The sequence below is a fragment of the Ammodytes marinus genome (genome assembly GCF_949987685.1).
Source record: "Ammodytes marinus genome assembly, chromosome: 3".
Classification (NCBI taxonomy): domain Eukaryota; kingdom Metazoa; phylum Chordata; class Actinopteri; order Uranoscopiformes; family Ammodytidae; genus Ammodytes; species Ammodytes marinus.
This window is the reverse complement of record NC_137232.1, coordinates 24,048,351-24,192,529: the sequence shown is the minus strand read 5'-3', so window position 1 is coordinate 24,192,529 and position 144,179 is coordinate 24,048,351. Positions and strand designations below refer to the sequence as shown.

Sequence of the window (144,179 nt, the reverse complement as noted above, 5' to 3'; positions counted from 1 at the left end):
CGAAGCTGACCATTCTTCAATAAGGACAATTGGACACTGAGGAACAATCTGAATCGGTTATGGTAATATCCTACATAACCATTCCCCCAGTGACTGTGATATGAAGGACACTTTGCGTCAGAATGCCACAAAAGGACTTGTTGACCATCAAGACGACCTAGGTTCCTGTTCCCTGGCTTCTGCAAAAAACTGTCCTCTCTGAAACTGTACATAGACTGTTGCACCAGTACACACACTTGCATTTTCACAACTGTGATGTTGATGTACTTGATATTATTCTGCTTGACTGAAATATATTTACTCATATGCTTTGCCCTTTTGCTTTGAAGTGTTGCAAAAAGTTGCATTAAATATTATAAAAAGGGTGGAATGTTAACAGAATTTAGTTTGCTTTATGATTGTATAATATTTTAATGCACAATACATGCTTTCTGGCTGTTGAACTTTGTCCCACTAACCAAAGTGTTTTGCTTCAAGTTGTTGTTAGCCTTGAAAAAGAAACTGCCTAATAAGATTTTGGCCCATACAGAGGTATGACGCATTCATGTGCACAGTAGTTTCACTCCCCATATTCTGTTATCAGACATTGTATGAAGGATAACACCAGCTGAGATGAATTTCTGGGAATACCTGCCTAATTAAAAACATTTCTGCTTTCGCCAGCAAAATAAGGGCTGGACACACCAAACTTAGTGTGTGTTTGCGCACACACCACCTTCTCTTGCATATAATCCCATGTACACTGTTCATTCGATGTATTCAACCATGTATCAAGCCAGGTACATTGTTGTTTGACCCTTGTATGCTGTTTGCAAGTAAATTCACCTGCTTCCAAGAAGGCCTGACTCAGTTTCAATTATTCAAACACTTGGGTAGTTTGATGAAATAATTCTAGTAACATTAACTTCTGCGTAAAATTCCTGATTTGCAGATATTGGAATAAATTAGTCTTTTCTATACACATTTTTTTTGTCAATTGAGAAAAACCACCAGATCATTAATAAATAAATCACCGATGCATTTTAAGCCTTTTTTATGCCAGATCTTGAATGCACCATCCACAGTCGAGGGAGTAAACAAATGATTAGCTGCAATTGGACTGAAAAGTGAAAAATTCTGCATTCCAAAATTCTTCCTAAATTGGGTCCAAATTCGAAGGGAGTGCTTAATCACGGGACTACATTTGGGAATCGCCGAAGAGAGTGGAAGTGCGGCGCTTAAGAGGGCAGATAGAGACAATGGGCTAATAGCGCTGGACTCCATTGTTACCCAGACTGGGGCTGAGTCGTCAAGGTGAAAATGCACCCAATACATTAAAGAACGGATATTAGCCGCCCAGTAATAGTATTGGAAATTAGGGAGGGCCATTCCACCTGTTTGTTTGGGTCTTTGAAGAAAAGCTTTCCGTAACCGAGGGTGTTTACCATTCCAAATATAATTTATCATTAACGAGTCAAGGGCCTGAAAAAAGGATTTGGGGAGAAAGATGGGGAGACATTGGAATAGATATAGGAACTTTGGGAGTAATGTCATTTTAATTGAATTTATTCTACCTATGAGAGAGAAAGCCAAAGGAGACCACTTCGATAATATTTGCTTCGCCTGATCCAATAATTTGAGGAAGTTAGATTTAAATAGGTTTTTAAAATTTCTGGTAAAACATACCCCAAGGTAACTCAGATGGTCTGTCACCACTTTGAGTGGGAGAGCTGTATAATCAAGTTTAAGAGCTTCTTTATTAATCGGAAAGAGTTCGCTCTTACTCAGGTTAAGTTTATAGCCAGAAAACTGACTAAAGACCTCCAACACAGGAAGTGCCTCTGGTAAAGAGGTGGCTGGCTTGGCGACAAACAAAAGTAAGTCATCGGCGTATAATGATACCTTATGTTCAATTCCTCCTCTCCATATCCCCTGAATCTGTTTGTTACCACGAATGGCAATAACAAGTGGTTCGATTGCAATAGCAAAAAGGAGCGGGCTCAAAGGACAACCCTGCCGGGTCCCACGGTGCAGATCAAAACTATTTGATCTGCACCGTGGGACCCGGCATACAGCATATGACTTAACTGGTTTGCACATCTCAGGTCTGAGCTAGGGGACCTAATCAGTAAAATCAGCTGGTAGTAGTGTTTGGCTGGAATCAAAATGTGCACCCTTTCTGCTCCTGATAGCATCCGGTTTGGATCAGCACCACTGTGCTAATCCACCGCTGCTGGTTTTCCAGCTATGCATTCCAGGTATGCACCAGTCCTTGATTTGATGACTAGAAATGATAAATAGCAGGGTCCTGATAACCATACCTGAGAATTATTGGGCTTGATTACTTCATTAATTCCCTGACAACCTGAGAATAGTCATTCTTGCTTTTTTATCCAACACAGAATAAGATTAAAGGATCACAGTTTTCTCCTGGGTGTCTGTTACCATGACAATTATGGACCGAATCCATTAAAGGATTGCACTGCTCTTGCGGCCACTAAACCTTCGCAACTGGGAGAAAAATATAGTGTTCAATTCACGCAAATTGCACTCAAACTTGACAGCCAAGCAGCGCTAATTGCCACAGGCAGTTACAGACGCAATTTTGTGTCTCCAACTTGTCGCAAACAGTCGCAGCCCAGTGAGATAGGGGCTTAAGGCGCTAACGCTCTGTTCTGCTGCCGCTGCATGATGATAATGGACTGTATACTGGCTTTTAATCCATCCTTATGGCAGCACAGACACCGCATGGATAACTTCGGGTGTCACCCCTATGCATCATCTCTCAGAAAAGGTAAAACAAACATTAAACATCAATCTGCATATGGACGAGCCTGCGCCGTTCAACAGCTGATCCATAGACTGTTTGTTTACTCTGACAGCTGCTGTCCGTCCGCGGCATAAACCCGCCTACCAAGTAACGGTGCTGTAGACAGCATGGACATATAAAGAAAGGTAGACAGTAGTAACGCAAACCAATGTGATGATTGCACATATGCTATGCCAGCATCCATTTTTGTTTAATCAGAACACAACTGTCAAATCAATCAGATTATTGTGATTAATTGTAGGGCAGGTCTCTTAACTTTTAAAGGTAGCCTATCAGAGGAGCACACTGGTAGATGACAAGTTATCTGTGATGGCCACAGCCGGATAATTAAATAATTTTAGAGCTAAAATAATGTTATTCAAGAAATTAACTAACTTAATGTACAAAAATACTGTACAGTACAATGCTTGTCTAATGTTGCCAGAGTGGTTATGCCAGATGAACAGGAAAAACAAACTGTTAAATGCAATATGACATTGTCATATTAGCTATCTGATTTAGGTTCATTTTGGGTAATTTTACCCATCATGGCAACAATTGCCCCCCCTGAGATTATTGTCAGGAGCCGCCACTGGAAGTGAATAGGGTGCTACAAAGGCGCAGATTAAGGGGGCTATTTCACTGCAAATCATAGAGGTATTAGGGCGCGCAATCAATTTATTTTGTGTGGATCTGTCTCTAATGGCGCTTTTCCACCGCACATGTAGCTCGACTCGACTCAACTCGACTCGACTCAACTTGGTTTGGTAGCAGCACGGGTCATTTTCCACCGCAAATAGTACCTCCTGAACGTGGGCGGGGTTGTCGTAAGGGGCTGAAAGCCTACTCCGGAGCAAAGCAGAAATTACGAGCAGTTGTTGCACTATTAACTGAACCAACCGCCAAAAACACGGATGAAAAATGTTTAAGAAATACCCCCCTTGTATCTGTTTGCTAAAAGAAGTAGAAGAATATTGTGACGGGCCATTAAAAGGGATGGTTGTTGTCCCGATGTGTGACTCTGCCAAACAGTCAGCTGTAGGGATGCGTCACGATCCCTATGCACGTAAACACGGGCATGATAAAATTGACTGTTTAGTGCTTGTTTCAGGATACGTGTTTTCAAATGCAAGCCGTGTCTCAGCCTGAATATTTTATTGAGGTAATCAGTTCAGTCCGAGGCTTGTAATGTAATCGCTCGCTATCATGTCTGTCCCAGCTGGCTACTATTAGCCTAGCTGCTAGCTGCATGCCCTACATGTCTCCTCTCGTATGTTAAAAGTAACTTCCCCAACAACCAACACTGGGTGAGCTTAGCGAATATATGGAAAAAAATTCGGATCTGTGATGCAAATCAAATGAAAGAGAGCCAGAGTAGGCTGCACGCGGCGTAAATACTCAAAAGTCCCGGAGAGTTGGGGAGAATAAACAACAGAATGAAGCCGGTAGTCTCTGGCCAATCAGAAGTGTCGGCAGACGGCCGGCCACTGATTGGCCAGACAATAGTCTCTGGCCAATCAGTGGCCGGCCGTCTGCCGACGTCACCTTTTAGCATCGGCTCAGCTCGCTTGGAACCTAGAGCGAGGCGATACCAAAAAAGCAGCCGCTACCAGGTACCATGAAAATGCGGTGGAAACGCCAAAAATGTGAGTTGAGTCGAGTCGAGTCGAGTCGATACCATGCGGTGGAAAAGCGCCATTTGTGAGTAAGTTTATATTTAAAAAATCTCCTCATCTATTCCTGTCGGCTGACTGAATATTCTTCATGAGTCATCTTGCACTGGGGGTGGACACAATATAACATCTTATAATAAACACTTACTAATATGTGATTGTTCATTTTGTGGGCAACACCACCAAATCTATGTTTTTATAAAAGCTGCAGATTTGATACTAACAACAGGAGTATTAACATACATTGGAGTGGGTTTGGTTGTCAGGCTTTTAACAACATGACATTGCCAACATCCCATCTACATAATTTATTCTCTCTACTTCTAAAGATTCAAGCATTCGGTATATTCTCCTCTTTTCCCGGTGAAAGAAGAAGCAAGTGTTCTGTTGCTACATTTGAACTCTAAAATCAAGCTCTTCTTGTGGCTACTGTGAGGTGGAGAAAAATATTTCACTGCACATCAAACTCAGGCATATCCCACAGTCATGTCAGAGCAGACACAACTTTTCGAAATCACAAAACCTGCAAAGTTATAATGAAAGGCTACAAACAGGCTATTTCTATTAAGTACAACACTTCACCATGTAAGATACTGTCTTCTCTAAGGTAGGGGAGAACGGGGTAAGTAGGCACACTTTTTACTCCAGTGAGAATTGCTCATCACCTAAACATCTTTCAATAATCATTCCTACATTAAATTGAAGCTTAAGGTGTTGGCTTGAAATGTGTACCCCTCACTTTTTCTATCTTATTGTAATAAAGAAGAAATTAATCATCAAAGACACCCTTACACATTGTGACAACCAACCCCATCAAGGGGTCGGTTGTCAAACACTATGGGGTTGTTTGTCACAATGTTATCTTAATGGGAATAATATTAAAAAGAAGGCAAGAAAGTAAAACAAAATTTGAAAGTTTAATTGCATTGTCAAGTTGACAAATATGCCTACATAACTTAATGTAGCCTTGGCAGCTGGTCTAGTTTGGGATGCACTGGGTTTGTTTTGATTTTGTTGCCCTTTTTTCTTTTGCATGCTAGCTGCCTTTTCCTGCTCTATTCTTTCCTTCTCTGGGTGTCAGTGAGGATACAGCTTGACAATTTATTTCGTTATTGGGTTCCTTTTCTGGCTGCAGCCTTTGGATAACATGTGACAACCAACCCCCCAAAAAATGTGACGACCAACCCCAACTTGAATTTCTTGCTAGCATCAAGGCCAACAACCATCTGAAAACTAATTAACTTGCTAACCACAATCTAAACTATAGTTTACCCTTCACACTTTGTATGGGTAACAAGTGTTTTGTTATAAACCCATTGTGTAAAAGCCTAGAAGAAAAATACTGAGGAGCTAAATATTTTCAATTTGACATGAAAAACACAAACAGTCGTCTCTCCTCAAATTCAGCAGTCTAACTCCAAGGAAGACTATGTAGGTGACCTCTGATCCCAATTCTGGATATTTACATACCAAAATTTCACAGACAGCGCCTTCTGGTTCTGAGATATAACGATTGTGACAACCTACCCGTGTGACAAATTACCCCGTTCTCCCCTACTGCTCTTCGATATTAAGTATTTGAAACAGTTAAAAATGTCTCCACATTGACAAACTACAACAGTAATAACATACTTACATAACTATTCAAAAGTAATCCAAAAATATACACTAGTGTATTACCCTACTCACAGGGTCCAATGTTCAGCGTTAACTTATTGCTATTTATGGGCTACTTTGAATACTTTAAAGGTATTTTGCTAATAATGCTTATGTTGTTATAGTAAGCATCTGAATTCTTCTTTTCACCGGTGATAAAACAATAATAACATTTCTTGTGTTGCAACACTTACTGCACATTTGGCACAATTTTGACCATTATTTTGTTTAAGTTGTTTAGATAAATAATAATACATTCTGGACACTTAATCTGGCTATTTCAAAAGGGGCATTATAAGAGAACATGACTTGTGTACATCGCATTGCTAAATATTACCATCAAAATCACATTGTTATTGTTAAAATCAAAATAATACCATGGAAAAAGAATCAGTGCTTAAGAAGTGTAATGAAGATTAATTCAATATGACAACAGTAAATCTTATAATCCTACTTTCTGTGTAACTAATATGGAAGATTGGCTGGGCTTCAAATTATTCTGGTCATCCAAACTATTGAAATTGTCTGGGGACACTGGGAAACTGTGGGACCGGTATCTATTTATTAGAGTACTTGTATGTCTGTTTGACTACTGTATGTATCCCGCTTGACAACTTAAATGTTCAATTTTTCACTTTATGGGGCATTTAATAGAATACAGTGGTATTATCACAGTGGGTATTTCAAAGCATTCAGTCAGTGCCACCAGATAATTTTAACAGCAGGGACTCCTGGTCCTTCTATAACAGACTAGTGCCTCATTAGAAACACTGGCTGTACTGTAGCAGAAGACATTATAGACTGGATTAGTAATGGGATGTCTCATGCTGATCAAATTCATGCTGTTGGAAAGGCGGTTGGTTTCTCTTCCTATCACATCCAATTATGTTGGGGGAGCACGCCAGTAAATACTGGTGAAAACCAAATGATTGATGAACTGAAAGATCTATGACGTGTTGTTTTCAGAAATCTGTAGTTAGCATAGAGATCAATATCAGCATGGGTGTTTTAACTTTTATAATTTAAATTATATATGCATGGTGTAAAATAAAGTGAACTGAAGCATGGCAGTATAACCATCAAAGATAAATGTTACACATATATTTTCTTATTTAGAATTGATTTTCCTCTAATTTATGGTTTTATACATTTCAAAATGCGCTGTGTCTCTTGACATCAAACGGCAAAACCCACCGTGTCAGAGTTCAGACAAGCCAATTACCATCCAACTTGGATATGCTCGCACGCAGTCGGGCTCTGAAGCCATATCCACCCAGTCATGTTTAAATGTGTGGAAAACCTGTTTTTCTTCACTGATCAGATATAGAAATATGTTTTTTGAGGGGTTGTGTCAGAATAATATCATTGATACTATCATCTGTCTTCTCTGTAAATATCTTCATTTCAAACACCACACATCGGGCGTGAGCTGACCAAAACAACAATACTTGTACTTGTTCATTTCTTTTCCTTTTTTGTATTCGTTTAAAAAATTATCTCAAAACAGAGGCTAGCAAGTCACAAACCGCTGAAAGCTAATGAGGGGAATGGAGGAAATGAAAAAATGCCCGGCTGGTGCTTCAATTTGATTGGGACCGGAATAGACAGTTAGGTCGCTGTTGAGATATTTCATCATCTTCACTAATAAGTTGGATTTCATTCCCCCTCAATCTCCAACCAAAAAAACCACATAGCTGTTATTAATGAGCATCATTGTTGAGAACACTGTATTTGTGGCTGCGCTGCGAACACGCTGCCAAACACGGACTATGCGGCTGCAGGCCAGTTGGGGCGCGTAAACTCACCTCTTTCTCTCCGCAGATATTGCTGATGATGGAGTTGGAGGCCGGACTGGCGGAGGGGCCGAGGACTGCCACCACCCCTTTAGACATGATCTGGCACACTGCGGGATAACAGAGATATGGGTGGGGGGAAAAGAAGGGACAGAGATAGCGAGAGAGAGATAGTAAGTATACAGGAAAGTATAGTGTAGGCTTTCTTGAATAATCTGAGTCAAGGCATTTAAAAAAAGTCCCTCTTCAGCCAGATGTTAATGGATGCACATGCTGACTATCTCAACTGATAGCGGCCTGAGCCAGCACTTCCACTGTCTCAGGGGAACGCGAGACCTACATGTGTTGGAGAAACACGCGTGCAAGGCCAAACGCATTTGTCCGTGTTTAATATGCGCAACGTGACACACATACAGAAAAATCCCAGAGACCTCTGATGATGAGAGCTTAATAGCTTGGGGGAGAAACTGATATTCATATAACTGACTTTCCCAAATGGGGACAGAGAGATATAAAAATGGGAAGTGACACAGACAGATAAACAGAGTGACAGCGGAAGGCTGAGAGACAGAAATAGTGCCAGGCAGAGATATCTGGAGGCTTGAAACATAAAATCTGGTATTTGAAAATGTGCACATAAATACTGTAACATCCCCAAAAGTGAAACACAGACACACGCAGACAGACACACACACACACACACACACACACACACACACACACACACACACACCCCATTTGGTTTTCTACATTTACAAGGACTGATTGAAAGACTTTACCTTTGGTAACAAATCTTTGGATGGAAACATTTTAGTAAATGCACATTTGTACTCCACTCTGATGTACACAGGCCATATGCTTTAATCTCCCGTACTGGAAAACAAAATGCTATTTTTCTTCTGAGTTCATAATCCCTGGCTTCTAATTAAACCTCTACAGTTAATGATGTGAGGCAGACACGATGTACAAACACATTGTACTTTTCACGTGTGTGCATAAAGTAGGTACGTGTGACGTGATAATTTGGTGTTGGTTAATGGGGCAAATTCAGAGCATTAATCGGCAACGTGTTTGAAAAAGGCAAACAGGGACCGTTTCAAGGCCTTTGCTGTGAATCCAGAGGCAGTGAATCGAATGATTAATAAGTAATCCCTTAGTCACCCCATGGGCCTGTAAGACAGGAACACACTAACACCTCACACATACACACACACACTTGCACCTGTCTGCATTGCTTCACCAAATTGTTAAGTTGAACGATTTGACTGCCCACGATCATGCTCCTGGACCCCTGACAATGTTGTTTTTTTGCTCTCTGCATAGCCATTGGTGTGTGTGTGTGTGTGTGTGTGTGTTAGAGCCTGGATATACGAGCATGAAAAGCCTGTGTCAAAACTCTGCCTTCCTCTATCGCAGTTTGTCCCTTGACGCCAGTGCCGAGGTGTCCATTAGTGCTGCCAATTGTCAGGACAGTACAGCGGCTCTCACTGTGGTCGCTTAACATTGATTTTCACTGATCAATACCAGCTATTGGAACCTTGGAATGATTAGAGGGCTGTAAAGAGTTCGGCTTAGGCATTGCTTTGACAAGAGGAAGGGCAAATTGACAAGACAGGAAAAAAATAAAAATAGAATGTTTAATTAGAGTAGAACCAACCACACCAAATTACAGCCATAAAACATGCTCGCATACGCACACACAAAATTCTCTCCCATTGTGCTTGCAGGTTGAACATTATAGCTTTCACTTCCTTTCAGACATTATGGATTTAATGTTCTTCCTTCCTTCCTTTTTTTATTTTTTATTTTTTAGAACGTTTTTCACTAAGCATTCATGATCTTATTCTCAACATATGACTGTGAAAAAAACTGCTGCTTGTGAATTGGAGTCACATGATGTTTCCTGCCTTAAGAGCAGAAACTAGTCCAATGCGGCATCCATTAAGGGGCAGTATATTACACAGGCAGGAGACGCGGGTGCTTGAAAGGCGCGGGTGGGACTTCTGTGGGCAGGTAGTGCTCCCTCTGTGATATTTCCATCTAAACTGCGGCCACTGATCCGTCCCTAATCCAATTCCTGCCTCTAATTACACACACATACCTACACACACACTGTCACACACAAAACATCTGAACAGTTTACACATGATGCAGCATGCACACACACCAATGCCTGTTACCATAAACACACACACACACACACACACACACACACACACACACACACACACACACACACACGAAGAACCGTATTATGGAAGCATTTGTAGTGAACCAGGAAGAGAATGTAATATGGTTTCTCGTTGTTGTGGTAAGAAAAGCGGTGTTTCTGTGGATCAAGCGACACCACTGAAGCTCTTGGAAAATGGGAATGTGTCGTATTGAAAATCAATCCCCACACTTCTTGTCACAGCTCTTTTTATCGGTTTGTTTTCTGCAAACACACACTATGCTGTATTGATTTGGGATATATTTATCAGAGAAAAATTATCCAATAAACACTGAGGTGTATGGCATATGACGTTCTAGGTACCTGTGAAGCCAGGCAATGATATAATAAATAACAAAGAGGTACTCAAGAATGCGTCAATGGAGCCCCCCTCATTGATGCATTTGACACATCTGTATGACAAATTACTGAAAATCTAATGATGGCATTTAAAAAAAAAGATCCATACACCTCTCTGCTGAAGGTCGGACATAGATCAAGCCATGTTTTTCATTACAGTGACTTTTCCTTTATACAAAACATTTTTTTCCCCTCCGCCCAGCCCCAGAAAGGTAAAGTTTGCCAATATACAAAAAAACAGCCAACAGCATAAACAAACCATTTCACACTACTGCAGCTATCAACATATGACAGCTCATTTTGCTTTCCTGTATCCCACCACTCGGTCATCCATTTTCAATAATTTGGATGCTTCCGTTTGACAAAATATTGTTGAACCCGACGGACCTATCTATTCATACAGTGTGAGGGAACATTTCGAGAGGCAGAGTTAAGAGCCGATAGTTTTGCCAGAATTGAAATGACAGGTTTACCGATTTTCAAAACAAGAGATTCCTTTTTGCTGGTGCAATTGTTGACTTGGACCTGGCAGTGCCTCACATTTATTTTATTTATTTATTCACTTTCTCTGTGTTTATTTCTGCGTACCAACCAACAGCCTGGTACCCGTGTGAACAAACACACATCAAAAAATAGTTTTTGTCGCCAATTAATTAATTGGTATTTCTTCCCTGTGTTACTTACTTGTTTCCCCCATCTCATATTCACTGTCTCTGAGCAGTTCAAAGATGTCAACCTCCAGCTTGCCAGTGGTCGAGCGGTTGCTGCTCCTGTTGATGCTGTCTTTGGCCAGCGTGATGGCCAAACGCTCTCCTCTGCTGCACTCCATAGGGTCGTCAAGGATGGCAGCTGGGAACAAGGGAAGTGAAAACCGGTTGTGAGAAATAAAAAACACACACAATTAACTACACTGATAAATGCGTTATTATTTCCATATAAATAACAACCAGAAAGGTCCATGTGGCCAATTATCATCAGTCCTAAAACCTGTAAAGACAAGTCATGTTTGTAAAACTTTTCTTATCTTTAAGATCTACAATAAAAGTTAAATTTACAGAAAGCTGCTCCCAAGGATTTATTCACACCAACATTTGACATTTTGTGCACACTGTTCTTCATTAATCTAGAGTACTTCAAATGGCACAACATTGTTTTTAATGAATCCATATCCTTAACTTCAGGAGCAGCTTTTAGTGGGTGGAATCTACCGGTACTTTTGTTCTCAAAAGCTGAGTGCAATTCAATGTAAACATCTGATTTATGATGAAAGCTTGAAAGCTTAAACTTTTTAAGATCCTGCACCTGTTCTACAATATTTACAAGAACACTGCAAAAAATACATTTTCTAACACACTGTTTACTGCAGTGAATGCATTTGAAACCTCTGTAAGTGGTTTAGCTTTTATGGATTTATGGCTGAAGCTTTTCAGAGATTCTACACTGTGTAATTATCCTTGAATATTAAATCAGTCTGCCACAGGAGAATATAAGAATGATGAGACAACATGTTATTCAGAAATTATATACATGATTTTTGTATGCAAAATGTATTTGTTACAATGTAGGATAATGAAGTAATGTATGGACACAATTTAGGTAGTACATGTCATAATTTTTTATGCAGGAAAAAATAATGTAATTCCACCACAATAAGACTGAAGAGAGAGAGGTTATTAAAAAGGAATTTAATCATGCTATACTACATGGTATATTGGTATGCATTCTATGAAGATACTGTGGCAATAAAAAAAATACATTGGGACAATTGCCAAGTGGTTACCGTGAATGTCATATAATTACCAAATCCATCTATCAATTGGAGGTGAAAATGCCCCCCAAAATATCTTTAAACAAATATGCTTTATTGACGATTGCTGCATTTGTTTTCTATTTGGAAGAATGTATTCAGTGACATTTTAACTGCAGAGCTGTCAAGTACTACTTATGGGCAATTAAGCAGGCACGGTATCTGTTCACTGTGTTCTCAAACAGGAAAGAAATAGAATAGGAAAAATGGTTTATGTATGTAATGAATAGATGGATCTTAGCAGTCTAGTTATGAATTCAACAACTGTATGCTGCATCAATAGCCATATTGGCCACACTAAGTCAGTATTGAAAATCATTGAAGAGCTGAGTTACCAGCCGGCTGCATGAATAACCAACATTTAAACAAACTTTAACACACTTCGATATGTCAGGCAGAACGGAAAACACAATAAAATGAGCAGCAGATGTCTGAGAGCAGGCTTTCTAATTAATTAGTTCAACAGTTCAGTACGTGTCCGTGCAAGAGGTCTTTAACAGTAGCAACACACTGTTGTCCTTTTTAGCCGCTCCAAGCACCGGTACTGTAACAGCATGTTTTGATATGTACCAAAGTACGGCTGACTTGAAAAGGTTTTCGCTGTTACAGAACCACAAGTCAACTTCACACTCTGCACTGCACTCCATTGGGGCCTCAGCAGCACACACGGCAAGTTTGAAATAAATGAGATGAACGGTTGGCGAGAAACAGACACATAGAGTCGAGTTCCTTTGTAGATAGATATTGTGTTACTGGCTAAGTGCAATGGTTCTTCATTTAGATAAATTCGAAAGCAGAGGCAGGAGATAAAAGTAACCTTCCCTGAAATGGTTAAGCCTTACTCAGCTTAAGGTAAATGTACAGTAGAATATCCACACTGCAGTTTTAATGTTGGAACGTCAAACCTAATCATCAGAATCAGACTTGCAGAGCTGAGTACAGGACTGGAAGTTTGTTTGAAGATAACTTTTCCTGTGCTGATCACACAGTTGAACAACAAATAGCTTGTAAAAACAAGTCACATCCACTCATCTGATATCATCACAGGACAAAGTCTCTTCCCGGGTTCTTTTCATCTCAGTCTGACTGAAAGGGTGTGGGCAAAGCACGTCATTTTATGCACTAAGCGGATGCCTATCTCCTGCAGCGGACAAGAGCTTCATAGGCCCACTGGTTTTATTTGGGTGTAAAATCACAGGCACACATTCAATTAAAATATTATGGTTCGGGGGACATGGATTATATATCTCTGCACTAAGCAATGGACTTAAGTGTTCGTTGATGTGTGGAACAAAGAATGTGCTTTGGTCAGAGTGTATTTTGAGGACAGACATGTATGTTTCAAGGTAGGCATTCTGTCATTTTTAGATGATAGAAGATGGTTCTTTACATTTTTGGGAAAGAATGGATGTCTCAGTTATCCTATCTGATCCAAACTTACACCATAAATGGCATCAGCATTTAATACCATTTACCATGGCTTCCATAGAGTTTTCAAATCTCTCAAATATAAAACCCAGCTTCATACATATTCATCATTCGGATTTCTGGACTTTTCTCTTCCAATCCTCAGAAGAACCCTGAAATGGAGATTAACATCCACACAGCAGCAAATTCAAAATAATATCTTGTCCAGATTATGGCTGAAATGATCACACTATTGGCATGTCTTCCATCCAAACATAGCAGCAGCACGCCCTTGGACTTCAAAGCTGCTATAATCAATATAGATAGATTGATAATCAAACCAACGACAACATGTATTGTATTTGACTGTACAAAGGCTCGCTCACAATGATAACCCCCAAATCATCAGCCAACGCTGCAGTTCCCCAGGCTATATGAAGTGCTTGAGTGCCTCACAGCTAATTGTATTGGGTTTTATTGCTCTTTTGGTTTACTCTCACCTCCCTTATGGGATTTATTTTATTATTAGTTTTTTTTATAGATGCAGCAGGCATCTGTTTTCACCACTATACACAACCTCTTCAATAACAAAGCGGTATCTTGAGTTGGTGGAAAACACACCAGAGCTATAGGATTGAATATTGAACTTAAATGTGTGAGGTGGGCAGGCAAAACAACTCCAGATAAATGCTAATGTCACTGTGTATCTCTTGGATGTTTAGGTCAGCTACAATTTGCCCTAATTGGACCAGAAAAATCGGTCAGTGCCGTTAAGAGAAAACAAACAAGTTCAACTTTGAGGCTTTCCTGTTTTTGTATACTGTACCTTCTTTGCCTATTTCTTTCTTAAAATGTTCCTTCCGTCAATCATTATGTTTTGTCTATTAATCTATTTATGTCGTCTTTTATCCATTTCAGGCAATTTTCCTTGCCAAGAAAATACTTGTGTATTGTCATCTACTTTTCCAAGGCTGAAACAGGAAAAGCAAATATCAATCATATACATTTTAGAATCCTTGTAATGCTTTAATACAGACTGCACATCTACACACACACACACACACACACACACACACACACACACACACACACACACACACACACACACACACACACACACACACACACACAGGTGTTATGCCTACTGAATGGAACTTATAATTCTGATTGATTCTGAGATGTGTTGGTCTCACAGGAGTTGACATTTGGGAATGGTCAACACATGACAACTTGCAAATAAACAAGGCTGTTTTCACTCAGGGAAAACATGAACTGGCCCTTGATCCATGGAAACCAATCAATGAGTAGCCCTGAGGTACACTGAGGCGTTGCCCACTGTAAACTGTGGAAAAGAGACTCAGTTGACAGTAGGTATGAAATAAAAATTCCTCTGAGACAAAGGTGCATAGCACATGAACATAATCTTATGGGTTCAATTTACAACCTTTTTAAGAAACAAAAGAAACACAATTATGCGCCTTTTCCTGCAGATGTTGATACAAACTCACACTGTAAACACACTGAAAACAAGGTATCTATCAGTCAGAGTCCTGACTACCCAGCCATAACAACAAAGTACTGACAACAAAGCAACAACAACAAAACAGCATTCTTCTATCCTTTCTTCTGTGAATTTCGTCTGAGGGGACAGACCACAGGAGAATGGTAGGTTTGTGAAGTGTGCATTTTGAGAAACATAACTGAAGAATTGCCACCAAATCAAAGTCAGAATCAAGGCATTAGAAGCTCACCTTGTCTTTGGCGCTGCCCTTTGATAATTAAAAGGGCCTTGTTTTAGTACAAAAAAGGAACATCCAAACACAGGCTTGCATTTGCCTGTAGCGAGGAGCAATGGTGTTGGTGATATAAGCATATAGGAGCTTAAAGTGTCTCTGTAAAGTGGCAGTCAAGAGTCAAATACTCATTATCCTATTGAAGGATCTGCTGGCTTTTACTATTACCTCAATGGCTGGATCTTCCTTCCTATCAGACCCAGGGCTTAATGCAGATCAAATGAAACTATAGCTCTTCACCAACTGTACTAGGTAATTAATGATAATATGCTTTCCAACGAATGGGCGATTTTGGCCTTTGATCATATCAATGCTGTAAAAAATGATAAGGACACTGTAAAAAGATTTGACATTCACTTGGGAAAAAAATGATATACAGTATATCCCAAAAATTACAATTTGCTGGGCTACCCCTGGACAAATACTTAATGTGCGTGCTTACAGTAGCTACTATTACCTTTAGTGACTGCTTAAGCTAGAATTGATTGAGGGTGAGGAATGAACACACTAATGCACAGCATTCCACTTTTCTTACAAAGAATTGTGATGAAATTATTTTGACATGAAGTATTACTTAATTGCACAGCATGACAAGGAACTGTGGGAGTTACACTTCTGCTAATGTACAGCCAAATTCAGACACCAAACATTGTGTAGACCCTTTTCTATTTAGACTTGTTTCAGGCTCCATCTGGTCTCCACTTTTACATGCCTGTTTCTGAGCATATGTTTAATTAAGACATCTTGTTGCTCAGAAAGTGCTCTCAAATGCCATGCCAACAAAAGTGTAATGGAGCATATTGCCTTTGTTTTTTGTATAAAAAAAAGTAAAAAAAAAGTAAAAAGTAGTTAGGCTATTCAATTTTGTAATCAAATGGAAAACCTGAATGTTCAAACCAAGCAACTTTTTCTTCAAATGAAATCAAATACCTTATGCTCGAGTGACTATGAAGCCCCCTTAAGCTTGTCAAACGTGTTTAAGGTCTCTTGGGGCGAGTCTCAGATCCTGTTAGTAGCTATCTACTCTGTTTACCATGCCTCAAAAATAAATCCACCTTGTGTGATGTAAAAATATGCATGAATGAAAAGTAGCACGGGAGTTGGAGATTACACAGTACAATACTTATTTAATTTTGAATGACGTAATGTGGTGCTTTTTTTGTCTGGAATCTGAACGGAATGCATGGAACACTGGGCAAGGGGTGGAAAAATTCATTTGAATTTTTTCTTTCTTTCTTTTTTTTGCGCAGGCTGCATATCATATTTGGATTATTCATTGCAAATGCTTCTCTCCCCACATTCTGGCACCGACTTATCCTATAGGAACTTCATTCGAGGTCTGCTTATTTTGTTGGAGCTGGCTTATTAGTCCACCCTACTGCATTCAGGTCGGATCAGATATGTTCGATTTTCTGTGGCTAATATACCACATTTGCAGGCAAGTATAGCGCTGTCCTTTCTCCGAATCTCATTTGGATGGGTGTTTACACTTTGCCCTTGTCACAGACACCAACGGGACATTTGTAACAAAAGGGTCAACTTCACTCTGATCTTTGTGGGTTGAAACGGCAACACAACTACTAAAAGTCACAGAATTTGAAATCTACACCTTCAATCCAGACATAAACAGCTTCTCCCTTTCATTTCAAAAACATCATAAGAGGGTTCATTTGTATTGCCATTTTCCTTTTTCTTATTCATGACAGTTGTAAATGGAAGAACCCAACCAATTTGGTACTTCCAACATTCTGTAAACAGCATCTCCATTTATTTGACGGTTGCTTTGACTTAAAGCAGCTCCGAGTAACATTTAAATAACAGCCTCATGTTTCCTCTCATAATCACAAATTACCTTTAACAGCAAACGAGACCATCAGTGCAAAGAAAGACGTTTTTATATAGTTTTTATTACTGCTTTTGGTCTGGTCGCACACCCAGTCCGATTTTCGGTTCGCTCGTTCAGGCGATTTGAGAAGCCTATCCCTCCAGGTGAGGGAAGGGGAGCGGGAGCCTTGTTTGAGACAGTTATTTGTCGTCATAATGACTGATAACGGGGCTGAACCATCAGCTAAAAGGGAGAGTGATAGGCGGGCGGGAGGGAACGCATATACACAATTTCACGAGAGCGAATTAGACTGCAGTGTTTACTCCTAAATGAATGAGCGGTAGCCTACTAAAACAAAGTTTACTTTGCCTCACCAGCATCATCAGATGACCATTATTCATCTGAAATAGTCATTATTTACAACAACATAACACATTACCTCATCGTGATCCATACTAACTGCCGTCTCTCGTTCATTCGCTTTGTGTGAGGACACAGACTCTTTCAGCTCCATGAGAGGTGACACTGCATCAACTCATTGCAATCAGGTGTGTGTAGCACTGACTGGCATTAGTTGATGCTGTGTCACTAACCACTCTCACAGAGCCGAAAAGAGTCCGGTGCCCTCACACTTTCAACACACGGACATGCACTATATTGCTTCCTGATCATTTGAATCTCGCACGCCCGGCACGCGCTAGGAAACAGCTTCACGACAGCTGGCGTCGTAAAAATACTACCGCTTTTGTCCAAAGGGGCCGCCAACGTGCCATGTTATTCGTAATGGCTTTAAATTAGCGGAGAGCGAAGACAGCTAACACAACCTTTTCAGTGTTGGATATGCCCTGTTTATTTTGTTAGAGTGTGAAGGTGTTTGCATGTAACTAAACATCCATGCATGTCAGCAGAAGGAAATGCTGTGCCCCATGCTTCTCTGATAGCTGTTTTATTCAGTTGGAGCAGCTTGACTGCAAACTATAATACAGCAAATCTGCCGGCTTGTCTGACAGCATGCCAAATGGAAATGCTAGTTTCCACACTTTAATCAATCTCATCCACAAGCCCTGTGGTGTGCGCTACTGAAGGAGGCGGAGGTGCTATCTTACATAATTAGAAAACTTCGCTCACGGAAGACCTGTCAACAAGAAACTGATTTCCTAGTGTCACATAATCTAACTCACACACACCCATCATAATGTACTGAGAGTGGACTGATATGTTAAGTCTCATTCATTTAAAGCTGAATGCTTAAGATGACTCCACGGGCCTGTAAAACTTCTGACAGTAATTTCAGTTGATTCATCTTCAGTCTGCAGTTTACACATTCACTTTTGTCACTGGTGGTGAATGGAGAAATGGTTTGAACCATAAACCTAGATATCAATGGGACAAAGTCAATAATTATGATAATTGCTGTATAAATCACCAGTTTTAAAGGGGAAGCCTTTAATGGAGCCCCCTCTGGACCTGTAAATGTAAGAGCCATCCTCAGAGATGCACATGAGGGAGTGCAGCCTTTGTCTTAAATTGCCACTAACAAAGGACCTGTCAGGACTGATGACAAAGAGTGAACGGCAACAGAGAGATGAAGAGATAATTGTTACAAAGCCGTAATTCTACAGTTCTTGTTGATGGTTTCTGGCGGCATTTCTCTGCAGACCACCCCTTGGCTGATATTGACTGAGATAGGAGGGACAGCAGAGAATTAAGCTTCAGATGTTGCTCTCATGGTAGCCAGGCCGAGTAATTATCACATACTCCCACCAAGACACCGACATGAGCCACATGCTAATGATGGCTATTAAAACATCCCATTAAACGCATTTTTAAATACACCAATGACCCAATGTCACCTTATGAAATGGATCAATGTGGCTGTTAAACAAATTACATTGTGAAACAAATCATAGCGTCGACAGGACCTGAACTGCTTACTGTATTTACAATTTATTCTAAAGCAAGGTTATATTAGTGAAAATGAAAGAGGGAGTAAAAGAGAAAGCACATCCCGTACTAGTCTATGTTCCAGAACAGAGGTTGAGGATGATGATACAGGGGGATGACAGCTATATCTAGTAATCGGTTATATCTGCAATATGCAAGTGTTACCGTATCATGTATTCTCTTGTCTGCACTTTTACATGTCATCTTGCACGTGTTTACACGTTGTGTGTTTGTATGTCAAGTGCATCTAGTATGCACTTATGATCTGAGTTATGAATGCAGGCTCATTTCACTCAGGGGAACAGTGAGCAGAGGGTCTTATGCAGCATATCTGTGAGGCAGGACTCTTGGGAAGGTGGGTGCATGTATGTTAAGTTTTTTAGTGTTTGTGTGTGATTTGTGTCTTGGGAATAATTGTTTGTATAACGCCACTTTTTAATTTCTATTCCACTTCAGCTCATTACCTGGCACCACTGCAGAGCCACGTAGCATTCAAACGACCGCTTGTCTAGTGCAAATACACAACTAGCTGATGCAGTCCCTCAGAGGATTTAGGAGCCGCAGAATCAGCTGAGATTAATGCACATAAACACTCAGCTGTGACTTTTAAACAGCCTCTCTTACTGACACAATATATACAACCCAAAATCCAATTAAACCCGAGATCAACCAACAGCTGCAAAGGCACAAGGAAGCGGGGAAGAGCGGTGATACTTCACAAGCACACATAACAAGCAAGATGCCACGTGTATCAGCCCTGAGCTTGTGTACTAACAGGTGACAGAAGAACGTCAGAATATTTTGCAAACACTGCCTTTGGCACAAATACATAGGGGCGCTCTGGTGGCGTGGATAGAGCCAGTAGCGACCTTACCTATGTTTCACCTGTTTCAATTGAAACGGGCCCGCCTGCCGTGGGGCCCCCGACGAGGGGGGCCCCCCCAATAATTTTTTATACAAATAATGCTTGTGCATGCTACCAGGCCTAGGGGCCCAAGGACTCAGGGGGCCCCTAAGCCAGAGATATTGATGGTAACTGTACACATGTTGCATTGTCAAAGAGCTCACTCATGTTAATAACAGGGTCCAAAAAGGAATAGCCTAAATATAAGGAAAGAAATCATCATGGGCCCCTCAACCACCCTTTATCTGTTGAAATAGGTCCCTCCATCATATAACATGGTTCTGCAGACCAATCTACTGTACTGTTTTTGCAGTTGAAGAGTGCTGCCTGCTTAATAATTTAAAAAAAAAATAATGTTCCTTCTGCAGCTCAAGATTTGATTTAGCCTCTAAATTTTCTTCTCAACATGCCCCCGGACCCACCAACAAGGACCATCGTCCCTCCAACAGTATCCCAAAATCCTGCGGGAAACACTGATTCCTTACTATGTTTTTGAACATTAATTGTATGTGTGTGGAAAAGTCAGTGTACCTGACTGGATAGGGAGTGGGGGGCCCTTTAGGAGTCTGGGCCCAAGGGCCCATTATCTCATAATCAGTCTATGAACCAACTGGATTCCACAATCTTTTTTATTTTCGCGGGGAGCATTATTTATTAAAAAAAAAGAAAAAAAAGTGGGGGGCCCCACACTAGGTCTTGAAACAGGCCCCCAGATAGTTAAGGCCGTCTCTGGATAGAGCGCTTACCATATTGGCTCCAGCCTTCGTTGCAGTGGTTCCGGGTTCAAATCTAACCCGTTGACCTTTACTGCATTTCATCCCCCATCTCTCCCCATTTCAACTGTGTTCTATCAAATAAAGCTTGGAAATGCCAAAAAATACTATTTAAACAGTGCTGCAAATGTTGACATGCAGTGCTAAAGATCCAATGGATGCAAACCAAAACATTTCCTGACAGCTATTCTTACCATTAGCACCTATATGTGAGTGTTGCCAGTGGCTGCACAATGACATCAGATAAATTGAAAGCACAGACGTTGTTTACATAGATTTTCCACCTAAAGGACCCTGCCAATGTCAGTGTAATTACATAACATCCACAAAGCATGAAATGGAATCAGTGGAGAACCTGTCACAGGGGCACTCAGATTGATGAAAGCGGGCGAGGCAAGCCAGGGTTAGGGGAGTGGTGGATGCCAAACAAGAAAAATGATGGTGGATAACCACAGGAACTAGCGGTGTGTGTGGCTGACTTTGTATTAACATGTCGGGCCATAGGTTCATCCTCCTGTGTGTATATGATGTATTTCTCATTTTTTATTTGGTGTTCTGACAGACTGTTGCTGCTATTTGTTCAATTCCCCTCCCACTGGGTTGGAATAGTCTGAAAGCAATTCATCAGTGCAAAGTAGCCCGCCCACTTGTAGTTCTCTTGAATCAGCTGAGCCAACAATCCAAATCCTGATGTCTTCATACCGACTAATGGCCATACATTGTCAGTAGCTGTTGGCAAACATTTCAACTTTAAAAAGAATAGGTTATTTCTGACAGCGTGGCGGTGTAACAGAATGAGCAATGGTTGTCATGGGAAGACAGCAGGGAAAATGATTCATTGTTCATTGCGCCCAGGCTACACTAGCGTGGGCTTGTCTCCAGCAGCACATGGCACACTGGGTAACTATTTCTCGCACGAGAACCTAAAGTCCATTACGTGGAGCATTATTTGCCTCAGCCATACTGTTGGCATTTTCATTTTGGAGTGTTTTTAAGCTTGACAGAGCACAGGGAAATGTGTACCTTTTGTACATCCTTTTGTGTCGATTGAAAACAAAGACCAGTGAGCACAAATTGCATTCAAACTTTGTTTAATAGGACTGACTTAGACTTTCTGCAGGCCTCACACAGCACTTAACATGTTGACAGAACGCCACAGGACAGTGCACTTTATGCTAGAGGTTTACCGGGCATTCAGACTGAAAAAAGGACTTTGTTAAAAATACCGTATGCAAGGGGCTGAGTTCATGGTGGAGGTTGGTGATGTAAGTGCCAGTAAGATGATGCAAAACAAGGTTGGTTTGAGTAATAAGTCCATGAGGTGGATTTTTTAGAATATGCCAAACAATGCAGTTACCACTACAACTAATAATAATAATAATAATAATAATACAAATATAAACAATGGAAAGTTATCACAGAGGCAATTTTTTTAATTTTCTGTTGCAACAATTGCGAGGTAAATAAAAGTGGTATACCATTACAGTTGCAAAGAAATTCAAGGAATGTGCATTTCCAGATGCCATATCATTGTGATGCCAAAAGAAGTCAGGCTTTCTTGTCCTGGACAACCCTGCCTATTTTTTGCTGGGTTTCTCTGCGTTTGCACCTCTGCGCAATAAATGAGCGTGCTGCTTTCTTTAACTTACTGCCGATAATGTGCGATCTGTGTGCACTGCCATAAACATAAACATTAACATTCAAACATCTTCTGCCCTCGCATTTTATTTATTGGTGTCCGTCCAGATAACTGTAGGTGTGACATTCACAGCAGACTTTTAATCAACACGATGATGGCCAATCAGTCACTGGGGAATGGCGTGAGTGGATTGTAAACATTAAAAGTAACAGCTGCCAGAGGGCCAAGGGCTGGCAGAAAGTCACATTGTGATAGTAAATTTAAGAGCTCACCATCTTAATTGGGTCAGTCCTGGAATCGCAGACAAAAAAAACAAGCATACAGTAGTTAACCTTTGCCGCCTTCAGTCTGCCCATAACACCTGACTCCCCTCGGCAGAGCTGGTTGACAGCTCTGTCACTGTCACGGAGCATGACGAAGCTCCAATTCCATTCAGAGAGCAGGATTGAAGGACAATGAAAGAGGTAGCAGAGGAAGAAAGCAAAGAGAGAAGGAAAAGGGAAAAGAACATTCATTCCTTCATGCAAGGATGAATTCCCCCTGGGTTCAAACATGACGACAGGAATGGCAATATGCAGTGAGTGTTGTGTTGCCAGCTCTTGTCAAAGCCAGACACAATGAAGGAGAAAGGCTGTAAAGTCACAGGAGGGCCATTACAGGAGGCGGTAACAAATACAGCACAAACGGATCGCAGCTCCACCACTTTATAAATTATCGTACTGTACATTAAGGAAACAAGTTTGAGGATTGATAAAAAACAATCTCCCCGTCCCACTATTCAATTATATTTCATCAAAGCTTTGATGGAACAAATTAAAAAGAAACATATGGGGTCGGTTGTTAAAATAAATATATATATATTCTTGACCGATTAGGGCCACAGGGGGGACAAAATGTAATACATAACTATGACAGTGGTGGCAACATTGGACGGAATGCTTGAAATGAATGATGCCAAAAGTTCATTTTCACTCTGTCCCCGAGCCTAAATGAGGGGGAAATGAATAATAGTGCTGGACTGAGCTGGAGCGAGTGAGAGTGACAGGCGTGGGAGTAGGACAGTGATTTAAAGGGATAGTTGCAGAAAAGAAGAGAGAAAGTGACAGGAAGAGATGGTGACAAAGGGGGGAAACTCTGGGAAGACCTGTTGCAAAAGACTGACAGCTTTTGGCTGAGAAAGACAGCAAGATGACTCACAATGTGTGCTGTATGTGGCACATTGATAATCTTGACGATGATGATGAGGATAAGGAGGAGGAAGGGGATGGTTAATTTGAGGAAAAAACAGCAACAATGCGGCCGTCGTAGTTTGATTTTCGGACCCAAGGGGTTTGAAAGACAGGGAGTCGGCGGGGCCTGGCAGGCAAGGCAAGGAGACAGTTGAGTCCCGAGGGAATTCCAGCTCTCAGTAGGAGTCATTACCTGTCAGTCAGCAATATCTCCCTCAACAGGCCTGGCCTACAGACACATCCCCTCGCATGTAATTGCCTGGAAGGTCAAGGCAGAACAGCGGATGGTTTGATGAAAGGAAAGGTTAAGAAGGAGGAACGAAAGAACAGGGTGGTGCCGGTGACAGAAAGAAAGAAGGAAGCTTTTTTTTTAAATACATCAACTAGTGAGACGGAAAGGAAGTAAGTGCTTGTCACCCCCAGGGATAATACTGATATAGACTGTTTACTGTATATATGTGTGTGGCTGAGAAGAGCCTTTGACATTTTGACATGGTAGTTAAATCTGAAGAAAACTGACCTTCAAGAAGATACCTGACAGTGGCTGACAGGAAACCTTCTTTCATAACCGTTTGATGGACAGACTTCAGAGTAACCTTAATCATGCAAAGTTCAACACGGACGCCTGTCCCGTGCGATGTCCATGCATGTTGGACGAGCTTGAGAGGCTAAATGACCTGATCATGAAACAGATGCAGAAAAGATGACATTGGTCTGCCACTATGTGAACAGCTGTTTCCCCCTATGTGTGAAAGTAAACAGCTGTTCACATTGAAAAAATTTGATAGCCAGACTATACTCACTGTTGGGTGATTTAAGACAATAATCTGCGATGTGTTCCATTAAAGTTTATGCTTTGTCCACTGACTGCCCCATCTGTTTTTCGTTCTTGATGATATTTGATGATGATTGTAGACATCATGTCCTGTACCACAATTGGGCCTGATCAATAAACCATTGTTGAAGGTAGATTTAAACTCAAATGTTATATCTCATCTATATTGGAATATTTTGAAAAGGACTAATTTTGGCACGGAATTGTCACATTTAACACATGTACTTCTTGGCCTTGAGTAGGTAACTGTAACGGGGAGGCAAATTTCTCATTCCTCAAAATTTGCACTAGTTATATGTGGGCGCTATACAAGGTGCTTACATTTGGGACTGCATTAATATCCCCATGCTCAGCAAGTTTGACAGAGATTGAAAGATATTCTGTCAGGCAGGAACCCCAGTTGCAGAGAGATCCACAAGAAAAGGATGCCACTGCTGATTCTTGGATAGTCAAGTGGGCAACAATGGGCCTATTGGTAAAAAAGAAAATGGTTTGCAAAGCGGGAGATTGACTCCATATATACTGTATTATGCCAACAACAGCTTTCGTGAGGGTAATGATTCTTCGCTATAGAGTGAACAGATTTGAAGCATACAGACGCACACCTCTGGAGAATCAAAAGTTTCAAAGGGAAAGGAGATGGCAATAGTTGACAGTTGTCCTGTTATCTGTTATAACCACATAGCTGTTTCCTGTATATTTGACAGCCTTTGATGTGACAGCCTGGGGAAATGGACAGATATTCAGCCACTTAAATGGGTTGAGAGCACCCGAGGGGACCAGTCCTCACCCTCATGCTTTAGTGCAATATTCTACAGTACGATCCACCACATGAAAAGGACATTAGCAGCATTACTTCCCCTACTAATCACTCATCTCTCTCTCAGTCTTTCTCTGTCTCATTCCCTTCCTCTTTATTTCTTCTTCGCTGTCTACACAGTGGCATGCAGTCACACTCTGAGGGATGACTACTGCACATAAAGTATTGACTTTTTATCACCCAAAAGGGCAGGAAGGGACACTGCTAAAATCATGGCGAGAATCCATCACCCGGGGAGACAAAACCAAAGCTCCTTAGGCCCTTCAACAGCACCAGCACTGATATAAACCGGATATCCCTTGCCTGATACTGATACATCATATTTCTATTCCCCTCTGCCTCTCTCTGGCTGTCCTTTTCACTTTATCCAACCACCATGCATGCAAGTGAACGTTATTGGATGATGAAAACGGGGCCCATATTGTACACAACATTGTAAGAGCTTCAAATAAAAAAGATTGGGAGAGGCAAGTGTAACACTGGCCTAAGGATCTTTCCTAACTTGAATGAAATGATAGAAATGGAGAGAGGCATATTTCCGTAGGGTCACAATAGATCAACACACAGCGATTCAAAAATAATACAAAAAGTAGAGCGAAATTTAGCATTATTTCCAAGGCTCGCCAATTAATGTATATGAAGCATCAAGACCTATAAGTTGGTGAACGTTACATGTTGAAAAAGTACATTAAAGACAGCCTACCATGACACAGCAAAACAACATGTGCAAATAATAGCCCTCTAGAAGAAATTCTATCGCATTAGCTGCTAACTGCTGTAGTATGGCGTCGTAGAGAAAAGGGGTCCGACCAGTAACCATAAGGTCGCTGGGTGGATCCCCGGCACTGAACAGGAGAGTGTTATTTGTAACACTAGTGGTGGCAGGTATTATATCTACAGTGCCCACCATCTTTACCATTGTCTCCATGAGCATGACACTTAACTCCAAACTGCATCAGGAGGGGCGACTATAGCTGATCCTACGCTCTGACCCCCTCCGAAGTGAAAAACTCAAAAAGACAAATTTGAATGTGCCTTGTTTACAATTGACTAACTTTACTCACTATCTTGTAATGTTATGGAATACAACCTCCAGAAAAGTAAACTAAACCAAAGGCGAGTACTGTTGAGTAGAGCAAATCCTGTACCATGTAGAGGAAAAGGGCCACTGAAGCCCTTTTGAAAATTCTACAAAGATAAGAAGTAGGAAGGGGGCACAGAGATGTATAGAGAAAAGGCCTGGAGCGATGTCCAGAGGGAGGAAGTGCAAGGCAATTCATTTTAAATGTTGGGGTGTTAAACAGGGACGGGATGTTTCAGAGGGCTTGTAAAGTTCCCATAACTTGGCCTAATAAAGCTCCAGGGAGAACACACATGTACTGGGGGATAGGTAGAGTTTGCCGCTCTGTGGCTACATACGTGCCAGTCTTAATCATCCTCTCTTAAGGCCAGGACACACCAGTCCGACTTCACGAAAATGGAGTTTGCCGATTCAGGCAGCTCCAGTCTTCCCGTCGCGGCCAAAAAAGTGCAGAAGAACACACCAAGCCGACTGCTGACTTTCCGTACGCTCTGCGCTTGCGCGGGACGTAATGTCTCCATAACAGCAGGCGGCGCTAATCTGTATTGTGGCCCGAAAAAATACGGAAGCCGGAAATGATGGGACGGCTCTCTAGACCATAAACATAGATATAAATACGTATTTATATTTATGGACCATAAAGAGCACCATTTTTAGCAGAGAGTGTCGAGCATGGTGTCGAGCAGTCAACAAGGGTTGATGCATGTGAGTACTCGCTGAACGAAACAAACAAACACATTAAAACAATGGCTAACTGTTGTTAGCTGTTTGTGCTACCCGCCTCACTTCCGGGCTTCACTGATTCGCTAGCCCTCCACAAATCAAATTGCTCCAACTGAAAGACTGCCCTGTTCAATCGGCTCAAAAGAAGCCCGACGACATCTACGACGACCAATTTCACGGCACACACCAAACAGATTCGTGTCCCCGCCCCCTACAGACTCTACGACCGCAATTATCGGGCCGGTGTGTCCGGGCCTTTAGCCACTGCTTTAACACCAGGGATCTAATGCACTATGCCTTTGCAGTCACATAGGCCATTGGTAATGTTTCTACAGTTTCTACTGGTGCTGCAGCTGAGGGGCCATTTCTGCCATATTATACTGGCATCGAAACAGCACATGGGACCCAGATGGCTAGTCAGGGCCATGGAGTCCACCTAACGCCAACGTGGCACCTTTCAAATGTTCACACACACACACACACACACACACACACACACACACACACACAAGCCGCTCCAAAAATATGTCTTGAGTGTTAAATAGGTGTGGGATGTCAACACGCAGGCAAAACAAAAAAGCTAAAATAATATGTAACTGGTAGACCCCAAGGGATATGCAAGGGCAAACACTGTGTGCTTAAAGCACCTGACACTTAAACAAGCAAAATGCTTTTGCCATTGGGGTTGTTAAAGGTCCAAGGCACGCGGACACACATGGGAGTTCCAGATGGAGTGTGCATGCAGCTGATAAGGTGAGGGGTCCGGGGACAGGGCCGGACAGGACACAGGTGAGCGGAAGTGTACAGTAATCCATGGCGCTTCCCTATAGGACTGCACTCTGTGTAATCTGAGGGAAAGAGATAGGAGAAAATACAAGAGGGACAATCATCCACTGACCCTATACAGTCAGGGATCCGCTGATGGGAGACCGGAGTTGCGAAAAGAGGAAAGAAGTAAAGCCACGTAAACACACACGCTAACACACACACTGACACCTGGAGACCTGTCAATTGATTCCGTGTGGAGCGAGTTAATAACACAGTTGGCTGCACAGTGAAAATAGCCTACCTGTCTGCACACAGTTAATAGACTGCCATACTGCCCCAGAGTCCCAGTCGCATGTTTGTGCTCATTTAATTGAGGCCTGTGCTTATCTTATCAATGGTGTCCGTGGTGTTCTGGCATGGAATTTGTCATTTCTCTACCACCTGTAACTTGTTAATCCATCTGATCCTCTGCTGTTTACTGGTCCGAGCTCCGTGCTTCTGCCTCTACTGCTGCACTTTTATCCTCATTGGGTGGATGATGACTGGATTATGTTCTGATTTACAGTGCTAAGCATTTAATTGTTTATTTGCCATTTTCCAATTTGCATTGTTTGTATATGGTTTAATTGTAGAATGCATGGCCTAAAAGATTAAAGAATAAAAGGCAACAAGCCAAAGGATATAAATGCATGTTATTCTACATCAAAATGTTATTCTCTCCTCAACAATATGTTCATGTAAACCAGATTTACTTTGATTTGCTGTCATGGTAACAATAACCCGAGGGTTGTTTTTGCCATTGCATATTGTTGTTGCAATGTGCGCTTTGGTGTTGCATAAACCTAAAATGCTTAGCTATGCTATGACAATTATTTGTAAAATAACTGGCTGAACTATTTTTCATTGTTTTGAAGAAAACAAAAAATCTATTAAATCATCAGTTGAATCTCGTATAATAATCATGCATTGTGCTGGACTCACAGGGAATATGAACATATAAACATACTGTATTTTGACTAATGTATTCTCCCTTTGTAGTTATACTCAAAAAGAAAACATTTTCTCTTTTCTGGATGCTATCAATCCGTCTATGCTCTCATTAGTTTGATTTTCAAACAGTTCTACAAAAAATCAACACGCACGCCTATTCATTAGTTCCCTTTCTATCAACCATATTTCCATCTTTCATTTTCCTCTGACCTTCAACTCTTATTCAAACTTCAATTCATTTAAAAAGAGACTTGTTTTTATAATTTCTCAGTCATTTTCGTTTGTTAGTCAATTCTTAATTAGAACTTTGTCTAGTTAATAAACAATACAAACACAGCAGAGTCTGAGAGAGCTGAATGTTGTTACTAGGCAACATTCACAGAAGCATTATTATCTGAGAACCATTGACATGTAGCTAATTTGGCCTCACTGGCATCCTTCTCTTGGTCGCGTAATTAGTTTTGTTTGAGTAAAACAAAGAATAACAATAAAAACTCTTTGTTGCCCTACAGCAACTACAGTCTGTTTCTCAGATCTCACGACCACCATTCCCTGCATGAGCTGCATCACTGAAATATACCACAAATTAATTCACAACAAGTTTTCCCCCATCATAACTCGTGACTTGGTATCTATCTACACATCTGTGTAAAATAAAAACTACTTGGTGCTGGGCACAAGCCAACTACAGCTCCCTCCCAGGGTTAGTTAGCCATTAAGCAAGCAGCCATTCCTTTACTCCTGGAGAAGGGCCTGGTAAATTAACCATTAACACATGGCAATGAATTTCCAATAGGACAGCAGGCAATGCCAAAAGATAAAAAGATGGATGAAGGCATGTGTGAGTGAGTGTGCACATAGGTGTTAGCACAGTCACAGGTAAGTGCACAAGTACCTTACACACACAACACACATCTGTGTAGCCAGCGGTGGTGCTCAAGGCAAGCGTGGCAGCTGCCAATGGCAGTGCCAACCAATTGTAATGGCAAAGGGCCTGGCCACAGCTGGTGAAGAGGGCTCTGAGGACTTGCCAAATGCTTCACTGTGAAACCTGATCAAACATGTGGCATAATGGAGTGGGACTGGCAGAAGAAGGTGTCAACAGAGGAGTGTGTATCTGCTGTGGGAGAGGGGTCCTCTCCATATGTGCACGTGTGTGAGTGGATAAGTTACGCATGCAGATATAACATGGATGGATGAGAGAAGACAGGCATTTGACACAGGGGCACAGGAACCAAATCAGTGTGCAAATTCACCAACTGTTTATATGGGACTACTAGGAGTTATAAACTGTGGGGTTTAAATCTTTACTTTGGTAAAATGTTAACACCAGCAGGTAGTGTTCTAAAAATAATAGATTTTCTCACATCAGATCCTCATCAGATGTGTGAACTACCAACTAAAGGTGCTACCACAAAAAGTTTAGAACACAAATAAAACCTATTTGACTCAATTTAATAACAACATTTATATTGCACTACTACACAAGATGAGAAGTCTGTTTTTCTATTTAGTGTCATGTTGTTGGATCAACACTAATCTCTGAAGCGTTAAGACTGTACTGTAAAACATTTTTAAAAAATGCCTTGGCCTTTACATACACTCAACAAAAATATAAACGCAACACTTTTGTTTTTGCTCCCATTTTTCATGAGATGGACTTAAAGATCTAAAATTCATTCCAGATACACAATTGTACCATTTCTCTCAAACATTGTTCACAAATCTGTCTAAATGTGTGATAGTGAGCACTTCTGCTTTGCTGAGATAATCCATCCCACCTCACAGGTGTGCCACATCAAGATGCTGATCTGACATCATGATTAGTGCACAGGTGTGCCTTAGACTGTCCACAATAAAAGGCCACCCTGAAATGTGCAGTTTTGTCTCACAGCAAAATGCCACAGATGCCACAAGCATTGAGGGAGCGTGCAATTGGCATGCTGACAGTAGGAATGTCAACCAGATCTGTTGCTCGTGCATTGAATGTTCATTTCTCCACCATAAGCCGTCTCCAGCAACTTCGCACAGCCATTGAAGAGGAGTGGACCAACATTCCACAGGCCACAATTGACAATCTGATAAACTCTATGCGAAGAAGATGTGTTGCACTGCATGAGGCAAATGGTGGTCACACCAGATACTGACTGGTTCTGAGTCCCCAGACCCCCAATAAAGCAAAAAAGTGCACATTTCAGAGTGGCCTTTTATTGTGGACAGTCTAAGGCACACGTGTGCACTAATCATGATGTCAGATCAGCATCTTGATGTGGCACACCTGTGAGGTGGGATGGATTATCTCAGCAAAGCAGAAGTGCTCACTATCACACATTTAGACAGATTTGTGAACAATGTTTGAGAGAAATGGTACAATTGTGTATCTGGAATGAATGTTAGATCTTTAAGTCCATCTCATGAAAAATGGGAGCAAAAACAAAAGTGTTGCGTTTATATTTTTGTTGAGTGTATTTAAACTGCTTGCTGAAGTTCCTATTCATCCTTAACTTATTAAAGCTCAAATAAATGTTTCAAAACATTGCTGTATTAAAGTTTTTTTTAAAAGCAGGCATATTAGTATATTTAGATTGTTATGGTTATATTTTCAAAGCATAAAATGGCGCATGTCTAATCTGTCTCGTCTTGAAATCTCATGTGGAATTAAAAATGTTTTCAGCGCTTAATACTTTTGAAAGTGTAGTATTCACCCATTTCAGTTTGTTAAAACACTGCCAGCAAGGACAGTGAATTGGCCCACAATGATTCTACTTTACTGTAGACAATCTGGTGGTCCAGGATTTAAAGCACTTTACACCACCTTTACAGTACCCAGAGAGGGATTATGTCATTCCTACAAGTTGGTCAGTGCTGACACCTGAAAACAGATTGAACCTTAGTGAAGCGTCTTTCTGGTGGGTCAAAAGCAGCAGCATGTGTCTTAACATGTAGTTGAGTGGACACCTGACTTCCTTTAAACAGAAACATTAACACATTTACACTTTACAGAGAAAGTATAGACATTTCTGAAATTCCTTTCTGCACCATAACACACAGCCCTCGGTGACTGGAGTGAGACAGAGAAAACAACTACTCTGATAGGTCAATCAAAGTGCCTAGCCATAGCAAGGGTTATATTTCATCAGTGTTTTAATCTCAGCCATTACTGTTTTTCTGCAGCGGTAGAGCCAATCCCATACAAACCATGTGGTGATCCCAGCCCATGGATATAGCTGCCATCAATTTGAGCAATAGAGCTATACGTGGATCTATACCTGTAAGAAAGACCTTGCTCTTCTCTCTAAAGCAAGGCCAATGTGTACATGTACTGCAACTGTGTGTGTGTGTGTGTGTGTGTGTGTGTGTGTGTGTGTGTGTGTGTGTGTGTGTGTGTGTGTGTGTGTGTGTGTGTGTGTAGCTTCTTATCTGGAAGGAATTGGACAGGGGCAGCTCCCTGTAATGGCAGCCATTTGTGATTATCTTTACCACCTTCCAACAGTGCTGGAAGAAGGACAAAGAAAAGGATATAGCCTTGGCGGTGTGCGTGTGCAATTTTCTATGTGCCCTCATTTTTTTCTGATCCAGAATTATCATCACAATTACACGCAATCATCCTGCCATCCTGTCATTATTATCCCTGAACATTGTTGTTACGCACTATAAGGTCTTTATCATTTCTTACCACTCTTTAGATGCTGTTACAGAGTCAAATGCAGAACATATTGTAACGGCCATGCTCTAGCCATCTGAGCATCTGAGCTAATCACTGCATCAGAGAAACAAGCAGCTAAATGAGAAGACATCAGGAAAGTTAAAGTGTACTAGCAGCACAGTTAAAAAAACATATAGAGAGAACCAGGGAGAGAGAAGGGGATAGCAAATGATTTTGCCTGCTGTATGAGCATGAGCTGGTATGCATCCATATGTAACTGGAATTGGGGTTGTATTGTTCTGCCCTAATGAAAACAGTCAACAAAAGCTGTTTTTCCCCACTGGCTGTCAGGAGAGATAATAGCTCTCCACAGGAGGAGAGCCAGAGCATTTTCAGAATTTATAGTTATGCTTTCATGAAACGAGGCACATTCACTGGCACAAGTTCATAGAGTGTCACCATTAGCTGTCACAACACATGTATGGTCATTTCTGATACCAGAGATGTTAGCACAGCAGTGGAGCAGGGGTAAAATGATTTAGAATAGGGGTAAGGATAAATTACAATACGTGTTGGCATCAATCATGACTAATCAAATTATCTCCTCTAATTGCCTTTAAAAGCTAAAAGCAGGGCTCCCTCCGCAACACACTGCCTGTAATGGATGAGTGCAGTCAAGAGCCACTGCACAACAACAGCTACTGCTATGATAGAATTGATGTCATTGTCTGGGAGATACAGCGCTGTGAGGCGCAAATGTGGATTAAGTCAAATAAATAAACTTTCCTTGGTTCTTCTCGTAGAAAATGCAGGTCAAAGAATCAAGTACTAATTATTGTAGATTACACATCCAGCATGTAGCAGGACAATAGCTAGAGCTCACTCGCATACTGTAGGTGGGTGCCTAATCATGCAGGCCTTTAAAAGTAATCATAGGGATTTTCATCAGAATTCATCATGTTACAGGGAGAATGAAAAGACAAGGTAAAGACATAACCACCGTTATACAGGACTACTTCTGTACTGCTGGGGGAACTTTGTTGCTTATGCAAGTGAAAAGACACTTAGAATGATTTAAGTGTTACAAATGCAGTAAATGCATGAGTGATCATGTCCATCTCAGTTTGAGATTGATAGAGATAGATGTATGGATAAATACTTAATTATTCCCCGATTGGACATTGTATGGTTGCAATAGCAAGTATTAATAAAAAATAAAATAATCATTAAAAATTAAACATAGACCATTTTGTCTGGTCGTATAAGTCTCCTCTCCCCACCTGGTCATTGTAGATGGTTATCTATCCTGTAATAAACTTGTACGACAACTTGATTAGGGTAACATTTTATGACGCAATTTTAAAGCACAATGGAAGTTAAGGCGAGACACGGCAGGCAAAAACATTTTTAAGCACTGGTCAATTTTGAGATTTGTGTCTATTTAGCTTTCATAACATGTCTTCTTTCATACTAGTATGGATAAAAGGTCCAAAATATACGTTTTAGGTGTGTATTTTACTAAACTTTGACTGCTTGCGTCTGTATTTTGCTCCTAAATTCGTCAAAAGTGAGCATTCTAACGTAACATACAGCACCGCGACCGCTGTATGAATCATAATAACCATGGTACTGTTGGACAGCTCTGAATCTCAAGCACAACGTTATCTGATCCAAATATGGTCATTTCCTTTGTATCAGTAACCAATCGTGAAAGTGTGAGGAGGGATTCAATGCTAGGAACGCAACCTCATTGGCTAATGCACATTTCTGACGATGTGATTCGCTAAAAGGCATCACGTGATGCTAGCCGCGGTAGCTCGAAAATCACAAAATAAAATGGTAAAAACGTCGAAAATATGCCAAACCAACACAAAAAAAATACTTAAAGCGGCAACGAGTAACATTTAAATATCTTTTAAACAGCCTCATGTTTCCTCTCATAATCATAAATTACCTTTAACAGCAAACGAGACCATCAGTGCAAAGAAAGACGTTTTTATATAGTTTTTATTACTGCATTTGATCTGGTCGTACACCCAGTCCGATTTTCGGTTCACGCGTGCATGCTCTATGGTCACATATCCGTATTGGTCGCAGATTTCAGTGTGGCGCAGGAACGTGAATTGAGAAGCCTATGGCTCTAGGTGAGGGAAGGGGAGCGGGAGCCTTGTTTGAGACAGTTGTTTGTAGTCATAATGACTGATAACGGGGCTGAACCATCAAAGAAAAAAAATAAAATGCAATGAAGAAAAGCTAAACGGGAGAGTGATAGGCGGGCGGGAGGGCGTTGCCAAGCAACGTATACACAATTTCACGGAGCGAACCTAGACTGCAGTGTTTACTCCTAAATGAATGAGCGGTAGCCTACTAAAACACAGTTTACTTTGCCTCACCAGCATCATCAGATGACCATTATTCATCTGAAATAGTCATTATTTACAACAACATAAACACATTACCTCATCGTGATCCATAGACTACTAACTAACTGCCATCTCACGGACACGGACTCGTTCAGCTACGTGAGAGGTGACAATGCATCAACTCATTGCAATCAGGTGTATGTTTAGCACTTACTGGCATTAGTTGAAGCTGTGTCACTAACCACTCTCTGGAAGCCGAAAAGAGTCCGGTGCCCTCACACTTTCAACACACGGACACGCACCATATTGCTTCCTGATTATTTGAATCTTGGACTCCCAGCACGAGCTAGAAAACAGCTGGCGTCGTAAAAATACTACCGCTTTTGTTCAAAGGGGTCGCCAACGTGCCGACTTACTCGTAGTAGCTTTAATCAATTGGCTAAGGACACTACATGATCGCCATTTGAAGGGGAGAAGTGTTAAAGACATATAAATCACACCGATCACGTCGGAGAGACACTAGTCTCGCAAAGCCAGACCAAACTACAGCAAGTAGTAGGGTCTGGAAGCACTCTGTTTAGAGCCGTCTATTCGGGTGGGGAAACCGGGGGAAACTGGGCTAGCCTGTTTGTATTTGTTTAAACCAATCACAATCATCTAGGGCGGGGCTAACCCCGGGAAGCAGCAGCGGTGTCCTGCAAAATAGTGCCGGGGGGGGACTTATTTTGATGGAACGTCTTCACGTCCAGAGACTGTCAGAGAAATGGCTAAACCCGCAAACGCCACACAAAAACTATTAAAGACAAAAGGAATATACATAGTGTGTTGCTTTCTAACCAGCATGTCAAGACACCATACACTTTAGCCCCCGAGGAGCTCACGGGATAACTTAACCGGAGTTAACTAGCCACGTAGTGTTATCTCTGGTAACATTATCATCGGCGGTTGAGAGGACGGCTACGGCGGTCGAGTAGAATTTTTAGCATTCGAGAACTTATGTCACCACCTCCTATCGCTGTAGTCAGAGCCGTAGTCCGTCTGTTTACAGGCAGAACAGGGTTTTGACGTTGTGAGCGCTACACCAACTGCAGCAAGTAGCCGTAGGAGTTGCTAGGTGATAGTGGAAGCCGTTGGAATCTTTCCCCGTCTCTAAAACACCGCTGCTTAGTCCCTCACCAAAGAAAGGGAACGGCGGATCTTAATCTAGCTGGTTATAAGGTCCGGTGCTCAATTCAAACCCCCACGCTTCATTTTCCAGAGTTTATGAGGGTATTTCTGCCCGGGGGTAGTTGTACAATGAAGTTGGACAGCTAGGCTAGGCTAAACTAGGCTGCGTCCCGGACCGCCGCCGCCAATATTATTATCCCGAAGTATAGCCACACTTTATTTCCGTCTACAGTAATGTGACTTCTCACACCCTGTGTGTGTGTGTGTGTGTGTGTGTGTGTGTGTGTGTGTGTGTGTGTGTGTGTGTGTGTGTGTGTGTGTGTGTGTGAGTGAGAGAGCGCTGCACATAAGCACACGGGTTGACTGTGAGCGAATTGTTTCCGAATTTGAGGGGGATCACAATAGGGGAAAGCCAGCAACCGGAAAAGGAGGGGGCTGCGTCAGGGCTGCGTTGCTTTTCGACGCAAGCGAATAGACGCTGGCGGAAGTGGTCATGCCAGACTAGAGAGACACAGACTGTCAGACGATCAGAGGGGAGATGGTGGGGAGAGAGAGCGTCTGTGCCCACTCCGGAGCAGGTTGACAGATAGTGGCTAATAATGAATTAATCACGTTTAAATTAGCATGTGGATGTAAATGTTACTATGCTATGGTTTATATATGTTAAGCAGTGGTAGGCCTATATGGCATTGAGGGGTGTAGGGCCTAATTCAATAAATTACTCTAGCTATAATCAGTGATTATCAGCAGAATATTCACGTTTTTATCTTTAACGGCCGTTTTCTCAAAATGAGCTTTTTCTAATACTGTGCGAAAGATATCTCAACTTCTAGACCACTGACATCAACCAAACTTTCTATAATCATTCATAGCACTATTTTAAAGGTTTTTACACAAGGATTTGTTAATATATTGTTAATTGTCTGATTTATGATAAATTTTCCTCCTAAAAACATGCCTAAAATGCATTTCTAAGACATGTACACAGTATTTTTTGATTTATTAAATGAAAAAAGGCTGTATCCAAAATCTGTTGTGTAAAAACCTAAGAAACTAATATGTGCTTAAAATAAAATAGAGATTTTAACTCTGGCTTTATCCATCATCTCAAATTTTTTCTCGAAAAATGACCCAAATTTACGCATTATTGGTTAAATATTGCCATATTTGCATATTTAATATAATAAGAAAAACATGTAATACAAAAAATATTCGTGTTAGTGTCAGTAATCAACTGGCAAAGTTTCATGATGATATCTATAAGTTAAAAAAAATTCCCTATTCACCTGGGGTGTCTCGCCTTAATACTCTTGCATACATTCCACACCACATTACCCCGACCGTTCAGTGTAAAGAACTGAACCACAGCCAAACATAATATCTACTGGATGATCCATTAGGTCTTGTATAAATGATGTGACATCTCCATAGGAGCATTTGCCTCATTCCATTTAGACTTGAGCCATGAGTCTCCTGCGCAATAACCTGGTTATAAACTTTATCATACACCACCACGGGACTGCAAAGCATACAGTAATAGTGCACTCATATGAACTATGCGCTTCCATCTCTGCATGTGGCAAGCTCCATTACACATCCACAAACATCACCCTGCAGCATCTAATTAGTTTGTTAATAATCTAAGTACCAATGTTTTTATGGTTGTGAGTAGCTGAGGATTGTGAAGCATTAGTGTGCACATGCAAACATTCAGCTGAATCTGTCCTTATCAAATCCAGTGAGAATACCTTCATTCAAGAGGTTATGTTTTTTGTTTGTGTTCGGGTGTGTTATTGAAACAAAGTATTGTACACACACACAATCTACATGTCTGTACACTGTGACTATCAGATTCACTGAATAATTTATGTGCAAAGCTCAGGAGCAAAGCAGTGTGCATAATTGCGTAACATCAGTCCTATCTGCCATTTGTGCCATTAGCTCGACGAGTGGGCCCAGCACCAGCCATATAATTGAAACCTTGAAGATTAATCATAAAGTCTCCCCCCTTTCAGTCAACACCAAGGGTTGATATTTCTTTATCTTTGCATGCACATTAAATCCACTTTTATGAAAACCTTTCAGAAATATCCTGAACAAACATTTCCAAATTGGCTGACTTACTTCAAAGCGACACTGAGCAAACTGAGCTGTTGGCTCTGGTAACACGTAGTTTCCAAAGCGTTTTCCATCAGATGTGCCCTCTAGCTTAAGGTCTGTGAGTACACCTGTTTAATGAGTGTATGACTGTCATTAACCTAATGACATGCACATCACTTAGCTGAATTATAAAGAGATTAATCATGAATTCTCCTCTCATGGCTCCTCAGCTGGACACCAGCATGTGCTTTAGGCCTTCGTTTATAAGAAACATGTGGAAGTTTCATTGTAAAGGAACTGAGATGACAATTCAAAGGATATTTCAAAGCAATGTGGGATGTTTCCCTTAGAGTTATTTACTCGGCTTCCCTTCCCACATGGTCTCTCTTCCTGCTCTTCCAGTAACAGCAAGTCAAATGAGTTCATTGGCGCCAACAGAAGTCAAGAGTGTGTGAGGGCAAAATGAACCTGACTGGAGGCAAGGGCACAGTGACTCAGCCATGGTGGTTCTCGCAGCCTGCCTTAATAAGTCACTGTGAGTGTGCATACTAGGGGTTGAAGCGGGGGATTGACAGTGTGGCGCTGCTGACTTCTGGGTATTAGCACAGCACAGCTGGGCTAACAATGTTATTAGATTCCACCTGATGACTTCAATTCCACTGATCCACCTTACATGCCCTTAGTGACCAGAAATACATAGAGTTCAAGCATGGGCATAAACACATGAACAAATACAATACATGCATGCACACACACCAGCCCTGTATCCTTAGAAATGTTTTTAATACTGGATTCTGCAGCACTTGGGTCCAAAGTCTACATCAGTGCAGTACGTGTAGTGTGGCCTTCATGTAGTGGTAGATGAGCAATGAAGAATAATCATAGTTCAAAAGAACGGTTTGATTTTTAAAAAAACACTACGTTTGCTGAAACTAACAAAGCGTTTTACTTGCCTAAGCTTTACTATACCTAACTGTATATTTCATGTAGAAATGTTGCAAAATTGAGTGACAAATCCGAAGGATTGAAATTATATAAAATCACTAATCATGACCACAAAGTCTAAGGCTACTACCGTACTATATGCCACACTGGACAATAAGCCGCAGGTGTTATAATGTTTAATTACCATATGTAAGAGTTCGTGCACAGAGGGGATTGTCGGGAAAGAGATGGCTGCTTGAGGAAGCTCCCACATTTCAACAAACAAGTTGCATATTTGCATAACGTATTCAAGTGTTACCATTTTGTGCAATAGTAGCTATTAGGGATGGGCACGAGTGTTTTCGCTAATCGTGTGATCGCTTGCATTCCTCGAGGATCAATCGATTCCTCGTTAAACTTTTTTCTATTTTTAGGACGCAACGCATCTGTCTACATAACAACGGTTGACCGCAATAAAGCGCTCAATGCTTATGTCAAACAGTCACAGTTGCCATATGATATTAAGGATTTATTTTCCACAAGTTTAAAACACATTTTCCTAACTGAAAGTAATTAAATAAGCGGGCCACAATTTAAACCGATCGAGTAGGTCTGCGGTGGAGAGAGAAAAAAGAGAGAGAAAAAAAGCATGGGCTGTAGTTGGCTAACATTCAAAATAGACATTTAAAATAAGAAGGGCAGCAAATACAATAAAATTATTGTCCTACAATTTAAACACATAGATAGGCTAAATACCTCACCAAAACAGTAGAAGTAGTAGGCTTGTATATCCAACCGCGTAATGATCACTCCTGTCCGTGACTAATTACCGCGACTAATTCCTCGTTAACGGAACGTTACACCGTCGGCTTTTGAATCTCAATCCTATATTCCATAATAAAGGCTTCTTAAATGTCGTTTGCTCGAATGTGCCCGAAGTCAGCCTGGCTTCTTTACGTGATTTTCCAAGTTTTCCAGCACCGCATTCAGCTCCGCGGTGCTGTGGAGACCACACACTGGCTGCGCTGCACGGAGGTGTCAGTTATTTGCGGTTTCTGTTTGACACAACGCTTAGTTTATTTAACTTGGATCAAAATATTTAATTTTGTTAAACTTTATATCCGTTTTGTGCCGTTTTGTACACGTATATAACATTTTAAAATAGGGGCGGCCCGCCGGCCGGCCTAAAGGCTACGAACACTAAAAAAAACAAAAAACTATTTTCCTCATCCACCAATCGAGATCATTTGAAACGAGGAGTACTCGAGTACTCGATTACTAACGCCCATCCCCAGTAGCTACAGAATATATACTGTGCTGTGTAATAACAGGGTCGAAAAACGGGGAAAAAGTCGCGGCTTGTAGGCCGAAAAGTACGGTAGTATTGGTGTAGGTAGTTCACGTTATTGTACATTCTTCAAGACCTGGAAGCTGCAGCTCTACTTTATTTAACTAACAATAGGTCCATCCAGTGAGAATTGCTACATCATACTCGGTATGCTTCCCTTATATCTACCTCAAGACAAACTGCATCGTACCCTGCCTAACAGCTCTAGTGATGCCAGTCTTGGGAAGCTGGGTAAAGAAGGTACACGCTCAGCCTCTTTTCCTGAGAAATCGGAGCCAATTGAATTCAGCCCACGAGAACCCTCAATCGTCTTTTCTCTCTGAGTGTTGAAAAGGAGAGCAAAATCCAATAAAAACGTGTGCTCCTCCTTCATTACTTAGGGGTGCTCTGAAAGCTTTTTTTTTGTTGAAGAGAAAAGAAATATGAAAACTTTCTGTTTTCTCTTGTGTGTGTGTATGTGTGTGTGTGTGTGTGTGTGTGTGTGTGTGTGTGTGTGTGTGTGTGTGTGTGTGTGTGTGTGTGTGCGTTGTGTGTGTGTGTGTGTGTGTGTGTGTGTGTGTGTGTGAATGTTAGTGTGAGTGTGTGCGTGTGCGTGTTTGGTGTATGTCATTATCAGTCGTATTCATAAGCTGTCAACCTTTATTGGAGATTATTAACAATTGTCAGCCGATGACATGATTCATATGTCATGATTGAACTAATGCAAATTAGATCATTAAATACATAATTGATTAACATGCTGTCAACCTCAGAGTTTGCAAACTCTGAAACAATGATAACTAAAGTCGACTAATGGAAGCGTTAATAATACTGTGTTCTTAGAACTTCTTCAACAATTTAAGAAACAATTGACAACAATCACAAACTACTTTGTGTAATCTGAATATGGCTCACTGTAGCTGAACCATGCTCTATTTCCAAACAGATACTCTCACCATAAATGCTACACTACACTCCCATGTTGAAAGCGTCGTAATATGGCATCAAGAATGAAAGATATCAATGCATTTTACACTTTTGTACAGAAACAAGACAGAGACATGATTTTCATCAGTTATCATGCATGTCAACAAAAAAGGAAACACTGAAATGCGCCTGTACTACCAGTTTTACCTCTAAAAGATATAAAAAAGAAAGTTTAACAGAGGATATCTCACTTTATATATTCACGTTCCAAGGTGGTACAAAAGCCTTCACACCAGCTTCTGTATTTTTGACTGCTGTTGGGCCTTTTTTCTGTTGTGTGTTGCACTGATGGAGGATAATGACTATAAACATCCCACTCAAAATTGAGCAATTTTAGTATGCCTGCTGACAATTGCAGGGCACTTCTCTTACATGCAGATAAAATCATAAGGCCACAGGATTATTGGAGCAAACTCTCTAGACATTTTAAGGCTGCCAAAAGCTTCTCAACTGTTTTGTCACGGACCACTTTTTATTGGTTTTGCTTTGCATACAACAATAATGTGTGTGTGTGTGTGTGTGTGTGTATGTGTGTGTGAGTGTGTGTGTGTTTTCTCCATAAGTTAATATACATAAACATAATATCTTACTTGAGGCTATCTCTCTTACAACACATAACATCTAACATTTATGTTCAATAACGTGGTCCCTTCAAAATTAAATACATTTTTTTATAAAAAATGTCTCACAGAAAATGAAATCATCTGGTTCAGGTTGCCATGGCCACTGTTATAACCCTAAAGGTAAAATTATTGTATCGTTGTGTCAGAGCGGATTTAATACCATGAAGAAACTGAAAGTGTGCCTTATATAAATTGATGGTCACAAGTTTGAGAAGAGAATGCAAGAAAGAAATTATGGATACAGAACAACATAAAATATAATTCACTCCACGTGGTGCACTGTGGCGTTTAGCAATTTGGGAGGACGCCATACTGAAACAATAGCTTCATCACATTAACAGGAGCATGATGATGACTTTCAGGCTTCAGTCAAAGGTGGAGACAGCAATTCTGTAGAACACTTCAAAATCCCTTTATGTCAAAATCAATGAATACCTGCTCACTATCCATTACCTGTCCGTGCTGTGCGCTGAAAACAAATCTGATGTTAATACACAGCCTAGGCTCTGTAAACAGTATGTAAACAAAGGGTATGTTGCAAAGGACAACATGCCCGTCCTCAGAGCCTAGGCTGTCTTTTAACACAGAATTGTTTTTCTGACAGTGGATGATGAGGAGATATTCACTGACCTTGGCAAAAAAAAATTTTGACAACAAGCATTCTCCACAATCGCTGACTGCACATTTCAAGACGCCTCTGGGTAGCCTGGCTGAACCCGCCTGATCTTGTGCAAGTTTCACTTTTGCTTCTCTCCCACAGATCAGTCTGGCCTTTTCTCAAATCTCTGTGGGGAGGAGTCTCGGTCAGAAAATGACAGGGCCAATCAGGCCCCTTGTTCTGACCAAATGGGAAGTTTGTGGGACGTGAGGCTGGACTCGCCAGGCTAGCCCCTGGGCTCTGTGGGTATGCAACTGAGAAGATACCACCAGGTAGGCGTAGAACCAGCTGGAGGGATTACTTCTCCCAGCCAGTCATGTGCGAATTTGAGGATCAGGCGGAGAACTAGAGGAATCTGCTACAGAAAATGAATGCATGTGTTCCTCTGCCCTTCTTGCCCCCGTTCAGGTTGAGACGCTAAAAGACATATTGAATAAATGGGCAAATAAAACCAACACACACAGACAGACTGGGTCTTGAGTTTTCCTTGTGGACCTCATTATAAGAAAAAAGTGCTTATGTATGTCAGTGACAGCCAAATAACAGGTTGCTTTAACATTTCCCTTCCTCCCTTGGCAACACAATCTTTCAAAGTAAACAGTTGCATATTGGCAATGTAATCGTGTCTTGAAATTACATTTAATGATTATCCATGAAACAAACTGCATATTGATAGATTTAATGGTGGAACACCATGCACACAGTTTGAATGAATGAAAACCTTTATTTAAACAAACTCGAAAGGCATTGAGGTTCCCCTCATTTACAACGCCGACGAGCGCACAACAAACACAACAACAACAATAACAACAGAGTGACAGAATAAAACAGAGAAACACAAAATCCTAGCAAGATAAAAAAGATCAAAATAAATAAAGAATTACAATAAAAGAGCTTAAAAAATTAATTCAGTTAAAACAAATGCAGTGGTGATGGTGAAAATCAGAAATCATAGATTTAAAAGAAGAAAAAGTGTGGAGAATGGTCATATTGAAGTTGCTCTGAAGGGCATTCCAAGAGGTGGGGGCACTATAGCTAAAAGCAGTTGTTCCCAGCTTTGAATGAGCTCTAGGAACCTTTAAAAGCAGCAGCTCACTGGATCGGGTATTAAAAGACTGAGAGTTCCAGTCGAGCATAGCTGATAAATAGGGTGGCTGTTTACCAATTAAGGATTTAAAAATAAATAAAAACCAATGTAACTCACGTCTCAATGACAGCGATGTCCAGCCGACTTTTTCATACAGGGAACAGTGATGAGTTTTAAAGGAATCACCTGTAATGAATCTAAGGGCTGAATGGTACACCGAGTCAAGGGGTTTTAGGGCAGTAGCAGAGGCATGTCTATAAACTATATCTCCATAATCCAACACTGATAAAAACACTGCTTCGATTACCCTTTTCCTACACATTTTTTTTTCAAACACACTCTGATTGAGCCATTTACATATTTAGTAACGCTGAAGGTCCATGCTGCAGGTTTAAGACCCTCCTTTGAACATTTGTACATCTTTGTTGCTCTCTATAATTATATAAATTATTCAAATGGTTGCTATTGCACAACCCATACAGCCCTTGTGTATCTGTTTGAACGTGGGAACAATTTTAAGTGTGTTGCTTTCACAGATATTGTGTGTGTTTAAGACATGTTTTTCCATGACAACTAATATTAATCCTTAATTTCTGGTTAAAGACACAATATTACATTATAAACAAAATAAGCAGATGCACAAACATGCAACCATAGTGAAATTTAATATATATATAGATTTTGACCTGGCAGAGGAAGTGTAAATGTGTGTGTGTGTGTGTAGGTGCAGTGCAAAAACAAAGTTAGCAGTGTTGATGAGTGTAGCTCTTATCCAGGATAACATGGTTTCCCTGATTATTCTCCTAGTTGCATTGCCTGCATGTGCTAACAAAAACAGACATCAGCTCATAGAAGTGATTATGTGCGAGTTGAGGCTGATTTTTCCAAGTTAGCAGAAGCATTGGCTTGTTGGCTCAATGACAGATGCTCTTTGACTTAACTAATGGGGGGAATTCCACTCACAACAACAAGCTGCACCATATGGTAGTGAACAGGGATTTCCAGTTTTTCATGGAACATTTATGCACTATCTCTTAACCATTTTGCTCGAGTGGTGCCATGTCTGAATTAATAAGAGGTCTACTCCACAAAATGTTCTTTCATGATAGCATTTTGTGAATTGATTTTACCTATTACACTGGTTATTCATTTATGCTTTTCATGATTTGTTAATTCCTCACTTGTTTTTGGGGTTTTTGTCATTAGAAGCAATAGCGAGGCAAATTATTTAATCGCCATCCACCCCTAAGGTTAATATCACCGTCATTAATCTTTCATCACTCATACAACAACACACATTAAGTTATACATTGTTCCCCTGCTGCAACATGGCATTAAATAACCCATCTTCCTAATCAGAATTCAGAGGGCAAGTGGACCAACTATTCATGCCAACTAATTTATGCACCATTTCATCCCCGGATTGGACGACTATCCAGCAGAGACAAATATAAGTTCCTAAGTCAATCTACTCTGAGCTCGCTGCTGGCTTCTGGCTTGGTCATGTCGGGGAATATGGCAGGGGCAGGAGGTTGTTTTTGGCCCTGATACATTCAGAGAAGGCCAGAGAGCGACATTATGCCAGCCAGGCAGGACTCTAGGGACCGCCACGTTAAATACCATCTCCTGGAGCGCAAATGGCAGGGAGTTTGTGGCGGTGTCAGTGGGCATTTGTTTGTTTGTGTGCATTAGTGGGCTTTTGAAATGTGTGTGGCTGTGCTCGTGCATATCTATGCCGTGTACTGCTTTTTTGCATAAACACACACACACACACACACACACACACACACACACTACACTAGCAGACTAGAGACTGGTGCAGTGCATAGATGACATTAGAAGACAAGGAAAAACAGGGCAACTACCTAATTATTCAACATGACTGAAATAAACATAAACCATCATTGCTGCAAAGGTACCTTTGTAAAATCAGGTGGATTGTGGGAAATAATGCAGGGCGAAAAGCAGAGATATGGGAGAGAGAGGTGGGGGCATCATTTGCCGCCGCACCACCAAAAGATTATGCAATGAGCTGTGACACAGAGAACAGACATGAGAGAAAACTAGCGAGTTATGGAAAAAACATTCTTATTCAAGAAGAAAAAATGTTGCCACATTTCCAAGATGACAGCTGAACTGACGCCGCTTAGTCAAGGTTCAAAATAATGGAAGGATAAAAGGACTTATTTTTCCCAACACAATAGGGCAAAGTTAAAGGAGGAAAGAAAGATCAGAAAGAGGCTGCATTAAAGTTCCAATATGCATTTATGAGCCTGTGAGTCTGGGACTATCTCTGGGTTAAACTAAACAATGTTTCATCATTACAGAAACTATGGTTTTATCGTGTGGATAGCTGAATAAACAAAAGACTATTATTCTCAAAGGCAAGCTAATTGTTTTCTAAAGTTTTGTCATTTGTTTTTCTTAAACTGCTCTCCATCGAAATAAATGTTCACCTTTTTAAAAAGGCCCTGTTTGGGTTTACTTGATGTTTTCATAGCCTTGCAATAACCCCGCGGGGGTTTGTAGACTGATTGTGTGTTATTAGCTTCCACCCTTCTCCCCGGACAACACATCTCAGTCCCAGCTGTTCCTGAAAGTTGACAACCGTGCTATAAAGCCAGCCAGCTATTTAAAGCCAGCCACTGAGCAACCACAATATGAGCACAGAATCAATCTCATTCTCAATCTTTAGATTTACCTCCACCTATCTGTTTGTATATGCAGTATATACACAGAAGAAAAGAGGGTCTATACATAAAGAGACAGCCAGTCAAACTTTTGGTATGGCAGGGAGCTAGTGACAGGGTGTCAGAGACCTGCTGACTGTAACATAATACTGACAAGAAGAAAGGACTCTCATTGGTTACCAACTCACAGATACAAAGTCTAGTCAGTTTCAACCTTGGTCCACTGACCTGCCACTATTTTTCCAGAAGCAGAATTAATGTTTTTTTTTGCTAGACAATGTGCTATTGCTGCAGGTCTAACAAAGTCATTGATTTTGTAATAATACTGTATTTTCCTGTGGTGATGCTCAATTTAGACTTGTGATAAATGCATTAATGCTATAATGTATTCATAACAGAGTGAAGAGCAGACTTGGATTTTTTTCACAACACAGTTCAAAATAATATTAAGGCTAATATTAGGGTTGGAAAAAGGTCAGTTTAGGGTTAGCAATGGGTTTAGACTTAAATCATGGTAACTGCTATATTCTGTAGATTTGCTGCAAACAGAATAGTAACACTTGGATGGTACTATGAGTAAAACTATATCAGTGTCTCTTAAGCTTTAGAGAACAAAATGCTTCAACAATCTCTGTGTTAATGTAGCGTTAAACAAAGCAGGAACAGTGAACAAATCAAAATAATACATGGATAACAGTTCACACAGTTTTCCATTTAAAACATTGTCATGTTTAATGTTTTGATTGTAGTAGGTAACTGTCTAAATATACCTGGACTTTTTAAGCTAATTTTGGTTTTATTTCCAGACAAAGCATGTGTATGAATCGATACAAGGTCAAGAAGTATATTAGTCATCAGACTTTTCCATCAAGTTATTCTCATTTATAATAAACAGGGAAAATAAACAACACTGGCTGGTTGTCTATACATTTATGCTAAACAGAATTATGATTAAAAAAATCATAAAAGTATACTCCATCAATTTTTTCTCTGAAATACCCATAGGATGAACATGTGTCTATTTCAGCGTATGGTCTAGTCATTTAAGAGCCAATTAAGAATGTATCACATCCACATGACTTTTTTAGCCTGTTGATACCTCAAGCGTGTGTTACCGGGGAAACATGGATATTTCTCGACAATTTTGATTACATTTTATAGCCAAATTTCCTATTACAGACTGTGACGTAACTGTATCAATGTAACCTATCAATTTGAGCAATTTGAAACAGCAATTTGATATAATATGTGAATATCCAGCAGGGACGAGTTGTAATGTCTCTGAACCAGTAAAAAATAAAAATAAAAAATCCACAACTCAGGGTCAACATGTGCGGGCAGAAGTTTTTCCAATTTTGTGAAGCTGTAAAATATTGCAAGTTAGTGGATGAATTTACCTATTCTGAAGGAGAGCGGGCCACCAGAGGTGCTTCTCAACCACATGGCTAAGAAGAGCAGAAGCGCCCAGGCTGTGAGCATCTTCTATGACTCCTCATGGGTCCTGCCCCGGGGGTGCCCCTGTCACAGCCACCTGAAAAAGACACACAGAGCACACCATTCAACGTCAAGAGGGAATCACGCAAACAGCCAAAGCCTGGAGATATACAGTTATTTCTAATCACAAGCTGCCACTCCAACCTTTAGGCTTCCATTGCCCTATTGTGTATATCGATGTAGATAAAAACAATCCTTTCGTGCATGTTACAGATGCAATTTTCGGAAGCTTTTAAGCTGTATGCCTTTCTTACTGCTATGGCACAGACGTGTCATGTGTCTTTTATGTACATTTTAAATAAGGTTGTAGTTGCCTCTGTTTGTTGTGTTCACACTCTAAAACACGGAGCATGGGTTCCCCACATACTTCTTGAGTTAGGCTGTCCCAGTATCTAATCTTCTGTTGTATGTTATATTAAAGGGCCATTGTTTGAGAATGTTTTGTTATTTATTTGAACATTCTATGTCACCTTTGTCATTAATTCCATATTTATTTCATCAGGGTTCAGATAGTTTATAAAAGGTTCCCACACATTTTTACCAATACATTTTCAAAACTTGTCCATGACTTTTCCTTGAAATTTTACCCAATTTCCATAACCTTATTAAGGTCTGTTTCACAATTTTATGGCTCAATGATGAGGCTCTTGGAAATGAAATAAACATGCTTCAAAGACTAAATTCAAAACTTTTCCAAAACATTAAATTATTACCAATCCATTTCCAGGTCAGTTTATTCAAATTCCATAACTTTTTCAGGAATGGTGGATGACCAACTGGTGTAAAAAGATGGCACAAATGCCAACTGTAGTTGCCCAAGGCAGCGGGGCAACTGTTACGACATCCAAGGCCTAAAATATGAAACATGACAAAAAGCACATTATGGAAAATATAAGTGAAATGTCAGTTCTACTTAATGATTCTCAATGATTCTTTTTAAATGTTTATTCATTACAATCACACTATGTTGACTTTAAAACATGTAGCTGTAGACTTCATAACATTTGTGGTGGGAATGGGAAATAGGAAGGAGCTGTAGTTGCAGAGATGATAAAAAAAAAGTTGGCTGTAGCACTCCTACAAGAGACCTACAGCAGTGAGGATAATGAGGTGCAGACTGCAGGGAAGGGGGTACATTATGTTCCTAATCGAGGGAATAGTTTAAGTGCAGCAGAAGCCAGGTCTATATTTATCAAAGATTTAAGAATGGCAAATGAGTCCTAGTGTAATTGACCCACAATTCAACCCTTGATAGGTATTTGTATATGGTCCAACTTTTAGGCTTGGGACTAATAGAATTTTATAAACTCTCTAGACGAAAAAATAAATCGGAAGGCCTGCAGAACTATTTAGGAGTTCCCAGCAAGTGAAAAATAAAGGGATGACCATACAGACATATTCCAGGTGTGGAAATACGAAGGACATTTGATTTATGAGAAAAAGCTTCTTCAAACACAATGATTGGATAGAAACTTATTTTTGAGAGATCTTGTCAATGTTCGAGATAATTGCTCTAGTTGTAAACCTGCACTCACAGCGCAGAGTTCTTTAATTTCATGCTTAATTGAAAATATGGAAATAGAAAAAAGCTGCGGATTTGGATTGCAGCTGCAATTACATTGTATTGCACCTCAAAGGTCCTCTACCATACATGTTTAAAAGGTTTTCCGCCACACAATTAGTTCCATGCAGACCACAAGAACCCCAAATGTTATTGCAGGTTAAAGACAATTACCTGCATGTTGTTTTTGTCAGTTAAAGTAAATATATAATTTTTTTTGCTGTTTTTACCATTTCTGTATGTAGTTTGATTGTCATAGGATCAAATTAGGTGCAACTGTATGCCAGAAATACTGAGAAAAACCATGATATATTTTACAACACAATTCTGAGTGCAAAACAGTGATGCCATTGGGAATGGAGGAGAATTAAATATTTTTTAAGGAAAGCCCGTGTCTTAAGGTCAGTGCAACCGGGGTGAAAGTGTTGTACTGGAAGGAAACTGTAGTGTGTAAATGACTTTACTTTGGACAGGACAATAAGACTCTTGGGACTCATCTTTCCAAATATAGTGAGCCAGTTTGATCTGTTAGATGCATGAAGGACACAGCATCTGAATGTGAGACAGTACACCTGTGAAGACAGCAGACAGCCAGTTTAGCGCAGCCAGATTGAATAAACTAGGGCTTCTATTTTTGTACAGGCACAAAGCCAGCAGAGGTGAAAATGTAGACACAGTGTCATTTTGATGGAAATGTTCTGTTTGCTTCTGTTTGGTTTTGTAAGCACACTTGTCTTTTGAGGTAGTAGGCGGTTTCTGGATTTGGGGATGACTTTATCTTGATTGTCATACCTGGACTTCACAGATGTCAAAATTCAAAATGAAGGTCTCGCGAAAAAGGTATCTCAAACACAGTGTATCACAATGTTGTTTAAGGGACAATGGACAGTTTGATTTGTTTCAATTGTATGTGTCCTCACAACTTTTTCCGTGAATTTCTGCTGAATGCATCCAATCTAGTTGTAGTTTGAAACTGTAGTATGAGAAGCGGCTTTCTACTAAAGCCATTTGACTAAAATAAATTTAAAAAAGGCAACATTTCTTTTCCATAACCGAACTGTATCACATAAGTTTATGACCGTTCTTTCTGACACTGTAAAGGCCAGGACACACCGGCCAGATAATCGCCGTCGTAGTGTCGGTAGGGGGTCGGAACACAAATCTGTTTGGTGTGTGCCGTGACGTCGGCCGACGTAGAGGTCGTCGGGCTTGTTTTGAACATGTTCAATCGGTGGCCGACTGTCTTTCATTAGGAGCAATTTGATTGGTGGAGGGCTAGCGAATCAGTGAAGCCCGGAAGTGAGGCGGGTAGCACAAACAGCTAACAACAGCTAGCCATCGTTTTAATGTGTTTGTTCGTTTCGTTTTGAGAGTACTCACATGCATCAACCCTTGTTGACTGCTCGACACCATGCTCGACACTCTCTGCTAAAAATTGTGCTCTTATGGTCCATAAATATAAATACGTATTTCTATCTATGTTTATGCTCTAGAGAGCTGTCCCATCATTTCCGGCTTTCGTATTTTTTCGGGCCACAATACAGATTAGCGCCGCCTGCTGTTGTGGAGACATTACGTCCCGCGCAAGCGCAGAGCGTACGGAAAATAAGCAGTCGTCTCGGTGTGTTTTTTGGCCGCGACAGGAAGACTGGAGCTTCCTGAAACGGCGACTCCATTTTTTGGGTAGTCGGAACGAGTCGGACTGGTGTGTCCTGGCCTTAAGAGATTCCAGGATTGTTGGCCCACGTTGGCAAGAGGAGATACAATCCCCAACTTCTACATTGTGAAACACCAGAGGATCAACCCATGCGACAATTAGAGGTTATGTCAGATTTTCTGCCTTTTCATCTGTCTATTGTTCATTTTCTTGGCATTTAAGTAACGCTTGTGGCTCACTGCCTGTGATGGGCAAAAAAACGACTGATCTTGTGAGTTCTACGACTATGCTGCCGAGTTATTGCTCAGAAGAGCCCTGGGGAATAGCACGGCAGGACTGTCAACACATCAAGATCATTTTACAGACCTTTCGTAGGAAAACTATGCAAGTAACAGCTGTCGAACTTCTTCCCCCAAGGTTTTTCGGATGTAGAGAAAAACAGAGAAACAGAATCAAATGAGAGGTCTTTCCCGCAATTAATCGAGCACTGAAAATTCCTTGCAGCGCATATCGTTATAAACACAGGGGAATTACTGCACTTTATTGGTCAATTAGCCTGACTGTAGAGCAGCATGTTGTAAAATGTTTTCATAGAACGTCCAACAGAGGGGACTGTGTAGTACAGCACAGATCCACTGAGTTTGGCATGTCTGTATTTTCAGTTAGAGCCACCAAGTCTTGGAACTTAGTACCAAGGGACATAAGAGAGTGGAACACCTTTGCTGGTTTTAAATGTAAGATGAAATCATGGCTGAAATTAACCCAAGCATGTACCCATCATGCATAGATTGTTTTCTTAATGTTGTGATGTCCTGTTTTCTTGGTGTCTTACTGTTGTGATGTTGTTGTTGTTGTGGTGTCCTAAATGTTGTGATTTTATTGTTCGTATTGTGTTGTTGTGTTTTACTGTTGTGAAATTGTGTGTTATTGTTTTTATACTTCAGTGTTAGGTTCCCATCTTGACAGAGATGTAATACGCTGTTTCCTGCCCAGGGACTACAGATGAAAATTAACTTATAGCTAACTCTAGTACTGCTTATGTGCTGTGCATTGTCCCTGTTAAATAAACAAAAAAATAAAAAAATAGAACTCACAGCTGATGAGCCAGAGTACAACTTTAACCACATCAAGATTCAACTAGAATAGGCCCATTTCTTTAAAGTAAAAAGGGAGAAGAAAAAACTTAAAACATAAAGCTGATTTGATACACTTGAAAGCACCTATGGCAGATCAATGCCATTGGTTGCTCAGATATGTATCAAAAGCCTTCACAGAATAAATCACCATTCAGTAGAGACGAAAACCTCTGCAGGTTTGAGGTTGGTGGTCGATGCAATATGTAACACTAATGGCTCTTCAGTCAGATCCGCTCGTTCATGTTAAAGTTCAACACACATTTCAATACGCTCAATACAGGGATGAAATGAAAATGGAGTTGAATGATTGCCCTCGTGTTTTCGTTTTTTTTGCTGGTATAGAGCTCAACTATGTGTGTTGCAAAACCAAAAGGGCAACATATCAAGGTGTCTTTATTTTTTCTTCTTTTATTTTCACTTATACTGGACTGCTATACCATTTTGATTTGTTGACACAAAACGTAAAAACTTAGTCTTGATGTACCCCGGTCTTTCTCACTAGCTCTCCTTTTTCAACTCCCTCTCTCCATGCTTGAAGTCTGTCCTTGACCACTTTATTTATTTCTTTGAAGGCAGGTCTGGTCCCTTACACACACCAGGTCTTCAAAAAACTAAAACAAATTTTAAATGCTAGATTTGAACTGGCCACTGCAGCGGTAATTTATTAGATTTTTTCTTATATATATTTAGTCTCCGTTGAGACACCAACACATCGGAGAGAAATCTTGTGACAATAAATCACTGATGATTCTCTCTGAGCTTCGGAATCGACAACTGCACGTGGATTAGATGATGAAGGAATGAAGAGAACAATTGCACAGATTACTTCTACTGTGAGTTGGCATGAATAGGTGGACCGACAGGCAATCATACTGTATAGAGTTGTACCCATTGCATTTTCAGTATAAGCCTTCCCGCTGAATACTGAATAGGCTGAGGATCGGGAAAAGAAATGCCGGCTATTGTAACTCTCCTTTTGTTTCTTTGCTCACAGAAAAAAGTCAGCGCAGACTGAGGTGGTGAGATGAAATCAGCGAAAAGGGGTGCATTGTAATCATAGCTGTTCTGAACAACATTTTTAAATACAGTAGGAAGGTTTCAGATATGGAATACAGTACAATAACACAACTGTATACTGTAATGTATTTATTGAAAAGAGGACAGGTTGCTCCATTCACATACTTTATTTTGACTTTGAGAAGACATGATGGAGGGAGTTTAGACTTGAAGAAAGAAAAAAACAATGCATTTGAAAGCCGTCTTGTACAGAGCAATGTTTTAATATATTTTCTTCCCTCAAGCAGCTAAAATTAACACAACTTTAAAGAACTCACATCATTCAAAACATGAAATTAATTGCAGATAGAGACTAAATATATGAAATTAATTTTAGTTAAGCTAGTGTCATAAGAACTGGAACAATATGCAAAAGACTCAGTTGAATAGATTAGAGTTGGAGATAGAGTGATTATGCGGGAATAATATGTGGATTGGTTACATTTGCATTAATTCTTCAAGTTACTGGACTGGAAAATATCGGAAAGACTGAGGTTTTTCGGCTTGGAAGAAAACAAACAACTTTATGCTGTATTCAAGAATGGTATGGCAATTTTTCCTTGTGACATATTATTAAAACCCTCTCTCCACTGCATACTCCATGCCTGTTCAATAAAAACACATATTTTTGCACGCACGCACACACACACACGCACACACACAATCTATTTTTTGTTAAATCCTATTTTATAAAAGCCACAGGGTGACACCAACAGCCTTGCGGCACAGACTGCTGTTAAGTATCACTGTCATAGTTGACAAATAGACCTTTGTATTTATACAGCGTATGGAGGAAAACCGACACTCTGAAGCAATACAAACATTTTCCCCAATCTCGTTCTTAAATCTCAACCCGCCGCTGTTGTGTGAGAATGTGTGTGTGTGTGTGTGTGTGTGTGTGTGTGTGTGTGTGTGTGTGTGTGTGTGTGTGTGTGTGTGTGTGTGTGTGTGTGTGTGCGCAACCAAGTGACATGTGCACATACATTTTATATTGGCTGCTCCAGATAAGATGAAAATTACCTGGAAAAAAGGGCAAAAAATGTATATAGGGGATCCGACTGTGTTAAATGAAACACATAGAAACACGCACTCCTCAAGATTAAAACCCCACAGGTATATTATAACATACCTTGTGATATGAACAGCCTGTTCTGGTGCAGTGTTTGGAGCTGTAAGACATACAAATGTAGTGGCCATGTTTTAATACAGGTGGTATGGCTACACATGGGGGGCAGAGGCAAGACTCACAATAAAATGATGACATGAAACATAAAGTGTTAACATCAGTTTTAAGACAGGAAGGATTTTTTTTGCCCAGAATAATTTTGAAAAAGTAAAAAGCCTAGAATCAACATGAAAAAAGAACATCATTTCCAGCCACACCCCATATTTGCTATTGTGTGTGTGTGTGTGTGTGTGTGTGTGTGTGTGTGTGTGTGTGTGTGTGTGTGTGTGTGTGTGTGTGTGTGTGTGTGTGTGTGTGTGTTTATATGTGTGAACATAGATGTAGAGAAACTGAGGAAGTGCAATGGACTGGATTTCACGTCCTTTCTTTTTTGTCTCCAAGCTGCGTCAGTCCATCTTTGCAGCCGTCTTTTGACATTATCATTGATCTACAGTGTAAAATACTGCTTCTGCTCAGCTGACTGGCTCACACAACAACAGACAACACTTTACCCACAAAGTAAGGTTTTACCAAAAGTCCCACTAGCGACCGTACTAACCCTACAACTGGTTTATCGACAAAGGTACAGTATTTATGCAAACCCTGTATACATATCTGTGACATCATTTTGCTGCTGCATTAGAAAATGATTGCCGGTTAACGTGGCTGAGCTAACATTACAGTAAGCAACAAGCTAATTAGTCAGTAAATCATCTAGCTAATTCTAGTTGATTTATTGTCTGATTTATATCTTGGAAAGATCCCACAATTCTTATATACATGACAATTTATAAGACTGATTGTTTTGTGCAAATTAATAATGTGTAATGGTATAAATCGGTAATTTGATTTTATCATGTAGGGATGAAGGAAATGAGTTAAAGGATATAAGATTGGAGAGGTTGGTTCCAAAAGTGAAAGCAGGCAAATCAAAATGTAAAAACAATTCAAAAGTTAAGTAGTACCATTGAACACTGATGAGATAGGTTGACTTGTAGATTTCCTTTTTGTCAAGAGTAAGAGTCAAAACTACAGTTAGTGTCATTTCTACAATAAAATAATTAATATATTTTTAAATATAGTATGCCATGTTTACAGTAGTAATAAAATGCAATACAATTTGATTAAATGTAGAGGGTAAAGATCCAGGCGGAAAAGCAGCGGCCCAAATCTGCCCAAAAAAATGTTTAGTCCCGCACCGTAACAACTCCTAGACACCAATGTTCCAATGTCCTGCAGTCTCTATCTGACTGACTAGCTGACCTTACCATATTCATTTAGTTGACTGTCTGGTAACAGCACCATGACACTAGTCTGCTATTAATCTCCAATGAAGCTCAATCAACAAAGCCCCAAATCAAACTTCCCCATCCAGTAAGAATCTCCTGTCAGACACTACAATACGAGGTCTCAGCTCGGTTTGACAATCAGGACTGCAAGGTTGTCTTGCGCAATGTCAACAGGGCAAGACGAGGACAATCAACGATTGACGGGCCAAGATGGTGTGACAGCAGTTTGACTTGCCTTGTCAGAGAAACACAATCCAAATATCAAATCTATCAATCAAATATTGAGTAATTCAATTGCAAATGGTCCATTAAAACTGACAGTTTCAACCAAAGGCATGTCAGATGCATAATGAGACTGACACATTTGCATACAGTATATTCATGTACTGTTGCATTGGGAGTCTCGGAACTGACACAAAAGCAACTTGTAGATGGAAATAAGCGATGTGTGACCAATGTTCAAGGAGGTTTGAGAGACTGTCGCAAGCTGCAGAAAATGAATATGCATGTGGTATGTAGTACACTCTGCGGGTGAATATTTGCAGTGAGTTCAAAGCGAATGTTTGTCTGTTTGAATTGTCTAGACTTGAAAAAAAGAACCACAATCAACTCAACAAATGAGGAAATAAGAGGTATTTGTTTATGGAAAATATTGGGTACAATTGCTTTATTCAGTCCTATGGAATGACCTGAGAGAGTATCTGCTCTGGAATGAACTAGACCGTAACAGCCAGCATGATGCTCATGACATCTCCCAGCAGTAAACACACATTCTATTAACAACACATCTCAGCGGTCTTCTTGTCAGCGCAACTACAAGGCTGATGGAAAATGGTCTTATGCTGCAGCAGCTCACAAAATAGAAGAACGATATTAATGAGTAGTACGTTTAAGAAAACATGGTTTACTGTACACTAATCTGCGGGGCCTCTTCAAATTGGTTGGCTGTTTGGGAGCCCGGGTATTTGCAGGATTTCCATTGGTACTTTACTGGAAATACCAGTGTTTGTAATATACCTTACACTTGAAATATGCTCTGTGAGTTCCTTTACATTGTTCCCTGGAGATTTGAACTCTATCAGATATGAGTTACACCTTTGGAAGCCCTTTGCTCCCGGGTACAAACTGTGTGTCCAATATTTAAGACTGCAGGTTGAGAGTAACTGCAAACTAGAATTGTTTTATTCGCAAAGACAATAGACTTGGGGGAATAAAAAAGAGAAGCCGGCAGGCAACTGATGTAAGTCAAATATGAGCCGGAGAGGAGCGGGAAAATAAAGGCAAAAAGTAGTATAACTTTGCACTATTTTTTAAATATTGCACAATTTTTTTTTACTGGGCTTATATGTTGCATAGCAATGTTTGTACACATGTCTTCAGTGTCTTCATCAGAAGCATGGGCACCTATTGTTCTGCCCGTCGCTGTACTTGCTATTGTTATTACAGTCGCTGAACTAGAACTGCCATCCTTCAGTTCTACGGTTTACAAACTTCCTGCATTCAAATCAGCAGTGCCTACTTACCAAAAGAAAGAACCATGTTAGAACAGTAGCGACGTGATTGATGGACCAATATGAAAACACTAATTTATGTTCCACACCAACCACTCAGGATCATGAACTGGAGAACTGGAGTTACTCAGCATGCATCCGGCAGAAAGCAGGGAAATGACTGGGTGTAAGTCTAGCACGTACACATAAGCTCATATTTACTCCTTCCAGTCTCAAATTCACTTCACTTGCGTGCAGTGGTGTAGTGGGGGGTATACGCAGGTATACGGCGTATACCCACTTATTTTTCAGGCGACATTGCGTATACCCACTTCTAACGGCCGCGACTGCGGGACTTGTTGCCACCCGTCCCGTTTTCCCCGAAATTGTTCTCTTTTTTTCACCAGCTGTCCCGGGAAAAGAAAAATCTCTCCCGGGACACAATTTGTCCCGTTTTTTGGGGAAAATGCCAGAACCTCATTTGATTTCCTTCGTTCAGCAGTTCAGGCCGTTTCACACGGGCCGAGGCGTTTGTTTCGCCCACTAATGCATTCTCAATAGAGAGGCGAGCGGGCAGAGAGAAGGCGGCAAGCGTGCAGGGGCGGTCTTAACGATCTCGGGGCCCGTTTCAAGACCCTGTGGGGGGCCCCCACATTTTTTTTTCTATGAATAATGCTTGTGCATGCTCCCCGCAAAAATAAAACAGATTGTGGAAACCAGTTGGTTCATAGACGGATTATGAGATTTAAAGTAAAATGCATCAATCTGATGCACTTTCAGAGGAAAATTTAGATTTAAATCAAATCTTGAGCTGCAGAAGGAACATTATTTTTCTTAAACAGGCAGCACTCTTTACTCTGCAACTGTAAAAACATTTCAGAAGATTGGTCTGCAGACCCATATGTTATATGATGGAGGGGCCCATTGCAACAGATACAGGGTGGAAAGCTACTTTTTATGAACAGTATAGAATTTACACGTATAAAGCTTATTCCTGTATGTGTGTGGGGGCCTTAGAGGCCCCTCATGAAGCCCATAAGACATAGCTAATAATGCTTTTGTTTTGCACTTGCTTTTCTATTTTTCACCTGCTAGGGGCCATGATGATTTATTTCCTATTCCTTTTTGGACCCTAGGCTGTTATTGACATGAGTGACTGAGCTCTTTGACAATGCGACATGTAAAGTTACTATCAGTATCTCTGGCTTAGGGCCCCCCTGAGCCCTTGGGCCCCTGGGCCTGGTTGCATGCAGTTTTCTTCTCAAAGTGCACCAGATTGATGAATTTTACTTTAAAAGGTTGCATTTTTTTCTTCCGGGGGAGCATTCCCCCGGACCCCCCCTAGAAGGTCCAGGGTCCCCACCTCAGTCTCCCTATTTAGCCTACTGTGCAAACAGTGATGGTCCGGCAGACCGTAGCGGCAGTCAGCTGTCAGGACAGTGAACTCCCCCCCCCCCCCCCCCACTCGCACTAATGGCTGTAAATGGAGCGGACACGGAGGCTAAACATATAGCCGTTCTGCCAGCTACGCTCTCTATATCTTATATTCATTAGACCTGTGTTGGACCACTACTCGCGAGTGGCTGTGTGAGGCAGCGCAATTATGGGAAATATAGGACCGGCAAAAGCGGATGCGCGCGCAGTACAACTTAGAGTATACCCACTTCTCCAGGCACCACTACACCACTGCTTGCGTGTGTTTAACAATAGGAGCCAAACAAAGGCAGCCACAATCTCCAATTTGACATACACATACGTATTTAGATTCACAAAAATGCATTATACCCATCCAAAACATTTACTTTCAGAGCTGATTATTTCAGATAGCAATGGAAAAGAGGAAGTGGGCCTGACAATAGAAAGTAAGGCCTTAAGCAGTATTAAAACGGTGATAATGTAAGACAAAGCAAAGTTGCTCCCGATGGTATAACGAAAAATATGACCAAGACTGATGCAACTACCTTGAAAGATAGAACGGAAGAAAAATGCCTAGTCAAGGATGATTTCAGGTGAGCCTGGCATATCCAATATTGAACAACATTTTAATGGCAGGTAGCTACAAATCTTTTGTTTTGGAAAACGTTTCGGAAGGTAGGTGGGCGTCCAGCTCCATGGCTGGACGCCCACCTACCTTCCATCATAATGGCTCCACATTATGATGGCAAGAGAGTTAAGTGGATGCACCCCTAAAGGACTGTAATTTGAGGTTTTAATTAAATGATGATCTCAGCTGTTTGTGTTTATCGCAAGTTGAGGAGTACCAATTTCAATAATCTCATCACATAAATGAAGTGTCAAAGTGAGCAGTGCCCTCAGCGTGCTTAAATACTCTTTGTAGACAAAATCCTACAGCCTCTGGCCAGCCAACATTGTCTTCAAACTCGTCATTACCATACTGCAAGACATCACTTATCATCAGCTATCACATGATCACCATATCCTCTCCTTTCACTTTGCTTACTTGTCGTCATAGTCAGAACATGCACATAGGTGTAACAAACTGCCAATAAAAAACTAAATCAACCTTATGAAATGCTCTGCCAAGCATCCACATACGTTATTCATTCCACTTCTGCACTATTCATAAGCAGTTGTAAATCCTTTTATTTTACAGACGTATTTACACTTGGCATGATGTCAATAGGCTGAATGAAATCCCAATGTTATTATTATATTGGATACACACTATGTATCAAAGAGTGTACTTCTACAAAGTGTTGTACTGCTTGACTGCCAAGCACAAGAAAATATTGAAAAATATTGAATATTTGATTGAATGGTAATACAAATCCATTTACTTGTTAGTTACAAACACGTTTGCACCTAAAAAGCTTTGCTGTCTGTCTTCCTGAAATGAAAGGAAAGGAGAATGAGAGGAAAGGGGAAGGGTTGAATCAGGGATGAATGGATGCGCGACAATCGCTCACCTGATCTATTTCATCTCAAGTGTCTCCCACTCTGAATGCTCCACCGCTATACCACACACTCTTTCTGTTACGTATGTGAGAGGGTATTGTGTGTTTGAGCACAAAGGTCAAACTGGCTGTGTGTGTGTGTGTGTGTGTGTGTGTGTGTGTGTGTGTGTGTGTGTGTGTGTGTGTGTGTGTGTGTGTGTATTGTGTGTATGATGCCCTTCACACTCCATACTATATGACTCACTGGGACCTAGAGAATGCTCCTGAGGGGATATACGCTCTCAATCATAATGTAAAACGCTGCAGTACCGAGGGAAACAGAAAGTAGAGGCAGAGAGAGAAGCTGAAACACACGTCATCAGCACAAAGGCAGTGTAGCTCCAAGTTAGCAAAACGCACTGGAGGTAAAACAAACTTGAATTCAAAAAATCGATGTCCCTCCAAATCATAACAGCTTGTTACTTTGTCTAAGTAAGGGTCAGACTGCAAAGTGTGTTTCTTTGAGATAAGTTTTAACACTCAAAGGTAGAACACAACAAAAAATGGGGCGTACAGAAACTCGAAAAACGATTTCATTATGATGAATCTCATTTATGAATTAACTGTTGCCTAAGAGGGAACATGTTGACAAGCCATGTGAGTGAAATAAAGGGCATTTAATACAAGGTATGTTTGCCTTTTAATCATCTAATTCACTTTGCTAATTGTAATTTTCCTTTGAAATATCAGGTGATGGTTTTATACAGGAGCTACAAATATGCAGGCATGAACTGAACTTTTAAAGGCAATTACATTTACACATACCTACACAGACATCCTCTAGAAAGTTACTATTTTTGGAAATATAACTGTAATCCCCTCTCACTGCTGCCCCAGTGCAAACAATTTTTTTTTCTTTTTGTCCTTGAGCAGCTCCATTTGAGCTGTAGAGGAAGTCAAATGTCCAATGCTCACGGATATATTCTGTGGTGGAAATGAGAGAGTGCCAAGTAGTGCTCATTAACAGCCCCCGGAGAAAAGAAGATTAAAAAAGAAGCTCTATTAATAGTACTCACCTTTTTCACCAGAAAAAGAAGTACTGGGCCACTGCAAGGGGGAGGGAGACATAATGTTAGGACATGTAACTTCAGAGCAGCTATTTTGTTAAAAAAAAAAAAATGCTGCTTATCCATTAAAGAGGGAGTATTAAAGAAACAAGGTATGTGTGTATGGGTGCTTTCATAGGAGGTGTTAAATACCTAACGGGTTCTCCCTGCAACATTTTGATGTGATACAATTTAAACAAGATATTGTGAAATAACACCTGAACTGTGACATTGCAACACATAGAAATAATGGTGTTGTTTAGCTGATCAATGCCAAAACCAAATTCCTTTAGAATTGGTGAGATCTGAAAGCAAATGACCTTTGGTGACAGCAATGTCACAATTGTGTTTAATAGACCAACAGTGCAGTCGACTACTACGGATTGCAAGAAAGTTCGAAAATTGACTTGTTTTGAACTACCAATATTTACTACAATAGTATCCATCAACACAGCACATTTAGCAAGGTGTACTTTTTGAGCATACTTAAGTTTGTTACATCTGTACTGTGAATACTTACAGAATCACAAACAAGGTTAATTTATAATCAGCAGGAATTGGGACACAGATATTGTTAATCAAATAGCAGGTCCATTACCTGAATTGCATCTACAGTAAGCAATAAAAACATGGCCTTCCAAACTGTAAATGTACTACTGTGTGCTCTTTAGTGTGTTTACTGCATGTCTTTGCTTTGGTATGGTGCTGGCTGTGTTTGTGTTTTGTGTAGTTAAATAGCTGACGCTGAAGCTTTCATCCCCATTGCGTCTAAGCAGTCAATCTCTCTCTCCCCCTCTCATTCTGTCAGTCTGTCTCTCCGACGCCTGTCCTCAGAGGGCCCAAGGCCGTCTGTACTCTTCCCATAATGAGGTACAAACCAGAACTCCTTCTAATGTCGCAATTATAGGCATATCTATGGGCTTTTGGGTTGTTGTCTTTGCTGAGTAAAGCCCACAGCCATAAAGGACACACTGCTCTCTTACCCACCCAGACACTTTCCCATGACACACATCAGAATGATACCCATTGATATCAGACGGCTGACAGTCCACCCTGCTTACACTCCACAATTAGTTGGCTTAAGCACTGCTCATTTCTATCACATGTTCAGCCGTTGGGGCTTTTTGTTGTTGTTAGCAAACAAAATGACAAGAGAATCATTTATTAAAGCCGTATATTCGAATATTGTGAGCGACATAATGTACAAAATCTTCAGCAACATTTTCTCGAATTTTAATATTGGTATTTTATGTTTTGGAGTAGGGCACAGGGACGATCAATTGTAATGTGATAAGATGCATGAATTCCATTTGCTAACTCTTGCATGAGAGTGAATGAAGAATAGTGGTTCATTGCTTCTTTGGAGGACCAATAATGTTGTAAATGTAAATGTTGTTTCCATTAATTATGGTAATAGGTTTAAACCTAGATGCTGATATGGGTCAAGTATCTTATGTAATTAACTAAAGGCTGTTCATCTCTGCATATGGAACCACAACTAATTATTCTGTAGCTGCAGCTAAAACTGTAATGACATGAGACAATGGAAGAATGCCTGAATTATTTATTTAAAGATTTTGACATTTCTCATTTCAGAGGTAACATTTATTAAGTGCTGGGGGAGAGCAATGGTATCCTGGAAATCCTGGCAAATTAAATGTTGCTGCGCCTGTTGGTCTGGTCACTCTCCATTGAAGCAAGCTCATTAAATATGTCAGAAAATTCTGAGCTACGTTTCAATTGGTTATATCTGATATGGGCAGGCCAGAGCCCTATGTATGGTGCTCTAGGGCGGACGTAACCGGATGACGACAGTGATGTGCATGCGCTGTCGAAGCCGTGATAGTTAACAACTGAGATGGCTTTGGATATGTTGTTTGAGCTTGAGACGGCTTTGGCCTCAACACTTAACGATTTGGAAGACAGCACTCAAATCTTTCATTAGCAAGAAAGAGGAATGTTCTGTTTTGCCGACTGACCACGGCAAAAGTTTAATTTAACCGTTAATCCCGCTGTTAGCTAAACGAACGGGGCTTGATATGTCACCTTGTTCATTGTTCTGATAGTTTGTAGTGCTATCCAATTGCGTGCAGTGGTATTTGAAATGCACGAGTACACTGTAAACCCGGATTTCGCTTTTTTGTTATCTTAACAAATGTTTTCTTGTCAATATGACATGGGTGTGTGTAGAAAGTTGATTCAACTTAAAATAATTAATTGACAGCGCCTCAACTACATGGAAGTTAACCAAATTGAAAATAAATGTTATGTTAGCTAGAAAGTCCTAGTTGAGTTAAAAAACCGGGCTAAAATTGGTAGTTTATGCGTCATCACGTTGTACGCTGAGAGTCACGTGGTACGACTTGCGTGCCTGCGTGACTTTGAATCCACCGGGAACGGGAAGGCACTGCCGCCATCTTTTTCCTCGCAGTGAAAAGGAGAGACTCTAGCGGACTCTTTTACTCGACAGAAGGTGAGTGCAAATTCTTATAAACATACATGTAATACTTCTGAAACATTTAATGTGTTTGGCCTTCCGTGATACTCGTTAATTGTAAACTTAACTGAACAAAATGCAAGGTTTACACCGAGTTTTTCTTAACCACGTACTAGCTTACTTAAACATATATGTTCGACAGCACAGTAAATATCGAGTGTAATGACATTAATTTACATCGAAAGTTGTACTTTTCATTGTCACTGGTGGCAAAGAAACGAATTCTAAAAATTCAACAAGTAGCGTTTTACATGAGGCGGCACCGTTAAAATGGCTGCCGGAATGTAGCCTACACACAGCGCCGTGGTTCTCGTCGCTGCAGTCTGCTATGCCAGAGCTGATTTTATTCATGGGTTAGTAACAACCGCATCAATTTCTAATTTTTAAAATAGTCCATTTCATAGTGCCATTTGTGAACTAAACGAGAGCTTTTCCTTGCTACCTGTTTGAATGAATAGGCTATGCAATAACCTTAATCACGTGTTTTTACTAATCCAATTTTCATGGGGTTTTAATATTGCGGTTCACAGTAAAAGTACGGCAGACTCGGCGGGCGTCTGGTGTTTTTTTAATTATTTTATTTAAACCACTGTTGGACGGCCATAGTCTGCTGTGAACGTCACGGGCACATCTACAAACAAGGCTGCATAATGGCTGCTGTTCAGGCTTATGTGTGCTAACGTGAATTGTTATGTTATTTGGACCACGGCGGCGGAGGGTAGGCCTACCGAGGACCTCGCGATTATTTTATAATAACACACACAGTCGGCTCTACAATTGTTAATAGCATCGGGAGTTATTTCTCATTTTAGTGTCTGCCTACTTGCTGTGTTTGTGTGAGGAGAGGGGAGAGAGTGGAGTGCTCTAATGCCACCTCTTCTTAGCTGCTTTCTTTAACTGTTTTAGTTACTCTACAATTAAGACAGGGGAAGAACGCAGACAGGAGGTGGGGGCATTAGAGCACAATACATCCGACCGGTGTTGTATTTATTTTTCTGTCTCCGTGTTGTATTTATTCCTGGCTGGCCGCGGACCTGTGCGCGCGCACACGCATGGCTAGGTGGACTTTGACCATAACGTTATTCAGTGGTCTTCAATAGCTCCCAATAGATTTAAAGCATAATAAATGGAACTTTGCCGTTTCCAGACTGGTGCACTTGTCTTGCTTTAAGCTGCCACTTTGAATAGAAATGAGAAGGTGCTATATTATTTGTTATGAATAAACTTTAAAAAAAAAAGTAGATATCAGCTTAACTGCCTCTTACACTTAACTTTTAGCCTTATTATGGAGATATGTGTACTGTTGTATGTAAATAGGAAATAGTTATTTAACTACCAAGTCACATATCTGTCCCAATTCTCTTGTATTTTTCCCCCTTCTGTTTCCAGTTTTGCATGCAAATGTAGGTTTTTATTTTTATTTTGTAAATTGCTTTGAGGAATATATACAGTAAAGTGCTTATTAAAGTCAAATATCTTTCTTAATTATCTTTTCTTTCTTTTCCAGGTCTACATGTTTTGAATACAAACGTAAATGCGGTGGATTTGTAAGTATTGTACCTACTTCTCAGAAAATGATTGAAGAATAATTGAACATTATAGAGCTGTCCATGGATATTTTGGAAGAAACTGTCCATTGCCCTGTATCTACAGTGACTGTCATTTAGTTTTCCGATCACAACAATCTCTGAAAAACCACTTGAGACAACATGGAGTTTCACAGCATGGACCTATTGGACATTTAAACTTTAAAATTAACTGTCAGTTATACGATTTCAATGATCCAGTGACTATAAAACTATTTCTGTACATTGTGGTAGTGGACAACAAGGCATTCTTTATTCTTCAACCTTTCTCTGCCTGCAGTGCCTGGTACCTGGACCACTTCAGATGTTTTGAAGTTTGCAGCACTTATGATCTCCAACTGGTTGCGGTCGAAGCTGCTAAGCTGAACCACTACGCCCCTCTGTCAGCCTACACCGTGCAAGAAAGACACCTGATTTCTCCGAAGGCATCCCTACTGCACTGAGGTGATAATTTTGCTGATTGTCATGTGAATACCTATAACTGTGCACTAACCCTGACGCCTGTTTTTATTATAATACTTATGTTTTATACTTTTCTATAGCTCATCCTTTCACTGCCAAAATAAACATTCAAAATTATCTCTGCATGTGACAGGTGAGTCGGAGAAGGGTACTTAAACATAAGAGGAAAGTAACGTACATTGTCTCGTTTTCTAGTGTATTCTTTCCATGAAAGGTAACGTTTTGCTGAATTGTCTGATTGCTGAAACGCTGCCTTTAATTGAGTAAATATGCCAAAAAATTAGGCGGTGTGCGGCACTTTCCTCTTAAAGGTGTCAGTGTTTCTGGAGAACCCTTGTTGTTTTGTCAGTGAATGTCTACTCATCTGCTACATGTCCGTACTTTGTGAGCAATAATAAAATCCAATGGTAATACACAGCCTAGGTTCTGTAAACTGGAATGTAAACAAAGGGGCCACCATAGCTAGCAACATGCCACTTTACAGAGCCTAGGCTTTGTATTCCCACTGCATTGGTTTGCAGCACACAGAGTACGGACAGGTAGCAGATCGTGAGGAGAAATTCACGGATTATGATAAGCATTCTTCCCCGAATCGCTGACTCTACCTTAAGCTTTACTGCCAAAATATACAACATTTTAAAATCAATTTTCAGGTATTTCATAGGGTTTAATTAAGGCATTCAATTTATAGTCTGGCAGAACAAAAATTCAACACCTTACAGTGCACTCTCCTACTGTAACGGTTCAATTGAACATTTTATTTCACCTTGAAGTTACTCGTATGATATCCATAGGCCGATTTATGATATTTGATCATGACACAACCATTTTTGTAACACAATTTCTATTTTTTATTAGTTGGGATTCACCATGTTGCTGCGCGTCATCCTTAGCCAAGAGGACATCCGGAGGATAACAATTGACAGCATGACAGAGATTGTGGAGGATGAGCCACCTGTGGCGGACGTCAGAGAAAGATGGCCGGCACTGTTCTCTGAACGTCAGGTAAAAGTATTTTTCTATTTCAGATGCGGTTAGGACGATCAGATTTGCTAAATAATTTATTTAAGAATGGTTAATATGTCATGAATAATTTGGTGTAAAAATGTTTTTCTGCAACAACAGTAAAGTAATTGAATTTACAGCCAACCGCTTGTGTTCCTTTGCTTTTTTCTGCCTACCAGATTGACCTGAAAGACTCCCTCTTCGCTGGCCTTGACAAGTATCTGCTGGGGTTCCTTGAGGTGTACAGAGCCAGGATGGGTCTGGTGGAGCTGAACAGCCTTTTGAGGACTCTGGATATTGACGTACGTGTGTTCTTGTCTATCTATCTAGTCCATAACCTTCCCATGCGTTACAGATCATAGAGCAATAGTTTCAAAACCTCTTGTAGACTCACATTTTGAGCTAGAACTTTTGGCATACTTCTATAATGAAAAGTTATTTAACCCATTGATGACTATGGCAATCTAGGATGCATGTCCTTAATGCCTGAGGGTTTTCTGAAAAAATAGTACGAATTGTCAAGTCTACCAAAACCTTAATATCTAAGCCTGCGTAGCACATAGAAACATGAAATAAAATACATTTAAAAGTTAAGGTTCACAGGTTGTATTTAAACATGCTCCCTTAGCGCTTACAAATCAACACCTTTTTCTAAAAATCGTCAATTAGATGGGGGAGAAAAAAAATATATATAAAATATTTAAAAATAATGTGCTAAATGAGGTTATAATCCTGCTTCCTTTTAGCATGGATAGTAGTGACTGAGTGTATAGTGGAGGGATAAAGATAGACAGATAGAGGAAGAAAGAGATAGCTTTATTTTATTATTTAGTTAAATTATCACTGGCACCATAAATCCGACTTCCCAGTACAACTGGAACGCAGACTGACTCCTGCTGTCGGGAGCCCATCACCACGGAGATGAAAACGAAACTGAAACTTAACTATCGCCTGGCTGGGCTGAATTTGAGTTGGAGCAGCAAAATATAACCTAAATTCATATTTATTGTTAATAAATAGATGCAATGTGTTGTGTGATTTTCGTCAGTAGCCTATAGTAGGCCTAGATTCTGTGCTCCGAACGCCACTAACTGTTCTGTAATACACTATCGCCGACACAGCTGGAGTATTTTTTTATTATTATTATTTTGTATTTATTTATTTATTTGTTTTTTGATTGTTGTGATTTTCGGCAAACCACACAACTTTTGGGTGCTCACGTGGTCTTAAAAAATCAACAAAACCCACCTCATGTGTATTTGAACCAATGACGGTGCATTCTATGTTGCGCACGCCATGAAAATTAGATAAAGTAACAATGCTACGCAGCATCAGGCAGGAGATACAATGTGGCATCGCGCAGCAGCCGTCATCAATGGGTTAATTCATTTTAGTCCAATATCCATCTTTTCCGAACATATTGATTATTTCTGAACTGGAACGAGTATGAAGACTTAAGTAGAAGATATAACATCACTTAGAATTATATTCTGATTTCTGGTCTAATACATCCCATTTGTTTGTTGTTTATTATTTTTACAGGGTTCCAACCAAAGGCAAAGGGCAGTTGTTTTGATGGGGCTCCCCCACTATTTAAAAGATGGGTCCACACTGTATAAGAAAGTACAGGTATGTTTTTCAATAATAATTTAACAGACCACACCAGATAAACCAGCACCACACATTCTAGAGAGGCAGAAGTGATCATTGAGAGGGATTATTAGTGTGACTCTACTTTGTTTTATCGTAAATGTTGCATACTCTGCCTTTAATCTGTTTAAAAATGTCCCACATGATTTTATTTGTAATAATTCACCCAATTCACATTACAATGAAAGAAAAGTTCCAATATATCTTGTCACATGTGTTTGAACCATACTTAATGGATCACAAAACAAGTTATCTAAATTTTTGGGAAATTTATTTAAATTGAGTTGGCCAATATGGCTAACAGAAATGTGCACTCCCTAATATTGGTATCTGTTACTGCTGTTGTTATGAAACCTGAAATTCCCCATGGGTATCAGTAAAGGTTTATCTTTTTTTAACATATTTGTCCACTTTGTCTAGGTCACAGATGCAGAGGAGGACTGGACAAAGGGAATGGCAGTCGGCATCCTTATGGTGGCACAGATTGATGAGCTGGTCCGTTTTGCAGTGGTCCTCGAGGAAGAGATCATCTTTCCAAGTCTAAGTGATTTTCCAACTGCTGTGGCACTGCTGATGGGTCTGCTCTTTGCCCTTAACATCGACTACCCCAGGGGCCTTAGGTACACTTTTGAAGTTATTCAGAAGGTGCTTATGGACATTGTTGGAGGGCAATGCTCTGCCTTGGTTCATGGCTTAAAAAAACGACTCTTGAGGAAGAAAATGTAAGCTTAAAAAGCACAGTTTACGCACATTTATCTGACCAAAAGTGAACATTGTTGAGTGATAAGTGAATGGCTTTGAATGGTGTTAAGGCCTTTGCACACCGGGCGCGACGCGAATAAACGCAACGTAAAAGCGAAAAAATAAAAAACGCGAATTCGCGATGCGAAATGACGGCGCTGGTGTGGAAGCTTGTATTGACTCTGTATGTTCGTTAATTAACGGATTAATCGCACAAATAAAACGCGCCCGGTGTGCAAAGGCCTTTACTGATACTTTTTTATGCACTTTCTGTAAATCCACATTGTTGCATGGCAACAAATTATATATTTTTTTCAAGTTGACACCACCTATATATGATGTGTATTTTTGGTAGTCATTTACAACTGGAAATGCATATTTTCAGACTAGTTTTCCCCCTGCATTCCTTTTTTTTAATGTTTTGTTGCACTATTTTTAAAGGCAAATTGTTGAATGCCAACTAATGTTATCACAATCTGTAGAAGAAATTTGGGGGAGGAAATTATTTTAGGATTGATATCTAAATGAAATGCACTACAAATAACAAGTATTTGGCAAATATGTGTGCACAATAGGGATGGGCATAATTGATCGATTAATCGATCATTGCTCGTTAAGAATATTGTCGAGCACGTGAAATTGTTATCGATCATATAGCCGTTGTGTTGCGCAGTGTGAGTCCGGCAGCACAGCAATGAGTTTCACTATGTGGCAGCACCATAGACTGTATGGGCAGCAATTAAACATCCTACCAGCAGGGGGAGATACTTAACTAGTAGTAGAAGACAACAGAACAGGCTCAGGCAGCAGCCTGCGAGCTGCCGTAGATGTCAAAACAAACAGGAAGAAGTCAAGGGGAAGTTTGGCATCGGACCGGACAGCTTTAGAACAGAAAATAACTAAGTTCATTCAGCATTGTGAAACCTTGTATAAGTATAGCACTTAAACAAACCAAATTATGTACCACTTGTACATTGAAGCCTACATCCGACCCTGTTTAACGTGTGACGTTAGCGCCGCTAGTATTAGCAGCTAACTTTAGCGTCCATGCTTTCCTACTTCGCCTTCATCAGGGAACTAATTTGCACATTTTGTTTATTAGATGAAGTAACGTTAGGTCCTTTACCACTCAGAGAAACGTGCCGTGCCCTTATGCAGTCTTTGGCAGCATCTTAGGAGGCGCATATGTGTTTAAACTTTAAAGGTATCGTAGCATTGGCTCCTTGTTGGCTCATAGCCTCGGGCTTTAACCAGCGCCGCATTTTATTATTATTTTATTTTAAAAAGTTGCCTTGTCTTAATAGATTGTTGTTTGCCTGGAAGATCTTGGAATAAAGATGTAATTGAGTAAAAACCTCTTGTATACAGTCTATGGTAAAACGCTGTATTTTGGCTGGCATTTTTTAATATGTAAAAAAAGATAACGATTGCTCGATAATTGCTCGTTAATTTTTCCGATGATCGATCAATGAAATTTCTTAAAATGCCCATCCCTAGTGCACAATATAATTGGTAACAAAATAATATATGCAGAAAAGGGCTGTAAAAATCCTCAACAGTACAGATTTGATATTTTGATGACGTGTCGGTACAGTTGTAACTTGTTGCTGTTTTTTTTTTATGTGAATATTTCATCTTCAGTAAAAAGCTAGGCCTACAATAAAACTGTTGGTCTGTGACTGCCAAAATCTCTGGTGTAAAGGCTCGTCATTTACTCTTTTGAAAAAAAAATCCTTAGACGTAATGAAATGTGATGTACGCAGATAATATGTAGTGAGCAATGTTTTTACAGGTTAAAAAGAGAAATATCCACTTAGAAATGTAAGTAGATCTTAATAGAGTATTTAAGATATTGGTAAGTGCAAATAACTAATACATCAGTTAAATTAACGTATACATTTATGTAAACTTGATTGAGGTTTACATTCAATCAGTTCATAAATGTAAGTACAACTCACTAGTATTGCAGTTAAATCAACTTATAAATTTATGTCATCTTGATTGGGGTTTGTCTTCAATCAGTTCATAAATGTAAGTTAATCTCACTAGTTTTGTAGTTACATCAACAAGAAAATGTATGTTACTTATAATGCTATTTAAGTTTAATCAACTAATACATTTAAGTAGTTTTGACTCAAGGTGAAGTTATGTCAACTAAAGGTTTCAAGTAATATGGACTGAAGATGGAGTTGAGTCAACTAGCAATATCTAGTTAAGATAACTTATTGTCTTAGTTGTCTTGACATAAAATTTCAAGGCAGCATGGACACTTGAATTTTTAAGTTGAAACAACAAGTTCGGGTTTACAGTGTAGGAGTTGAGAAGGTCTATTGATCGTGGCCAGACCCTATATCGTTCTAGATATGGGTCTGAATTTCCAGGCTAGACCAATGGTGGATGGTAGCAACAATAATATGCTCATCTACTTAAAAGGCCACAGCTGGCACACTAATTATCTCAATTAATCAATTTGGAGTTGATCTGATCCAACCAACTAGTATGCATGTTTGCGGAGTAGAAAAATACCGCAAGACATCAACAGATGCTGCTGCAGCCAGTTTGACTGAATGTGCCCTTAAAGACATTTTCTGACACATTCCAGATGTAGACATGTTTTGTGACTATATACGGTAGGTTATATGTCTCTGGCAATATCAGTCAATTTAATGCCCAACATTAAATTCAACCCACTCAGTAAACCACCCATCACTGAGCTTAATGGAAGATGGAAACCAGCCCAAGCAGTAAGTATGGTGTATCCGCACACAGTTCTTGGAGGTATGGTGTGTAGGCATCATATTAAGCAGCCTGGCTAGTCATCCATCATGGAAGCCTGGCTGGAAACAATCACAGGTTTAACCTGCCTCTGTGGCAGTGCACAGCCAGGAAAGAGGAATGGTTTGTACCTGCAGGGTGGTGGATAATGGAGGTGAGCATCTGAGGCAGCAAACAGTGCCTCAGCAGCAGCTCAGTATCTGTCCTAAACCCAACCAACTGTGAAATTATTCAAGAGCCATGTAGAGATCAATACAAGCTATGTAAAAGACACCTTTCTGAAACATCTAGTGAAGCATCTCAAGTGCTTCTGAGGGCTGCTTTAGATTCAGATATAAATCACTGCACTATTTTTACAGTGCAACAACACACACAGAGCACAAGGTCATGTGCACAAGGACAATAAGGCCCTATAAGCTTACTTATATTATTTTAACACATGCAAACTATTCAATGCCAAACTCGCAATGTCAAGTGCAACAACATCTACCTAAAAAGCTGTGCCCATCACAGTGGCACAAGACAGAAAAAGGTTCACCTAATGTAAATTTGTGTTCTTCCTTCCCAATAGGAAAATAATGTGGTGTGGGAGGCGCGGAGTGGTGAGTCATGAACATACAGCTAAAACTGTGGGCGAGTTTGTGGTTGAAGGGCCAAGGGACATGAATTGGTTTCAATAAGTCTGTCATGAAATGTGAAAAATAAATGTGCAATAATGAAATAAACATCTCACGATACTCACAATTAGAAGTCAAATTCCACTGAAGAAAGTTGAGATGCTGGTCAGGCATGACTGAATAATCAAAACAGCTAGTGTTTCATGGAAAATCGCTCAAATAGTTCTAAATAATACATGTCACAAACAAATGCCGCAACAAATGTGCCTCAAGGTACAAAACTCATTAACCAGAAGCAAATAGTAAGGTGCACAAGGCTCCATTATATACAAAAACAAAAAAAGTAATCATGTTAGCACTGTGACAAATGAATGCGCTTAAAATGGTCACATTTCCAGGGTCTAAAGTTGGGTATTAAACATTTAATCAAAATGCCATGGTGGAGCAATTGTAGTGCTGCAAAGGCACCACTGATTTAGACCAGTCCTTTCTGTGAGCTTGGTTGTATCTCAAATTAACAAGTGAAGACTCCAGATAATTAACACACAACACCGTTAATAGTATATCCTGATGATATTCCAGAAATATTTCCATGCTTTCCAATTTGAAAGCAAATAAAACAGTAACCAATGGTCATATCAGCGAAAAACAAAAATGTCTCAAATTAGTACGACAGCGTAGACTGTTTATCATTGAACATTACCTATATGGCTACCGAGAAACAAATCTTATCAAACAAATCATAGCATTTTTTTGACCCACCTGTGTGGTTCAGATATTGTTATGTTAAGGCGTCTACAAATATTTGGACATGCTTAGCAAGTCCTGATTAAAATCATGCTTTGGTGTTTAAAATAATCCAACCTTGGCTGTTGATATGAGACAACAAACACAACTGTCAAATGTCACAGGCTTTGTAGGCTTTGGCTTTCACTGACCTTCAGAGTTTTTGTGACAATATAACAACATGAGACTACTTCTTTCATCATGTGCACAACCACAAGAACTTGCTTGCTGTTAAAAGTAACCATAGGTTGTTATAGTATTTGAAAAATCAACAGATGTTGCCATGTTCGTTTTACCACTTGCTTCATTTCTGGTTATACAGTGGAAGCAAGAGTTTGTACAATTCAGCAGGTGCATCACGGGTTTGCTGCCTTCCACATAGTAAATTATATCCAAGATAAAGTATTAACTGTTATGCTGCCTTCCAAGAAAAATCATTCAGCAGTGTGTTAGGCAGAGAGAAACACATAGATAAAGCATACCAGCATAGGTTTCTTTTTCCCTGTGATCTCCAGTGTAACACAGATATGATCCCCACAAGCAGATTTAAACAGACAATTGCATTCAATACTTAATGAACACGCACAATGAGGAAGTCTAGAGATGGTTCCAACGTAGGAGAACAGAACTTTAAGGTTTTAGAGGGGCTTTCACTTATAAGTAAACGTTCTTTATCTATTTTTCTGCTAGTTCTCACTGCAAGACAAGGACACGTGAGGATACATTCATTAAAATTAATGCCATTCTCAAAAATGTGTTGTTGTTGTTTTTTCATTGTTTCTTCACTTTGGTGTTTGATCTTCTCTGTGCAGAATAATGTTTGTGCAGAGTTTGACACTGGAGAAGCTGTTTTCAAAATCAACTGCTGAAGGTAGAACGTTTATCCATGTTCGCCCTATACTATGGGTTTGCATGTGTATGCACAAGCAAGTTTTTTTTTTTCGAGCTCACGGTTGGTTCGTAAGCTGTGATGAATTGGGATATATTGTGGTCATTAGTTAAACTTTTCAAACCAAAATGATTTATATATTCACAGATTCTGTATGAGAAATAAGGAGTAGATGTGTTTTTAAGAATTTCTAAGTAGACCTTTTTTGTAAATGAGCACTTAAATACGGTAATATAAAATTTTGAGATCACATAAGAATTTAAAGCAACCATTGGCTTTAGAAACATTTCCCGCTTTCTCTATGTCCCCGATATATTATGGCTTTTCTGATGAACAGAAATATCAGCTGCCTGCTTTCAGGACTAGATAAATATTACTCCAAAACACTGACCTCATCAGGCTGTGTAGGCTATTCAAACATTTAGAAACACACAGAAATAGGCAAATGCACACCAACTCATTCACACACACACAAACACACACACACACACACACACACACACACACACACACACACACACACACACACACACGGATATATATAACTTCAGTTTTACCCCTTTTATCACCCCATTAAATCAGAAGGAAGATTAATTTTCTGATTAATGAAGTATGGCTCTGTGAGGGTCTACGTGGTTTACAGCAGCAATAGATTCTGGAGGCTTGCTACATAATCAGTTTAAAGCTACAGTGTATTGCTCCTCTGCAAAGCCTGTGGTGATGTTACAATAATTTTCACAGTGATTCATTTCATGAGGATATGTGATGTATGGTTGCTACAGTTTATTGTCACTAAAACCGGATTACTCTTCTTAATTACAGCATGTGTGTATGCTGTAGTCAATGATGCTGGGCAACTGTGGCGCTGGTGTAGCGCCACAGAAAATGAGGAGAGTAGGGGGAAGGGGAGAATTTCAAGGTTGCCTCTTTTCACATATTTTAAAAGATACATAGTCCTAGTTGAGAAAAAAAAACATTGGAAGTCTTTCGCCAGAAAGGATGGCAGATTGAAGGACCGTAGATAACAATAATAGGAGCCCACCGTCATTTCCCCTTTTTGACTATTCAATATGATATGACCTTCGAATATAAACGCATAATTTTTTTCTATGAGACAACATTGTCCTTGAAAAAACGGATGACATACAGTATGTAACGGTGCATTAAATAGGAAGCGCTGCTGTCTGTGCTGCTCTGACTCCAACACCTCACCGTTTTAACGCTGAGATAATTAACGTTCATATTTACATGCGTGTACCACCCCTGTTCCTTTGAAGAAGGAAGAAAGGTCATGTCTGTTTCATGTATACTGTAAGCTGCTGGCGGGATGATCAGCTCAAGGGTTGTAAGGGCGTTAGCTTGGGGAAATCTTGAGCTGGGTTCAGGGAAGTTGAAAAGTTGAGAAGGGGAAAGGGGGGCGGGAGGGGGGAGGGGGGAGGTGAGAAAAATGTAGAGCGTGTGGGGAATTCAGACTTCAGAATAGATCGGATGGATCGGGGGGGAGTCCGAGGCCATGTGTGCGTGACAAAACAGGAAGGAAAGCGGTAAAAAAAAAAGCATGGATCATCAGAAACAAAACATAATATAGGTGAAGAAAAAAGGCGGAGGTGATGTTGAGGGAAGTGGGGGAGGGTGGGGAGGAGGAGGAGAGGATGAAGGGCGCAGTAGGAGGGTTCGGGGGGGGGTTGTTGGTAATTTCTCGCACAGCTTGAAGACTGCCTTGGTTTGGTGATCACAGGAAGATTTTTGCCACACATTACTACACACACACTCATACACACTTCACTGATACGCACTCACACAAGACACTAAAAGCTGTGCGTAGATCCTGTCAAGAGACAAAAGCTGTTATCGGTAACTCCCTCTGATCTTTTCAAGCTCTTCCGCTACAGTAGGCTACCTTCATCACGGGGCCACGTCTAAGTGATCTTAAATATACAACGCAGCTTAGACGAGGAGTGGCCCATTCTAACTGAAAACCTCTGAAGGTCCCTTCAAAAAGTGAGACAGACTCAGCAGCCAGTAAACCAACATTGGCTGGACTCAATTGTGTGCATGGCTATATGCTTCTGCTGCTGCTGTCTGAGGTGGCGGTCTTCAAATTGCCAAAATATCTGCATCAGCACGTCGCCAATTTAGCAAAGCTTTCAAGGGAATGGCTACAATGATAAGAAGTTTAGTTAATTTGATCCACTGCCCTCATTAATTGCCCTGATTCTAAGCAATTTAAAGGCTTTAATACAGCAAGCAGCGAGGAGCCGTTGGGGTGCCGTTTCATCTGCAGGGTTTCTGGCACCGTTGGCACCAGTCCGCCCTAATCAGCTGATTGAACACTTTTAATATGTAGTGAATGTCACAAGTTTGAGAAAGCTGCATCACTGTTCAGACTAGAGCAGTGCGTCCACAGCGTTACACCGTGGGCTACAACTTCAGTACGCAAAATTAGCAATTATTCGATATCAATTGAAATCGAGTCAATTTAATTCATACAGCCCAATATCACAAATAAAAAATTTGCCTCAAGGGGCTTTATAATCTGTAAAAACAGTAGGAACCTTTGAGCGCCATTTCTCTTAATTTGTCCCATTTCTTTCTTTGTTCCTTACATTAGAGTTACTTGACCATGAAACGGGTAACCAACAACAGCCGAACCGGCATACAGTGGAGCCTGACCGAACAGCTAGAAGATCTTGATTTTGCCGATGATTTGGCACTACTTGCACACACCCACCAACAGATGCAGGAAAAATCACACAAACTAGAGACAACTGCTGCTTCACTCGGGCTCAAAATCAACTCATCAAAAACCAAAGTAATGCGAATCAACAACAAGGACAACACACCAATAACCATGGATCAAAACCAGCTAGAGGATGTAACCAGTTTCACATACCTTGGGAGTGTAATTACTGTAGAAGGAGGATCGGAGGAGGATGCCAAAGCCAGAATTGGGAAAGCAAAGACAACATTTAACATCTTAAATAAAATCTGGAAAACAAAAAACATATCACTGAAGACCAAACTTAAAATCTTCAACTCAACTGTCAAATCCACTCTACTTTACAGATCCGAAACCTGGAAGACAACCACCAACATACTCAACAAACTGCAGACATTCAGCAACCGCTGTCTACGACGCCTCCTGGGAATCTACTTGCCCAACACCATATCAAATGCCAACCTGTGGGAAATCACCAAACAAGAACCAATAGAGACCCAAATCAGGAGAAGAAAATGGAAATGGATTGGCCACACACTCAGAAGAAAACACAAATCAATTACAAAACAGGCCCTAATGTGGAACCCACAAGGCAGGAGAAAGAGGGGAAGACCTAGAGCCACATGGAGAAGAACCACAGAGCAGGAGATGAAGTCGAAAGGGCTGACATGGCAACAACTAGATCGGATGGCACAAGACCGAAGAGGATGGAGGGTTTTCATTGATGGCCTATGTTCCCTAGGGAACTTAAAGGCCTAAGTAAGTAAGTATATACTGCATCAACATGCTTATTGCCTTCAATGCCACCTTTCAGTAATCTTGCATTTTACGTTAGTGAGCCCCATAGTAAATATGGACAAAAGCTAATCCTACCCTTTAGCATCTAATTAAAATCAACCCCTCGGTGTGGCCATGGCAACAGCAGCAAAGACGGAGATAGTTTTTCTGGTGGCCTGAATTATACGACACCTTTCATGTGGGTGAAGCAACATCGGTTTCTACGTGGGATTATCTTTCACGAGTCAATTAACAGGGTCAGTGATCTTATCAAGCTAAACCTAGTTATCTATTGAATGCAAGACACTGATATAATCGTGTCTTTCGCTGCTGGTAGCTTTGAGGTTAGCTGCTCTGACACGCACAAACATCACTAATGAGCAAAGAAGCACGTGCAAGCTCAGCAATCTACCTATACAGGCTTAAAGTTTTTTTTAGCATAGTATAAATCGGAAGATAAATATCCATATGCACAGTTAGAATTATTGAGACTTTGGCCTGATTCTTATGTTACTAAATGTGTGTGTTTAAGGAGAAGTTGTGTTCCTATGTTGAACTTTTTAAGAGCCATGTTGTGTAACTCTTTATTGATTTATAATGGGAATCAGCAAAAAAAACAACAAAACAACACAGCACAGCACATCACATCCATCATATTCTCCATCGTGACAGGGGGGAAAGATAGAAAGATACAAACAAATGTGCACTATTATGCCGGAGGCAATTGTTTATAGGTGCAAGAAAAACATCTGCGCGCAGCATAATCTCACAGTACTCATGTACTTGAGACGAACAGGATCATTAACATTGAAAGTACAATCACTCTCTATAACCTTATCCTGGCCCTTTTGTCAAAAAATTATGATGAAGCAATTGGCACTATAACAGTTCTCTCTCTCCACATTTATCTTTTCAGAGTAACTGTATATTCATGCACACCGTGCAATGGTTTTCATTAATAAGTCATATTCTCTTCCGCCCGAGAGAGCAGCAGGAAATCAAGGCCAGTCTAAACTCAAAATAAGAGAGAAAGCTAATGGAGTGCCTTTTTGTAGATGTGGCTTAACTCGATTTTTCTTGAAAACCAAATCAGAGAATGTAAAGTTGATTGTGTCCTTGTGGGCAAAAAAAACACATCCAAAACTTCTCTCCTGAAATTAGCAAACATCCCATTTTTAAGACAGCTCCCCTCTGGGAGAGATGCACCGCCTGACAGCTGAGAATGTTTGTAGATGAAATACAATCGGAGAGTGTGGTGCATCTACCCACGGGAAGTTCTTTGACTTAACTTCATTTGACAAGCAAGAACAAACAGAGCATAAATATCCTGAAAACAAATATTAATAATCTCAGTGTTTTCACCCTTTGCTTGGACTTAAACCTTCTATAAAAAATAGAAAATAAATTGTGTTGACAGGCCGGGGACATATTTTTCTGATATTTACATACAACATGGCAGTAAAATGCTTTGTGGAAACACTACAACTTCTTATTCTTTCAACTCATTATCATAGGTTTTGGGTTGAAAGGAAAATGGCCCAATAGAATAGAAGAATATGGGATTGCCCTCTTTGGGTTGGGAACAAGTTTATAGGTCTCATGAAATATTGAAAGTACTTCTAAGATTTGTTCCTCAAACTACATGTTTTTAATTGTTTAGAAATGTTTTGCTGTTAGATGTGTAGATCACGGTAGAAGATACTTGTATGTGTATGTAGAGTGTAAAGTCATGAGGCAAGGTAATAAGCTTGAACATGCACTAATCAAATACACAGAAACCTATATCTTGATTAACAGGTGTTGATAATGCAAGGTAGGATTAGGGAATTTAATCCTGAAGAGACCGATAAAGCACTTGATCCTGCTTAGATTTATCAGTATTTTACCGGTTTAAGGAGAGTTAAGAAATCGAAAATAATGACAGCTTTTTCAGGTAAGTGCAGGTGTACACATTCTCCATATAAGGAACACATCAGTCCCTTGAGACTGTAGCAGATGTGCTTTAACAGGAGCATGGTTTCCAATTTTAGAGGTGAAGTTAATGACTTTTTGTATGTACGTGATGACTTTTAATTAAGCTTAGATTTCTGAATTTAAAACCTACGTAATTGCCACCAAAATGGATCTCCTATTTTTCTATTTAGTGCAAACTTTGTTCTATACAAACGACAATCTTAAACTATAATGTAAGCAGCAGGCTGTATGATGGAATATATTCTTAACCCTAAATTACCCCTTCTCCGAACCAAACAAATCCAAATTTAATCCCAAGGAAGTAAAACCTTTTATCGGCAGGTGAGGTGTGTCAAGTGTCCACACACCAAATTGCTCATGCAAACATTTCTGGTGACAATTGTATCAGTGTGAAATTAAAGCCTGTTTGATAAGGTAATGGAAAATGGATAAACATAGAAAACATTTTTAATCGTCCCCAAGATTAAATATTTTTTTTGGAATGTGCTACTTAAATTGTTCACTTCACATTGAAACAAACACAGTCAACAGCACACATGTTCATACATGTGCACACACTAAGACTTATTATTAAATGTCACAGCTCGCCTGTGTGGAATTTAATTTACAGCAACTTGGGTTTCATCACCAAAAAAAAGGAAGGGGGATAGATGCTTGGTTCCAGCAGGCACCAAGAGAATATCAAAGCACGCCAGCTATCCACTTGTATTTCTCTACCTCCATCTTGTTCTTCTCCGGTCCCTTATACACACCTCTAACTTCCCCACCTCCCCCGATCTCTCGTCACCTCTCCCTTCCTGCAGTCTTTTTATTCCCCTAAATCTCTTGCTCTCCCCTTTGCTCCTCTTGCTCAGGGGCCGTATTCACAAAACATAGTATCTTAGCACTAATAGGCCTTTCACACCAAAATGAACCAAGAGTCAGTTCCAGGCTGGTGTTGGGGTCAGTTCAAAACTGGTTACAGCCTTATCCCAGTTATGAACCGGTTGGTTTCACATCGACCGGAGACAGCCATGGAGCCGGCAAGAGAGCAACGTCATGACGTCACTGTAAACGTGTGTGTACGTCACCCGACGCCGCTGCTCTTGTGGCTAACGCTAAAGCTACCGCTAGCTTTAAGCACAACAACAGCGGCGAACACGTCTTATTTTTACACTTGTTGGCTCTCGCTTTGCTTTCTTAAGCAAACAGGACCCATACAGCGTATTCTCGCCGGTCAATTTGATCGCTACATTCGGTAATTATGTTATGTTTACGTCTCGTAGTAGCGGTGTTTTTAAATATGGCGGGCATGAGGTTTGAGTTGCTCTGGTTGGTCAGGATAATCCCTCCCCCAACCGTTCGCGCAAGCAGTTCTTATCAAACCCTGCTCAATCCTGGGGTATGAGTTCCCCCGGTTTTTACGGCCCGGAGCAGGCTCTCTGGCGGTGTGAAACCAAAACACTGGCTCTAACTCCGAACAAGCCCAGAACTAGCTCCGATTTTGCGGCGGTGTGAAAGGCCTATTAGAGTACTCCAAAGGAGCACTAAATGTTCTTAGTTAGGAGTAATTTCTTAAAACCTATTCACAAAGCTGCTAAGACCAACTTTTACTAAGGAATGGGAGGGACTCCTAAGGTAAGACTAGAGGGCGGGGTTGACCCTGTTGCTATGGATGATGTCATGTTCATACTTTATATGCCCACAGTGATTGGCTGAGAGGGAATGAGTCTCTAAGAGTGAATTTATGAAAGAAACACTGTGGGAGATATCCATATCGTGTCGCTGTATTAAAGAAAATAGTTTTTAAATACAATTAATGACAAGTGACACTGATTTAACATGAAACCAAGATATTGCAGGGTTTCCCACACATTCGTTCACAATTAGCCTACAATAGCGCCACATTGGCCTATTAATTTTAAATTTGACAATGATTTGAATTGTTAAAAATATCCTCGTTGGGGCGCCCGCGGTCGTTGTCTGCATGTCACTCCCCTCTCTGCCCCATTTCACCTCTGTCTCTCTGCACTGTCAATAAAAAGCATAAAAATGCCCAAAAAATAAATAAATACAATTTAAATATCCTCATTGTCACTGTATTTCTCTCAACGGTGGACTATGCAGCAATAGTCAGACAGCGACGAACCGGGAAATTCACCATTTAGAAACAACAGCTGGCGAAATTTTAAAGTGCATGCGGACTATACAGTAGCGGACCTGTGGCACGGAGGAGATGCTGCGAAGCGCCACATATAGGCCTACTCTAGTAACAAATTAAACCCAAACGTGACACCAACAGTAACTTTCAGTGCATCGTAAACCGACAGCAACTGCAGGAAAAGGAGCTTATAAATAAAAATGTTTTTATTTAAATATAATAAATATAAATGTGTCCATACTTTCTAAATATAGCATTACTAAGATCATTACACCCTCAAAGTTATTAAGGAACCTTTTACAAGGCTCACTATCATTTAATATCTCCAAAACGCCATCAAATAACTGATTTACTCTTAGTGATTTAGGGGTCCTCTCGAGGACTCCTAGCTTTTCATAGATTTAGGAACTAGTTTAGCGCTAAAATGCTTTGTGAAAAACACTTACCGGTATCTTAAAAAGTTGGGAGTCCTAAAATAAGGAGTGAAACGCCCCTTATTTTTAAGAGTTACTCCTAAATCAGCAAGTTAGGACCTACTCTTAGCCTTAAAATGTTTTGTTAATACGGCCCCTGAGCACTGCTGTCCACCTACAAATAGCGTGGGGTTGCACATATCGACAGCCCAAAAAAGATAGAAGTTTTCAAGCTGTTAGGATAATACTGCTCAGTGGCCACATGGATGCCGAACATCCACATACTGAAACGCATACATCGAACAGAAAAAAAGACAATAACAACTACTGAGCTGTCGAAAAGACAGAATGATGGTTCAATATTTTTTCTGGCAATTTTTCACATTCTTGTCCAAGCCTTAGCATATGTATTAGTGTATTAATGCTGTTTCCTAACACTTGTTTTTTTCTTTCTTTCAAAGGAATGTAACTTTTTTTTCTATGCTTGCTGGATATTTTGCGGCAACAGCAGTTAACAATCAAAGGGAGAATTACATTGGTGTACTTCAACAAGACTTCCTATAAGAAGGTTTAATAACTATGTAGTCACTAAGGGTGCATATTGTATTGTGTGAGACGGAATATTTTCTGTGAAAACAAATTAATACACTTTACTAATGTGTTTGATATCAACAGTTCAACAGTTTGCTACAATGGCAAATCAACAACATTACAAAAAAACAAATACCGTCAGCATTTACACTCATTTACAATGTATTTAGTATTGAAAATTGCGTGCAATATAAACACAATTTCTAGGAAACAGGGTTCTTTCACCATAAAAAGTAGAACCCTTTCTTTGATCAGTGGGTCCTGGTTTGTATATTTTTTGCTATTTCATTTATAATTTTCCCATGCACTTTAAGCTTTTATTAAATTCAACACATCACAGTTGGCTGTCAACAATAATGCTGACATTTGAGGGAATAACAGGTTGATAAAGGAATAATGTTTTATTTTAAATGGTAAATGGACTCGACTTATAAGGGGACTCGCTTTTCCCAGATTTTTCTCAGCCCCAAAGTGCTTTACATTATTTTGTTTCATTCACCCATTCACACACACACACTCATACACTGATGGCAGCTAACTATTGGGAGCAATTTGGGGTTCTTTACTGTGCCTTCAAATTGGAGTCTGGCATTCAGACAAACTGTGAATTATCTTGTCTTGTCTTGTCTTAAGAGAGAGAGAGAGAGAGAGAGAGAGGGAGAGAGAGAGAGAGAGAGAGAAAAAAAAACAAGAACACCTTAGTATCAGGTATTGTTTTAGAGGTGTTATTGAATTTTCTTGTGCTTATCCATTTGTATTAGTTCCGAAAAAGAAATGGCATTTAAAAGCACCCTGATTTGCATTTGAAAATGTAAGACAAATTAAATGGCACATTGGGCTCAGCCAGATTGTCCACCATACAAGAAACCCTCATATAAAGCATATAGACGCTGTTAATATTGATAAAGGTCTTAAAGCATTAAGGTAATGACATGTTGTACAATATTCTCCCATGAAAACATTGGAAAGCAAAAGTAGTTGCTAGGCAACTGCTCAAGCCAATTCATTGGCTGATATTGTGAGTTGCAAAAAGGATCACTTTTCCTTTTAAAACCTGCATGCATAATACTGCTTGTTCTTCATTGTTTGCATACACTTTGATTGCAAGCTGATCAAAATGTTTAAATTAAATCAACAAATAAAGGAATGCCTAAATGTTATGGCGATACAGAAAACGACTTCACAAATGGTGAACAAAAGATATTGTACTTCAAAAACTGAAAAAGTATGCAAGCATACCAAGCCATATACTATATACATATCATTCAAGTTCAAGCACTTCTTCCTAATAATTATTGCAATAAATGTGGTACTAATTGCTTTTAACAATGTCACTTAGTAAGCCCATATTTAGCCCATATAGTGCTGGTCTACAACAGCTTCTGAGAGTATGCACATAATATGGCGATGATTTTGACATAAAATACAATGCAAAAAAGAGTAAGATCATGATTGTAGAAGCAGAGGAGACAGACAGTCAACCTTCCCTGACTTCTATCTGTCTGGCACTGCATACTTGGGCCATATTATGTCAAATGACCTGTCTGATGATATCTATAGGCAGCGTCGGAAGCTGTATGCACAAGTGAACATGCTGTGTCGGAGGTTTAGTATGTGCTCTGTACCTCTCAAAATCTTACTCTTTAGAGCGTATTGTAGGCCTACACCGCTGTATACTGCCCTGTATACTTGTTATAAACAAGGCAGCATTCGAAAACTTACAGTGGCTTATAATGACAGCATGAGGCTGCTGCTAAGAGCTCTAAGAAGCTCCAGTGCAAGCCATATGTTTGTCAGTGTCGGGGTTCCTGTACCTGCTCTGCTGTGTTACGTAACCTGATGTATAGATTTATGTGTAGGGCAACTGAGTCAGAAAACGACTTAATTGCAGTCTTGGCTAACCCTGTACGCAGTTCTGTCAGATTTTCTTCCAGACTGTGGAACCATTGGCGAACATGTCTGTATGCTAGACACTGAATATTGTGGAAGGCTTTGTATTTTTTACTCTGTTGTTGATGTTGTTTGTACTGATATGGATCCCCCTGGGTCTGAAATAAAGAATTATATACAAGAGTAATTACCTTAGAATAGAATAAAATAATATTAGTCATTCATTTTTGATTACATTTTGTTCTATTAGAACCACATCAGTAATACTACCTGTTTTATAGCACCTTTAGGACGGAAACAGATGATGAACATTTTAACATAATATTGACTGTAACGAGTGATCGTCTTCCATATCACACATTTGAATGTCAATGTATCAAGTGCTTCAGGTTGAATGATGGGCCCATGTGCCCTTTTTCTAAAGGCAAACAGACATTCCCTTTCTAGGTCAAATTTCCTTTTATCCTGTGACCCACCAATCATATTTGACCGATTGACATTTTGAGGACCCCTGCAGGGTAGTTAAGTGACAGGACTCAAACTTACACACCCACAGCGCACAAACTCAAACACATACACACACTCTGACAAGACACAAGACAGAGGTAGTTTAGAGGGTAGATGCACTGAGTGAGAAATATGGGAAGAAAAAGATATTAATCATTGGATTTGACATGTTTTGCCACCATCTGTCAAGCCTAATTTCTGTCAGAGTTTGGAGGAGATGACAAAGCAGTGAGGGTCATGAAGGCGGCACGCTGCCTAAATACGAGTGACACACGGAGGTGGGCAGGCGCGCAAACACTCATAATTAAAAACAAAACCAATGAACTACTTAATCTACGTTAGCCTAATGCGCACACACACACACACACACACACACACACACAATAATGATAATATACTGCATACATGTAGTTAAAGTAAAACCTCCAGAGACAAAAGTCTGTACAAACTGCACAATGAGTCCATTTGAGTCATTGTTCATAATCAATGCCACATAGTGCTTGACCCTGAAAAACAGCCTTTAAGTTTTAACATTTAACTTGGAGCAATTATAAAAACACTGAACATAGCCATAGCGAACAATTGAAGCAATCAATATTTATTGACACACAAAAGCAATAGATGATCTCATTGTTTATGCCGATGACCACCTAGTGAAGTACAAGGAGGACAATATGAATCATATTCTATTTTGTTTAATATGTCTCAAGGTCAAAGTGCCAATCAGAGGAGCGTGTGTGTGTGTGTGTGTCATGTTAAAAAGGTGCCAGGTTGTCATGATTAGTAGTATTCATTGATTGATAAGCTTAAGACTACAGATATGCTAGCAGCTCTGAAACTGCAATGCAAATATAACAAATCGTATTCTACTTTCACCCAATTAAACTTTATTGCAGCCATTCTACATCGCTGTCTAAATGTTTACATAGTTTTTGTCTCTTTATCGGTTGTGTATTTGATATACAATCATATGAAAAAGTTTGGGAACCCCTCTCAGCCGGCATTATAATTGACTCTGCTTTCACAAAAAAAAATATAAAAGTGGTATGTCTTTAATTTACCAGGAACAGCTAAGTACTGGGATGTTTTCCAAACAAAGATTTTTTGAAAAGCAGTATTTGGTTGTATGAAATAAAATAAAATGTGAAAAACTGGCTGTGCAAAAATATGGGTACCCTTGTGGTTTTGTTGATTTTAATGCCTGTAACAGCATGTAAAACTGATGACTTAAACACAAAGTTGGTTGGATTATGTTGTTAAGCCTTGAACCTCATAGAATCGTCTGTTTAATCATGAGAAAATGCATTTTAGGTGCCTAAATGCAAGTTGCACTTCTCTTTGACTCTGTGCTGAAGTGAGACAGAATGGGATCATCAAAACAGCTCCCAAAAGATCTTAAAAACAAAGATTATTCATTGTCATGGTTTAGGGGAAGGCTACAAGAAGCTTTCCCAAAGGTTTCAATTGTCAATTTCTACTGTAAGGAACGTTGTCAGGGAATGGAAGGACACAGGCACAGTTGCAGTTAAACCCAGGTCTAGCAGACCAAGAAAAGTACAAGAGCGGCATATGCGGCAGATTGTGAGAATGGTTGCACACAACCCAAAGATCACCTCCAAAGACCTGCAAGAACATCTGGCTGCAGATTGTGTATCTGTACATGGTTCTACAATTCAGTGCAATTTGCACCAAAACATCTGTATGGCCGGGTGATGAGAAGGAAGCCCTTTCTGCGCCCACGCCACAGATACAGTTGCTTGGAGTATGCAAAAGCTCATTTAGACAAGCCAGATTCATATTGGAAGAAAATGCTTTGGACTGATGAGACAAAAATTAAGTTATTTGGTCTTTATAAAAAGCAGATGTTTTGGTGCAAATTGCGCTGAATTGTTGAACGATGTACAGATGCACCATATGCAGCCAGATGTTCTTGCAGGTCTTTGGAGGTAATCTGTGGGTTGTGTGCAACCATTCTCACAATCCTCCACCTATGCCGCTCCTGTTTTTTTCTTGGTCTGCCATGCCTGGGTTTAACTGCCACTATGCCTGTGTCCTTCCATTTCCTGACAACGTTCTCTACAGTCGAAATTGACAATTGAAACCTTTGGGAAAGCTTCTTGTAGCCTTCCCCTAAACCATGTCAAAGAACAATCTTTGTTTTTCAGATCTTTTGGGAGCTGTTTTGATGATCCCATTCTGTCTCACTTCAGCAGAGAGTCAAAGAGAAGTTCAACTTGCATTTAGGCACCTAAAATACATTTTCTCATGATTAAACAGACAATTATATGAGGTTCAAGGCTTAACAACATAATCCAACCAACTTTGTGTTTAAAGTAGAGGTGGGCATAGATTAATTTTTTTAATCTAGATTAATCTAGATTAATTTTGGAATTAATCTAGATTAGTCTAGATTAAAATGGCTCATTTGAATTCATTCATAATATGTGTGTGCTCCCTAAATAATGACTCAAAGTAAGTCTTTGAGAACGTGTTTCTCAAGCCAGGTGGCTTTCATTTCGTCATCAGAACGAGTGTCTAATTATTGCGAACAAATAATATTCTAACAATTTAATCAGATATAAGGCTAAAAATCACAACGTTGCACTGTTTTTTGTGCTTAAAAAAAACGAAAAAACTAATTTGTTGGGTAGGCTATAGGCTATAACAGAAAATAAAGCCATTACTTTTGTGCTTCAAGTGAAACATTAAATATAATTTTTACATAAATAATAAAGTCCTTATAAACTTTTCAAGAAGCTGGACTAGAGTGAATATTGGACAGGCTTTATAGGTCCATGGCTTTTACCTGTGGGACAGCGCTTCACCCAGTGGTGTAGTGGTGCCTGGAGAAGTGGGTATACTCTAAGTTGTACTGCGCGCGCATCCGCTTTTGCCGGTCCTATATTTCCCATAATTGCGCTGCCTCACACAGCCACTCGCGAGTAGTGGTCCAACACAGGTCTAATGAATATAAGATATAGAGAGCGTAGCTGGCAGAACGGCTATATGTTTAGCCTCCGTGTCCGCTCCATTTACAGCCATTAGTGCGAGTGGGGGGGGGGGGGGGGGAGTTCACTGTCCTGACAGCTGACTGCCGCTACGGTCTGCCGGACCATCACTGTTTGCACAGTAGGCTAAATAGGGAGACTGAGGTGGGGACCCTGGACCTTCTAGGGGGGGTCCGGGGGAATGCTCCCCCGGAAGAAAAAAATGCAACCTTTTAAAGTAAAATTCATCAATCTGGTGCACTTTGAGAAGAAAACTGCATGCAACCAGGCCCAGGGGCCCAAGGGCTCAGGGGGGCCCTAAGCCAGAGATACTGATAGTAACTTTACATGTCGCATTGTCAAAGAGCTCAGTCACTCATGTCAATAACAGCCTAGGGTCCAAAAAGGAATAGGAAATAAATCATCATGGCCCCTAGCAGGTGAAAAATAGAAAAGCAAGTGCAAAACAAAAGCATTATTAGCTATGTCTTATGGGCTTCATGAGGGGCCTCTAAGGCCCCCACACACATACAGGAATAAGCTTTATACGTGTAAATTCTATACTGTTCATAAAAAGTAGCTTTCCACCCTGTATCTGTTGCAATGGGCCCCTCCATCATATAACATATGGGTCTGCAGACCAATCTTCTGAAATGTTTTTACAGTTGCAGAGTAAAGAGTGCTGCCTGTTTAAGAAAAATAATGTTCCTTCTGCAGCTCAAGATTTGATTTAAATCTAAATTTTCCTCTGAAAGTGCATCAGATTGATGCATTTTACTTTAAATCTCATAATCCGTCTATGAACCAACTGGTTTCCACAATCTGTTTTATTTTTGCGGGGAGCATGCACAAGCATTATTCATAGAAAAAAAAATGTGGGGGCCCCCCACAGGGTCTTGAAACGGGCCCCGAGATCGTTAAGACCGCCCCTGCACGCTTGCCGCCTTCTCTCTGCCCGCTCGCCTCTCTATTGAGAATGCATTAGTGGGCGAAACAAACGCCTCGGCCCGTGTGAAACGGCCTGAACTGCTGAACGAAGGAAATCAAATGAGGTTCTGGCATTTTCCCCAAAAAACGGGACAAATTGTGTCCCGGGAGAGATTTTTCTTTTCCCGGGACAGCTGGTGAAAAAAAGAGAACAATTTCGGGGAAAACGGGACGGGTGGCAACAAGTCCCGCAGTCGCGGCCGTTAGAAGTGGGTATACGCAATGTCGCCTGAAAAATAAGTGGGTATACGCCGTATACCTGCGTATACCCCCCACTACACCACTGGCTTCACCTAACAGCTGGCTGCAACACCAACCTACAGTCTATTGTGCGACGGAGAGCTAGTTATCATTAGCATCAGCGTTAGCCGACATCACGGCAACAGCTGAATAATGTAACACATTACACAAGTTACACTACATGAAAACAACGGGCTGTAGACGCTAGAGTTATAATTTCGTGTAGGAAACATTGTTGAGACTGGAATTTCGTACCACAGCGGCCGTTCCATAATACAGCACTCCCTTTAGCAATGGCTGAATATAAGACCTCCCTCTGCTGTGTATCTGCGGGAGCGAGTGGCATTAATAACTTAAAAACAGTAAACGTTTAACATGATTACGGGCGTTTAGATGCTTTAATCATATGCCGAATTTATAAACAGACCATATTATTAACAATAAATTAAGTTATGTACATGTCAGAGTTACGTACATGGATACATTCATAAGTAAACATTGAATAGACAGATTTGTGAAGGGGGTTTGGCGCTGAGTGTTACATTAGCGATCCTGCAGCCAGGTGGTGTGTGTCGTGGGCAAGTGATGGAGAGAGAGAGCGGCGGGTGTGTGAGAGAAGCTTCGCTCCTGCAATAAAGGCTCCTCAAGTGTCAACAACGGCCCCCGGCTATTATTACCCGACCAGAGAACACACGGAAGGGGGTTCACCCTGACGGCGAACAGCCATCGGCCCTGGAGGGAACCATCTCCCCTGAGCCGAACAGGAGGTGGAATAAGAGATTAACGGCGATATTTTTTTTATCGCCGATAAGAGTTTTGCGTTAACGCAGCACGTTAACGCCGATAACGGCCCACCACTAATTTTAAGTTAAACTGGATGTGGAGATAGTATACGCACCTGGCAACTGGAGTCTCACATATTGCCACTGACGTATGAGCAGGGTTTTATTACCTAATTAGTTATGTCAGTTTAGATGCAGGTCATTGGCAGATTATCTAACAGCTGCCTGGTAATTCATAATGAATTTCATTATCACCTGTCATGGCAACAGCTCGCTGACTCTTCTGCTATCACATATGTTGCAGTGACTTGAGACGACTAATAAAACAAATAATGATAATAAAAAAAATTCTGTTTCATTTCCATCAATGTGCTCCATGTCACATGGCATGTGTGAATACGCAACGCCTTAAGCAGAAAGCCAGAACCGTGTGCTTATACACAGTTTACAAGCCAGCTCTTGATATTATAGTAGGATTATAGTGAGCCCTTCAGCTTAGTTTTCTAATATGTTTCAGTCAAAGTACAAAAGTGCACCAACCTTTGCAGCAGCAGTCACTTGTCTCGACTCCAATTCAAACATTAATATTGAATGCATATTAGGGCCCGACCGATATATCGGCCGGCCGATTTAATCTCTGAAAAATCGGCAAAATGGCCGCCGATTTTTTTTTTTGTCGATTTTTTTATTTATTTTTTTATTCCAGCAATCATGTTGAGTGAGATGAATTGCTGCCCCAGAGGTAGCCTTATAGCATATTAACAGCAGCAGCAGGTGTGTTGTAATACATTGGATTAATTCACACTTGACAGTTCCCCCTGACACCAATAGCAGAGTCATTGGTCATCTCTTGACTGTTAATAGTAGTTGATATTACTATAGTAATTATATAGAATTTATATAGTGCTTTATTGGAGGTCATTCAAAGACACTTTACAACAAACATATAGAAAATCATACTTATAGAAAAAGAAAACAAAATACAGACAAATTAAAGATAAGGTTTGGAGTGGAGTCCGGTGTAATTATGCTTTCTTAAAGAGGTGAGTTTTGAGTTGACTTTTGAATGAGTTTATTTAGTCTGAGATGCTGATGTTTGGAGGGAGGGAGTTCCAGAGGGTTGGGTGCAGTTACATAAAATGCTTAATGTCAATTTAGACATATTTTAACACTTGTTTTTTTTTAGATAATGCATATTTCAATAAATAAAAAGTTCCTGTACACCTATTGACAGTAACAAGTATTAATATATATTTATGTTTTTTGTTTTTTTTAAATAATCGGCCGATTTAATCGTTATCGTAATTTTTCTCCGAAAATAATCGGCATCCAAAAATCCATATCGGTCGGGCCCTAATGCATATTAATCTTTGCCGTCTCAAGCGTGCCCATGGTCGGAGCTCGTATTTATATCTAAGGTTTTGAAAAGGTACTGAACATTAGTCATTACAAAGATCATAATATATCAACTTACAAAATGCCGAGACATTCACTGTAGTGCAACCTCATGCAAGATGGATAGTAATGGTGCAGATGATGAGAAGGCCAGAATGGGTGAAAATGCTCTCCAGATATCGAAATGCCATGCTTGGACAATTTTAACTCGGGCAACATGCCATGGCTCCGTATTCACACTGTGAATAGTCATTTTTGATAACTAAGGTGGCACCCTTGCTACTGTAAGTCTAAATGCAAAACATATCATGCCCTGCCAACAGAAGTGGCATGTGGTGTTTAATTTACATTTCAGGAGAGGCTGAATAAAATAAATTAGTCAACTACTTTACGTGAAACAGCTCATAACGCTGTAAAAAAAAAATTATACAAGGTCAGTTAGCTACTTTTAGATTCTTGTGCGGTGTCCAAAGATGTAAATGTGCATGAAATGGGCCTCTGACTTGTTTACCATAGCAAGTTCACCTGATCTTTTAACCAAATGAATGACGTGCCCCTGCAGAAACCTAATACACCTAACATCTGCTTGAATTGCCGATGCCAGCATCTGGCCCTGTGATGTATCCCAAAACTAACAAAAAAAGGTCCAGCTGTTTTACTTACTGAAGAGACCATTTCCCTTTCCTTAATATCCAGAAACTCCATAGAAAAATGCATCCGGTTACCTAACTTGCTACTATACCATCTGTTTGCTACTACAGCTAGTTGATTGGCAGGTAAGGAACACTGCATAAATAAATAGAAAACCTTAATATATTTTGAATTTATTACCTAGTGTATTGCAAAACCTCCTGCACAACCTCCTTGAGGCCACACCATCCTTATCGTTCTTGTCTATCAGGCTTACGGCTGGTTGCAGGCTCTTTTTCTAGATAATGTCAGGTCAAGGATTGTTTAGCACTTCGAGCTACCTTTCTTTCCCTCTACCAAATCCCAACTTTGAGAGCAGTCTTTTTGCACTCAGATGAGATGGGTTAGAAAATGCAACAAACAAATGAAAACCTCTGCATGCAGAGGAGTAACAGAAGCAAACACTCCTACATAATGTGGTAACATGGCGTTTGAAGTAGGACTTCAATTGGATACCCCTGAACAGTTTGCTACTCGGTATCCCACACAGTACATCCTTTCTCCCTCAGACCTGCATTCGACCATTCTCCCATGTGGCTGAAGCTTGGAAGAAATGCAGAACATGGATGTATCAATGCAAAACAAAAAGGCAAAGCTAACAGTTGGGCCCTCACAGTAAAGTGTTTTTAAACCCTGTGATCATTTCTTGTTCTTTTTGATCAAAATAATTATTCAAGTTGAAAGTATGGAAACTAAGAAGTGGATGCATGTGTATAAAATCTACCTGGAAATGGCTTCAGTTTGATAAGCTAGGAGGATTTATAGGTTTTCACAGGCTATTTCCTCTGCTTTATGGAGTGTCCGCTTGTTCAGTTAATGTCAAACATATAGTTAGTAAAGTGTTCTGGAGGAATGTCAAGACATATGTTTGAGTGATGACAGAGAAGACATTTTGTACACAACAATGTTGCCTATTGATGTGAATTACCACAAGACTGTAATAATCAGCAAAAAACGGAAAGCCAAAAAACAAATATATTTGAACTATGAAATTCACACAAAGGAGACACTCTATGAGCTTATTTCTGACAATTTGTACTACAGCATGTGTATTCAAATTTAGATTTTTCTGATAGTATAAAACAAAAAGTATAATTATAGGATCCTCTTTGTAATATTTGGTTTGTTTGTGTATGCTGTTATTGTCTGCTCTGTGTGATGCTACATGTAATGTACATGTTCTGTATGTGGAAATATGAGCATGTTTGAACCATTTTGCTTTGCATTTCTATTCATCAGCAGACAAAAGAAAATAATGAGCAATATACCATGACTTCTCTTCTGATCTGCAGAAAATAATTGCACTCATAATATAGGCTCCTCATTCCTCATGAGGACAATAAGGACTGTGTGTGTGTGTGTGTGTGTGTGTGTGTGTGTGTGTGTGTGTGTGTGTGTGTGTGTATGCATGTGTGTGTGTATGCATGTGTGTGTGTGTGTGTGTGTGTGTGTGTGTGTGTGTGTGTGTATGCATGTGTGTGTGTATGCATGTGTGTTTGTGTGGGTGGGAGACGCGGGGTGATGCAGGTCATTGAAATGTGTACAAGCATTCAGGCAGGTGCTGCAGGAATCAATCCCGGTGTAACAGATGGCAAGATCAATAGGAGCATGATTCTCTCACCTCATTGTACTGTACCACCCTTTGGGATAGTCGACATGCCTGTCTTCTGTAATGATTGTAGCCTATACTACACACCCACAGGATTTGAGAAGACCACTGTAAACCACTGTGAAAGAAGATAGAATTTAAGGAGCAAGCTCTAGCAGCACTTTGGTCAATCACTGAGCCATCATGCTATCTTCAGGTGAAATAAACATTTATTTGAAAGATGAAAAAAATAAATTTCCCCCAGCAGCTCACTTGTTTTCTTAATGATTCAATCTGTAACCAAGCCCAGATTGGGTTCCCAGTTATTTTGTCAGAATAACTGATAAACGTAATACCCACAGCATGAACACGTTGCCAAGGATTTTCATGAATGAGCTTGCCTACTTATAATGATGAATTGGATTTTAATTGCCAAAAGTTTGTACTGTTAATGACATTGACAATATATCAAACAGGGTCCCAACCCACACACAGTGATGCCAATTTAGATTTATGCGGATGCCATAGTTGCCACATTATAGGTGTGATACTGTACATTTTCTGTTCTCTATGGGACATAGTATGTAAAGTCCCAGAGACAGAATAATAAAAAGGAAAGTGCTGTGTGTAAAGGGAACTGTCAAGTTTGTTCTTCTTTCTTTTCTTTCTTCAGATTGATATCCAATACAGAGGATGCGGTTGCTGTGAATTCCCCTGGTACCTCTTACACTGCAATGCTACCGTACAGTACCTCTAGGGGAAAGACGTTGGTAGACAAAGCAAGTTCACCCCTAGCGAGTTTGCCAACATGAGAGAAAAAAACAGACAGATATAAGTGCATGCAGGCTAATGGATATACAGTACACACTGACAGACACATACGCATGCACACATGCACGCACGCACGCACGTAGACTTTTAGAACTTTTAGACGTGGCTAACTTACATTGCAGACAGTAGAAGGAGAGATGAAATCAGCATGATAACTTGTTCTCAATTAAAATGCAGAGCATAGCAAACTTCAACCTTCTGTTTCCATTCCTTGCACAATCAGGCTGTAGTATGTTCTCTGCCTTTCATCCTATGGCAGGCCTCCATTTTGTCTTATCATGATCATTGACATACAGAGGGCTTACACTGCATAATTGTTTTATCAGTCATGTTGCAGCAGCGAAAATGTTCAACTTGATGTGTATCCAGTAAAATTATGTCTGATTTGCGTATTCACAATTTACTAAATGTGCCTCATATTTGCTACCCTAACTTCATTCCTATAAAATGTTCATCAAAGATAAATTAAAACACCACTTGTGCCACCAATCGAAAGAAATCTTGTGGTTAAACAGCCACAACCACCCGCAGCTTGAGGACTGCCGTGCCCCTGCTCCTTCAAATTACTTGTCAGGCCAGCCTGCAATATGGAGTCAAAGCTGATTACCATCACATTTCGCCAAATGTTTTGGGAGTCTTGACTTGATGAGTTTCATAAACAATTCCCATTAAAATTGTGATGGAGTCATTAGATACCAGATATTATTTATAATTTTATGTTAAAAAAAATACTGTTAGCGGGAGGCTACAGAATATAGTCTGAAGGTTATACGGCCCATACCGTGATCGCTCATTACAAAGTGACCGCTCGTGCAAGACCGGAGTCTCTCTGGGGTACAAAATAAAAATAATAAAATAACACGCCAGCATCTGCTTTTGGTCTTCGTGGGACTTGCATGCTGACAAGCATGAGACTTCCTCAGCAAGGTCACACCACAAAAAGAATTGATTCAGCGACTAGCTTTCATTTTAACCAACCCTTGAGTCCACAACCATTCAGTGAAACCAAATGCTGAAGTATAGCTAAGGGGTTAAAATGAACACTTCACAGTGGATGTTTGAATTCTGCGGTTCTTCAGTCTTTTGGGACTCTGATTCAGGATCAAATAAATGAGTCAACTTGAAATTCCTCTCCTTACCCAAACATACACCTAATATTCAAGCGAGGCATAAAATAGTGACATATCCAAAGATGCGGGTGAGCACTGAGTGTTGTGGAGCTCCGAGGAGGTGTGGAAGCGAGGCTGAAAGAAGTAGAGATAGCTGCAGTGTGTAGGTGGCACCCACACAGCTCAACTTGGCCCAGCCTGCCCTGCATTAGCTAGAAAGCTAGGGCTGGTTTGTCTGAAGTCTCTTAGGAAGGGACAGATCAAAGGCAGGGCAAGGGGCCACAATACAGCTTACACACTTTCTGTGGCAGCAGCACACATGTACATTTATGCGCGCAAACACAAAGAAGCACATAACACACATACTGTACTCTCCTGGCTCCTATTGATTTATCTCTGTATCTCTCCTCTTCTCCTCCAGTTTCAGAGTCCCCCACAATAAAAGCCTGTCTTCCCTGGCAAAGCATTTAGCTGTTGGAAAAGTAAACTCTAGCCCACAGCCAAATGCTGCACACAATAAGAAACAAAGCTGCCATAATAAAGACTTGTTTCTATGACGAACATAGTTAGTTTGCTGCAAATTGCATGTCTTAAAGTGGAATTTTCAAACTACAAACTTGCACTTTTGAGGGAGAAAAGATGGCTTTTTCACAGAGGCCATTATTGCAACCAAAGAAGAAAGCTGCCTTTGGTTACTCCTGGAAGATGAATGACACACGCCACCAAAGAAAGAAAAAGCTCTGTAATGTTATTTGGCCATGCTAGTTTCAAGGGATGGCAATGTCAGTAAATCTGTGTTTTTTTTTCTCTCGGTCTACCGCTGTGGTTTTAGTATTGTTGAAGTATCTCAACAATTATTGAAAGGTTTTCCATTCATGGTCCCCAAAGGATAAAAACAAATGGCTTTGGTGATTCCCTGACATTTACTTTGATTTATCTATCAACTATTTTTTCCTTTTAATTTTAATTTAACCTTTATTTATACTGGAGAGATCAATTGAGGGATGAACCTCATTTGCAATGATGTCGAGTCAAACAAATGCAAAGCAAAAACAACAATACATACACAATATACAATGCAAATACAGTCATATGAAAAAGTTTGGGAACCCCTCTCAGCCGGCATTATAATTGATTCTGGTTTCACAAAAAAAATATAAAAGTGGTATGTCTTTAATTTACCAGGAACAGTTAAGTACTGGGATGTTTTCCAAACAAAGATTTTTTGAAAAGCAGTATTTGGTTGTATGAAATAAAATAAAATGTGAAAAACTGGCTGTGCAAAAATATGGGTACCCTTGTGGTTTTGTTGATTTTAATGTCTGTAACAGCATGTAAAACTGATGACTTTAAATGCATGTAACAGGGCTCACAGTCTTAAATGGGTGGGTATCATTCATAATAATGTATAATGATGTTGGTTCCATTAATGTGCACAGACTTTCAGTGAAAAAAGTGCTGATTTAAATTGAAAGGCAACAGAGACTCAATGCATTTTTTTTTTATTTAATATGCGCTTCCACTGTTTGTTATCTACTTTATATTTGTTTGCTAGACATAAAATATACCATACAGGAACTCAGAGCAGCAAACAAGTCAAGCTCAGCAGAGGAGAGGGGCATTACAATGCAATCAAACTTAAACAAATTAACATTGCACCCTCTGGCAAGTTAATAAACAGTATTCACCAAGGTTATGGTATAAACTGATGAACCTGTTTACTAGAAGCTTTAAAAGGATATAGGAGAAGGACACATCAATACCTCACAAAGTAAACAGAGAACCAATAAAAAAATTAAAAAAACTTTTTTCGAGGAAATTGGATATTGAAATTAAATAAAAGAAGGCCAGTATGAGAAAATCATTATTCATTCACAGTGGATGCCACTACATTTCATACCTCTCCAACTTTCAGAACCAATACTGCTAAAAAGTGCTTAGTTGGTAAACTCTTACACATTCAGGTTTGGACTCTGGCAGGCAGACAGAACAAACTAATTAAAACTGTGCTCTCATCTTCTCATGTGCACCATCTATCCCTTTGTTTCACTGAGCACGAGAAACTGGCTCTTTGCTACATTGCCAAAAGGAAACGTCATTATTTGACGTATCCATTAAAATGCAGCGGTGAACCACAGCTAATAAAAGAAGACAGAGGACAACAGCATGACCAGCTAACAGCATCATAAAGTTAGTGAGGGGAGCATAAATAATGGAACACTCATTTTCTTGAACCGCCTTGGTCTAGCAGCTAGTGCTTTTTCCATAGCACAGGTTTCTGCCGAGCAGCATGTAAATCTGCTTGGAATACTGGTACAGGCCCGGATGGAAATTGTATGAATGCCATGCCACTTGACTATATCAATTATGTGTATTGGTGCTGTAAAATAGTTTTTGTCAGAAAGGAAGATAAAATATAGAACCAACAGGTAAAGAAATGTGTAAATGGACTACAGACAAGGCATACATTTCTGCACAAAATCTAGTGCCAAACCATTGACTAGATATTTCATAGGGTTAATTAACAGGGCAATTATGTATAACTTACTGAAAAAAGACTACAGGTCTCATTTAAGATACTGAAAGGCTATCTGACACATGATCAAAAATCTGTCAGAACTGCAAGAACGACAAATCCCAGTTGCAGGTCCCAAGGTTCTGTTACACACAATACATTCAGTTATTCACCACACTTCTGCTACAATCATGTGCCAACCAGAACAATTTGTGATGACTTGTCTCTACAAAACATGATCACGTACGATCCAGTATCCCACTGCCCATCAACAATCCCTCTCTGGTGTCTAACTGCTCTGCCTTACTGCGACTACTGGTAAGCTTTGATTGTTGGGGCCATTTTATTGTCTCAGCAGCACATGCTCGGGTTTATGGCTTTTTGGCTGCAACCCTCCATAAAAACCACTTATGGCCATGCAGACTGGTCCGCACTGTAGATGGGTGTACCTTGGCCCCGCTGGTTTCTGCCAGTTTTTAGCAAGCTGGATCAGGGGCCGTATTCACAAAACATTTTAAGGCTAAGAGTAGGTCCTAACGTGCTGATTTAGGAGTAACTCTCAAAAATAAGGGGCGTTTCACTCCTAATTTTAGGACTCCTAACTTTTTAAGATAAGTGTAATTCACAAAGCCTTTTAGCGCTAAAACTAGCTCCTAAATCTATGAAAAGCTAAGAGTCCTCGAGAGGACTCCTAAGTCACTAAGAGTAATTCACAGACAACCATTTGATGGTGTTTTGGAGATATTTAATGATAGTGAGCTTTGTAAAAGGTACCTTTAATAGCTGTAAGGGTTTATTGATCTTAGTAAAGCTATATTTAGAAAGTATAGACACATTTATATATCATATTTATATAAAAAAATATTTATTAAGTTCCTTTTCCTGCAGTTGCTTTGGGTTTATGATGCACTGAAAGTTACTGTTGGTGTCACGTTTGGGTTTAATTTCCTACTAGAGTAGGCCTATATGTGGCGCTTCGCAGCATCTCCTCCGTTCCACAGGTCCGCTACTGTATAGTTGTGCGTCTCGCCTTTTTCCTTCCGCATGCATTTTACGATTTCGCCGGCTGTTGTTTCTAAATGGTGAATTTCCTGGTTTGTCGCTGTCTGACTATTGCTGCATAGTCGCCGTTGACAGAAATACAGTGAGAGTGCATGGCGTGCAGCTGTTCAATGAGGATATTTTTTCCGATTCAAATCATTGTAATATTTAAAATGAATAGACCTATGTGGCGCTATTGTAGGCTAATTGTGAACGAAGGTGTGGGAAACCCTGCAGTATCTTGGTTTCATGTTAAATCAGTGTCACTTGTCATTAATTGTATATAAAAACTCTTTACTTTAATACAGCAACACGATATGGATATCTCCCACAGTGTTTCTATCATAAATTCACTCTTAGGGACTCATTCCCTCTCAGCCAATCACTGTGGGCATAGAAGGTATGAACATGACATCATCCATAGCAACAGGGTCAACCACGCCCTCTAGTCTTAGCTTAGGAGTCCCTCCCATTCCTTAGTAAAAGTTGGTCTTATCAGCTTTGTGAATAGGTTTTAAGAAATTACTCCTTACTAAGAACTTTTAGTGCTCCTTAGGAGTACTCTTAGCGCTAAGATAAAATGTTTTGTGAATACGGCCCCTGATGTGTTTTCATCTGCTCCACTAAGTTTCCAGGCTGACCACTGCGTCTACGATCCTTAACGTTGCCTGTTTCTTTTTGCTTTTTCAAAAGAGCAGCACATCTTGAAACCCCAGCCTGCTTTGAAATCTTTGTCTGGAAGAGTCCTTGTTTATCCAGCATAACTAACTTAGGCATTCCTCACTTAGCATTTTTTAAATTGATAAAAAAAAAAATATTATTTATATTTTTTAAAGCATTCTTAGTTTACAGCATTTTTCCACTCCTGCCTAAAACTTTTGCACAGTACTATATTCAGAGCTGATTCTGGGGGATTCCAATTCCATCAGATCCATCCTTAGTTGCCTTGAGTAGTAAAACCCTGGATGGAAAAAAGTGAATTAAATTGCTTTTTGGTCAGCCCAACCACACCTAAGGAAGTACACTATATTGCCAAAAGTATTGGCTCACCTGCCTTGACTCGCATATGAAATTAAGTGACAACCCGTTAGATAGATCAAAATTATACAATGTTAATGATAATTTGATTTTCCGTAGATGACCTTGGAAGCCAGTGTTCAGCTGAATTCTTTAGAAAGCTTTTACCAATTAGCTCAAGGTGCAGTTGGTTTATAGTTAGCTATCTGTATTATGCTCAAAAGAGACAGAGAAAATTTGAAAAAATGCTCAAAAAACTGGATAAACTTTTGGGGAATAGATTGTCTATAAATAGCACTAGATTTTGAAAAAAATAACACTATGTGTATTTGTCTGCGTAAGAAACATGGGAAAAAAGAGCCCCAAACTTTGTGTGTGAGAGAGAGAAAGGCAACAAGAGTCAGAATGAAAGTGAAACGGGGATACAAAGGCTAATGTATCAGTGAGATCTCTCTTGCCTTTGTTCACCTGTGAAACTTTGGAGCTCTAGGACATTTTGCCTATGTTGTTTAGCAAGAAACATACTGAAGGGAATGAAAACCTTCTTTCAAGATACAACTTTACTTGTCTCCCTTCTTAAAACACTCAAATGTGCCTCCCCCCGCCCCTCAAATAAATGAAAGCTACTACGAGTAAGTCGGCACGTTGGCGACACCTTTGAACAAAAGCGGTAGTATTATTACGACGCCAGCTGTCATGAAGCTGTTTTCTAGCTCGTGCAGGCGTGCGAGATTCAAATAATCAGGAAGCAATATGGTGCGTGTCCGTGTGTTGAGAGTGTGAGGGCACCGGACTCTTTTCGGCTCCGTGAGTCTATGGGTGACACAGCATCAACTAATGCCAGTAAGTGCTAAACACACCTGATTGCAATGAGTTGATGCATTGTCACCTCTCAGAGAGCTGAACGAGTCCCCGTGTCCTCACACAAAGCGAATGAACGAGAGACGGCAGTTAGTTATGGATCACGATGAGGTAATGTGTTTATGTTGTAAATAATGACTATTTCAGATGAATAATGGTAATCTGATGATGCTGGTGAGGCAAAATAAACTTTGTTTTAGTAGGCTACCGCTCATTCATTTAGGAGTACACACTGCAGTCTAGGTTCGCTGCGTGAAATTGTGTATACGTTGCTTGGCAACGCCCTCCCGCCCGCCTATCACTTTCCCTTTTAGCTTTTCTTCATTGCATTTTCTTTTTTTTCTTTTATGGTTCAGCCCCGTTATCAGTCATTATGACGACAAACAACTGTCTCAAACAAGGCTCCCGCTCCCCTTCCCTCACCTGGAGTAATAGGCTTCTCAAATCGCGTCCCTGCGCCACACTGAAATCTGTGACCAATATAGATATGCTACCATAGAGCATGCACGCGTGAACCGAAAATCGGACTGGGTGTACGACCAGATCAAATGCAGTAATAAAAACTATATAAAAACGTCTTTCTTTGCACTGATGGTCTCGTTTGCTGTTAAAGGTAATTTATGATTATGAGAGGAAACATGAGGCTGTTTAAAAGATATTTAAATGTTACTCGTAGCCGCTTTAAATGGGCTCCAGCCTTTATCTCACTGCCATAGCACATTAGATTGACTCATAAAATGTTATCATGTGAGTGAAAGACTCATTCAGTTTTATCATTTGAGTGAAAAGGCTCCCAACATCTATTTCGCACACACGTGAGGTTCATGAAAGCTGTAGAAATTTGGAAAAAGGTGAACAATTTCTCTCTTAAAGCCACTACGAGTAACATGGCACGTTGGCGTACCCTTTGGACAAAAGCGGTAGTATTTTTACGACGCCCGCTGTCACAAAGCTGTTTTCTAGCTCGTGCCAGGCGTGCGAGTGTGAACTGAGAAGTGCGCATTATAGTGCATGTCCGTGTGTTGAAAGTGTGAGGACTCTTTTTGGCTCCGTGAGAGTGGTTTTGACACTGCATCAACTAATGCCAGTCAGTGCTACACACACCTGATTGCAATGAGTTGATGCAGCAGCGTCACCTAACTACTCTCTCTCACGGAGCTGAAAGATTACGTGTCCTCACAGAAAGCGAATGAACGAGAGACGGCAGTTAGTATGGATCATGATGAGGTAATGTGTTTGTGTTGTTGATGATGGTGAAGCAAAGCAAACTTTGTGTCAGTACCAACCGCTCATTCATTTAGGAGTAAACACTGCAGTCTAGTTTCGCTCTCGTGAAATTGTATACACGTTGCTTGACAACGCCCTCGTCCCGCCCGTAGCCTATATCACTCTCCCTTTTAGCTTTTCTTCTTGCATTCTCTTTTTTTTCTTTGATGGTTCAGCCCCGTTATCAGTCATTATGACGACAAATAACTGTCTCAAACAAGGCTGCCGCTCCCCTTCCCTCACCTGGAGGGATAGGCTTCTCAAATCGAGGAAACATGAGGCTGTTTAAAAGAAATTTAAATGTTACTCGTAGCCGCGTTAAGGGCTAATTTGGACAAAAAGATTCTGGATCTAGATAAAAAGTTGGAGGTTCACAATTTCTTTTCACAATTCATGGTAATCAATTAAATTGTTATTTTCACTTAAAAAACACAAATATCAACCTAATGGTGGAGCTCGTCTTATTGCTGCTGCAGTAGTCGGTGTTACAGGTGTTGAGGCACACACGGATTACATAACTTGCCCACCGGCCACAGTCCCATCTGTTATTCTATAATTTTTTTAAATATAATTAAAATCCATTTGTTTAATTTGTGCGTATCATAATGAGCAACATACTAGTTATCAGTACTTAGAAAACAATTAACCTGAAAGTGTCTGCTTGCAGAGCAGTGGCGTCTAACCACGTGACGAGACGATAATTTACTAATATCATATATAACAGGGGTTTTCAAAGTGTGAGAGAGTGAGTCCCCCCTCAGAGAACAAATTTCAGTGGAATTTTTTTTCAAAATCCCTGTGTGTTTTGAAAGATCTTATCATTATTTTACACATTTTAAACATATTTTTGAAACATTCTAAACATCTTTGTGCGTTTTTAAACACATTTCTTTAAACATTTTAACATTGGTTAGCTTTTTTAAAATACATTTGAACATCTTTATCCAGTGGTTTAATCCTGCTTCCTTTAAGCATGGATAGTAGTGACTGAGTGTGCAATGGAGTGAGAGAGATAGGCAGAAAGACTTGCCCAAATGATTGACTATTGTTAAATGTCATTCACCCACCCAGTGTTTTTTCGCTAGTGCCTCCAATGCCTCCTAGTGCCTGGGTGAAATTAGTAGCCAGCAGAGATCCTGACCCTCCTAGCGGGGTCCGGGGGTATGCCCCCCCGGGAGATTTTTTTTTACCTTTTGAAGTGAAATGCATGAATCTGGTAGCCTGGAAATCCAGACCCTGATATCTTGAACGATAGAGGGTCTGGCGACGATCATTAGTAATTTCCAACTCAAGGGGCGGCTCCTACTCGTGCATTTCAAATGACACTGCACGCAGTTGGATAGCACTACAACCAATCAGAGCGATGCACAAGGCGACGTAAGCCCCTTTCGTTTAGCGAACAGCTGTTAAACTGTTAAATTAAACGTTTGCCGTTGTCGGTCGGCAAAATAGAACATTCCACTTACTTGCTAATGAAAGATTTGAGTGCCGTCTTCCAAATCGTTAAGGGTCGAGGCCAAAGCAGTCTCAAACTCACACAACATATCCGCAGCCATATTTGATGTTTACTATCACGGCTTCGACGTTGCATGCACGTCACTGTCGTCATCCGGTTACGTCCTCCCCAGAGCACCATATAAAGGGCGCCCATATTAGATAGAACCAATTGAAACCATAGCCATATTTCTGGCTTTCTTGATAAAGCTTCAACGGAGCGTGTCCAGACCAACACGCGCAGCAAATTTAATTTGCCAGCGCCTAGTGGCAGGTCTGGGAATGCCAGGCTATGAATCTGGTGCACTTTCAGAGGAAAATAGAGGCTAAATCTGAGGAATTTTGTGTGAACAAATATTTTGGAGACACTGGGTCGGATGAATTAGAAGCTATTGAAGAAAGACACATGGATTTTCCATAAAAATATTTATTTAAAATAAAATATTATGCAGGGTCCTCTGGGTTGGGCTTGGAGCTCTTTTTCTTTAACGAGACATATTTCTCTGTAATATAGTGAATGCATTTAAATGCAGTGAGAGGAACTAAGCAGAAGAACTTTTGTCCAGCTATCTTCATTTCCACAGACAAGGCTGAAATAGGCTATAGACTATAATATAATACAGTATAAGTCAGTTAGCAATGACAGCAATTATGGTTATCTATTGCATCTTTTGTATACATATAAAGTACCAGTATGTTTTAAGCCAAGTATCCTTGGCAGATTTACGACAAAAATGTAATCTGCTGATATTAGCACATTTTAACAAAGTAAAACTCAGCTATGACAGTTGTTTTTCGAATCCTCATGTTTCCATATGAAGTATGATGCCACTTTTGTCAAAGAATACTTCTGAAAAAAAGTCACAGCAATTAAAGCTAAAGTAAACTACACCACTAATGTAATTTGGTAATGAAGAAAAAGGATTGTGTTTAATACGTAAACAGTATAAGCACATTTCTTTGCTAAAATATGTTCATGCTTATAATTGCCTAAAGAAAAATGTTTCAAAACATACTGTATGATTAATCAAGAGCAGGCACATTCGAGGGAAGGTGGAGTCCTAGGGTTAAGCCATGGGTCTTAAAGCACTGCATCCTGCCTCCCTGAGGATCCTCTCCGGAGCTGGATGATCATGCTTAGTGAGATGCTGTACATTCAGACCAAAAACCACTTAAACACAATAGTTAACAACAGGGTTTTTAACTTCCAACTCAACCACTAATGTGTCACGCAATAGACAAGTCAATTATGGATTAAGTTATCTAAGAAGATAGAAGTACAATCTAACTTGTCTGACCACATAAACCTGAGGTATACACAATCAAGGAGTGTTCGTTATAGATGGAAAATCAGCATATTTAACTGATTATTACACATATGTAAACAAATATTATTTATTTAAAACAAATCATGTATATTATTTAAAGAAATAATCAGTTTGATTCATACAGTTATATGTTACAGTACAGCCCAATAGTTTCAGTCTAAGAAGGGAAGGGACTGAATTGATGTATGGTCTCTCTATGTCATTCATAAATGCATTAATGCATACAGCTCTATAAATTGTTAGTGAAGTTTTGCAGCAGAACAGCAATCTATTACTTTAAAGTCATTCCGCTTAATAAACACAAGAGTCACAGGGTCATTTTTCCCATCAGTAACAGAGGTGTATAGCTTTGCCGAGGCCACTTCATTCACTCACCCCTGCACCTTTATCATTATTTCCTCTCAGCCACACCTCTTATTCATTTTTATACTTCCCTGTTCCATCCAAATTCCTTTTACTTTAAAATGTAAAAGGTAACTTCCTGACACCTTCCCTTAACACCACTGAGTACGCCTGAGAGTGTAATAAAATTGAGTGAGCTCTGCTAGGGCGCAACGTTCAAAAACGCCTCCTACTTTTTGGTTGTTTACGATTAAGATCTGTAAGATGAAAAATACAGAAGATGTCAAATAAAAAATTCTCAAACATACAGTTTTTTAAGAATAAATACATTGTCATAGGTCACTCATAATAACTTTAACCTCATGCCTGCTGTGACCTTGTCGCAAGTGATTAACAACTTGTAATACTAAACGAAAGGGAGGCAGTGGGAGGCCTTTTTCAACATGCTCCGTCTACCTGTACCCTAAAGCTACACCTCTCAATCGCTAATCCCAATCCTCCATCAACTGTCCACTTAGTGCTCGGTTTACAGCTTCTGAAGGTGTTCCAGCATCCAGCCACCACCCAATCCACCATTGTCAGACTCCATCTAAAACAAGTGAGAGGTGATTAGTCTTGAGGGTAATGTTTCTGACTATTATTAGATGATTCCATACTAACTGATGTCAAATCTCAAAACCGGAGATATAAGGTTCCAAAATTGTATAAATTAAGACTGAAGCACTTTTCTGTGTACCTTTTTTGTGTGGTTCTTGTCTCTTCGTGATGTTGTAAATAGAACCGCTATCATGCAAGACAAATTTCAGACTTACTCTGACAAGAAAGTTGTATCGTATTTATATCAAATAACTATCTCGCCTGATTGTAAAACATAATTAGTGGTCAGCTTGGGGTTCCAGTATACCCAGTACAATCCAAAAATGTGCAGATGAACAGAAATACAGAAAGAAAAATGTTATTTCTCACCGTCTGCATGCAATGGCTGAATTCAGATAAGTACTCCAGATCAGCAAACAACTACTACTATGCCTACAGTTGCTATTCTGCTAGCTTCTCCGGTTGTCCACTGTGAGCTCTTAAACTGCTGCATTCACCTCTTTGAGCTTCCTCCTCAGATCACTTCTGACCTGAGGGGCGATCAACCAAGTCCTGATTAATGGGTCTGTAAGCCTTGGAGACAATCACTCTCAGAAGGTTGGGCCAAATGGGACATTCAGCAATCACCCTTTACTGCATCGATAACCAGAGTTATCGATTAATCAGCATTACAATTTTAGAGGAGAAAAAGGCCATGATTGACAATGTGTAACAGCTCTTTATTGCACATCTAAAAAGTCCTGCTTGCTTCTTCTTTGGGGGGAAAAAGGTCCACAAAATCAATTTTAGTCAACCTGGCTCAGAGAGAGGAGATCTTTTCCGATAATATTCCAGAAGTCCGGGCTAACATCGGGTTACCATGGTGATGCATGTGCAGATGAGTGTGACGGACGACATTAAGGAATTGAACTTCCAGACCCCCCCCCCCATCCCATTTCTTAACTCTCTGAAGAACTGTTATGGGTCATTTGGTCTGAGAGGGAGTGACTTGTCTCTGTCTAAATGGCGAGGCGGTTGTGCATCTCAGGGAGAGAGGCAAAGATTGCCCTCATCAATCTAATGCCTCTCCTCCTGAGGTAATAATTTTCACAGAGAAACATGGCATCTCATTACACTGATACTCTCTATGTGTCAGTCAGCCTTAGACACCTTCACAACAAAAACTCTTCAATGAGAGGACACAGACACACATTTAGATTATTTGAAAATCTGATGGTGTACCGATTCTACGTTGGCATTGTTGATCAGATCAGATGTAATTTCCTATGTTCAAGCAGCATTTCATTCTAGTTTGACAACCTGAATAGAATCCTCTTTATCAGTGTACTGCATTTTCAAAGTTGAACTAACAGTTATTTTCATTGTCGATGAATCTGTTGAATATTTTCCAAATAACCAATTCATTAACTACAGTCATACTTAAATGAAAACTAGGCAATTAATCGAGTGATCTTTTCAGCTCTACAAGAACGCAATTTCAGTGATCGCTCAAATGACTTCGACAGTGGAGATTTTCCTTAAAATGATTCTGCTTTCAAGTAAAAAAGTGGGATGTCAGCCACATACCACACAGTTGGTGTTTTAATGCATTATTTGGTTCAAGACAAAGCCCAAAACCCTCAACTGCCCCTGTAGAGGAAACCTCAGCCAGCAAAGTCCACAGTAGATCTTAAAGTGAACTTTATATCACCGACCCCAAGTCTGTTTTCAAACAGACTGTGAAAATGGGAGATTTTAAAAAGGCCATGCCACAGAGACAGAATGAGAGCCAGCTGGACACAGAATAGGTCTTGTATGGATGTCCATGGACATGCTTTTTCTTCTTGCTTGAGGCCTCAGTCCATCCATTTACACTACTCACCAAATTCATACACGAATCATCCACTTAAAGCCACATTTACTTTATAGCCTTTCAAACACAGGTGTTACTTTTAAACTAGGATGTCATAGAAAACAACCCATCTTCCGTTGTTACCGAACACTGAGAGAGACTGTTAAATCATATGTCTTATAGTATCAGATGCTGTTGAACTTGTGATATAACGAACCCCTTTTTTCCCTTGCTTCTCCCACATATCACACTCTCTCTTCCTCTCCCCAACTAAGCTCGAGGAGATAAATGAAATGAGGGCTGGCATGTTCCCTTGACATTTTAATTAGCTGGTCTTTAATTCAGCCTGACCCCCTTTCAACTTTGATCAGCCAGCGGGAGCTCTGATAAGGACCTGTCACTCACATGCAAACACCAGGGTTATTCAACAGCAAATTGTGTCTTTGCAATTCACAGATGCTCTCTACCTGTGCTGTAATAGGGGAGCTGTTCACTGCTCAGTGAAAACTAAAAGCCCCAAACAAATGAAAATATAGCGCGTGAGCTGTGCTCATTCATCTCAGCTCTACATTCACTACATCAATGTACGGTGATAGGGTTGAATACAAATGCAGTCCTTGATTATTGAGAGTCAAGAGATTTATGGTGGTAAAAAAAATATTTGTAAGAGTATTAGCCAGCAGATCCGAAGACAAGCCTTGTGTTTCATTTGGTTTTAGTAACTCATTACATTTCGGTTTGAACTGAAAATTGGTGCATTAAAAGGCACATGTATATTTTCCCAAACCTTTATTTGCATATAAAATCCTGAAACTGCCCTTCTCTACTACTACTACTATTACTTTCGATTTAGGTAGGTTTAAATGGTAACTTTTTTAAATGTGTTTCGAATAATTGGCGCATAATTGTGAAGTGGAATTACATTTTTTTTATAAATAAAAAACTGAAAAGTGTGGCGTGCAAAAGTATTCAGCCCCCTGAGTCAATGCTTTGTAGAACCACCTATCGCTGCAATTACAGCTGCAAATCTATTTGGGGTATGTCTCCACCAGCTTTGCCCATCTACAGACTGACATTGTTGCCCATTCTTCTTTAAAAAATAGCTTGAGCTTCAGATGTAGCATCAGTTGGATGGAGAGCATCTGTGATCAGCAATTTTCAAGTCTTTCCAGAGATTCTCAATTGTATTGAGGTCTGGACTTTGACTGGACCATTCTAACACATGACTATGCTTTGATTTAAACCATTCCATAGTAGATCTGGCTGTATTTTTAGGCTAGTGGTCCTTCTGGAAGGTGAACGTCCACCCCAGTCTCAAGTCTTTTGCAGACTCTAACAGGTTTTCTGTCCTGTATTTGGTTCCATCCATCTTCCCATCAACTCTAAACAGCTTCCCTCTTCCCTGCTGAAGAAAAGCATCCCCAAAGCATGATGCTGCCACCACCATGTTTCACGGTGAGGATGGTGTGTATAGGGTGATGTGCAGTGTCAGTTTCCGCCACACATTGCATTTTGCATTCAGGCCAAAAACTTCAAGTTTGGTCTCATCTGAATATGCTGTGTCCCCCGCATGGCTTGTGGCAAGTGTTGGAGGAAGGTGCTCTGGTCAGATGAGACCAAAATTGAAGTTTTTGGCCTTAACGCAAAGTGCAATGTTTGGCAGAAAACTAACACTGCACATCACCCTGAACACACCATCCCCACCGTGAAACATGGTGGTGGTGGCAGCATCATGCTGTTGGGGTCCTGTTCTTCAGCAGGGATAGGGAAGCTGGTCGGAGTTGATGGGAAGAAGGATGGAGCCAAATACAGGGCAGAAAAACCTGTTAGAGTCTGCAAAAGACTTGAGACTGGGGTGGAGGTTCACCATAGGTTAAATACCCTAAACATACAGCCAGATCTACTATGGAATGGTTTAAATTAGGGCTGTCAAGCAATTAAAAAAAATAATCAAATTAATTACAGGCTCTGTGATTAATTAATCTAAATTACCCGTGCGGGCTGTGTATGCAAGCTACAGGTGCCGAGCTGTGCACCACTTTTGCACCGGGTCAAAGGGCACTATATAAGTGCGATTAATCTGCGTTAATTTTTTTAATCGCGTTCATTTTTCTGTGATTAATTAATCGAAATTAACGCGTTAATTTGACAGCCCTAGTTTAAATCAAAGCATAGTCATGTGTTAGAATGGCCCAGTCAAAGTCCAGACCTCAATACAATTGAGAATATCTGGAAAGACTTGAAAATTGCTGTAGACAGACGCTCTCCATCCAATCTGATGCTGAATCTGAAGCTTGAGCTATTTTGCAAAGAAGAATGGGCAAAAATATCAGTCTCTAGATGGCGGAGACATACCCCAATAGACTTGCAGCTGTTATTGCAGCGATAGGTGGTTCTACAACGTGTTGACTCAGGGGGGCTGAATACTTATGCACGCCACGCTTTTCAGTTTTTTATTTCTAAAAAAAATTTAAAACCATATTTCATTTTCATTCCACTTCACAATGATGTGCCACTGTGTGTTGGTCTATCACATGAAATCCCAATAAAATAAATGTACTTGTGTGGTTTTAAAGTGACAAAATGTGGAAAATTCCAAGGAGTATGAATACTGCAAGGCACTATTGCAAGGCACTGTATGTCCAACAGGCCTTTGCTTAATGTTCACATTTACAAAACACACACTCACTCATACTCATCCGCTTTTTCACGGGGTCGGTCGCAGGGGGAAAAGAACCAGAAGGGGACCCCAGAATTTCTTTCCCACATCAACCAGCTCTGACTAGGGGATACCAAGGCGTTCACAGGCCAGTGTGGATATATCATCTCTCCACCAAGTCCTGGGTCCTCACTGGGGCGTCCTCAAAGCTCAGCGTGTGTGGAACAATATTCTACTTTTAGCTAGAAATTGAATAAGTTAATTCCAGTGTTTAGTGAACACTGAACAGGCATCCCTTTCAGGACTTGCACAGCCATTTTTTTGACCCATTAATGCCTCTAACCAGTAGCTTGGAAAACCAGAACTGCCGCTGGCAAATTTAAATTTGCTCAGCGTGTTGGTCTGGGAACCGTACGCTCCATTGAAGCGCATTAAATATTTCCGAAAATTCTGAGCTACGTTTCAACAGTTTTTTTTTCTGATATGGGCGGGCCAGACCATATGGTGCTCTCAGAGCACTGCTCTGGGGCGGACGTAACCGTATGACGACATTGCTGTGCAGGCGCTGTCGAAGCCGTCATATAAACAACAGAGATGGCTGCGAATATGTTGTTTGAGTTTCAGACGGCTTTGGCCTCGACACTTAACGATTTGGAAGACGGCTATCAAATTTTTCATTAGCAAGAAAGAGCAATGTTCGGTTTTGCCGACCAACCACGGCAACAGTTTAATTTACCACGCTGTTCGCTAAACGAACAGGGCTTAATATGTCACCTTGTTCATTGCTCCGATTGGTTGTAGTGCTATCCAATTGCGTGCGGTGGTATTTGAAATGCACGAGTAGCTGCAGCCCCTTGAGTTGAGAAGGTCTATTGATCGTGGCCAGCCCCTGTATCGTTTTAGATGTGTGTCTGGATTCCCATGCTATCTAACCAGCCAAAACAGCCAATTATCAGTGAAATCAAATGGAAGCTAGTTGTCAAATCAACTAGACAAAGTACTGTCAGCACCACTGTCTTCATGCCGCCAGACTGTCATAATCCAACTCTGACCTCTTCTGCACTATTATCTTTAGATCCACCAAGCAAAGTGGTCCCATCAATCAGGCAGCTTGCCCACCGACAGCAGCCAGTTTATGTGTGTCTGTGACTGGTGGTCCTACTTCCGATTTATAAATGGGATTGGAGAGTGTCTACAAAAGCTGAAATAATACCACCCCTCACCGCACACACACGTATAGCCTCTCTGCCTGCCGCTGCCCTTTGTTCCCGTGCTGATTGAATCTGAAGATGCTGCGGCGACTTTGCCCACCGCACTCACTTATCAAACTCCTTCTCTTGTACGGTTTATTATACAGGTATCTGAGGTATGATGTCTCTTTCTTTGCCTCAGTTCCTCTTTCTAGATCCTCTGACAGTCTCCTCTTATGATTCTCTGAACCTCTCTCTCTACTCATAATTATCTTTTATTCTGTACTGCTGTGCCTCATACATACATACTGTCTTTAATTTCTGTTCTCACTTGGCCCTTCCTTTCTTCACTATCTCTTATTCAACAACCTGTAGACAATATTCATTACCGTTCAACAGGCGTTATGGTAGTTCACAGTAAAGCAAGACATGGCCATTAACTCAATTTACAGAAATATGACCAGAAGAAAAAAACAACAAAACCAGTGAATCATGACAGTAGATTTGCGCCACTGAGTTTAACTGTGAATATGTTATGTACTCCCGGGACTAGATAGAAATTACAGTGCACATATAAATAACAGTGATGCAAGTGGTGGAGAAAACCCCATGGTTATGTTTCAAGGGTATGCATTTTCCAATAATGCACTGCTGTGCCCTGATAAAGCCCAACAGCAGTTAATAATTCCAACAAAAATCATTGCTCCATACTAAACTCTATTTAAGATGGTTGACTTTTAATTACAGTGATTTAATCACACAATAGACCAGGTATTTTAACCAAGACTGTATTATAACATAATGAAACAGTGTTTAAGTCTGAAGGCAATAAGAAAAAAGTTAAGCAGTTGTGTATACAATTCGTTAGACAACTTCTCAAGGCAAATATTTAGAGCTTTGCCACTTTTTCTAAAATATTTTAAATAAATCATGTAAATCTACTAATCTGTCAGACGGTGACTCTTAGTAGCATTTACACCGTCTTATTCAGCCAGGGCTCCCTTGATAGGCTGTGCTTCCCCTTGTAAAAGCCAGCTTCTTAACTCTTTCTAAACCTGTTGATCCCCTCTACGACTTGTGCCCATGTATGTTTGATGTGCTACACAGCCGAGGCTTACTGCGCGTGAATCATGTATTATCTCTTGTCCTCTGCTCCTGCTCAGGCATCTCTCTTTTCGTCTGATTTCATTTTCCAGTACAGATGTCAGGCATGTAGAGGGACCTGTCTATCACATGGTGAGGGGCGAAATGAACAATGTATTTCCTGCCCTGGGCCACAATCGCACTGCATCTTCACAACGGGCCACATAAATATTTAAACATTTTAAAAAGCTATTATTAAACACAAGTCATTCAAACAAAAACAATGGCCACAGAGAGGAATCATTTGTGTACGCGTGAGAGAGCTGCAGAGAGATGTGATCTCGTAGCACTAGAGTTTTAAATAACACTAACAAGCAGCTGAGGTTTGACAGAAGAGAGTAAGGTCAGCTAAGAGAGTAAGCAATAGTTATAAACTAGGGCTGTCAAATTAACCTGTTAATTTTGATTAATTAATCACAGAAAAATTAACGCGATTAAAAAAATTAACGCAGATTAATCGCACTTCTATAGTGCCCTTTAACCCGGTGCAAAAGTGGTGCGCAGCTCGGCACCTGTAGCTTGCATACACAGCCCGCACGGGTGAAAGGGAGAAAAGGGAGAAAAGTAAAGAGAGAAGCAGAGGAAAGGGCGGGGCCGAAGGCTCTATGGACGGTTTATGGGATGCTTTGGGCAAATAAGCATGAAGGTAGGAAGACATCTTACTTTATTCTCCGCAGTGTCTGTGCATTATTGATTTAGTGGGTGCATCAATATAGGTTCAAAAAAGTATTTCTCAATCTTCCTCCGTGTGTCTCAATTTTGTTTGCTAGCTGTCTCGTCTCCCGCGTAAATGGACACCCGCCCCGTGTGTGTGTGTGTGTGTGTGTGTGTGTGTCAATATTTTTGCCTATGAGTACGACGATGGTGAATGAATCGGCATAGGCATATGTGGAAGTGCAGCGCTGTCTGTTGTGGAGACAGAAGTTACGAGAGACAGAGAGCGAGCGAGAGAGAGAGAGAGAAACAAACTGTAGCAGGCTATACAGCTATTTATAAACAGGTATAAAAGTGTCATAAAAGTATGCGATTAATTTAGATTAATTAATCACAGAGCCTGTAATTAATTAGATACATTGTTTTAATCGCTTGACAGCCCTAGTTATAACTGTATTATACAAGCAATACGTTTGTACGAAAAAGAGCTGCACATAATCCTGAGTTCAATGTATAAGCCTTTCTTAAACTCTGGCCCCCATCCCCTTTTTACCCAATCTTTTTCTACATTGTCCCCCCTCTGTATGACCCCTTTGCTGCTACAAGAACCTTTCCACATTTTTCCCTCCCAACTCTGTTAACCACTTTTGCTGAACAAAACCTTTCAGCAGGAGAGCTTTGTATTACCATTTTAGTATTTCTCTAACTTAACCTTCTTTGACCTGACCTCACAAAAGCACAAAAAGCGGAATAGTAATTCAATATCCAAGAATCTGGAGAAATGTTCTTCACAGAAGCAGAAAAGAACGAATTAGGCCGTTCTGCACTGACCATGTGCTTTAATCTTACTCTAAGCACGCACAGCAAGCGTTCTAAGGATAAGCATATAAGACAAACACACAATATAACCCTAAGAAAACCTTTTTATCATATACAACTATTCCAACCTGTTATTGAAAAATATACCTATTATGATGATTATTTGCTATCATTTAAAATCTTAGCTCCTAGCTCAAAAAACTTTACCGAAATTATCTCCTTTTGTGTTTGAACAGTAATTAACTGTATAAATGAGCCAGATGCCATTCAAGCTGGATTTTTGCAATGGTTATTATAGTCATCCAAGTTCTTATTGGCCTCCAGTATACGGTAGCTTTCCGTCATAGTCCTTGTAACAGTCTGCCTCAGTAATCTGCCAGGGAGCAGACAAACATCAGTTGGTCTTATCTCTACCTCTCAGGAGCAGCCAGGAAAGGAGGCAGGTGGCCCAGAGGCAACACAGACAGGAGCAGACTGAGGCAGACTCATGAATTGAGTCAACCCGCAAATACAAATGGCTCATTAAACACATGCATACATACACATCTCAAACTACACATACACCAACCAACACATTTCTTCTGGAAAGATGGGACTGAGTTCATCGGACAAACACTGTGTTTTCTGAAAAGCAGGAATAATTTGCGGCTACGAGCAGTGGTCACAGTATAAATTATGCAGTACACAAGGATGAGATACCAGAACCATTTTAACATTTCCAGTAAGGCTGAACAGAAATATATACCTGTAGTGGCAATATTGAATGCTGCAGCTGATGCATATTGAAGGGCTTTATTATACATTGCATACATTAGCATCAGAGTGATTTTCAATATTTGCATTTCATGCAAGATTGCACTGAAATTCTCCTCGATATTGCTCTCCTTTTGCCAAAGTCAGTGAAAAGTCACATTCTGTATTGGATTTCAGAAGACAGAGAAACGTGATGTCTTTACGGCAGACTGCATGTTCTGGCACTTGTATTCATAACACACTGGAGGGGTGGCTTAAAAACATAAAAAGCATATTATCCTGTATATGAATATGATCCGAGCATGTGTGTGGTTAAGATATCTTTTGTAACAGTAATTGAAAAGTTTCTTGTGGTAATTTTTTGTACACAGGGAACTGAACATATCTATCTGGTGTAAGACCAGCACCGACACGCGCAATCTGTAAGCCTTTGTGTCGTTTTAAAAAGACAAATTCACAGCGAAAATACGTGCTCTGAGAAAAGAGGATATGTATGCAACCGGGTGCTTCTAACACCCAGTTAAAATCAATAAACACATGCTGAGTTGATTGTTGATGGTTTGAGCAAATCCCGAATCCGCTCAGTTTTTACACATAAGCCTCCTGTGACGTTTTTTTTTATTCTTGTCTTTACAGAGCACAGGAGGTACCAGTTGGATGGAAGCCTAAACACAACACTGCATCCTGTCCTCTAAATAAACTACAGCGACAAAAAAACAACAACACACATCGCTCAGTCAATTCCTGAAAGGTCTGGACTACACTTGTTGAACAAATTCTGCAGCTTTTGTGAGTTGGTTTTGTCAAACAAAAACATGTGATGGACGTCACAGAGAAAAAATAAATAGTAAGGCAATTCATACTGGAATTGACAAAATTCAGCTTTCAGAATGTAGGAACAATAGCTACATTCATGTCCAGGGTTTTTCCTGGCTCAGAATGGGCCTTTGGGGGGTCAGTACGCGACCAACTTTTTGGGGTCGCGACAGTAAAGGCAAACGGTTTGTGTATTTTAAGAGGGGTGTGGGGTTGGGAGAGGGGTGTTTCTGTCCAGCTCAAGAGCATTTCAGTCAGCCTGTCAATCATTAGCCCCTTTTACACAGAGATTGCGGCATATTGACGGAACAACATCACTCCAAAATGCCGGCTTTGCTTGCTTCTGTGTTATTTACACAGAAGCAAGCAACGCCGGCCTGCTGGCGCATCAGTAGCGCCTTTTACACAGCGATCCGGAATGAAAGAGGTGCTTGTAAACAGCGTCAGGTGTGACGTAAACATTTAGCGCCGCGCCGGTCAGCTGCTTTACAACAACAATACTGGCCGGTGAATTGAGAGCAGAAGTGCTGGAGCTTGCAGTAAGAGGGCCGTATTTTACTGTCCCCACAATGTGCCAGTTGATCTCGCTACGCGCTGAGTCCAACATCTCTGGGACACTGTTAACCAAACTGACAAAAATCACTCCGCTGCTCACTGCTTCACCTCTGTGTCTGTCTGTGTGTGTGTTTGTGTGACAGGTTGGTTGTGAGCGAGTCTCTTTGTGAGACAGACATAAACATACACACAGTGTGTGAAGTCACGTTACTGTAGGCAGAAATAAAGTGTGGATATACGCTCAGACTTAGGATAATAATAGCGGCGGCGGAATCCAGTCAAGACGATGTGAGTACGTTTGGCCGCATATTAAGACAGTAACTTCAGGCTGCAGCCCGCAATGTAAACGTTCCGCAGTAATTTTCTCCATGAATTGTGTTATTTATACATACATACATCTTCAACCGCTTATCCGAAATCGGGTCGCGGGGGCAGCAGCTTGAGCAGGGAACCCCAAACTTCTCTTTCCCGGGCCACATCAACCAGCTCTGACTGGGGAATCCCGAGGCGTTCCCAGGCCAGTGTGGAGATATAATCTCTCCACCTAGTCCTGGGTCTTCCCCGAGGCCTCCTTCCAGCTGGACGCTCCTGGAACACCTCCCTAGGGAGGCGCCCTGGGGGCATCCTTACCAGATGCCCGAACCACCTCAACTGGCTCCTTTCAACGCAAAGGAGTAGCGGCTCTGCCCCGAGTTCCTCACGAATGACTGAGCTTCTCACCCTATCTCTAAGGGAGACGCCAGCCACTCTCCTGAGAAAACCCATTTCGGCCGCTTGTACCCGCAATCTCGTTCTTTCGGTCATTACCCAGCCTTCATGACCATAGGTGAGGGTAGGAACAAAGATCGACCGGTAGATCGAAAGCTTTGCCTTACGACTCAGCTCTCTTTTCGTCACAACAGTGCGGTAAAGCGTATGCAAAACCGCCCCTGCTGCTCCGATTCTCCGGCCAATCTCACGTTCCATTGTTCCCTCACTCGAAAACAAGACCCCGAGGTACTTGAACTCCTTCACTTGGGGTAAGGACTCATTCCCTACCTGTAGCAGACAATCCATCGGTTTCCTGCTGAGCACCATGGCCTCAGATTTAGAGGTGCTGATCCTCATCCCAACCGCTTCACACTCGGCTGCAAACCGATCCAATGAGAGCTGAAGGTCACAGGCCGATGATGCCATCAGAACCACATCATCCGCAAACAGCAGAGATGAGATCTTCAGACCACCAAACTGCAACCCCTCCCCACCACGACTACGCCTTGATATCCTGTCCATGAATATCACAAACAGGATTGGTGATAAAGCGCAGCCCTGGCGGAGGCCAACCCCCACCGGAAACGAGTCCGACTTACAACCGAGAACCCGGACACAGCTCTCGCTTTGAGCGTACAGAGATTGGATGGCCCTGAGAAGAGACACCCTCACCCCATACTCCCGCAGCACCCCCCACAGTATCTCCCGGGGAACCCGGTCATAAGCCTTCTCCAGATCTACAAAACACATGTAGACTGGATGAGCAAACTCCCAAGCTCCCTCTAGGATCCTTGCGAGAGTGAAGAGCTGGTCCGTTGTTCCACGGCCAGGACGGAATCCGCATTGTTCCTCTTCAATCTGAGGTTCGACTATCGGCCGAACCCTCCTTTCCAGCACCTTGGAGTAGACTGTTATTTATGTTGGGGGATAATGCTTTGTTAGCTAGATGGAACTCTTGTTAAACATATTGGCCGATTAGAATTATTATTTGTAGAGTGTGCGAGTCTTGAGTTGTGTTAGCAAAACAGTAGCTCTGTGGCTAACAGCTGAGCCCGAGCCTTCAGTCAGCTGAAGCAGACAGTCTAGCGGGGCGAGCAGACTATTCCACCGTTCCTTGGTCGTTCCTATTTACTGGCGTACTGAACTACGTTTTAGTTGCATAAGAACCTAGAGCAAGAGCCCTCCGCTGCGCGTCGGGCTCCTGCTTCAGCTTGTCGGTCTTTATTTCTAGCAAGTGACCCGTTCGCTATACTTTATCCCTTACTTAGCCTAGCCTAGCTTTCCCATTGTACAACTTCTCCTGGGCAGAAATAGACTCATACACTCTGCAAAATGAAGCGCGGGGGTTTGGATTGAGCAACGGACCTTATGATCAGCTAGATTATACGCCGTTCCTTTTATTTGGTGATTTTTACGGGACATCAGGCCGCCGTGGTTAATGTTAAACACACGTCCTTCAACTGCTAACATGGTCGCATGTTTAGAACGTAGACTATGGAACGTCAAACGCCCCCCAGTTCCGCATCAACAAGCTGGAGCATTTAAACAGAGAGGCGGAACTGATCGTGTCGGGAATCTTACTACCCCCCGAGGTAGTAAAATTCCCGGAACGATCACTCGCACCTTTCTTCCCTCGTTCCGCAACTGTCGCATTTATACAGCAGGGCGGAGGGCCGAAAGGCCGGCATATTCCCGGCTTTCACTGGCTGTGTAAAAGGGGCTACTGCGTTACCATGGAGCTCACTGACGCTTATGAAATCACAATAAACAACCTGTAGATATGAAGTCAAAATACTAATAATGACTAGGCCTACCTATTTAATACTTTAATTGTTTCTAATTGATCTAAACCATGGAAGAAGGTAGGGCTGCTCGATTATGAAAAAATCATAATCATGATTATTTTGAGTAATCACATTGTGTTATCACGATTATTAAAGACAGTTAATCATTGATTTAAGAACATTATGCATTTATTTTACTTTTAACAAGGTTTTTTTCTAAAAACATCATGACTTTGGACTTTAAACAAATGCCTAATTGAACTGAAAACAGGGAGAATAGAAATAGGCTAAATAAGTGAAACATATTTTTAATAATTTAATAAAAATATGTCAAAATAAAAATAACCAGTTGTAAATGGTGTTGATAGGGCACGTCTTTTGCTAGCATTGAATGTAAGGGCATGATTTATTTATGTCTCATGGAGCTGGCTGGATAGGCAGTTGCATTGTAGTGTTGACTGTTGTGGTGGCAGGATGTTTTTTATTCAGTGATTACTTGGTCTGTGATTCGACTTAAAGTGAATAAACAAATTGGTCGGGATGTTTAGAGGTGCAGATCAGGTCGTATTTCTCTCTCTCTCTCTCTCTCTCTCTCTCTCTCTCTCTCTCTCTCTCTCTCTCTCTCTCTCGCGATCACGTATGTCACGTTACTCGCGTGTCCGCGCGTGACATATCTTGCACATAATTTTAGTTTGTTGTGAGTCTGAAGTGTTTTCAGACAACACAATTAGTTTTACCTTTATTCTCGTCATCTAGAAGTTTTTCAAAACACCCGGCAATGCGCGACATCTCCCTGCTACTCTCTGGACCAGCCGATAGCTTAACTATCAGGTGAGGGAGGGGCCGAGCGGAGCTCACGGCTGAAAGGGTGCGCTGCATTTATAAGCCTGCATGCCCCGGCGAGCGGAACAATGATAGTTTAATAACGATTATCCCCGACCTGATTTATTTTTTTACAACTGAGATTGCAAGTAATATGACTGGAATGGCGCGGAAATGGAAACACATTTGGAGCCGTTTTAAGTAGATTTTTATTTATTTATCTATAACAAAAACACTTTGGCGCTGAGGATTTTCCTTTGGCGGGCGCTAAAATTCCTTTGGCGGGCGCCAAAATTTTTTGAATGCAGGAAAAACCCTGATGTCAGCAGTATACCATTAGCTGGAATTATGTTTTTATTGCATTTCAGCAGTGCAATGAAGCAAATAAAATAATTAAAAAAACTAGGGCTGTCAAGCGATTAAAAAAATTAATCTAATTAATTACAGGCTCTGTGATTAATTGATCTAAATTAATCGCATACTTACATGACACTTTTATACCTGTTTGTAAACAGCTGTATAGCCTACTACAGTTTGTTTCTCTGTCTCTCTCTCTCTCTCGCGCGCGCGCGCTCGCTCTCCGTCTCTCGTAACTTCTGTCTCCTCCCCTCAGCCAGCTTTATACATGAACTAGCGCCGAATTTTCTCAAAAAAACAAGCAGACAAAATTACGACTTTCCATCTCCCAGACAGCAGACAGCGCTGCACTGCCACCATTTCGTAGCCTACTCATAGGCAAAAATATTGACACACACACACACACACACACACACACACACACACACACACACACACACACACACACACACACACACACACACACACACACACACACACACACACACACACACACACACACACACACACACACACACACACACACACACACACACGGGGCGGGTGCTAGACAGCTAGCAAACAAAATTGGAGGAAGATTGAGAGATATGGCCTACTCACTGTTTTGAACCTAGCCTACATTGTTGCACCCACTAAATAAATAATGCACGGACACGGAGAATGCGGAGAATTAAGTAAGATGTCTTCCTACCCTCAAAAAAACATAAATAATACAGCGGATAAGACATTTTACAAATAAAACTGTGTGGTTGCATTACTAAAAAAGCTAGGATCAGTAGAATAAAGATAGATTTAGATTTTTTTTAATTTAAGTCACTGATTTTGCAGCGTCAGATCTTCAGGCAGGGAGTTCCAGAGCTAAAGGGCGCTGAATGTAAAAGCCTGATCTACTTTAATCTTGAATGGGGACGACCAGCAGAGCCCTGCCTGAGGATCTGAGGCTGCACTATCGCTCATAGGGGAGCAGCAATTTAGCTTTATAACTTTGGAGCTTAAACCATGAAGTGTTTCAAAAGATAGTCCATTAAATCTAAAATCAATTCTTAAACTTCCTGGTAACCATGAAGAGGGTGAAAACAGGGCTGATATAAGCTTGTCTTCTAGTATCTTTTAAGAGCTGAGCAGCTACTTTTTCTACTGAATGAAGGTGTGAGATGAGTTTTTTTCCCCTAAAACCAAAGTAGAATGAGTCGCAATAATCTAACTAAGATTTAATATTGTTTGGATGTTCTACAGTTCATAAAACATGTATTTTTTTTCCTTTTTTAATAACACTAGCCGGACTGAGGTTTTGGACATCCAAGCCGGCGGAAAATACTTTTAGAAGATGATTTTACTGCTAAGGATGGTACTCAATTTCTTGTTTATGTTTGATGTATGTATACACAGAATAACAGAGGTCCAAGAATTCAGCCTTGAATAATCAATTAACCCATTGATGACGGCTGCTGCGCGATGCCACATTGGCTCTCCTGCCTGATGCTGCGTCGCGCAGCATTATTACTTTATCTAATTTTCATGGCATTCCCAGCATAGAATGCACTGTCATTGGTTCAAATACACATGAGGTGGGTTTTGTTGATTTTTTAAGACCACGTGACCACCCAAAAGTTGTGTGGTTTGCCGAAAATCATGTAAATAAAAAAAATAAAAAAATAATAAAAAAAATACGCCAGCTATGTCGGCGACAGAACAGTTAGTGGCGTTTGGTGCGCAGAATCAAGGTCTACAATAGACTACTGACGAAAATCACACAACACATTGCATCTATTTATTAACAATATTTAATAATTTTCTAATTCATCTAATTTTGACGATTTTTAGAAATAGTTATTGGTTTGTAAGCGCTAAGGGAGCATGTTTAAATAAAACCTGTGAACCTTAACTTTTAAATGTATTTTATTTCATGTTTCTATGTGCTACACAGGCTTAGATATTAAGATTTTGGTAGACTTGACAATTCGTACTATTTTTTCAGAAAACCCTCAGGCATTAAGGACATGCATCCTAGATTGCCATAGTCATCAATGGGTTAATTCAAAGGGTGGGCTGAGATCAATAAATAATCAATATTGAACAATCTCTAGCATCAGTTTCACAGCCAGTGGAAAGGAAAGCTTTTTTTCCAATGAAAATAACGGGAACAACATTTTGTAAAACCCTGTTCAAGGATCGGGCAGGCAAAGGACTTGATAAGGGTTTCTGTATTAACTGGTTTTGAAAAGGACTCCTGGTTAGTCAAAGTTAAAGTTTTTTATTGGCAGTTCTGATATATGCAAGACATACATCAGAATCAAAATGGCGTTTATCACTGGCCCACGGTGCAATAGGAACGATAAAATATATATATATATAGAGTAGAATAAGATAAAGATAACCTAAACAATATTTACATTAGATACATTCTAAACACTAAGTAGTGCAAAGGAATTTTGTGTACAATATAAAACAGTATGTATAAAATAGAATAGAAAGTAAAAAGTAGATAAGTTAAATTGAAATGTGCAATGTGATGAATATTTACAATGTGTGCAATATGCACTTTTGCAGTCAACTTGATGTACCGTATTTTTCGGACTATAAGCCGCGACTTTTTCCCCATTTTTCCACCCTGTTATTACACAGCACAGTATATGTTCTGTAGCTACTAGGGACGGGCATTAGTAATCGAGTACTCGAGTACTCCTCGTTTCAAATGAACTCGATTGGTGGATGAGGAAAATCTTTTTTTTTGTGTCTGTAGGCCGGCGGGCCGCCCCTATTTTAAAATGTTATATACGTGTACAAAACGGATAAAAGAAAGTTTAACTAAATTAAATATTTTGATGCAAGTGCAATAAACTGAGCGTTGTGTCAAACAGCAACTGCAAATAACTGCCACCTCCGTGCCACCGCAGCGCAGGCTGTGTTCTCCACGGCACCGCGGAGCTGAACACGGTCTCTCCTTTTTCCAGAACATTTTCAGGAATACAACTGTCCAATTATTTCAAAGCAGATGATAAAGTTACGTTTATAAAAAGGGGAGATGACACCTGTTACTCTCAGTTAGTAATGAGCAGTAGACTCCAGGTGAGCATGCAAGGTGCTCTCCGCTTGGAAAGAAAAGTATAGAAGAAGCAAGGCTTACTTCAGGCACATTCGCTCCGAGCCAACAACAGTTACGAAGCCTTAACTATGGAATATGGGGATAAGATTAAAAAACCTGCCGGTGTAACGTTCCGTTAATGAGGAATTAGTCGCGGTAATTATTCACGGACACGGAGTGAGCATTACGCGGTTGGATATAGGCTACAAATATCTGCTTTGGTGAGTTAGTTATATGTATTTAAATTGTAGGACAATCATTTTATATTATTTGCTTCCCTTCTTATTTTAAATGGTGACTTAGGCTATTTGTTTTTGTTACAACTACAGCCCATGCTTTTTTTCTCTTTTTTTCTCCCCACCGCAAACCTACTCGATTGGTTTAAATTGTGGCCCGTCTATTTAATTACTTTCAGTGAGGAAAAGGTGTTTTAAACTTGTGGAAAAAAATCCATCATATGGCAACTGTGACTGTTTGACAATAAGCATTGAGCGCTTTATTGCGGTGAACCGTTGTTATGCAGACAGATGCGTTGCGTTCTAAAAATAGAAAAAAGTTTAACGAGGAATCGACAGATCCTCGAGGAATGCAAGCGATCACACGAGTAGCGAAAACACTCGTGCCCATCCCTAGTAGCTACCATTGCACTAAAAGGTAACACTTAGCCTACGTTATGCAAATATGCAACATGTTTGTTGAAATGTTAATAAATGGGAGCTTCCTCAAGCAGCCATCTCTATCCCGACAATCCCCTCTGTGCACAAACTCTTACATATGGTAATTCAACATTATAACACCTGCGGCTTATAGTCCAGTGCGGCTTATAGTGCGGAAAATACGGTACATTTTAAGGCATTTTGATGTGCAGAATAGATTAAGAGTTATTAGTCCAGAGTTCTTGGGGGCAATGGGCCCCCTCTTAGGACACTTTTTTTCTTATAATGTTTATGAGACAAAACCCTCATGCTTTTTGACGATGATATTAGTTCTTCATGAGTTTGTGCAAAATCACCAAACCAGACTATTTCCCATTTCCATTCCGTTTGTATGCATTTTTTCTTTTAGCTTATGTTTTTTAACATCTATGCTTTATTACATAACACATTGTAGATTGATGGGACTGACTGGTCACAGAAAGGGACAGACATTCAGGGCTTTGGCCTTATGATTGTTGGCCTTTATTTCTGCAGTTTTGCCATTCAGTCAAAGCGTAACTGTGGCTTATCCGAGTTGATTTTTGTAGGTGTTTTGGATCAAGTGACCTTTGTTGTTGAAGTTGCTTAGTCATTTGAACATATGTGCTATTGCTATGTATGATGCAGTGGTGAAAGGCCTAATGAAAGATGTCAGCAGAGTTGGTATTTCGGAAACGAGAACAGACAGTGTAGTTGACAGGGAGCAGGAGGTAGACGGATGGCCCTAAAAATGCTTGTTGGTCAGAAACACAGAAGCTAGCCTTAAACTGCAGCCATGCAAAATCACACGCCTACACACACACACACACACACACACACACACACACACACACACACACACACACACACACACACACACACACACACACACACACACACACACAACACACACACACACACACAAATACTGAAACCAATTTTTTTTTAATTGGTTACTGTGATATGTAGGGGAGAACGGGGTAATATGTTACACGGGTAGGTTGTCACAATCGTTATATCTCGGAACCAAAAGGTGCTGTCTGTTAAATTTTGGTATGTAAATATCCACAACTGGGATCAGCGGTCACCTACATAGTCTTCCCTGGAGTTAGACTTCTGAATTTAAGGTGGGAGGACTGTTACTGTTTTTCATATCAAATTGAAAATATTTAGCTCCTCAGTATTTTTCTTCTAGGCTTTTACACAAATGGGTTTATAACAAAACACTTGTTACCCTAAAACAGTGTGAAGGGTAAGCTATAGTTTAGATTGTTTTTAGCAAGCTAAGTAGTTGTCAGATGGTTGTTGGCCTTGATGCTAGCAAGATATTCCAGTTGGGGTTGGTCGTCACATTTTTTGGGGGGGTTGGTTGTCACATGTTATCCAAAGGGTGCAGCCAGGAAAGGAACCCAATAACAAAAGAAAATGTCAAGCTGTATCCTCACTGACACCCCAGAGAAGGAGAGAATAGAGCAGGAAAGGCAGCTAGCATGCAAAAGAGAAAAAGGGCAACACAATGACCCAGTGCATCCCAAACTAGACCAGTTGCTAAGGCTACTGCACCCCAGTGCACTCCACCCCAGCTGGGGAAGAAGAAACAGAAGAGAAAGAGACAGGAGGAGGAATCTTCATCAGATGAAGAGGATAGTTTGTGTTTGGTTTGTATGGAAACGTTCTCCAGCACCCGTTCAGGGGAGGTATGGGAGAATTGGTGTATGTGCAACCAGTGGGCACACAATCTTTGCTTAGTTAGTGAGCAGACCCTACATTTGCCATCACTGTAACTCAGATAGTGAATGTGTGTATTGTCGTTGAGTATGGCTATTATTGTTAGACCTATTTGTTTTGTTCTTTATGTTGTTACATACAGTAGGTTGGTCTTACTATGGATTTCATTTTTGTTTATTCCTTGCTCATTTTGTGTTAAGATGCATAAAGTTATGTAGGCTTATTTTTCAACTTGACAATGAAATTAAACTTTCAAATTTAGTTCTGCTTTCTTGCCTTCTTTTTAAGATTTTTCCCATTAAGATAACATTGTGACAAACAACCCCATAGTGTGTGACAACCGACCCCTTGATGGGGTTGGTTGTCACAATGTGTTAGAGTGTCTTTGATGGTACATTTCTTCTTTATTACAATAAGTTAGAAAAAGTGAGGGGTTCACATTTCAAGCCAACACCTTAAGCTTCAATTTAATGAAGGAATTACTATTGAAAGATGTTTAGGTGATGAGCAATTCTCACTAGAGTAAAAAGTGTGCCTACTTACCCCGGTCTCCCCTACACACAATTACTGAAATATACAAATTATAACTTTATTTGATTTTTTGCTTGTCTCTTTCTTTGCAACAAAATTATTTTGAGGGAGTTAAATTTTATTTCATTAATTGTCAAGGTATATAATGATAAAAATTATCTGTATTAAAATGAATTGTATTTCCTAGTTTGCTAAGAATTCAAGCATTTACAAAAAAGAAAGTTACATTGTGACTGCAATAAACTCTGTCCTTGTTGATAGGACTAACCTGAAACATTATGTAAGTGCTCCCCTTTAAACTATAGTGCTAAAGAGGAGCCACAAGGTAGCATATTGCAAAACTGCTATGCAAAATGTGGAGTGATAGACGCTCAAAATTTATATAAAAAAAATAATTAAAAAAATACAGGATTTTTGCTTCTTTAAAGGGTTTCTACTAGAGATTAGTCATCTTGAAATTGCGGCTTAGAAAATGAGGGAAGGTAAGTGAAGGTAAAAGTTCATCTGCACGGTTTGTTGAAACCACTTAGGAGTGGTTACAAGTGGAGAAGATTTATTTATTTTTTTCTATGAATCCATTTTCCATGGCATTCTCGACAAAATAATCCCCTTTCAGGCAAACAGTACTGAATTATATTCCAATAAGCAACTTTGAATGCACAAGTTAAGTGCTGTAAAAACATGTGGTGATGATGACAAAAGAGCCCTTTCCCCTTTATCGCATCTTGGTGCTCAGAGCGAGAAGAGATTGTCTCTGTAAGGATGCACTGAGCTTTTATTTTTTTCAAACTAGGGACATCGACCCAATTTTATTTGCAGCAAATAACTTTTTAGCCATTTAATTATTATAGAAACCACAAACATCGCAATAGTAAGAGCAGAGGCCGGGGTTTTCCAAGTGTTTTCTCCAACTCACCCGACCAACACACTGTTAATTTATTTTTTATTTATTTTGAATCCCTAACAAACTTGGAAACGTGTGAAAACTTGACCCTGGAAGTTGTAGACACCCTTGCTCATGTCTACCACTGATAATTTAAATTGCTAATATTTACTGAAATCCACCTAGGGAGCCGAAATATTTCCATTCATTACCGTCAACATTATAAATCGACACTACAACACTGTCAAAAATAGATTATCTTTGATTCTGATGTATGATACCTGCATATTATTTTATACACATTTTCATTAAATTGAGCTTGACAGAATTGGTATCGTTGGAAAATGTTAGATATTTTGCTGCTACAGTATAGAAATCTTTTTTACAAAGGCCAGTTAAATGTGTTCTTGATGATGGATTCAGGGGTAAAAGAGTTTAAATGGCATTCTACATATGCTCAAACAGGCATTCTACCTATATAACCGACTGTTATGCCAAACAGTCATTTGGCATAATATTATGTTTTCTTAACAATGTGGTAATACTAATCCAAATAGCAATGCAGGGTATATCCCCAACAGCTGTATATATTATATATAATATGTATGCTGAATCTGATGAAAGTAGTGATAACTGTTTTTTTCTCATTCGAGAAAGAAGAAATTATCATACTTTTTATTATCATAAGTTTCAAACCTATATCACACAGACAGCAGAACGACCTCAGCCTAAACTCATTGTGATTCCAAATGTCTACTCTCTACTTCACTCTCTTAATGCACTCATTGAATGGAGCAGGTGAGTGGTGTCTGATTACCAAACATCTTCTCCTACCTTTGATCTCCTGGTGTATGGGGCTCTAATCCATTTTGCAGCAGAGGAGGCTGTCTGATCTGGGTGGTTGTGGTAGCCACTTAGCTTCTCCTCATCTCACATACACATGAAGTATGTGGCGGCAGCTCTCGCACAAGTCTGTATAGGCACACGTTTGGGCTCTGCTCGCTACACAACTGTCCGTGGATCTGCTGTAAGTGAGAAAAACAAGAAAAACAAGACATAATTAATCTGCTTCAGAAAACACAAGAAAGGAAGAATTATATTAGGCACGGACATATACATATTGTCATGGAGCGCAATCAATTTCACACTGTATAGGGTTTTAGTAACGCTAAGACATAAAAACATTTTATTATTCCAGGCACAATTACGGGAGCTTATTGGAAATCAAACAATTTAAAAAAGGCAGGGTTTTTCCTGCTCACTGTCCTGAGAGTATGCAATCAATTTTCAAAAGCTACTTGGGAAGAAACGGTACTGAATTATAAATCATATTTCTGGTCAGTTATCAGCTTTTACAGTCATACATCTAATGCTGATGAAAGCCATTTATTTATCCAACATACAGTCAGCTTGGGATATGCACCATTTCAAAGTTCACCCTGCCATTGTGCTGATAGTTTTGTTTTTACTGTGTGTCCCTTACTCAGCTAGATCCCCTTCCTCTTTATATAGCACATCCAACATTTTTCATACCGTCCCTGCACAGTACTTTGAACATCTTCTAAAACTCATCAGCATTCAGAACAAGGCCTGAGCGCACAACATTACAGGATAATTTGCAGTATAAATGAGAGTCACTTACAAGATGAGCATTGATCTCATGTCTTAGCATTTTCAACGGCATCCCTTACTCAGAATAGAATTAAACGTCTCCCCTGAGCTCTCCTTAATTGCTTAGCACCATGGTGAAATCACCCTTCAACGTCACAGCACATGTAGAATCTGTCGTGCCAATAACACAAAGGCATTTAGATACAAACTAAACAAAGTTGGACTTACTGGACTATTAAAGCCACGACTTCAGCACCATTCAGTGGTAGTAATCAATAAGTAAGGAGGAAAGATTAATTAATAATAAGAACAATTTGATTAGCAGCACTGCATGCCACTAATCCCCTTTGCAAACTGATCGCAACAGTTGACACTAACAAAATTGGTGTGCTCCAACACAAACCCTTGTCGGATGGTTGAACGATCTGACTTCGCTGGGTTTTTTCTCTCTGAAGTTTTCCCTTTTTTCATTCTTTATAAAAACCATTTCTGACACTCGAAGGCGAAGGCCAGCTTTTCACCCTGCCTTGAAGTACAGACAACATATCCTATGAACAAGCTCTCTGCAAACTCCCACCTGATGTGTCTGACCTGCTGGCTCTGTGGTCTAAATGGGTTAGCGCACTTCAGCTGACTCTCATTGTTGACTCAACCCTCAATCTTATACAGTATGGGTATTGTAGGCCGCCTGGCTTTGGTGACCTGACATTTCTATCAGGGATGGAAATTAATCTAATGGTATTAAAATATGAAACCTACCGACTCCTCAACAAAAGAAAAAAGAACAACAGAGAAAAAGGAGATGGAGTGTTAGAAAGGAGGGGCATGTGTTCAAATTAAGGTAAAGATGAGAAAACTGTCTAATCTAATTGGAATAATTTACATGTAATTCTCAAACGCAGCGATCACAACACACAACAATACACCACTTTTCACTAGGATTCGTCTAAGCAAACCACATGCTATTATAATGTCAGTTGACAATGGTTTAGTTCTGGGGGTTTGTCCTTGCAGTTTATATCTTATATGTGGTCACATCCTCTGCAGACAGACTGTAAAACAGATTATGACTGCTACTCTGTCATGGTTACCAGAAAAGGAAGCTATTGCTAGCACTGTTACTTTACCAACTTAGACTTGTCTTGAAAGTCATCCAATGGCTCAAAGTAAATTTGCAGGGATGAATGAACTGTAGCGTTCAGAACACTGCTTTATTCAGTTGGGGAAAATCCACTTTTCTGTAATTACTTTTGCAACAAGTTTTTTAAAAATGTATGAATCCAGCTTGAGACAATTTACAGTAGGAACAGAATAAAAGGTTAGACCAAATGAATATTTGAAGCTCTTGGAGGGGATGTGGGATAAATAATAATGGGGGAACTTTGAAGTGCTGACATATGTAAAGTTTCAGCAAAAAGGATATTGTTGCTGAATGTTCCTTCGGCCTGCTCTTCTTTCCAACTCATCTCCCCTTCCGTCCTTCATCCTTGCTCTTTCCATTCTTCTCTCTAACTTACAGCTTCAGGCTGCTGTATACCAGCCAAACATATAGATTCCTATTTCCTGTTAAATTATGCCAAGAGGACTAAATTCCTGATGTATTAGGGGAGAACGGGGTTATATGTCACACGGGTTGGTTGTCACAATCGTTATATCTCGGAACCAGAAGGCGCTGGCTGTGAACTTTTGGTATAATATCCAGAATTGGGATCAGGTCACCTACATAGTCTTCCTTGGAGTTATGGCGCTTTTCCACTGCATGGTATCAGCTCAACTCGACTCGACTCACATTTTTGGCGTTTCCACCGCGAAAACATGGTACCTGGTCCCTGCAGCGGCTGCTTTTTTTGGTATCGCCTCGCTCTAGGTTCCAAGCGAGCTGAGCCGATGCTAAAAAGTGACGTCAGCAGACAGCCGGCCGCTGATTGGCCAGACGGTAGTCTCTGGCCAATCAGTGGCCGGCCGTCTGCCGACGCTTCTGATTGGCCAGAGACTACCGGCTTCATGTTGTTTATTCTCCCCAATTCTCCGGGACTTTTGAGTGTATTTATGCCGCGTGCATCCTTCTCTGGCTCTCTTTCATTTGATTTGCATCACAGATCCGATTTTCTTTTCCATATATTCGCTAAGCTCACCCAGTTGTGTTGGTTGTTGGGGAAGTTACTTTAAACATACGAGAGGAGACATGTAGGGCAGCTAGCAGCTATAGGCTAATAGCCTATATAGCCAGCTGGGGCAGACATGATAGCGAGCGATTACATTAAGCCTCGGACTGAACTGATTACCTCAATAAAATATTCAGGCTGAGACACGGCTTGCATTTGAAAACACGTATCCTGAAACAAGCACTAAACAGTCAACTTTATTATGCCCGTGTTTACGTGCATAGGGATGTACGTGACGCATCCCTACAGCTGACTGTGTGTCAGAGTTACACATCGGGACACCAACCCTCCCTTTTAATGGCCCGTCACAATATTCTTCTACTTCTTTTAGCAAACAGATACAAGGGGGGTATTTCTTAAACATTTTTCATCCGTGTTTTTGACGGTTGGTTCAGTTAATAGTGCAACAACTGCTCGTAATTTCTGCTTTGCTACTTTGCTCCGGAGTTGGCTTTCAGCCACTTTGTATGACAACCCCACCCACTTTCAGGAGGTACTATTTGCAGTGGAAAACGACCCGTGCTGCTACCAAACCAAGTTGAACTGAGTCGAGTTGAGTCGAGTCGAGCTACATGTGTGGTGGAAAAGCGCCATTAGACTGCTGAATTTGAGGTGAGAGGACTGTTTGTGTTATTCATGTCAAATTGAAAATATTTAGCTCCTCAGTATTTTTCTTCTAGGCTTTTACACAATGGGTTGATAACAAAGCATGTGTTACCCTTAAAAAGTGAGAAGGGAAAGCTATAGTTTAGATTGTTGTTAGCAAGCTAATTAGTTGTCAGATGGTTGTTGGCCTTGATGCTAGCAAGAAATTCCAGTTGGGGTTGGTCGTCACATTTTTTGGGGGGTTGGTTGTCACATGTTACCCAAAGGGTGCAGCCAGGAAAGGAACCCAATAACTAAATAAAATGTCAAGCTGTATCCTCAATGACACCCTAGAGAAGGAAAGGATAGAGCAGGCAAAGGCCGCTAGCATGCAAAAGAAAAAAAGGGCTACAAAATCAAAACGACCCAGTGCATCCCAAACTAGACCAGCTGCCAAGGCTACTGCACCCCAGTGCACTCCACCCCAGCTGGGGAAGAAAAAACAGAAGACAGGAGGAGGAGTCTTCATCAGATGAAGAGGATAGTTTGTGTTTGGTTTGTATGGAAACCATCTCCAACAACTGTTCTTTATGTTGTTACATAGGTTGGTCTTAATATAGCTTTCCTGTTCGTTTATTCCTTGCTCATTTTGTGTTAAGATGCATAAAGTTATGTAAGCCTATTTGTAAACTTGACAATGCAATTAAAAATTTAAATTTAGTTCTGCTTTCTTGCCTTCTTTTTAAGGGTTTTCCCATTAAGATAACATTTTGACAAACAAACCCCATAGTGTGTGAAAACCGACCGGTGTCTTTGATGATTAATTTCTTCTTTAATACAATAAGGAAACTGTGAGGGATACACATTTCAATCCAACACCTTAGGCTTCAATTGAATGTAGGAATGACTATTGAAAGATGTTTTGGTGAGCAATTCACACTAGAGTAAAAAGTGTGCCTACTAGCCTCGGTCTCCCCTACCTTACGTGACCATTAACAAAGCACTAACTTTTTAAATATTTCAAGCAATGACATTGAATGGCAGGCCTGAAGTTCAGCCTCAACACATCAAATATTTTGAAGCGTCCCTCAGTAATTAGGCCGCAAGATGGAACTGGGGTTGGTCTGCTATTTATTTCCAGTTAATACACAGGCTACTGTGGGCCGTAGCCAACGCCAAAATAACAAAACTAAAGAACGAAAAGTTTGCTCTGTGCTCACGAGTGTGTCTCTTGAACTCACGCTCTCTTAGCCTAGCTCATTCCCCAGTACAACAACGATAACATTTCCTGTTTTCAGCCAATCACCAACCTCCAGCCAACATATTCACTGACCCTCTGGAATCCCAAAAACTCAACCCAGTGAAATGAGCATAAACGAACTCCAAGTAACACCCATCACACAACTCACAACATTTCATGTTACCCAGTCTGTAACAATATTGTGTTGCCAATCCTACTTGCTGAACAAAATTGCAAATAGCTAGTCCACAACACGGGCAAAAAATTACATATGGGAAGAGAATTAAGAACTCGTGTTTTGGTTAGAAAATATCTACTATTAAAATGCTCAAGAGGTTTTTGTTCAGTCTTAAGTAGCTGCAAGGCACAATTTAAAATATACACAACCATTGCAGTGCAACAGCTATATTATGGAAAAACCTTGTTACATATTATTATCTAATTTGGACCATTTACACCAAGAAAGGATTACCCTTAGGCTACAATTTCTTCGAACACTTACATTCTCAACAGAAATTCGTTTTTCACGTGTTAACTCTTATGCATTGTAAACGTAAATCTTGTGACTAGGACATATTTTTGACTTCAGAAGTTGTACAAACAACTAACTGCCCAAAAGGAGACATCAGTGGACACTATTGTAAGACTGCATATAGCTTGAAAACAGACACCCTTACACATATCTTAACTATAGAAATGAAAAGAAAATCAATATTTTGTCACTGTGGAAAGTGCACAGGTATAATTAATAACTAGGGTGGTCAAACAATTCCAACTTCTCTCTGGAAAATGGAAAAATACGCCTTCAATTAGTTATTATAACTGCTTGGTTATGTTTTTGTTGTTGTTTCTTTGTTAGCAGGAAATCTCTAAAATGTTTCAGTAGATTTGGCCGAGATTCTAAGTAAAGTTAGGCGGATGACCAGGCAACAACTCATTCTTCTGGTTCCATTCTCAAAGGATCTGGCAAAAGTATCCAGTTTGTGTAGTTTGATGCAGCACTGCATCCTGATGCATATTATAATTTTGTTTAAAAAAAGGTTAAGGCTGTGCTGCCTGAATACTGAAGTTGTTCTAAAATACTTTGCCTAAAAAACATGAAGTGAGAATTTATTTTAATGGGCGCTGTTTTTCATAACTGTCAACATAGCACTGACCAAATTAATGAGCTTGTGTGTGTATACTTTGTGTGTCTTTACTTGAATACATACATTGAATACATTGAATATGTACTGTATTCACATGCATGCAAGTTAAAGTGAACTCATACATTTTGTTTTTACTCCATGAATAAAATCCATCAGCTCTTGGATTGGATGGATTTTTCATTTGACTTTCCTCCTCAGTTGTTTCTGTAAAAGAGAGCGAGAAAATAGAAATAAAACGTTTCCGAGGGCAAGTTGATAGAATGCTGTCCTAAAGCAGCTTCGTGGTGATTTACTTCTAAACATGTGTTGTTACAATAGTGAGCGCTGCAACAGTAGATGACATATGTAGATTGATATTTCACCATGAAATCAATGTAATGTGGGAAGGGCAGGAGAGTGCAATGGATTTTTCTCTGTTTTAGTGTTGGCACAGCCATCAATCCCTATAGGTAATCTGAGAAAAGGGACAAATCAGGGAGAATGTGTAAGACAGCTGCTAAGAGCTGCTGCAGCTGAGGTGATGGGTTAGAGAGGGTTTGATTTATTTTCCCCTTATAGTGCAGTATAGCAATCCACTCCCCCAACACATTTATGGTAGAAAATATATTTGAGGGAAAATCTAACTGGAAATTTTAGGACCCGTTCATCCAGTAGAAGCTTTAAAGTCCTGTGATTTTATTGCATTTGACAGGAACATATGAACCACTGATTCCATAATTACAGTGACGATGTTCACAATTTGAGAATTAAAACTGTATATAATCATTACCATGTGTCAGCAAGAGAACTGCCCAATGTTACATTAACTAAATAAAATGTGGTATGTAAGTTTAATAAACCAATAACATAACTTACACATATTGCTTTTTAGTACATGTACTTCTAGGATCTTAGTATTTTCTACATCACTTCATATTTCTTAATTTAAAGCCGAGGGAGACTAATTTAACATACTGTCACTTCAAATCCATGGAATTTTGACATATCTATGAACAATTTAAAACATTTACACACATAGTAGTTAAATATACATATCTACAGCAGTTAAATAAAACACTTCTAAATATTTAACAGTAAAGTGCAAGCAGTGCAAAAAGAAAGTGCGAGTGAGTAGTAGGGACCAAGCAGTATGAGATAGTGACGGGTACTTTGTAAGCAGTCTGACAGCTGAGGAGAAGCAGCTGTTCATAGTCATGTTGGTTCTGCAACAGTTTCTTCTTATTTAAGTCATTTTGCAAGCAACAGCTGCGAGAATTTGCTGGTTTTCTTTGTCCTCTGTGTAGTAACAACAAAAAAAATATTAATTAAATTTGGGCTCCAGAAATACATGCATAGACAACTGATGAACAGAGTTCGACAAAACACTCAGAAAAAATAAGCAGGAAATGAACTTAAAAGACATTGAAGGTTGAGAGATTTTTGCATTTCTTGTTTTCTTGTGTTTGATCATGGGGGCATCAATGAGCTTGTGTTCAGACCTGCCTTCTCCCTTCTGCTGTTTTCTTAATGCTGAACTGAACTCTTTGCCTCTGGTTATGAAGGAATATAGCTTCCTATCAGTCTGTGCCGTGACCCCAATTGGAGAGCCATATTCAATGCAACACACAGGAGAGATGAGAGGCAGCAGTGAGCTGCCCAGGCAGGCTGCAGGGGGCCGATAAAGCTATTAGAATTCACGAGCTGTCACAACAACGTCCCCGCTACCAACCCATCTTGCTCCGCCTCCAAAAACCCCCAGGTGACAACAAAAAAGGACATTAGGGTGAAAAGTTATGTACAGTGACACCACAAATATGTACCAATCCTGAACAAATCCTCACCATTTGGTCCACCTGCCCAACCATGAGTAGAGGCAAACAGATCCTTTTGGCTCCACTCTTTATTACTTCAGCTGCAGGAATTTGTTTTTACACTTAGTCACTGACATATTTAAGAATATTTGTTGAAATTCAAACACAGAATAAAAAATCCCTTAGCTAAAAATGGTCCCAGCCGTATCTGCAAAGAAACTAAATGTGCACAGAGAAAAAAACTGAAAATCAAGAAAGATAAGGCATGAAAAAAGCTATATAAAAAGCAGACAGCAACCGAGCACAATAGGAAAGTGTGTGACAGACAGCAGGTAAAACTAAAAATGGATGCTTTTTTGGAGAAGCAAAGAAAATTGGGAAGACTACAAACTAGTTTGTCTGGTTTTCATGATTAGCAATGCTTCCATGCATACTATGATTACTGCCTTTTAGCAAGAAACACTTGAACTGATTTATTATATGGGTCATGCCCCCCTCTGTAGCTTGACTTGTCAGTTGCAAAAATTATAGCAAGTTTGACCTTACTTCAGGGTCAAGTCACAGTCACACATCTTTCCTAATAATTACAGTAAAAATCCTTTCAGAAGAAATCCAGTCTCTGTTGTAAGAAAAATTGTGAAAAAAGAATTGTGCACATGGAGCACGCTCAATGCCTTTTTATTCATGATTCAAAATAACAAAACGCCTTGACGAAAAAGCATTTAATGCTTGTAGTTGTCTTCATTGCATCAGAAAGCTACACATTATGGTAATAAGCAACATAGGGCTCCAAATGAACTTTTGAACATTGCTGGTTATGCTCAGATGGAACATTTGTTTTCTTTTGTGATTTTTTTAAAACAATGTTACCAGAGAACACACTGTATGAGTCTGGACTTCTCATTGGCTCAACCATTTCAACTGTGTTTTCTCTCCTAATTAAAAAAAAACTAAACTGTTGTGCCTACACAGTAGCCTGGTCCAACCAGACCATCGTACTTCATTTCATTTGTACAGAAGGTCTGGAAGTGCTGTAATTGGCAAACGTTCACTCACTTGGAGGCGGGTGTCTGTCGAAGTTTAAAACTATTGGATCTGCCCAGTGCCACTCTGGATTAGCCAACCAATCGCATCACGTTTGGTCGTCACGTGTGTCATGAGCCGGCTTTTGACGGTGCGTTCCAGTTGGACAGGGAACTCGGAAATTTCCGACTACCCTACATATTGTAGTCTATGAATCTACTGGTATCTGGCAACAGTCACTTGTTAGAGCCTAACGTTTAGTTATTTGGACGAGAAAGGTTTTAGACGTCCATACTTTCGCGAGCAGATGCACTGGAACACAGACAGGTCGGAACTCGGAACTACCAAGTCGGAAATCCCCTTCTTCCGAGTATAAAGGAACGCAGCATTCAACTGAAACTGGAGCGCGACTTCGACTTCATCGTTCTCAGCCACTCGCTCTGTTCGCTGATTGGACAACTGTAGATTCTCCGGCGAAAGCTGGGAAATGAACTGAACACCCAGACTGACTACTGAAGGGAAAATGAAATTTGGCCGGAAGGAGGCGGGCGGGCGGAGCCAGGCTACCTACACAGAGTGTCTCATTTGAAATGTTGTAATGGGTTAATGCTGATGCCATAGTGCATTCCAAGAGACAAAGTCTAACGCATGTTTACATAAGTTTCTCTGTAGAATCAACCATCCCAGACCCCTGCAGAGGTCATAAACTAATTTAAGATGGGATAGTCCCTTTTAAAAGGTTGGTTAATCCAACCAGACCTTTGGGGACTGAGTCTCTGCAAGTTCCACAGGATGAAACTCTATTTGGAAGCTACCATAAAGTTCAAACCAGACATGGCAGGGCCCAGGCACCCTGCTGTGTTTACCTTATCTCAACTCTGAGACACAAGCTTCAAAGCTCTCTTTTAGGAAGGAAAAGCATCTTATTGGCTGGTTTGAATGTAAACACTGCTTGCTGATTAGACAACTAACTTCTGATTGGATGAGGATGCATTTGGACTGTTTTAATACAGGATGCAATACTCTCATCTTTGACATTCGCCTTCGGCTTCCAGCCGTGATAGAAGGTACGAAATGCTTAAACCTGAGGCCTAGGAATAAGTAACTCCAAGTCCCAGTCTTTATTCTCGCTGGACGAGTTCATGGACTGCTGAAACATCTCCTCTGTTTTCCCGGATTCGAGAGAGTTTTCCTACAGGAAACCCCTTCACCAGAGCTGAAGCACACCTCAACCTCTCCTCAAAACAGAACTACCCCACATGCGCAAAGCGTAAGCAAAGACGCAGGATCCCTTCATCAAGACGCCTGCACTGCCCGTTCCACGGACCGGAGCCAGCCTAGCGAACCCACCGAGAAGTGAAGCCGCCTATCACTTATCATCTGGGCCGTTACTACGCTGCCACCAGACGCAGCGCCAGCCAAGCGCAAGGCCCGACGCAGAGGGAGTTCTCCGCTCCCCTCTCTCCTCCTTGCCTACACTGCCCATCGGACCGCAGACAGCCCGCTCTTGCCGAAAAGAGCCACTGACCCCCTGCTTTCCTTCCCTTGACATGGTGATGCTCGCCGCCCTCATCAGCTGAGCCGTTTCCACACCACTGTCTTACACAAGACACGCTCCATCCGAGCACAAGGCCCGGCAAGCGGCCTTTTTCTCCTCCTATCTTCTCCAGCTGCCTTCAACCAATCATCGCTGGACCAAGCGATTCACATGAGGCTATTGTCTGGGCTAAGATAGTTATGTTATGTTGTTCATTAACTTGAAGTAAACGTAAGAGCTGACGAGCTCACTATTTCCTGATTTAAAGTAATTCTGACTCACTTATGTTTTACATAAGTGTTTTTCGCTCACAGTGTTTTTCTCCCATTAACCGGGAATGCATTGATGTGTTTTTGTTGCTGTCACTCTTAAAGCCAGTGAGTTATTTCCTCTTTATCAATTCAACTCAGTGTACCCCAAATGCGCATTTGCGGTCACTGTGTGATTGGAGGAAACAGTTCACTACGTGCTGGAGCTGCGGCTACTGTCTTTTGTTTTCTCTCCTTCTCATTTCTTTTTTTTTTAAAGATATTTTTTGGGCATTTTTATGCTTTATTGATAGTGCAGAGAGACAGAGGTGAAATGGGGCAGAGAGGGGAGTGACATGCAGAGAACGACCGCAGGTGGGAATCGAACCCGGGTCTGCTGCTGGGCCCGGCCGGGGGACGCCTTACCAACTGAGCTAAAGGCGCCCCCTCTCCTTCTCATTTCTAACTACGCACATCACACAAACACACTGACACTCGTGATTTTCCCCTCAAGTATTCTTAATGAATACATGAGTGTTGAGTTCTGTAATTTTAAAGTTAAGATTGCGTGAAGACAAAACCAAAGTCTCCCCGCATCATCCTTTATCATTCTTATGTGTTTGATTGAAGCAGTAGGTCACATACATGCTTTGCATGCTAGTTCCCCTACTGATTAAAGGTAGACTATTCAACTTTCAGAAGTTGTCCACCACATTGCTTTTAGCAAGTGATCTACCCGTGGTGTAAAAGCCACCTCAAAGTCTCGCGTCTGCCATCTAACTCCATCTAAATTCTAAAGTGATGTTCCTCTGTCACACACACACACACACACACACATACACACACAGACTAGATTAGTTCATGTTTATTGACTTATGTGTATCGTTTCAATCAACTTGCCTAAGTAAATAAACCCTTACATTTTGATTTTAAGAAGCAGTGTCTGTGATATTTGTGTCTTGTATTTCACTAATGGCTGGTAAATAAGGTGTATGCTCGAATATTCACTCCTTTATTATCTTAAATGTACATTGTAATCAACTTTGACATTTTCAAGATACATCCCTTTAACATTATGAGACTGTTTTTCTGATTTGATTCAAAGTTCCCTTTTTCAAAGGGTGGTGCTCCGTAGGTATTAATAACTAATTTGATTAGCTGGACTAATTAAATTGATCATTAATTAACAATTTTTCTTAATATTATAATTTCCTTGAAATTAATAATATTCTTGACTTTGACCAAATCTACCCCTTATGAATTCCCAACATTTAATAATCAACTGAAGACCGCTTCCTCTTTGGAACATAGTTAACTGGATTGCTAAGTGGATTGTTTTGCGCAATACATCATCAATGTACTCTATGTGTGTATGTATCTGATGATGAAAGTGCAGGTAGGGCGAGATGGATTGAACCATTGAAGAAGAAAAAAAGTACTCCTAGCAACCACAAGAGCTAACATAGTATCCGTGCCAGAAGGGCACCAAAACAGCAAAATGATCATCATGCAGCACACAAATGTGACATTACATTTTACTGTAAGTGGCACACTTAAAAAATAGACCTTGTTGGTCAATGTGAGTGTCTATTTTGAGTGTACACATTTTAAGTTGCACACTCAAAATAGACCATGTTGGTCAAAGTGTAGAGCCCTGCGACACATCTGCAGGCCTTCAAAAAGTATCTGACAATATGAGGTCAACATCTCTGGCTTGAAGTTCGCAATTAAAAAGGACAGTTACCAATCAGAGTGTGGTAACTGGACATGACCGACTGTCGATGTAAAGAACGGCACAGAAAGATAAAATTAATGGGCAGACAAGGAACACGAGTGCGAGATATGAGACGGACCGTAAGAGGCAGAGAAAAGAGAAAACTGGGAGAGAGAAAAGAGAAGTACCAAAAGGAAGGGGGAGGGCATATTAGGAGCTAGAATAGTTGAGTAAGTGGCCCACTGCCATGTTGGGCATTGCAGGACAGAACAGACTGATTAAGGCGTCTGCAGTCGACGCTGCTGATCTGCAATGGTTCTTCCTCTGCTGCTGCTTTGGGGGACGTGCCCAGAGTGTAGAGTAGCCTTCTTCCTGTGGCCTGGGGCCTTAAATCAGTCCTGCACTAGACACACCATCGAGCAGCTGCACTCTCACTCTATCCTACTGTTTCCCACTCACACTCTCTTTCTTATGGTCAACAGAGAGGCCCAATTTTCTCACTGTGACCCCGGGGTGAGACTTAACAAGACAATATTGACCTTGAACTCGACAGTGTTCAAGAGACAAAATAAGAAAGACTAAAACAGATTTGGTAATGAAACGGCAGGGACAGGTATCAGCCAATGGGGAGCCCCTAAAAAGACATCCAAGTATGACTGAGCTGAAGATGACTTAGGAGGTGTTTCAAAACTCTAACTGATGCGATGCTATGGCCAGAGGTGAACTGTCTCGCCAGAAAGGAAGGGTTGAGGAGAAGCTTGGTCGATCCAGGCTGGCTGCAAGCGACGCTGAGCAATAGCGATGTCAGGCATACACACTGCTGGTGTAGCTTTGCTTCTGTCCCCTGGGTGGCCATAATTAAGAAAACAACATGACTTTGAATCTTGTTGGGTTTTAACCTTACCTGCGGATGCCAGGTGTTCTCGTAGCCAACAGTTGTTCCATGTTCATTTATAATGCATGACCCGGAGTACAACATTCTTCCCTGAGGGTACACACAGGAATATGCATAATTTACCACAGATTCTATGAAAGCCGACGCCACACAAGACTTTACCTCAGGAGGAATGTGTTTGTAAGGAAATCCTGCTGATCACAATGCTGCTGGCAACAGGCATTTCAGTGAATGTCAATCTGAGAAATTTGATTTTTTACATTTCAGCGAGCTTCAAATTCCTTCCTCATTGAGACAAGAACGTAAGACAGCCACAGAATAAACAAACTTGTTTTCACACACTGAAACTAAAATGACCTACTACATGTATATTCTGTTCAATCGCTCAAAGGTCTTCTTCATTGTGTCAAGTCATCTTAAGGTTTAGCCCAACCAAGTTGAAACTATCCTTTTATAATCCAAAATGTGTCTGACTTCGGTGCGTGTTCTGTACTTCTGGACCTTCCAGGGGGACAACACAAAAATCAGCAAGATTAAACACAAGAAAATCAGAAATCACAGACATCTGTGTGCACCATTTTAAATCTTCCTCCGAAAGTTGTCATGGTTTCACTCTAAGAATTAATTCATGTACCACTACCACCACATCTACCCAACAATATCCATAATATGCAATGTACTGCATACTCTCAACAAGGACAAGGTATCTCAACACTCCATTAAGATTAGTAATTAAATAAATCTAATAAAAAAGGTAGATATGCATTTTTTTAAAGCCAGATTTATTATTTTAACTATTTATTTGGCTTTTTCCAAATGTAAACATTGATTTATTTCAATTTTCTTTGAATTGCAATGTTACATGAATATATGTAACATATTATCTTCCTTCTCCCTTTCACATCTCTCGTCTCTTAAGCAGTGATTATGTGAGTGCCGTGAGCTAATTTACACACTCCTCCAATGATTATGAGCCACACACGCTTCATAAAGTATCCATAGCGCTCTATTGATCCAAGACTTTCCTGTATTCAAGTCACACACACACACACACACACACACACACACACACACACACACACACACACACACACACACACACACACACACACACACACACACACACACACACACACACACACACACACTAATGTCTCTTTGATGAGATGCTTGACCATGAAGATGAGCTGACATTGAGGAAGGGCCTAGTGAGGGGCCAGTGGCTGCAATGATTTTAATTTATGAATACATCCAACGTCTAAATGTCAAAAGGCCTTTGCATTTGCTTGGGCATAAGGTTGTAAATCAAATCAACACAATCAGGAATGCACAAGCACACACACAGTCACGCTTACACGGCATTCAGGAGCTCAAGGACAAAGCCAGTGTCCAAATGCTTTAAGAGCAGAATGGGTAATAATTTCATGCTATGAAACATTTTAACTTTATACCTTATGTGGAATTTTTCACGGAATGGCTGTACATTTGTAAGCAAATGCAACAGTAAAATATTTGTTTTTATGGTTGTAAACTTAAAAGGTGAAGTAAGCAGTTTATTTATGTTAATATAAGTGTTAAATCGCTCTTTATTCACACAGTGATCACTTACATAATGTGCGCGTTTCATAAAGCCGATCTCTCAGTCAGCTGCTCTGCATGTAATCGGCAAATAAACTTATTGGAGGATTTTTATCCAATCACTAGAGAGAACGCTACAAACCGACACCTGTCTGACTCACGGTCTCACTGCCGGTGCACGCCAGAGCAACATATGGATGAATGTTTATGCGCCAACAATGGCGGAGCAGGTAAAAATCCTTCCCAATATCTGTTTTGATGGTTTTTAATCACACTTATGGATCTGAGATGATGTTAGATAACTCACTGCGTGAAGACCGCAGTGCATTAATGTGGTGACGTAGGGACGAGGGAGGGGACTGCTAACTGCAGTAACTGACAGGAAGTTAGCTAAAAGAACCATTCCGCTTACAGCACCTTTAATACTTAAACAATTGTTACACCTATAAAATGGAAGAATACAAAGTGATTAATCAAGTATTAAATCTAATATTTCCTCCATATCCACTGGAGGGAAATCAGTGAACACTGTGAAGAAAGACAATATGGTAAAGGCTTGATGGGGCAATATTTCATCAATTAATTTCATTAAATTTCCATGAACCTTATCTTTTTGGTAAAACTGTCAACTTACCCTTACAAACCATTACATCTTACAGTAATTATGTGTTTTTTTATGCAATCACGCATCTGTTGTTCCAGTGAATATTCAATATACTGTATATGCCTAAAATCAATTGATTGTGTGCTCGCAAGAGACGGAACATTAGTTTGATTTATACTTTTATGCAGTTAAAAGTATTGATTTTGTTGTGACCTTCAGATTTTCAAATTTGATGGAAAGAAGAGAAAAACTGACTTATTTTTCTCACACACAACCATACAAACGTATTGGTCCATAATGAGCAAGTGGTGAATTGTACTAATATTAAAAGCTTGACTATCTGTAAGTAATGATGAAATAATAAGAAAAAAGTACAGCTAAGCATCAAACATGTCGTTCAAAAGAAGGGTCGCTAATGATACCTTGCATAGGCTTAACCGTAAACGGCAAAAGAAAACGTTCTTTCTTAGTATTAATGTGA

The 144,179-nt window shown here is 40.3% G+C and overlaps 2 protein-coding genes across 2 annotated transcripts in view; one reads left to right on the top strand and one right to left on the bottom strand.

Moving 5' to 3' along the window:
* The window catches only part of grik4 (glutamate receptor, ionotropic, kainate 4), a gene marked incomplete at both ends in the record, with an annotated part of 146,733 nt that extends 98,665 nt beyond the window's left edge, over window positions 1-48,068 (bottom strand). Inside the window, 3 exons of the mRNA XM_080024819.1 lie at window positions 7,923-8,020; window positions 11,164-11,328; window positions 47,987-48,068. Of these exons, the coding sequence (XP_079880945.1) occupies window positions 7,923-8,020; window positions 11,164-11,328; window positions 47,987-48,068 (345 nt within the window). The remainder of the gene's footprint in view (window positions 1-7,922; window positions 8,021-11,163; window positions 11,329-47,986) is intronic.
* Window positions 48,069-66,852: 18,784 nt separating this feature from the next.
* Window positions 66,853-115,313, top strand: LOC307248420 (uncharacterized protein; the record flags this gene model as incomplete). Its single annotated transcript, XM_080024818.1, has 5 exons — window positions 66,853-66,987; window positions 67,167-67,289; window positions 68,530-68,616; window positions 69,058-69,257; window positions 115,244-115,313. The coding sequence occupies 5 exons, from the start codon at window positions 66,853-66,855 to the stop codon at window positions 115,311-115,313; spliced, it is 615 nt and encodes a 204-aa protein (XP_079880944.1).
* Window positions 115,314-144,179: the final 28,866 nt, after the last annotated feature.